We start from the raw sequence: 134,121 nt of genomic DNA on the forward strand, positions 1-134,121 counted from the left end.
TTTCCTCTGACTGGAAGAGGAAGCCCTCCCATCTATTTGGCAAGGCAGTGTGAGGGGCTCCAGAGACAAATAAGGCCGAGGCCCTGGACTGTGAACTCAGCAGGAAGCGTTGGATTTAAGTTGGGCCATGAAGGAGAAAGGCAGGATTCTCCTTATGGGAGTTGTGGGGGTGGAAGGGGTCAGAAGGACTGAAGGAACAGAAAATGGAGGATTTGGTGCATGAAGGAGGAACACTCTGAAACGAGGCAGATTGAGGAGTCTTTGATGGGCCAAAGCAATTTGGTGTTCACTCAGGAGGCAGTGGGAGCCATGAAAAGCTGCTGAGCAGGGGAGTGACAGCATTAGCACAGGCAGTTTAAAAGACCTCAGTGAAGTAGAATAAAAAAGGGGAGCTGGGCTTAATAAATTCCTTTGAAATAAACTGCCAGGCTTTTATCTTCTTAGCAGTTGTGCAACCTAAATGTAATCCCAGAAAGGTGTGCCGTAAGGTAGCTGTTATTAGACTCGAGGCAGGGAGACTTGAAGCAGCTGGGTGACCCTGGGCTAGTGACTTTACCTGGGCCTCCCTCAGTTTCCTCATCTTTAAAATGGGGGTGGTAATAACAGCACCTGCCTTCAGGGATGCGAGAATCAAATGAGATAGTGAAAGGAAAGGGCCATCTAAATAGTAGCTTTTGGCTTTTTTCCTTGTTATTACACAACAAGGAGGAGTTGTATGGAATTAAGTAGGATTTACACATGAGGAACCATTCAAATCAGCCAACCCAGAACTTTCAGGGGAGGAAGATGGACAGAGGGTGGGCTTGAGATGTTGTAGGAGCGGGAGCACACTGATTGAGTTGGGAAAGTGTTGGCAGCCACGCTGGAAGCGTGAAGGGGCTTTTTAAAAGTTCAGCCGACAAGGCTTGTTGAGGGCTAAAGGGAAGAAGCATTAGGAGGCAGTTGCTGAGGGATCCAGAGGACTTTTCCACTATTACGGAGGATCGGGGAGAAAGGAGATCATTTGTCCTTGCTGCCTTCCTTGGGACAGTGGCCAGCGTTGACTGGCAGCGTCCAGCGTCGACCTGGGTTCCTCACTGAGCCTCTCGCAGCCTCCCAGTCAGTTGAGTGGGGACAGGACTGGCAGGTTTTGGCCATTTGTTCCAAGGCCATCATGCAGCTGCAAGCCTGTGCTGGAGTGGTTGAGAGGGTTCCGCTAAGGTCCCTGCCCCGGGCTCCTAGGCTGAGTGTAAACCCAGGAGCATCCTGCCTGCCCAGGGAGGGAGAGTGGGAGGTCGGAGCTTTAGAGGCAGAAGGGGCCAACTCCAGAGGCTGTTAAATCCCAGCACCTTCATTTTTACAAAAGAGCAAGCCAAGACCAAGGGAGGGGAAGGGGCTTGGAAGGTAAAGCGTCTTTCTGGAGGCTGGAGGAGAACGAGATGCAGTGGGGGCTGGCCAAGGATCCTCCGATGGGGACCTGTACCTCCTGGGACGGGGGAGCTCCAGTGACTCCACAGGGGAGCCTGGCCTTCCACGGCTAGCCCTGCTGCCCCCCTTCCTCAGCCTTTCTTGGAGTCTCCTTACTTAAAAGCCAGGGAGCAAAAGGGTAAGAGCCTTCTTGATGGCTCCTGAGGTGGACTTGGTGACAGGCTTCATGCTTCCTGCCCTCACATGCTGGGCTCTCACCTGAGGCAAAGTCAGACGGACAGATGGATGGACTGACAGACCCTCTGACAGGTCAGCCCTGAGCGGGAGGGGGAGGTTCCCTGAGATCTCCTGGATAGGAACGACCCAGCCCTCACGAGGGGCGGTTACCATGGGCTTTCTCTGGGCCACGGGGAGGCCCGTCTCTGAGGCTTCGGAGAATCTGACCCTGAGCAGGAGGAAGGCCCTCCGGGTTTGGGCCTGGCCGTGGGCCGAGCCCAGGCAGGCAGCCCTGGGATGCCGAGCACAGGTTGATGGGGCCGGAGTTTTATCCCCGGGACCACCTGCTTCCAGCTCAGTCGCTTTGGGGCTGGCACTGACCAAGGGCCAGAGAGACAATGAAAGCAGTCTCTGCCCTTCGGGAGGTTTTAATTAGTTGAAGCTGAAACTTACCTGCAGGAAATATGCAAGACAAGATATAATTAAGTCTCAGATCCGGTGACGTCATCTGGGAGTGTGGTAAGAAATCCAGGGAGGGAGAGAGCTCTGTCCTCTCGGGGAAAGGTTTTTGGGTGAGATGAAACGTGAGGGGGAAGATCAGGATTGGGACTGGTGAGGAGGCTTCCAGGAAAGGGGCAGGGACCCCGAGGGATGAGGGCAGGAGGAAGCATGGAGTTTATGGGTGAGAAACAAGGAGGTTGAGGACCTGGGAGATCGGGTTGGAGACAAGTGCCGGGTCGCATTGTTGTCATGAATCCAGAAGGGAACGGGGAGCATTTGTGACATCTGCCTGAAACCTCAGCCTGCTCGTCACACTGCCCACCGAGAGGCAGCTGGGTGCTCAAGAAGGCCTTGGACTTAACACTGACCAGCTGCAAGTCATTGACCTTTCTCGGCTCCCTCCTTCCGAAGCTTGTCCTAAGGGATTTGACTGCCAAGTCCCTGCCCCTGCTTAAAGGCCTAGAGAGTAAATAAATGTCCTCCCATCTGGCCTGCCTCCCATTTTTTCTTCCCTAGGCCTTTCATCTCCTGCCCTGCAGGTCTAGAATGCACTTGCTCCTCATTCCTCTGGTGCTCCCTCCTCTCTATCAATCTTTGATTCTCCAGGACTTCCAACTCAGGTTCTTTTCGAATAAGGTACTTTTTTAGGGGACAACCCCTAACAGGACAGGGACTTTCTCATGTTTGCCTCTGAACTCCAACCCCCCTGTCTTGCACACAGCAGTTAATTTATGTTGGGTTCACTTAAAGTTGATTTAACTTTAAATTATGCATAAGTGACCTTTGGAAGCTGTTTCAGGGGCCCACAGATGGAGGAAGAGCCCACACCAAGGCTAAAGCCATGTGGGGACTAATGGGTCAAAAGACTCAAAGATGACAAGATTTTTTGAATCCGAATCTGAGAACAGAATCACACAACAGGCAGATTTCTCTATGGCCAAAATGTTCTGAAGTGGATGAGGAAGACTAGATGCATATGAGTGACTTAGTGTGACCCACCAGAGTTTGAGGAAGGGGGAAGGGTTTACACATGAGGAACCATTCAAATCAGCCAACCCAGAAGGGGAGGAAGATGGACAGAGGGTGGACTTGAGGTGTTGTGGGAGTGGGAGCACACTGATTGCTGGAGGCAGTAGTCCTACTAGTCCCTTACATGACTTCCAGTGGCCCAGGGGAGGGTGAGAAGACAATGGAGGGCCCAACAGTTCTCAGAGAACTTGGGAGTCTTCTTATTGTCACATAGTTTATGGAAAGGCCACAGAGAGAAAAAAACAACCCAGAGAAGGGCTCACAGGAGCATCAGGAATTAGAGGGAGGCATCCTGTGCAGAGGAGTGGAGTATATGGGAAAGGAGGAGAGAAGAAAGCCCGTTAGGGAGGTCAGGCTGATAACAAAGGCTCCTGCTTAGGGATGGGCTGTTCAGTCCCTTTAGCATTTTTATAAGTATTTTTTATTCGCATCCAGAGGCGAGGGGGAGAGAGTTACTGCTGCCAGAGACTCCTACCTCCAAGTAAGTTTGGGCAAGGGGAGAAAGAAAAGGGGGAAGGAGAAGGGAAAGCAGCAGATGGCTATGGCGTCCCCCCAAGGGGAGAGAGCATCATGGTAGCTCTGCCAAGAAAAGGTTAGCAGGACCAGTCTACAAATGAGAAAGCCCTGGTTGTAGGCAGCGATGAGAGCTCTGGGGGTTTTTCAATCAGGGAGTGACCTGGTAAAAGCAGTATCGATGTCTGTCCGGTTTGGAGGTAGAAGTGTTGTCAGAGAAATGGGGCAAGGATCAATTGGCCTGATACGTTTATAATTTTGATTAAATCACTTCAATGGGTATATGCTTGAGGGACCCATGATTTCACTAGTATAGTTATAAGGCAGGTCACATGTAGACCTTAGTAAATACTCGGTGGTCTTCTATGGCTGAAAAAATTTATCCTTTAGTGACCAACTTTCTGGTAATGAGCCTTCCTGACCTTAGCAAGGCCAGTCACGGTATGGTGGGCGATGCATTTGGTCTAGGGCCCCTATCTCAGTCCTTTTCAGCTCAGGCTAGGGCCTGCCTACTTCTCTCTCTCTCTCTCTCTCTCTCTCTCTCTCTCTCTCTCTCTCTCTCTCTCTTTTCTGAGGCAATTAGGGTTAAGTGACTTGCCCAGGGTCACACAAGCTAGAAAGTATTAAGTGTCTGAGGCCAGATTTGAACTTGGGTCCTTCTGACTTCAGGGCTGGTGCTCTATCCACTGCACCATCCTATCTTCTCTAGCATGGCTTTTCAAAATCTAGGGTCCCCAGCACTAGGGTGTTAGGTGATTTACCCCACAGGAGCACTGGCTGACAGAACAACCTGATGGGGGATTCCAAAAATGTGGGTGCTCCAGGGAAAATGAGCCCCTTACTCGAGGAAGAATTTCCTGACTGACATATAAAAACAGAGAGGCCATCTCTAAGACACTCACGCTCAAACAATTGAATACTTTATGGGCTCTACTTAAACTATACTTTGAAGCAGATGGGTACAGTTAGATGTAGTGGCCAGGAAGCAAGAGTAAGTTGAGAAAGATTGAGCATCCTCTTAACATCCCGAGTGGCATTGGGCACCCCATAGGATGGCAAGGATGTTGGATTGGGCATCAGGCATGAGTTTGACTCTGGGCTTTTCCCCTTGATAACTCAGCCCTTCAGTTTGTTCATTTGTGAATCAGGAAGACCTGCCCTGCTGATGGATACCACAGTGGTTGGAGGCAAAGCGCTCGGCCTTCAGCACTGGATAAATGAGTTTTGAATTGTCTCTATTAAGTACCACCAGGTGTACCCTGGGTAGGCCCAGAGACCCTAGATCCCAAGAGTGAGCCCCTCACCCTCCGTGTTTGCAGGCTGTCTCCAAACACCATGGTGACGCCCCACAAGAAGAGCATGCTGGGTAATGGGAACTACGATGTGAATGTCATCATGGCAGCCCTTCAGACCAAAGGCTACGAAGCGGTTTGGTGGGACAAGCGAAGGTAATAAAAGCAGATGGGGCTGGCTGGAAGCCGGCCCCGTACGTTGTGGTGGAAGCGGGTTTCCAGCAAGGTTGCTCGGAGAAGCCTTGTGCTTGATGGCATGAGTGGGAGGTGCAGCGGCCTTGGGGACGGGCTGTTTCACAGCCTTGCCCCCATTTCTCTTTCCTCAGGGACGTCAGTGTCATTGCCCTCTCCAACGTCATGGGCTTCATCATGAATCTCCCCTCCAGTCTCTGCTGGGGTCCTCTGAAGCTCCCCCTCAAGAGGCAGCATTGGATCTGTGTCCGAGAGGTGGGAGGTACCTACTACAACCTTGACTCCAAGCTCAAGGTGCCCGAGTGGATCGGAGGCGAGAGCGAGCTCAGGTGAGCCTACTGTAGCTTTGGGGCTGCCCACTGAGGAAGCACGGGGATGAACCTCCCATTTCTCCTAGGCTCTCCGTGAGGCCAAGGAATAACGTTAGAGATTTGTGGGCTTGGGATCTCTTCCCCGCAGAAAGCTGTAGTGTTGCCGTTGGTTGCGATGCGTTCATCTTGGGTGTGAATGTCCCTCCTGCAGACAGTTCCCGCTGTTGCAGATGGGCAAGAGGCTGGTCAGATGCTGACCTCTTCCCTGGCACAGTCTGCCGTGTCTGAGTCAGAAGGCCCCGAGGCTGGAGTGGGCCATCCTTACCGCCTTTCTCCTCTCATTAGTTTCCCTTCTTTCCACAGGAAATTTTTAAAACATCAGCTCCGAGGAAAGAACTGTGAGCTGCTGCTTGTGGTCCCAGAAGAGGTGGAGGCCCACCAGAGTTGGAGGGCGGATGTGTAATTCAGCTCTGCCTTTCTTTCCTCTTCCTCCCCGCCTTCCCCGTCCCAAGAGCCTTTGCTGTGTCGTGGCCTGTATCTCCACAGGTCTCTCTCCTGCCCCCACATCTTGTTGGGTTGGTTCTTCCCAGACTTGATGATGCAGTCGATCAGCTGGGAGGACAGCCCTTTGTTCCTGGAGAAGGATGTGAAGATGGGGTCCAAGCTCCCGTGGGCTTGCCCGCAGAGCCGAGGAAGAGGAAGGGTGGTCCTGGCATTGCCGCTCTCCTTCCCTGCAGAGGTCCCACAGCGGACCTGACCCAGCCTTTGCTGGAGTTAACCGCCCGCCACCCCTGATCTGGAGATGCTGCCTCCACTTTCCCTTTCCTCTCAATCTAATGGTTCTGAAGATACTCATGAAGCCCAGATGCCTGGCTTGGAAGGCCAAAAGCATAGGGGTCTCTCAGGAAATCATCTTCATAACCTTACTGAGCAATGGTACAGCATGCCGAATGTCCACCTTAACTGAGGAGATCTCGAAAGGAAACGGGCCATCTTGAGTGTTTCCCCAAAGGAGAATTTCTTTAACTCGGGCATTAGTTGAATCCCACCATGTTTCAGAGGGGCAAGGGTGGAGTGGCTTGCACATACACTAAGTGAGGGTGTGACCTGGTCTCGGGGGGCTTATTTTATGAAGTCCCCAGCATTTCACTACATGCTATGGAAGTGTCGGGGGGAAGGCACCATACCAGGAAGGGAAGAGGGCATCTTCAACTTTGCCCCCAAGTGTCTCGAGAGGAGGAGTTGACAAAGGAATTCTAGTAGTCAAGGACTAGAAGGGCACAGAAAGCGTCGGAGCCAACGGGACTGGGAGCTGAGGCAGCTCCAAGAGCCAGAGCCCTGCAGTCAGGGCGGCCTCAGCTTTGTGGAACGTGGCCTTTGACAAGTTAGCTCAGGAATGACCTTTATCTGTCAGATGACAGCTTTTTTCAGGTGGCCACTTTTCTCTTAAAACTCTGGAAGGTGACAGGCAGAAGGCAAGTGACGGTGACTGAGCTCCCCTGACCGGGTCATGGGAGTCAGGGCCACCCGAGATACAGAAGCACAGGAGTGGGCCATTCTTGATGCCGATGCTAATGGGCAAGAGCTTCACACCACAGGGGGGCCCGCGACTTCTCTTCCGCAGCAGAACTAGGAGGACGAACCTGGGCAGGCCTCGCTGGCCCAAGCCCTGAGGAGCTTTCTCCCCACCTGTGACTGGAGCGCATGTTTACACCAGCACTCTTCTGCACACTTACCTACAATCCAACAAGGCCATTTTTTAATGCTGAATGACGGCAGCCAGAAAGCAGTTCCTGCATCATACCCTCCCAGCATCCAGTCGCAATGTTTCCTGCATCGTTTTCCGAACTAGACCTGCTGCTTGGCCCCTCAAGGAGCTCTGTGCAAGATGACATTCCATTCACCACCACCAGCCAGAAGATCCAGCCAACTTTGGTGGGCCTGTAGGAGCTCTGTCCAATGACAGCAAGCCATTTCCTAGGAAGGAACCTGCTTAGATCCATGCAAATGGCACGAGGCCTCTTGCACATGGAGTCCACAAGCCAATGGAATATGCAAAGACGATTTACAAATATTTCAGGGCTGGTTTCTCTGTTCATATCCAACTCTGGTGCTCAGGAACAGGGACCCATGCTGATGCCCAAGGGCATGGAGATCCTATCCCTATAGGGAAGGGGGGGGTCCCCTGCCCTATTGCCCATCAGTGGGCAACCCTAGGCTGTTTATTTTTCTTGCTTCCCTTTCTTCCATTTGTTGGCCTTGTGCTGGGTTTGTTTACAGAGGATGTATTTTGTTTAACCAAATATTGAAAAAAAAAAACAAAACAAAAAAAACACCTCTCCATATATAAATCCCTTTACTTGTCTGTCTGCCTGAGTTCTGTAATTATGTAAAAGAAAAAAAAAATAAACCTTTTTCTTTATTGTGTTGTTGATTTCATATAAAGGGGTTCTCTCTTCATGAGTAGCACAAATTTTCCTTGGCCCATCTTGGGTCAGATTAGTTCACTCGGAGCCCACTGTAGCCAAGGAGTCCAGAGGTACAGTTTTATAGGCTTGGGGCCAAACCTGCTTTTCCGCTGGTTTCCTGGTGTTACCTTGGACAAACCATGTAATCCAAGTCAACCCATTTCTCTGTCAAATAATGATTCCTATGAGCCTTTTTCTGTTTAAATCCAATGCTTCCAATTCATAAAAATGGTTTAATCCCTTACCAATGAGTTCTTAACAGTATATTTGAAATACAAATTGATTTTTCAGAAACAACTATTGTGATTCAAACTCTGTATCTCCAAGGATGAAAGTCCTTGTAGGACAAGGATCTTGGACCTCCCAAACCATCCTCATAGGTCTCTGTGAATCTGATCTTTTGGTGAATCCTGCCTCCATTTTGTCACCCCACGCCATGGTGACCTTTCAATTACTGGGGCTAAGGAAGAAAAGGTCAGTAGTCAACCACATGGAGACTAACCTTCCCATCCTTTGCTGAACTGGTACTTGAAAGGCAGACACATTATTCAAAGCTTTCCCAAATTTTAGATCCTGCCAGAGCTGCCCCCTTCTCCCCGTTCATATACAAATAAAAGGCAATTGTTTGATTGACCTAATTGATTACTCGTTCTCTGCCAATAGCTTTTTATATGGCTCTGGCAAGTTCTGGGGCCTTCTCCATTTATCTGACAGCAGCCTCTGGAGAGCCAGCCCCCCCACATAAGATAAACACAAGCCATTGCCAGGGTAAGCTTCTTAGTCAACACAAGAAAAAAAAAATGATACAGAAGGGCCCAGACTAACTGCCCTTTTAGTGACTCCTGGATATATCAGCTAACATGGGAACACTGGGTATTTGTGCTCCTTGCTGCTTAAGTTGCTGCTAATCCAAAGGAGTCACCGGGGAGAATCACTGCCCCAAAGAGGGAGACAGACGTGTGTCATGCGACCAAGACTTGGAGATGGAATCATTTTTAATATTTAATACAAAATGTTAGTGCTGATTTTCTCATACACACATTGCTTTTGAGGGCGAACAAAAACAACCAGCACACCAGGAGGAAGTCACGCCTCCTTCATCCTTCACTCTGCCCTCCCCTGGCCTCTACAACCCACGTATTCACAGTGACTCTTGTCAGCCCCACACTTGATGCCCTGGGTCTGATTCGGGCCTCTCCACCACAGTTCTCAAGCAATGGTCAGAAGCACATTCCTGCTGACTTCAGTTCCCCCAGGAAAAGGCAAGGGATCCCTTGATTGACAGCAGCTTAGCGATGGGGACGGGGAGACCAGAGCTGGGGTCACTGCATCTTTACACTCACTTGTGTCAGAGTGGGAAGAATGAAGAAAAAACCTCATGCCAGTGTGGAGGGCAGAGAAAGATGGACGCCTTGAGAGAGGGGGTGGGGAGAATTCTGCTCATAGTGTTCAGATGGTTCAACATGCCCCAAAAAGCCCCAGAAAAAGCAAAACCGTTTCAAATAATCAACAGTTTGCTAACAGTTGAATTTGAAACTTTTCCCCTCAAGCACAGTCAGATGCAGCAGATTCTCTCTAAATCTTTCCAGGAAGTGGAGGCAGGCCCCCTGGCATCCCTCCAGAGAGACCCGTGTTAGGGCCGAGGAGTATCTGTAAGAGAAGGGAAGGTTCACGAGGAAGCCAAGGCCCACCCACATCCCACCAGACAGGGACAGCCCGTTATAGGAACCCTGGAGATGACCCGAGATGACCCGATCCAGCACTTTCTCTGCCAGATAGCAAGGCTTATCCAACAGACATAGAATCTGGAGATTCTTCAATCTGGGCAAGGGAAAAATGGCCCCTCGAGGCCCCTGGTAGCTCCTGGACTCCCATGTCCATCCATACACTTGCACTCGCGTATCAGGAGAATCAATGTTCATCCAAGTAAAGAAAGGCCCAATCAGCCTTGAGGGTCACCCAGAGGCAAACCCTGGACTAGACCCACCCTCCAGCTTCTCACCTGTCGCTGCTGCAGCTGCTGTTGCTGCTCCATCTGTAGCTTCTCTGTTTCAAAGACAACCGGAAGAACGAGGATCATGAATGAGGTCGTCCCGATCCACAGAGCTGCCCTGGAGAACCTGTACCAGGCACAGGAAGCGGGGTGGGCTTGGCAAGTGGGGCCCATGGTTGCCCGCCCGCCCGGCCTGGCGGAGCACATCCGCCCTGGCAGCTCTGAAGGAAACCCACTGGTGTGGGGAAGGTGGCGAGTGACCTTGGGCTTCACTTCACCTTTCTATAAAATGGGGAAACCTCCTACCTCATGGGGGCGCTGGGAGGGAAAGGACTAGATAACCTCTCATGTTTGGCTTTACTTTTAAATGGGAGCATGACAAAGGAATGGAGAGGACGGATTCAAAGCTTGGCCCTGAAAGGCAGGAGGGGGCAACAATGCCGAAAGCCACGGCTTCTCCACATCTGAAGGGGATGGCTTACGGCAGCAGCTCACCTATACATTTTCTGGGCCACTGTGAGGGAGAGGTCGAAGGTCGCTCCGGCGGCCGTCCGGACACTTTCAGGGAACATTTCTGTCAGGCCCCACAGTCTCTCCGCCAAGGTCTCATCGAGCTGGGGAGTTAAAGGAGAGGGTGAAAAACCGCGGGGCTCGAGTCAGAGGGGCCGAGGGGAATCCTGCCCTGCTCCACCTCCGATCCTGGTGTCGTGTGCCTCAGTTCCCTCCTCTGTAAAAGAACCGCTGGGGACCACGGCTGCTGTCCCGCTCAGTCTGGCTCTCTGCTGTGACGCCCCTTCTCTCCCTCCGACAGACCCATCCCTCTTCACCTCTCCTGGCTCTCCCCTCTCCCGCCTCTCCTCCCCTAAGGGAGCCCTGGGAGACCTCAGGCGGCAGGTTGGGGGGGAAGGGCGCTGGCCCTTTCTGCCAGCATGGAGTCCAGCAGCTGCACCGGCACTTTCCAGTGAGCATCCTACAGGGTGTCCAGGCGGACTAGGCGTTAGCGTCTTACGGGAGCCTCCCTGGCACTTTACACCTAGTCCCTTACAGGGTGGCCAAGGGCACTTTACAGTTCGCACCGTACAAGACGCTCCCAACAACGGGGGAGCGAGGGCTTCACCCCCATGGTAGGGAGAAGGAAACGGGCAGGGCTCGGCGAGCCGGGGACACCCAGGCAAGAGCGAGGGCTCGGAGGGAGCTGGGTTCCAGTCCTCTGCCATACTCGGAGGGGGAGGGTCATCTCGCCAGACATCCCGGACTCAGACTCCTCCCCTCCCCCCATGACCTTGGGCCCCTCCCTCACCCGGCAAGGACCTCACCGAGAGGCCGGGCATCTCCTGCCCTGCCCCCAGCCCGTCGGCTCACGTAAGGCGTGACCTTGGCGGAGTCACCCTCCGCCGTGCCTCAGTTTCCTCACATGTCCGATGCAGCAGCCTCGGACTCCATCAGCAGCACCTCCGCCCTGCCCCCGCACACGGTCAGGGCCGAATAGACGCTCGCCTCATGCACTAAGCCAGGCATTAGCAGTCGGAGGGCCCAGGGAGGCGGCTCGGCCCCGCCCCCGGCCCCGCCCCCCCGGGCCCACGCGCGCCCGCTCCTCCGCCCCCCCCCCCCCCACTCCCGGCTCGCGGGCGCTCGGCCGGGCCCCGCAGCGGCCTCACCTCGTCGTCGTCGTCGTCGTCCAGCTCCTCCTCGGCCTTCTCGCCGTTGGTCTTGGGCGGCACCTCGTCCACAGACCCCGGTGACCCCACCGGCGACTCGGCAGAAGTGGGGACGGAGGCGGCGGGCGAGGCGGCAGCCATGGTTCTAGGGGACACCGGAAGCGGAAGGGAGGAAGCGAGGCGAGGCGCCGGAGGCGGGGCAGAGTGGCCGGGAGGGCGGGGGTGGAGCTGGGGAGGACAGGGAGGGAGCGCGAGCGCCCCCGCGCGGCCCGGAGGAAGCACGGACTCCTCGCGACTCTTTAGGTTCAAGACCAGTCACTTCACTTCCGCCTTAACACTGTGGAGAGACCCCAGACCGTGACGTCCCCGGATAGGGCCCTGCCCTTGGTGCCGAAAGAAGTGTCTTTAGTCCACGGTTTAGGTGCTTGACTTTGGCCCTGCCGGAGAGGCTGCCGTTGCTTCTTCTTACCGGCCCGGGGCGATCGTGGGCCAGGAACTGGGCCTCCCGCAGGCTGTCCGCCCGCCGAGCGCTTACACTCTTACGCCGCCTCAGCGAGGAGGGGAGAGGGGGGAGGGAGGAAAGGGGAGGGGCCCGCTGGCTGCCCGCCCGCCCGCCGAGCGCTTACACTCTTACCCCGCCACAGCGAGGAGAGGGGAGAGGGGGGAGGGGCCCGCTGGCTGCCCGCCCGCCCGCCGAGCGCTTACACTCTTACCCCGCCTCAGCGAGGAGGGGAGAGGGGAGGGCCCGCTGGCCGCCCGCCCGCCCGCCGAGCGCTTACACTCTTACCCCGCCACAGCGAGGGGGGAGGGGGGAGGGGGGAGGGAGGAAGGGGGAGGGGCCCGCTGGCTGCCCGCCCGCCCGCCGAGCGCTTACACTCTTACCCCGCCCCAGCGAGGGGGGGGGGGGGAGGGGGGAGGGAGGAAGGGGGAGGGGCCCGCTGGCTGCCCGCCCGCCCGCCGAGCGCTTACACTCTTACCCCGCCACAGCGAGGGGGGAGGGGGGAGGGGGGAGGGAGGAAGGGGGAGGGGCCCGCTGGCCGCCCGCCCGCCCGCCGAGCGCTTACACTCTTACCCCGCCACAGCGAGGGGGGAGGGGGGAGGGGGGAGGGAGGAAGGGGGAGGGGCCCGCTGGCCGCCCGCCCGCCCGCCGAGCGCTTACACTCTTCCCGCCACAGCGAGGGGGGAGGGGGGAGGGGGGAGGGAGGAAGGGGGAGGGGCCCGCTGGCCGCCCGCCCGCCCGCCGAGCGCTTACACTCTTACCCCGCCACAGCGAGGGGGGAGGGGGGAGGGGGAGCCTCCAGAAGCGCTTCACTCTACCCGGCCCCCGCTAGAGTGAAGCATATGGAAAACCTTCGTTGGCGTCGAAAGGCGACAAAGGCCAGCGGATTGGCGATGACGACCTCACACCTCTAAGTGCGTGACCCGGGTAGAGCGTAGATCCTCCCTCTTCGGTGGGGGAATCGATAAAGCACTCCCAGTCCTAAGCCCTGGGGATTCTATCACTGGGAGAAACCAGACCTTCCCTGCCCTCGGGGAGTTTACCTTCTAAAGGGAGACATAAAATTTAGGGGAAGGTTAAGCTGTAAATGCAGTGGAAAGGCCCCAAGGTTCTTAGGGTACAATAACTAAGCAGGTGGTTGGGCCTCATCCCTAACGTCATTTTCACTAACATAGTTCTTTTAAAAATTTTTTTATTTTAATTTATAAACTAAAACAAGCATTTCCATAATAGTTAAAAAAAAAAGATTACACATGAGATTGCCTTAGGTACAACTTGCCAGTCTTCTTAAATATGTAACAGTTATGATGTAAATTTTTTTCCTTCTCATTCTAGATATGGCTATTATTAAACACTTGTGTGTATCTATCATATTTAAGCATTCTATAACTACTATTTATCAGCTCTCTGGGTGCAGATAGTGGTTTTCTTAAGCCCTTTATAGTTCATTTGGGTATTTAGAATAGTCAAAATGACTTATTTGCTCAATTGTTCTTAAAGCAATATTACTACATAGCATTTAGTTGTTTCTTCTCATTTACCTTATTTTTTTTGCAAGTGTCAGAAATTATTTCTTTCATACCTAACAGTGAATTTTTGTAGATTTGGGATGGAAAATGCCATCCACAGCCGGAGAGAGAACTATGGAGACTGAATAGAAATTGAAGCATAGTAGTTTCAGTTTTTGATTTTTTCTTAAGTTTTTTTTTTCTTTTGGTCTGATTTTTATTGCATAATATGAAAAATATGGAAATATGTTTAAAAGAATTGCACATATTTAACCCATGTCAGATTAGTTGTTGACTTGGGGAGGAGGGAAGGAAGGAGAAAACACAAAGTTTTACAATGTTGAATGCTGAAAACTATCTTCACATGGATTTAAAAGAAATATTGTTGAAATTTAAAAAAAATAACTCATTAGGACCAAGGTTTTCCCCTTTTCTACTTCCTCATCCAGAAATCAAACAGAGATTTACCCAGGCCAAGATCTAATCAGACAGTAAAATTTGGACTAATGGGTGCATTTTATTTACTCAAACAGATCTGGGAAAATGTAGATCCTCCCTTTTGTCAGACATGTGATATGGAAATTGATGTCTCTTCAACCAAGATTGGGTACACCAAGACTCTCACTGTAAAACAGCTCACTCTCTTATTGTAATATTCATTTTATAGTTAAGCAATCAGTGTTGATTGCCAGTCTGAGGAACACCTATACTCTTCCATGGACATGTAAGCCTTGTACTGTAAGCCCACCATGACAAATCTTTAGTCCATGAGATGACCAAATGATCCTTTTATTAATATGCTGACCTTATTAAGCAATTAAGTTACACAATGTTTCTTGAACCTTTTAAAACATCACACAAGTCTATCCATGTTGTTCTAAGATCGTTGAATTCATTTCTTACACTATAGTAATCCATTACAACCATATACCAAAATTTGTTCAGCCATTCCCCAATTGATAGTCATCCCTTCAATTTCCAGTTCTTTGCTGCCACCATCAGAGCTGCTTTAGCTCTGATATTTATCACTGATATATCTCTGATGATGCACCATCAGACAGTGGCCAAAGCTAAAGGCTTTGGTGATAAGCCCCTTTCTGGGGCTTCCAAAGCTATGGCTGCAGCCTCTGTAGAATGAAACCATTTCCAGGAAGGGGATGGTTAGGCGAGAAGGGAGCACTGGGCTGCTAGCATGGCTGTTCCCTAAGGTTCTTAGGCTCAGGCTTTTGGATTATCTCCATCAGGGTTGAAGGGACATGTCAGGGTGGTGGCAGCCTGATTTGCCTGACTGCCCCAGGGGTATCCTGATGCTCCTGCCATAACAGTGTAATAGTGGGGAGTGGCCCTTTGTTCTCAGGAGGTACCTCTGTAGAGGATACTGGATAGTCACTGTAAGCATGACTTCTAGTGGCACTAGAATAGGGTGAGGGGATTCCCTGGCTCCTGTGTCTGCTTGTTGGTAGGAGTCATTCAGCAGTGACATCAGGTTATAATGAGGGAGGCCCTTCTTTACAACCATTTCTCCTCTCAATAATAGCTGTAATAGATAATAGAACTTAGATTGGGATGTGCTCCTTGGAATGGAGCCTCTTCACCCAAAGGCACCCAAACCCATTCCATTTAGTTTCTCATCTTGACTCTGTGCATGGAACTTAGCAGATTCCTGAAGGTGGCGGTCAAGAAAGAGGTTCAAGATGGGGTTGCTCAATGATGGATTGTTAATAATCCTTCCTTTTAGATCCCTTTTTAAATTTTTAACTTTTAGATACTTTTTAAAAAACTTTTAATAGTGTCTTATTTTTCCAAATACATGCAAAGATAAGTTTTCAGCATTCACCTTTGCAGAACCTGTGTTTGAAATATTTCCCTCTCCCCTAAGACAGCTAGCATTCTGATACAGGTTAAATATGTAATTCTTCTAAACATATCTCTATATTTGTCATGTTTGCACAAGAAAATCAAGTCAAAAAGGAAAAAAAAAATCCTAAGGGGGGAAAAAAAAAGCAAACAACAAAAGGTGAAAATACTATGCTTTGATCTCCATAGTTCTCTGGATGCAAGAGGGCACACTTTCCAATCATAAGTCTATCTGAATCAATACTTTTATAAGATTTTGATTTCCATGTTTTCCCTCTCCCTCCCATTCCCCAAGATGGCAATCTGATATATTGTACAATCACATTAAAGATATTTCCACATTAGTCATGTTAGGAAAGGATAATCAGAATAAAAAACAAAATCAGAACAAAACGAAAAAAATGAAAACAGTGTATTGTGATCTGCATTCAGACATGATAGTTCTTGGGATGTGGAGAGCATTTTCCATCATGAGTCTTTTTGAACTATTTTAGATCATTGTATTGCTGAGAAGAGCTAAGTTTAGCACAGTTGATCATCACATCGTCTTGTTGCTGTTTACAATGTTGTCCTGGTTCTGCTCATTTCATTCAGCATCAGTTAATGCAAGTCTTTCCAGGCTTTTCTGAAATCCACAGCTCATCATTTTTTATAGCAAAATAGTATTCCATTACATGTAAATTATTCAGCCATTCCCCAAGTGAAGGGCATTCCCTCAATTTTCAAATCTTTGCCACCAAAAAGAGCTGCCATGAATATTTTTGTCCATTTATGTCCTTTCCCTTTTTTGTGATTCCTGTGGGATATAGGCCCAGTAGTAGTATTGCTGGTTTCTTGAAATGAATCATCTTGAGGCAAAGTGGAGTCAGTGGTGCCATTTGGAGATCTTTCTAAGCTAGAAACAGCTTGGATACATATGAATATGATATTAAAATTGTCCCTGGGAAGCCTGGTCTTTTTTTTTTTTTTTTTTCCTGCTGAGGGTTAAGTGATTTGCCTAGGGTCACACAGATGTCTGAGGTCAAATTTGAACTCATATCCTCCTGACTTCAGGGCTGATGCTCTATCTACTGTGCCACCTAGCTGCCCTGAAGTCTGGTATTCTTTCCCCCTGATTAATGGCCACATGAAAAATGGGCTACAAATCTAAAGCTATCCATGATTACCATGTGTGTTTACTTATGATTTTGTCTGACTTAGTGGTAGTCAGGCTGTTTGCCCCAGGAGCCTATAAACTTGAGGGAAGGGACTATTTCATTTTGGCCATGGAGTCCCCAGAACCTGGAGCATAAGACACTGGCCTGCTAGCCCACAAGCTGGGCCTTGGAGAAGGCAGGACTCAAAAGTCACCTCCATGTTCATCCCGCCTCACGGTGGTGATGTATCCACTCCAGAAGAGAGTGCTTGGGGCACCCTTGGATCCTCTGGTCGTTTGTGCCCTTTGGCAGGATCATCTCGGTGCACCTTCCACTTCTGGTGTCATCGGCTCCCAGCACAGTGATCTGGCCCTAAGTTTCACCTGAGAGTCCCCAGCTCCCTCCCCTAAGGCTGCCGTGTGGGAAGTAGAAGCCCAGCAGAGCACTGGAGGCCACTGGGCACTCTTGGCTCAGCTCCCATGTGGGGTCCTGGTCAGAGGGAAAAGCCTGAAGTCCTCACTGGATTGAAGGCCTGGAGCCTTTATGTTGTGCTTCAAATTCTGCAAGGCACATCCTTCTATTGGATCCCAGCCCTTCCCCCCATTGTGGTTCATAAGAGAAACCTGTCATACCCTGACCTTATCAAAACCACCTGTGAGCACCCGCTGCGTGGCTTCCCTCCTTCCTCTGAACCACAAAAGCTCTGGTTCTACCTGCCTGCAAGGCGCCACAGATGGCCAGTCTCCCCTGTTCACCGGAGGCAGAATCACCTGAGCCACAGAACTGATTTCACCTTTAATAAAAATTAATAGTAAAAACTAGAACACCTGCACTCCCATGGGAGCAGGCAGAAGGGCCAGATGAGCCAATGAAGCTGCAGAGTTACTAATTTAGGAGAGAGACAAACCAGACAGGGTCAAAGCTGGACCCCAGAGCTTGTCGTGGCTGGGGCCAGGTAGGAGCGAGCTGACAATCCATCTGAACGAAGCACATGTCTTGGATGGAGCTGCTGTCGGCCATATCACACCAAGATTTCCAGGCTCTAGAATGAGCTCCTCTTCCTCTCTTGGCCCGGAGGCCCGGCCCGAGACAGTCCTGCGTGCCAGCGTGCTCCGTCAGTACCTCCACCAGGGCCAGTCCTCCCTCTTCCCTTACCCCTTTGTACTGACCCCCGGGGCTCGGTGCCTCTGACATCACTTCCTCCTCTGGCTAATGCTCTTCAGTTCATCCAGTTCCTTCTCCATGAGATGGGACTCGGCTGTGGTCTCAGCGAGCTGGAAGGAATGTGGGACACACCGTGACGCCAGGGGCCCTCGGCACAGCTGGCCCTCCCATCCGGAGGCAGATGAAGACATCAGAAGGAGCCCCTCCTCTCGGGCTCCGGAAGCCAAGGGCTCCCAATGGGGAATGTCTTGTACAGCCTGAAGATGCAGCTGCCCCCTGGGGAGATCTGCTGAGCTCCCAAGGCCCATGTCAGGAACAAAACCTGATGCGGGCACCATAGAAGGGGCTCCACAAAGGAACAATAACTAGGTGGGGGAGATTGTGGTGGGGCCAATGGACAGACACTTGCCTTTCAGGGTATAGGGCACTGGCCCACTCTCCCCTACCACCCAGATGGCACACCCACAGATGGCAGGGGCCAGGTCTATCTCCTCCAAGGCAACCCCCACTCTGAGCATCCTGACTGCAGCCAAAAGCCCAGGCCCAGCCCCTCACCATGCCAGAAGGATGACCCAGGCTCAGCCCCTCACCATGTCCAGCAGGATCTCCACTTTGACTCGCAGGAGATTGTTTTCCTCTTCCAGCTGCTTATTCCTCTTGCGCAGTCGCTGGGCCTCCCTGCGGTCCACGCCTCCACAGGTACCTGACTCTGGGAGAAGAGGAGCAGGATCCATGAGAGCCCCTCTCCCCATGCAGGGACCCCAGGGGGCGGCCCAGGCTTCTCACCTGCTATCCACTGGCCATTCTCAAACTTGAGGCTCTGCCCAGCCAGGTTCAAGGTTGGCGCTCCATAGTCCAGTCCCAGCTCGACCTCCCGAGTGGATCTGTCCAACTGTGGGCAACAAACAGACCAGAGGGCAGCTGAGCTCTGAGTCCGAGGCCAGGCCCCTCAGGAGGGCTTGCTGAAGACCCTGCCTTGCAGACATGGCAGAGTGGCCTTGAAGGGTGAGTCTGAGTCTGAGCTCTGCAGGTCAGTACTTTGTGAGACCAGCCTTGGTTTCGTCACTGAAAAGTAGGGCTAATGGTCTCTCCCTGCCTGAGAGGATCCAGTGAAGTGCCCCACAGATGGGAGGGAGCTCTGTCTGTGAATGGGCACCTGACCTGGGATGGGGCTCTGGGACCGGCACTGTCTCTTCAGGCCCAAGTCCTGTTTTGTCCTCACAATATGGAGCCGTGAGCAGGTCCAGAACCGTGGCCCCTGCTCTCAGGACAGGATACTGAGGTGTGCTTCATCATCCCCAGAGTCACAAAGTAACAGCTCTTTCTGACCATGTCAACCACGGATAAAGACTTTCCTTCTTGGGAGTCTTGCTCTACTCATTAGTTAAAGGTTTGGGGCAGGCAGCTTGCCTACTATTCCCCTTCCTGCGCCCGGCCTCCATGCCCTGGCTTCCTTCCTGCCCCACTGGCTCACCAATGCTTTGCTCCTGAGGGATTTTGTAAATCCTGCTGGGTGGCCACTCGCCAGCAGAACAGCTCTCTGAGGGCAGCGGTCGTTCTTTTATGGTCTTTGGAACTGTGGGCACTGCACATTACATGGTTTTTTAACTGAAATCTGGCCACACTGTCAGAAACTGGCATCAGAGAGATCCCAAATATAGAACTGTAAACACTGGTCACTGCTTACAATATGTTTCTCGGGGAAACAGAATACCTGCAAATTGAGTCCTATTTCAAATGCACTGTTGAGCTGGGAGGTGAAATGAAACTTATAGGGAAATGGCTAAATATTTAACTTTGGGGATCTGACCAGAATCCCACAGCCAGCAGATTTGAACTTGGCTCCTCCTGACCCCAGGCCTGGCATTCTGCTCTACACACTATGGTACCATAGCCACCTCTTGGTCTCCTGTGGCCCTGATGGATATTTTCTGTTAATGTTGTAGAGAAATTCCAGTTTGAGAAGAGATTGGACTGTTTGACCTCAGAGATCTCTGCCAAAGATGAGATCCTATAATTTGATTGACATGATATTGGTACTTCTCTAAAGATGTAGTTTAAGTAAAATAAACAAGTTAATTTGTAGTTGCCTTGTGCTGTTGTCTTGGAAGCAGTTGGAGGCTGGCTGAAGAGGCAGATGGGACACTCGATTCTGCATCTGGAGGTCCGGAGTCACCGACCCCTGCCCCTGATAAGAAGTGTGACTTGGGGGTAAGTCTGCTCTGCTTCCCACCCTTCATTGGCTGACATGACCATTGTCCTTATAGAACTTCCTCCTCATTCTGGTCTTTTTCTTCTCCAAACTTAATGGGTGAGAACTGATTTCACACTTGAGAACACTGAGGAATGGAGTAAGCAGGAAGAAGCCCACTGCCCAATTCCTGAACCTGCAGGGACAGACTCCCCCCCGCCCCCCCCCCCACCTCCCCCCCTTCCAATGCTCCAGCTTGGACATGGTGTGTGCAAGAACTGGCTTGGCTTGACCAGGTAGTTTGTGACAAGAACTTTTTTTTTTTCTTTTTCTCCTTTGGAGGGAGAGAAAATAAATGCTTTTTAAATGAAAAAATACAACCTTCTTTTTCATCAACTATTAAGGGGTCCAAAGCACTATTGGAAGAGTTTCTACCAAGTAGGATTAAAATTCTGTGACTGATTTTTTTCATAGGATGTATGGTGGTTCATGGGAAACCAGCCTCAAAGCCAGCAAGATCTGCTCAAATTCTGTTTCTCATATATCTGGGCTCAGTAAGCTGGGCAGTTTACCTGAGGTAACCGAGACCACAGGCTACCCACAGCATGCTGCCTGGCCCCTCCACCAATGAAGTCCCAGGCTCCTATCTCTATCCCTGCAGTGAGACTGACAAGCAAATGCATGTTATCCCCCATGGGTGTTGGGAGTGGGCTCCAGGAATTGTCCCAGTGAAGCTGCCTACAGCTCCCACCATTTTTGAAACACATCCCGGTCCTGGAATATGCTATTCGGGAGATCTGCTATCATGGTGAATTTTGCTCCTATCCCCTAAAGTGAGTTGGATTTTTTAAATTGTCAAAGCCATTTAGTCCCAAGTCTGGGGAACAGAGTTCAGTGATAAAGCAGGGTAAGGATACTGTTGTTGTTTTTAATTTTTTAAATTATCCAGTTATGCAGAAATGAGGCAAATTTTGTGATATGACAAATAGGCTCTAAAGTTAGTGCCCTTCAAAAGAGGCCTCTGCACAAGGGTCTCCTTATTAGGAGGTGGCTTCCTAAGCTGTCCTGGGCCTTCCTGGAAGTACCCTTTTGCCCTATGCCTTTATAGTCACTCTTTCTACTCAAGCAAGGGCTCACTCACAGAATGTAGATTGGAGAGAGAGGCTGACTTCCGAGGGGGCGTCTTCTTGGGACTGAACTTATTCCCGAAAAGAGGCATCTCTGATAGGCTCCCAGTAAAGTTCCACCTCCTCCTAGAGCTGAGAAAAAACAGTGAGAAGTTAGTGATAATTATGGGTGGCTTTTGTCATGGGGCAGGGGTCACAAGGACACATGCCCCAGAGTCCCTGGCTGCCACTTCTCTCATCATGAGATGCGTTTTTCTCTCTTATTGAAGTCCTGTCCTGGTCTACAAAAGACACAAGGCTAAATGGTCTTCCCTCATTAATTATCTCTATCCCCCAACAGCAGGCTCTCAGGAAAGGTACGCCAACCTGGGCAATAGTTTAGCACATCACTGCACTTTCTGAGGTATGTTTGCACATCGTACAGGAAAGGGTACTGAGACAAAGAATGGCTTAAGTCATTCACTTGTCTGTATTTAAAAGGCTTTCATGGTTCACTCCACAAGATCATTTGGGGGTTATTCTTTTTCTTTTGCAAGGGAATTGGGGTCAAGTGACTTGCCAAAGATCACACAACTAGTGAGTGTTACATGTCTGAGGCCAGATTTGAATTCAGATTCTCCTGACTCCAGAGCTGGTACTTTAACCACTCTGCCATCTAAGTGCTCCTGAGGCAGCCAAGGCCAGTGCAAAGACCAGAAGGGTTGAAAGTCAGAAGGCAGTTCATTTTGCAGATGAGGAAACTGAAGCCCCAAAAGGTTGCTTTGCTTTACAGTGAGTAAAATCAGTAAGTAGCTGGGCTCAACATCCATTGGATCAGATATTTTCCCCACACTCCGCAGCCCAGTGGAATGTAAAGCAGCCTCTGGAGCAGCCCTTCCCAACATGCCTCAGCTGGGAAGCCGGGCTTACTGTCCCAGTCCCTTCCTGTCCTGGTTTCTCCAATCCCTCTGTTTTAATTACTGGTAATAATAATGACTCATTCTCTACTACCAGGACATTTGAGTAGAAATAGACATGAGGAAGGAATTGTCCCCCCAGCTCTGCCTGGACCCACTTAACCATAACCTTCTGATCGTGCACCAAGCTGCCAATAATCCCGAGAAAAGCTTCTCAAAGTTCGGGAGGCCTGGGGGGATCCACAACTCCCCACCAATGAGACTGACCTCATTTACCACCGGGTTGTCACTAGGGTCCAAAAACATCAAAGGCCACTATGTGGCCTGGGCCACCAGGGACTGCCGTTTGTTGTGTGTTACTGATGCGCACATGGAGAACCATTCCTCCCAGGCCTACAACATGCAAGGAGGGCCCTGGGCTGGGCACTGCAGGGACAGAAAGGCAATGTGAGCCCTGACTAGATGGATGGAGGGGACCCTCCTTAAAGAAGGCAGGTGAGGTCATGGAAATCCTGGATGAGATCACGGCTTTAGACCTCTGAGGGACCTCAGAAACCATCAAGTCCCAGTTAGAGAGGAGGAAACGGAGGCTGTGTGATTTTTCCTTGTGAGCCCTGACTAGATGGATGGAGGGGACCCTCCTTAAAGAAGGCAGGTGAGGTCATGGAAATCCTGGATGAGATCACGGCTTTAGACCTCTGAGGGACCTCAGAAACCATCAAGTCCCAGTTAGAGAGGAGGAAACGGAGGCTGTGTGATTTTTCCGGCTCAGCCAGCTAGTAAGGGGCTAAGGCAGGATTCTCAGCTCTCAGCTCCGACGGTGTGACCCTCAGCCAATCACTTATGCTCTCTGAAGTGGCTTTGAGGGCCAGAAAACCCGTGCTCCCAACCCCAAGGAAGGCTGGGAGGAAGAGGGAAGGGGGAGCCCCTCCTCAAACCGAGGGACCAAGAAGTCTCATTGTTGTCAAGCAGCCCTGAGCTAAACCAAGTATCCAGCAGGCGCTCCCTGTGCCCCTAAAAGCAGGAGCCAGCATCCCCACGGGCGGGCCTTCGGGAAGCGCCCCTTCCATGGAGGGAGACAGCCAGATGCAAGCAACAAGGTATAGCGCCTGCTATGGCAGGCACCGAGCACGATGCTTTCCAATCAGTACCTCATTGTGTAACAACTCCGGGGGCGGGTGACAGTATTCCCAAGTTACAGACCAGGAAACGGAGGCAGGGGAAAGTGCTGGAGGCTGAATTCGAACTCAGATCTCTCCGACCCCAGAAGCACTGCTCTACCCGCTTCGCATATACAAACCAGCCGGTCATTTAAAATGCAAACATTGAGCCCTTGTTATTGGGGGCGCTGGGGATGCTCAGCCATGAACAAACCTGCTCTTAAAGAACTCACCGCTCACTGAGGGAGCGACGTGCACACTCCTGAGTCCAGGTGCAAGTATTAGACGCCTGCAGTGTGCTTGACGAGGGATGGAGCGCTGACAGTGAGGAGACCTGGCCCACAGGGAGCTCACATTCCCCCGAGAGGACACTTCCCCAGACGGGGAAACCCCAACCCTCCTTTGGCACGCATTAGGCACCTGCTGTGTACTTAGTCCTCAGGGGGCCCGGAGACATTCGCAAACAAGCACGCCCCTCATTCTCCCTGCAGAGATTAGGCGCCTACGGTGTGTGCCTGGCCCGGTGTCTGTAGAAACCCCAGAAGCGGATGCCCGAGAAGGAAAGACTCACTCACCAGTGGCGTTCTGCCGGCGCCCTTCGGGCCCCAGATCCCGCAGCCTAACGGCCCCCGGGCCGCGCATGCGCGCCGCCGCCTCGGGTTCTGCCACTGTCTGGGAGCGGGGAGGGAGGGGCAGATTGCTGGCGGGGGAGAGTTTGTCGGAGAGACGACGTATACCCTCGAACTGCCGTCGGATTCTCCCAAACTGGGAACACAACCAGGGAGTCAGCTCGGATAAGCTCCCCGATATAAACAGGGAAACGGGAAGATGGCATCTGCTCCCCTCGGCCCCCCACGCCCAGTGGGCTCGTCCCCATGCCAACAATAGCGGATCCTGAAGGAAGGCGCGGCCCCGCGGTCGCCATAGTAACGGCGTCGCGGCGTTCCGCACGCACGTGCGCGCGCACACGAAGGATGCTGCTTTCCTCAGGGAATCGCCAGGCTCCGGCAGCCGCGTGCTCGGGCGCACTACGGGGGCCGCCAGGGGCCAATAGGTCGCCTTGGCAACGCAAGAGCGCACAGTAGGCCGGAGCCACGATGGACGTCCGCCCCGGCGGTCCCCCCGCAATGGGGCCCCATCTCTCGGCCCCAGGGCGTCCTTGTGGGTGTCGAAGGGGGCGCTCTGTGGGTCGTGCAGAGCCGGGCCCGCCGCCCACGCGAGGGATCCCCGGCGTGAGGGGCCGGAGGCGGGGCGCCGCCCCGCTTCGGTAACGGCACGCGCCGCCCGCCTTTCACGACAGCGCCGCGCTTTACGACTTACCTCCCTCCCCCGTTCCCAAGACTTCCTTGCCTGGGTTTTATGCCGCGGGGACCTGCGGCCTCGGGGAGCTCAGTCTGGGCCGGGTCGGGGCCCAGCCTCGGCCGCTCCGTGTCCTGCCCGCGCGCCTTCGCCCCCATGGCGGGAACGCCATGGGTTCTTGTGTTATATCCGGCCTCTCGGTGGTGGGGGCCGTTAAGAGGAACTGAATTCCAGCCCTGCGCCCCTCCTCAGCCGCAAGCCCCTCTGTGGCCTTCCGTTGTGGGCACCCAAGGTGCCCGACCCTTAGGTCATTGAAAAGGACTCACCAGTAAGCAGCGATGTGGGCGGGGCTCCGTCTTCAGACTCAGCCCCTTGCCCTGCACACAGTAGGTGCTTACTCAGTGTCAGTCCCCATGCGTTTGAAGTGCAGGAAGCTGGGAGGTCAAGTATGAATCGCTGCCCTAGTCCAGCAGTAGTCATTCAGTTGTACTAGGTATTGTAGCAGAGTGGGACATGGGAACGGGCATTTATTATGCAGCTACTGTGTACCAGCCTGGCCAGAACACTAGAGATGTTCTCCCGTTTGTGTTACTGGTGCCTTCGGAGCTCAACCCAGGTTCCCCTTCCTGCCCTGATTGTCCCCCCAGGGGTGTGACCCCCCCCCTGGGCTAGGGCAGGAGGACTGGTCCGTGCCAGTCTAGGGGAAGCCCATGCTTGCTGACCAAAAGCAGGAACCCCTTTGTTTTGCATGTCCATATTCCTAGGGGCCAGTCTGGGGCAGCACAAAGTAGGTTTGCCTGTAGAGTGAATGAGTGAGCAATGAATACATAGCAGGAGAGTAACAAGGATAGATTCCATGTTGCCTGAGCCCAGATGGAACAAGTTTGTCCCAGGGCAGGCGGCTGGGCGCTGCTGCAGAATTGGGCCAGGGCCGCAGGTTAGCCCACTCGCTGCCATCAGGAAACCTAGATCCGAAGTGACCGGGATGAAAGATGAGCAGGGTTTGTCCAAGGAGCAAGGTGGAAGGAGAAAGGCCTTATGCCGCCAGGGAGCTGATCCTTTCCCAGGGCCCTTGGAGCCCATTGGCTCTGTTCAGAACCAGAGGAAGTCTCTGCCGGCATCATGGCCTCCGACTCCTAAAGGGGGGCTCCCAGTAGTGGGGTATTCTTTGGTGTGGGGGCCTCCTAGTATGGGGTTCATTGTGGTGCAGAGCTCTCTGTAGTTGGGGGACTCTCCATAGTGTGGGGTTCCCTGTAGTGGGGAGATTTTCATTGTGAGGGGTTCCCTCTGATGGGGCTCTCAAAGGCAAGGCCACTGGAGGGGCAGCTTGCCCAGCACCTTTTCCCACATCTGTGTGTCCAGGGTGGGCCAGTCTTGTCTCATCACAAGTTGGCTTTGCCCCAGAATCACAGATTTTGGAAGCTGGCAAACAACCATCCCCAGGTCCACCCATCTGTCCTATATGTGATAGGGTATTTGCAGCCTCCTTCAGTAGCAGCAGGTGGGAGCCCAGTCCCTGTCAGAAGCTGAGGCTATCTCAGGCGGCTCTTGGGGGGGGGGGGGGGGGGAGAAGAGCTTTTGACCACATCCTACTGTGGCCCCTGGGTCTGCTTTCTGGGGCCCATTGAAACGAGTCTGATCCCTTCTCCAGTAACAGCTCCTTCAGCCCATCTTCACAGAATGTTGACTTGGGCTCTTCCCTGTTCTGATTGCCTTCCTCTGGGCACAGATTGCCTCTCAGCAGGGATCCAGAGTGGGTCTGGGGTCTCCATGCTGATGGAAGCAGGGCTTCTCAATGTGTTAACCCCATCTCAGCAGGAGAGGCCCGGCTACCCTGGGATGGTGGGCATTTGGTTACGAGGGACAATAGGCCATGAGCCTGATAGAGTGGGGTGTCAGGAGACAGGCCTGGCCTTGTTGTTGCCTTCAGCTAATTCTGGGGGCCCTGGGCAAGTGCCCACCACCCATTGGGCCTCATATAGGAGTAGAGAGGATTGCTCTCTATGGGCCCTTCTGTTTAAAAAAACCTATATACACATTTCTGTGTCTGTATGTATATATGGATACGTATATATGTGGCATATGTATGTGAATACACACACACACACACACACACACACACACACATATACACACATATAGCTTCAGAACTAGAACACCAGGTAAAATGGGCATTTCTGTATACAGAGTAGAACATGCGATTGGACCGGAAGCTAGGCTTTCCCTTCTGGATGGCTTACTTTTTATTTCCTTTATATCAAGGATAGTGATGAAACATAACATCACAAATTCAAAATCCGTTTCTAGGAGTGCATAAACAAAAATCTGTCTCTAGAAGTGCATAAAATCAATGCTTTCTCATATAAAAAAGACAAGCAAATGTATGCTCCAGTTCTCCATTTAATAAATCTCACAGGTTATTGTGAAAGCCGGCCTGCTCAAGCTCGGGTTATTTCTGGCCTTCTCTGCTGTGCATTTAAAATAAAAATGCTTCAGTAGCCCTGCTTTTCTCTCTCTTTATTTTTTTCGGACAGCCCTATGGCCAGCTCTCCAGCCCCTCGATGGAAAAACCAAAAGCCAAAATCCTTTTAACACCTGCATAGTCAGAATGGATTCCCATGTTGGCCCTGCCCAAGCATGTGACACTGACACTCATCCCACAGGCCCAAGGCCTTTCCAGTGCTGCATCTGCTGGTCCTGAGAAATGAAGCCACAGGATCCTGAAATGCACAATTTTCTTCAATCACCTTGTTTTCTTGTTATTTTCAGATAAATATATTGAGTGATTTTGTGGGAGTCGACTTTTAATTTGTGCTGCTGTGTTTCACTACCACCCCAACCTCCTCATTCTCATTTTGCTGCCTAAGAGAAAGGACAGAAGGCGGGAGGGGCTGTAATCGGGACTGGTGCATCTCTGGGTAACGAGGGGCCTCCTGGGGAGGGGTAATGGACACAAAGCCCCGCTCAGCTTGAGAATGGAGAGCAGACTGCCCATCTGGACCAGGGTGCTAATCCCCTAGGGTGCTCGAGAACTTGGGTGGGAGAACAATTACATCTTGGGTCTCCCTGACTATTGATTTCTTTTCTAATCCTCTGCATCAAAAGCATGATTCTGAGAAGGGGCGCACAAGCTTCCCCAGCTAGACCGCCCCCAGAAAAGGTTAAAAGCCACATGACCCCAAGATTTCCCGGCCCCATACAGTCCTGCGTGCCAGCGTGCTCCGTCAGTACCTCCACCAGGGCCAGTCCTCCCTCTTCCCTGACCCCTTGGTACTGACCCCTGGGGCTCGGCGCCTCTGACATCACTTCCTCCTCTGGCTAATGCTCTTCAGTTCATCCAGTTCCTTCTCCATGAGATGGGACTCGGCTGTGGTCTCGGCGAGCTGGAAGGAATGTGGGACACACCGTGACGCCAGGGGCCCTCGGCACAGCTGGCCCTCCCATCCGGAGGCAGATGAAGACATCAGAAGGAGCCCCTCCTCTCGGGCTCCGGAAGCCAAGGGCTCCAGATGGGGAATGTCTTGTACAGCCTGAAGATGCAGCTGCCCCCTGGGGAGAACTGCTGAGCTCCCAAGGCCCATGTCAGGAACAAAACCTGATGCAGGCACTATGGAAGGGGCTCCACAAAGGAACAATAACTAGATGGGGGAGATTGTGGTGGGGCCAATGGACAGGCACTTGCCTTTCAGAGTATAGGGCACTGGCCCACTCTCCCCTACCACCCAGATGGCACACCCACAGATGGCAGGGGCCAGGTCTGTCTCCTCCAAGGCAACCCCCACTCTGAGCATCTTGACTCCAGCCAAAAGCCCAGGCCCAGCCCCTCACCACGTCCAGCAGGATGCCTTGGGCCCAGCCCCTCACCATGTCCAGCAGGATCTCCACTTTGACTCGCAGGAGGTTGTTCTCCTCTTCCAGCTGCTTGTTCCTCTTGCGCAGTCGCTGGGCCTCCCTGCGGTCCGCGCCTCCACAGGCACCTGACTCTGGGAGAAGAGGAGCAGGATCCATGAGAGCCCCTCTCCCCATGCAGGGACCCCAGGGGGCGGCCCAGGCTTCTCACCTGCTATCCACTGGCCATTCTCAAACTTGAGGCTCTGCCCAGCCAGATTCAAGGTTGGCACTCCATAGTCCAGTCCCAGCTCGACCTCCCGAGTGGATCTGTCCAACTGTGGGCAACAGACAGACCAGAGGGCAGCTGAGCTCTGAGCCCGAGGCCGGGCCTTTCAGGAGGTCTTGTTAAGACCCTGCCTTGCAGACATGGCCTAAAAGTGTGAGTCTGCGTCTGGACTCTACAGTTCAGTACTTTGTGAGGTCAGCCTTGGTTTCCTCACTGAAAAGTGGGGCTAATGGTCTCTCCCTGCCTAAGAGCTGTCCTGAGGATCCAGTGAAAGCACATAGGCTTTGTAACTGTGGAGTGTCCCACAGATGGGAGGGGGCTCTATCTGTGAATGGCCACCTGACCTGGGATGGGGCTCTGGGACTGGCACTGTCTCTTCAAGGGCCAAGTCCTATTTTGTCCTCACAATATGAAGCCGTGAGCAGGCCCAGAACCGTGGCCCCTGCTCTCAGGACAGGATACTGAGGTGTGCTCCATCATCCCCAGAGTCACAAAGTAACAGCTCTTTCCAACCATGTCAACCATGGACAGAGACTTTCCTTCCTGGGAGTCTTGCTCTGCTCATTAGTTAAAGGGTTGGGGCAGGCAGCTTGCCTACTATTCCCCTTCCTCTGCCCAGCCTCCATGCCCTGGCTTCCTTCCTGCCCCACTGGCTCACCAATGCTCCGCTCCTGAGGGATTTTGTAAATCCTGCTGGGTGGCCACTCGCCAGCAGAACGGCAGAAGGGCAGTAATCATTCTTGTGGTCTTTGGAACTATGGGTGCTGCACGTCACGTGGTTTGTTTTGTTTTTATAGCTTTTTATTTACAAAACATATGCATAGGTAATTTTTCAACATTGACCCTTGCAAAACCTTCTGATCCAAATTTTCCTATCCTTCCCCCCCCCCTTCCCCTAGATGGCAGGCAGCCCATACATGTTAAATATGTTAAATACAATATAAGTAGACATATTTATACAGATATCTTGCTGCACAAGAAAGATCAGATCTAGAAAGGTAAAAAATAACCTGAGAAGGAAAACAAAAATGCAAGCAAACAATAACAGAAAGAATGGAAATGCTAACATCACACGGGTTTTTTTTAACTGAAATCTGGCCACACTGTCAGAAACTGGCATCAGAGAGATCCCAAATATAGAACTGTAAACACTGGTCACTGCTTCCAATGTGTTTCTCAGGGAAACCGAAATCCTGCAAATTGAATCCTATTTTCAAATGCACTGCTGAGCTGGGAGGTGAAATGAAACCTAAATGGTTCCTTTGGCATGGGAGAAAAAAGGCCTTTTTTAAAAGCACGAACTGCTTTCTATGATCTTAATCCAGATTATTTTTGCTTAAGGTTGAAATATCCTCCAAAATGCTTTCAGGACATCTTGCTCTGCCTTTCTGGGAACACAGTCTGGTCTCGGATAAATATTATGTGCCAAAGTCAGCAAACAGTCCGTGCTCTTCACAAGTTCTATCAAGGGGGAGAATTGGTACAGATTTGTGCATGTACACACGCAGGGACACGTCCACACATGCAAACACAAGTGGGAGGTAAGTTCAGAGGGGCTGTCACTGGCAGCTGAGAAACAATCAGGAAAAGCCGCATGCAGAAGGTGATATTTAGCAGGGATCCTTAAGATACTGCGACTAGCGCCAAGTCCAGTGTCCCAGATGAGGCCTCATGGGGGCAGTGCACAGTAGGCCTGTGCCCACTGTGGAAGCCACTGCCATAGCCCCTCCCTAAAGTGACCAGGGCCTGCCTCTCTGCTGAGAGGGCCTGATTCCTTCCTGCCTTACTGGGCTGAGACTGCAGACAAGGGGAGTCTCCTGAGCAGCTGCCCCTGGGCCTATAATCCACCTGTGGCCTGGGCAGGCTCCTGCAGTTGCCCTCAGCCCTCCTTTCCTGGGCCGGCCTGCCTCGCCCACTCTGGTGGTCTGCATCCTGGAGTCATCAGATCATCATGGTGCTCCCATCCTGCCCTTGGGCAGGTTTTCTTAAAGTCATACCCAGGGACCCCCATTTATTCTTTTTATGTTTGTTCTGGGTAGTGCTGCTTTCCTCCATCCAGGCACATGCTCCTTGAGAACAGATCCCTGGCGCATTCAGGGCAGGGACATCAAGCCTCTCGCCCACTTCCCTTCTGAGTTCAGTCCTCTCTTTCCTCCAAGATCATTTCAGTCCACTTCGGGGGGTGGTGATGGGCTGGGGGACTTTGTGAGGCAGAAATGGAATACATGGTGTTTACTTCAAGGGTCCTCTTCTGCTCTGGCCCCGAGGACCCCAATGGGTGTGTGGGTACGGTGGTACGGTCTTAGGATGAAGACACTAAACTGGGTCCCAGGTGACTGGGACAGGGAGGAGCCTCAGAAGCAGGATCTAACAGGATCAGGTGAAAGAGGAGGGCCTCCAGGCCTGAGAAGGGGCACCAGCTCCCTCAGCCACCCAGAAGAGGGAGTGCACTGACAGTCTAAGCAAGAACAAGGAATGGAAACTACGGAGTTGTATTCAATAAATCCACATACAGTAAGAGTCCGCTTCAGGGATTACTGCGACCTGCTCTCTGTAAGGGCCAACAATTCAAAACTTTGGCTCACCCCCTCCCCTAACAATGAATAAAAGACATACTGGAGATAAATTTAGGGTGCTCTTGATGGAGAATGCATGTGACAGGAACAAGGCAGCACAACTATGCTATTTACAACTCTATTTTGACAAATACCTTGTTATTGATAATTATTGCTATTTACAACTTTTTCTTGCTACTTAAGTCAAACAATGTGGAAGGATGCTCTATATGTTAACCCTGGAATATATATCGTGCCACCTGGAGGTAGCTGGTGTTAATGCAACACTAGCTTAAAGAGTATATAAGCTCTGGCCCTCAGATTAATAAAGGAAAATTGCAAAGCAAATCTTTCTGTCTGGCCTCGTGAATATTCAGTTCAAATTCACACACTCGGTATTCACTGGCGCTGGACTCCCAACAGTTGGCACCTAGAACAGGCAATTGAATGACCCGGTGGGAGAGGGACCTCTTGGTGAGCTCACAATTAAAGAAAAAGAAGATAAGCAAGAGGTAAAAGTAGTTGATCACCAGACTAACAGGCGGATTAAGATATTTCAGATATAAAATGAGAGATCAGATATAAGTTGTAAGATTGATTCTTGTCCAGTTGGTATCAATATAGTACACATTGAATTGGAATAGGGAAAAATCAATCAGTAGGGACAGAGGGACATTCTATACAAAAATCGTGCAAGGACCCAATGACACCTTTGCTGACTCTCAATTGGTCAATGATGGCAATTTGGCCTTCAATCGGCACGTGATCACATGGAACAAATGCTGTATGAATGTTAATTGCTTTATTGGATACCATTGCTTCATATTAGATAACTTTATATGGGTTTTTAGATGTGCTCTATAGTGCCAATGTTGAGATAAAATTTTGTGTGTAAATTAAACAAATTCAACTAAAGGCCTTCACCAGAACTAGAAGGATAGTGCAAAGGGGAAAGAGAGTCTCTTTTCTCTTTCTTCCCTCACTTCCTCACTACAGCACGGATATAAGGACAAGGGGTGAGGAAGAGAGAAAAAAATGCACATAATTCAGGGAAATTTGTTATTTGAGATGATAGTAAAAGCAGTTTTAAAAGAACCCTAATCAAAGCCTAAAGGGATTTGCAAATTGTAATCTATTTGCACTAACTGTATTTACAAAAGATTTTAAGAGTTTAGAAACTTTTTAGGAAAACAGAAAAACAGTTCAATGCTACTTTAAAAACTCTAGCAATAAATAGCCTGCTTTTTAAGAGTCAATCTTCTCAGAGCCCAAGTCATGAAAAATTGACACTTTAACCCTTTCCTAATTCACAAAAGAGAAATGATTTGTGTGAATTGGAAATTAACTAAATGACAATTCAGTTTGTCTGGAAAATTTAATTAGAATTTAGGAAATCACATAATTAAAAGTTGTCAATTTTAAAATCTTTTCTATTTCAATTAAAAAAAATTGACTTGTATTCTCCCTAAAACAAAAGGAAAATTATTTAAGGGAATGGAAATACTCCCTGAGAACTTCCAAAGCTCAACATCTTGGGTACAGAATAAATTTAATAACTAAAAGAAGGTGGAAAGTTTATTTAGCCTTGCTAATCCTGTTTTATTATATTTCATAAATGTAATTTAGAGAATTAGGTATTTTCACCATTGTGAGAAAATTAAAGGTAAGACTATTTGGCTGTTAGGAAAAATCTATAATTGTTAAGTTATTTGGACTTAATCATGTTTAAACCTAAAACTGATAATTACTGTGTGTGGAACAAGAGAGAGGAGCAAGAAAGCCTCATCAATTTGCCTTCAAGTATGAAGGTATCAGAGCAGCTAGGTAGCGCAGTGGATAGAGCCCTAGCCCTGAAGTCAGGAGGACCTGAGTTCAAATGTGGCCTAAGACACTTAACACTTCCTAGCTGTGTGACCCTGGGCAAGTCACTTAACCCCAATTGCCTCAGCAAATAAAGTAAAATTTAAAAAATTTTACAAAAGAAAAAGTATGAAGGTATAAAGTATCTTACTCCCCCTTTCATGGAGTGGGAGGAGGTATCAAACACCACAGCCCAGAAAAACACTAAGAATGGTTGGGGTGGGCAACAAGAAGCTCAGCCCCTTCCTTGGAATCTCTGTCAACTTCCCTCAATTTGTAAGCTTGCCATTTGTCTTGAAAGCATCAGGGTAAGCAAGGTCATCAGTTCTGGGAAATGAGCCTGTTTAGGATGTATAGTTCCCAAAGAAAGTGTTTACTTAGAATCTATAAACTTGTTTAATGATCAGTTCTTTGCACCAGGATGAGTTTAAACATATAAAACAAGTTAAACAAAATCTGTGTGTACAAGTTCTGGTAAACATTTTAAAAAATAATTTATCTGGCCCTAAGCTGCAATTAGTAGAATTTGCTATTAGAGATAAAATCTCTTGGGACTATAACTGATATTCTTTTGAGTTTTGAATCTGACTGCCTGACCATTAAATCAGTAACCCATCCCTTGAGAGAAATATCATAAACTACTCAGAGAAATGTGATCCTGAACTGTTACAGGTGAAGTTCTGTATTTAGACAAAGAGTTGGGAGGACAACCTTAGCCTCCGTTCAAGGTGGGATCCTTCTGACTCAGTTCCCCAGTTGTGTCTCCTTGAATAAGAACCCATCTGATTATTCTTGAATCCAGCTATAAGGTGTAACTGTTATAATCAGATATCAAACTGAGCTAAGGATGCTTTATCTTGTCATGTACATGCTCCTGGGCTGAGTCTTGAAGAATCAGTTTTTATAATCATACCCCTGTATTTTACTCCTGTAGCAAATTTCTATAATCAGAATACATGGTCAATAGAAGCCACAAACACAATTCAATTACATAATATCTTGTTTCAATCTGAAAATATCTGGTCATTATATCTTAAATAATTTAATAAATGAGTATTTGGCCTAGTCATCTATCTATTACTAGATGTTTATGTTTATATGAAATAAAGTCTTTAAAGGTTTCAAAAATAATGTAACAATTAACATGATCATAAAAGCTGTTATTTTATTACTGAAATTAAAACTGAAACATCTTTAACATTTGTATGTAATATGTGTCCTGTTAAACAAATGTATTTCTTTACGTGAAAAGTTGGTCGATCTACATCGGCCTCTGTAGAACTTATAGCAGTCCTTGTGGGCTTGTCTTTCTATCTCAGATTATCTTAGTCTCTATTAATTAGATTTCTTTTTTTATTCTAGATTTTGGTCAGTTACAGCTGCATTTACTAGCTTAAAGGAGCTGAATCAATCATTGGATACTTCAATCAGTTCCAGCTTATCACTTCCTCCAAAAAAAGAATGGGACCCTGTAGGTGACTCAGCTCTATGCCCATTCTCAGCAGGAAGTAGTTTCAGAAGATGAGATATTGCCTCTGCTCCCAGAGGACTTTGGGCCCCATTATTTGGAGAGGAACTGGAATTGGTTGGTGAATGGACCCCAAATTATCCAGTGTCTGGATGGGTCCCCTGTTACAACGTATTTGGGACTTAGGATGGAACAGATTTTCACATCTCAGATATGGGATTTCGTGATGTTTCAGGTCCTGAAGAAGTATTACCGTATGGGCATGCTTAAACTATAACCAGATATTTCTAATTACAGATAATATTTTAAGAAATGACTCTGGAATCCAAATCATGAATGTTTCAGCAGGATATATTATAGCATGTTACAAATGCGTTTTAATCCAATGTCTTATTTCTATATCACCACCTATGGTTCTTATTATTGAACAGCCATCCTATGCGATGCTGCCTACTAAGATTGGTTACAATTGGAAGCCATCATCAGGTGAACAGGCTTGGGAAAATGTTAAAAGAAAATTAGAAAACAATAGAAGTAGAAAAAGGTGATTTGTTGGATTACTCATTGCTGGAATTCTAGCAGCTATGGCAATTATTACTTCACTTGCTGTTTCAGCTACATCTCTGGACAGAATCTATTCAGACTGCCCAATTCACAGATCAATTAGTAAAAAATTTATCATAAGCTCTTAAAGAACAAATTAATACAATGAGCTAAAACAAGAATTAGATTTAATGGAACAGTAATATAGTTAGGGGTTATGTAAACAATTTGGAAACTTGATTACAACTAACGTGATTATACATTCACTTATACATGTGTAACTCCATACTGACGGGACAATGATACCAAAAAATGTGATATGGCTTCAAATAAGGGACAGAATAAATGGAGCTATACATAATTCCAACCTCACTTTGGATATATCTCAGTTAGCTGCTTTGGCAGAAAACATGGCACAATTAGTGCCCCTGGAATTGATTCTGACAGCGTAGCAAACCAAGTATTTGAGTGGTTGAAAAAAGATAAATCCTGTAAATAATCTGACATTTCTATGCTTTTGTGTTTTGTTGTTCTTGCAACTGTCATTCGTATACTCATTGGCCTAGCCTCTTGTGTTTTCCAATATGTTTTCTCATCATTGTCAACTATGGGAACTGAAGTTCATAGACTTCATCTTCTGAATAAAAAGGGGGAGATTTAGAAGGCCAGTATTGAATAAGTCCCCATAGAGGAAGAGTCTGGTTCAGGTATTACTGAGACCTGCTCTCTGTAAGGGCGAACAATTCAAAGCCTTAGCTCACCACTCTCTTAATAATGAATGAAAGACATACTCGATATAAATTTAAGATAATCTTGATGGAGAATGCATGTGACTGGAACAAGGCACCACGACTACACTATATACAACTCTGTTTTGACAAATACTTTGTTACTGATACTACAATTAATAAGTCTGTTATGAGAGATATCTTGTTATCAATAGTTACTGTTATTTATGACCCTGTTATGATAGATACCTTGTTAATGCTAGTGAAGGTCAAACTGAAATGTGGCAAGTTTGGTCTGTTCATTAACCCTGGGATGTATACAGCACCACCAGGAGGTGGCTGGTATTAATGCAACATTAGCTTAAAGAGTATATAAACTCTGGCTTTCAGATTAATAGATGAAAAATTGCAAAGTAAATCTTTCCGCCTGGCCTCGTAGATATTCAATTCAAGTTCATACTCTTGGTTTTCAGTGGAGCTGGACTCCAACAGAATAGGTTCTGGAGAACTTCCTTACATTGGAAAAACAGAATGGGTTCATTGCCTTAGAAGGCAATTAATTAAAAATTAGGCTTTCTGTGGCTAAAGCTTTACCATAATCTAAAATCCTCACAATAATCCTGAGAAGTAAGGGCTATTATTCTACAGATGAAGAAACTATGATAGAGCAAGCTTTGGGGATCTGACCAGAATCCCACAGCTAGCGGATTTGAACAGGCTCCTCCTGACCCCAGGCCTGGCGTTCTGCTCTACACACTATGGTACCATAGCCACCTCTTGGTCTCCTGTGGCCCTGATGGATATTTTCTGTTAATGTTGTAGAGAAATTCCAGTTTGAGAAGAGGTTGGACTGTTTGATCTCAGAGATCTCTGCCAAAGATGAGATCCTATAATTTGATTGACATGATATTGATACTTCTCTAAAGATGTAGTTTAAGTAAAATAAACAAGTTAATTTGTAGTTGCCTTGTGCTGTTGTCTTGGAAGCAGTTGGAGGCTGGCTGAAGAGGCAGATGGGACACTCGATTCTGCATCTGGAGGTCTGGAGTCACCGACCCTACCCCTGATAAGAAGTGTGACTTGGGGGTAAGTCTGCTCTGCTTCCCACCCTTCATTGGCTGACTTGACCATTGTCCTTATAGAACTTCCTCCTCATTCTGGTCTTTTTCTTCTCCAAACTTAATGGGTGAGAACTGATTTCACACTTGAGAACATTGAGGAATGGAGTAAGCAGGAAGAAGCCCACTGCCCAATTCCTGAACCTGCAGGGACAGACTCCCCCCCGCCTCTCCCCCTTCCAATGCTCCAGCTTGGACATGGTGTGTGCAAGAACTGGCTTGGCTTGACCAGGTAGTTTGTGACAAGAACTTTTTTTTTCTTTTTCTCCCTTGGAGGGAGAGAAAATAAATGCTTTTTAAATGAAAAAATACAACCTTCTTTTTCATCAACTATTAAGGGATCCAAAGAACTATTGGAAAACTTTCTACCAAGTAGGATTATAATTCTGTGACTGATTTTTTTCATAGGAGGTATGGTGGTTCATGGGAAACCAGCCTCAAAGCCAGCAAGATCTATCTGCTCAAATTCTGTTTCTCATATATCTGGGCTCAGTAAGCTGGGCAGTTTACCTGAGGTAACCGAGACCACAGGCTACCCACAGCATGCTGCCTGGCCCCTCCACCAATGAAGTCCCAGGCTCCTATCTCTATCCCTGCAGTGAGAATGACAAGCAAATGCATGTTATCCCCCATGGGTGTTGGGAGTGGGCTCCAGGAATTGTCCCAATGAAGCTGCCTACAGCTCCCACCATTTTTTGAAACACATCCCGGTCCTGGAATATGCTGTTCCGAAGATCTGCTATTATGGCGAATCTTGCTCCTATCCCCTAAAGTGAGTTGGATTTTTTGAAACTATCAAAGACATTTAGTCCCAAGTCTGAGGAATAGAGTTCAGTGATAGAGTAGGGTAAGGATACTTGTTTTATTTTATTTTTTAAAATTATTCAGCTGTGACTATGCAACAATGAGGCAAATTTTGTGATATGACAAACAGGCTCTAAAGCTAGTGCCCTTCAAAAGAGGCCTCTGCACAAGGGTCTCCTTATTAGGAGGCAGCATCCTAAGCTATCCTGGGCCTTCCTAGAAGCATCCTTCTGCTCTATGCCTTTATAGTCACTCCTGCTACTTTAGTCAGGGCTCACTCACAAAGTGCAGATTGGAGAGAGAGGCTGACTTCCGAGGAGGCGTCTTCTTGGGACTGAACTTATTTCTGAAGAGAGGCATCTCCCAGTAAAGCTCCACCTCCTCCTAGAGCTGAGAAAAAACAGTGAGAAATTAGGTGATGACTATGGGTGGCTTCTGTCATGGGGCAGGGGTCACAAGGACACATCCCCCAGAGTCCCTGGCTGCCACTTCTCTCATCATGAGATGCGTTTTTCTCTCTTATTGAAGTCCTGTCCTGGTCTACAAAAGACACAAGGCTAAATGGTCTTCTCTCAATAATTATCTCCATCCTCCAACAGCAGGCTCTGAGGAAAGGTACGCCAACCTGGGGACAGCTTAGCACATCACTGTACTTTCTGAGGTATGTTTGCAAATGGTGCAGGAAAGGGCACGGGGAAGAACAGGCTTAAGTCTCTCACTTGCCTGTCCTTAAAAGGCCTTTATCTTTTTTCATTCTTTTTCTTTTGCAAGGAAATTGGGGTTAAAACGACTCATCAAGGATCACACAACTAGTAAGTGTTACATGTCTGCAGCTAGATTTGAATTCAGGTCCTCCTGACTCCAGAGCTGGTACTTTAACCACTCTGCCATCTAAGTGCTCCTGAGGCAGCCAAGGCCAGTGCAAAGACCAGAAGGGTTGAAAGTCAGAAGGCAGTTCATTTTGCAGATGAGGAAACTGAAGCCCCAAAAGGTTGCTTTGCTTTACAGTGAGTAAAATCAGTAAGTAGCCGGGCTCAACATCCATTGGATCAGATATTTTCCCCACACTCCGCAGCCCAGTGGAATGTAAAGCAGCCTCTGGAGCAGCCCTTCCCAACATGCCTCAGCTGGGAAGCCGGGCTTACTGTCCCAGTCCCTTCCTGTCCTGGTTTCTCCAATCCCTCTGTTTTAATTACTGGTAATAATAATGACTCATTCTCTACTACCAGGACATTTGAGTAGAAATAGACACGAGGAAGGAATTGTCCCCCCAGCTCTGCCTGGACCCACTTAACCATAACCTTCTGATCGTGCACCAAGCTGCCAATAATCCCGAGAAAAGCTTCTCAAAGTTCGGGAGGCCTGGGGGGATCCACAACTCCCCACCGATGAGACTGACTTTACCACCGGGTTGTCACTAGGGTCCAAAAACATCAAAGGCCACTATGTGGCCTGGGCCACCAGGGACTGCCGTTTGTTGTGCGTTACTGATGCGCACATGGAGAACCATTCCTCCCAGGCCTACAACATGCAAGGAGGGCCCTGGGCTGGGCACTGCAGGGACAGAAAGGCAATGTGAGCCCTGACTAGATGGATGGAGGGGACCCTCCTTAAAGAAGGCAGGTGAGGTCATGGAAATCCTGGATGAGATCACGGCTTTAGACCTCTGAGGGACCTCAGAAACCATCAAGTCCCAGTTAGAGAGGAGGGAACGGAGGCTCAGCCAGCTAGTAAGGGGCTAAGGCAGGATTCTCAGCTCTCAGCTCCGACGGTGTGACCCTCAGCCAATCACTTATGCTCTCTGAAGTGGCTTTGAGGGCCAGAAAACCCGTGCTCCCAACCCCAAGGAAGGCTGGGAGGAAGAGGGAAGGGGGAGCCCCTCCTCAAACCGAGGGACCAAGAAGTCTCATTGTTGTCAAGCAGCCCTGAGCTAAACCAAGTATCCAGCAGGCGCTCCCTGTGCCCCTAAAAGCAGGAGCCAGCATCCCCACGGGCGGGCCTTCGGGAAGCGCCCCTTCCATGGAGGGAGACAGCCAGATGCAAGCAACAAGGTATAGCGCCTGCTATGGCAGGCACCGAGCACGCCGCTTTCCAATCAGTACCTCATTGTGTAACAACTCCGGGGGCGGGTGACAGTATTCCCAAGTTACAGACCAGGAAACGGAGGCAGGGGAAAGTGCTGGAGGCTGAATTCGAACTCAGATCTCTCCGACCCCAGAAGCACTGCTCTACCCGCTTCGCATATACAAACCAGCCGGTCATTTAAAATGCAAACATTGAGCCCTTGTTATTGGGGGCGCTGGGGATGCTCAGCCATGAACAAACCTGCTCTTGAAGAACTGACTGCTGGGAAGGAGGAACGACTCGCTTACCTGGGATGTTCTGCCGGCGCCCTTTGGGCCCCAGATGCGGCGGGCCGACAGCCCCCGGCGCGCATGCTGCCGCCGCCTCGGGTTCTGCCACTGTCTGGGAGCGGGGGGAGCAGCGCAGATTGCTGGCGGGGGGAGAGTTTGTCGGAGAGACGACATAACCGCTCGAATCGTGTCGGATTCCTCTAAACTGGGAACGAAACCAGGGGGTCAGCTCGGATAAGCTCCGCAATACAGGTAAGGAAACGGGAAGATGGCATCTGCTCCCCTCGGCCCCCCACGCCCAGTGGGCTCGTCCCCATGCCAACAATAGCGGATCCTGAAGGAAGGCGCGGCCCCGCGGTCGCCATAGTAACGGCGTCGCGGCGTTCCGCACGCACGTGCGCGCGCACACGAAGGATGCTGCTTTCCTCGGGGAATCGCCAGGCTCCGGCAGCCGCGGGCTCGGGCGCACTACGGGGGCCGCCAAGGGCCAATAGGTCGCCTTGGCAACGCAAGAGCGCACAGTAGGCCGGAGCCACGATGGACGTCCGCCCCGGCGGTCCCCCCGCAATGGGGCCCCATCTCTCGGCCCCAGGGCGTCCTTGTGGGTGTCGAAGGGGGCGCTCTGTGGGTCGTGCAGAGCCGGGCCCGCCGCCCACGCGAGGGATCCCCGGCGTGAGGGGCCGGAGGCGGGGCGCCGCCCCGCTTCGGTAACGGCACGCGCCGCCCGCCTTTCACGACAGCGCCGCGCTTTACGGCCATCTGGCCCTCCGCGGCTTCTTTTCCTCCATTTTCTGGCGCGCGGGCCTGCGGCCTCGGGGAGCTCAGTCTGCGCTGGGCCGGGGCCCAGCCTCGGCCGCTCCGTCTCCCGCCTCGGCGCCTTCGCCATGAACGCCATGGGTACATGTGTTATATCCGGCCTCTCGGTGGCCTTCCGTTGTGGGCACCCGAGGTGCCCGACACTTAGTAGGCGCCCGACACGCGCTTCTTCCCCCCGGAGAGGGGCTCACAGTAGGCCCTTTATAAGGCCTCGCTGACCAATAGGCAGTGATGTGGGCGGGGCTTTGTCTCCAGCCTCAGCCCCTTGCCCTGCAGCTTACTCAGTGTTAGTTACCTGGAGCTCAAGTGAGAATCCGTGCCCAGGAGTAGTCAGTCCGATTGTGGGGGAGAAGGGCGTGGGAACGGGCATTTATTATGCACCCACTGTATACCAGTCTGGCCTCTGGAGCTCGGCCCAGGTTCCCCTTCCTGCCCTGATTGTCCCCCCGGGGGTGTGACCACCTCCCCACCCCCCCCAGCTAGGGCAGGAGGACTGGTCCGTGCCAGTCTAGGGGAAGCCCATGCTTGCTGACCAAAAGCAGGAACCCCTTTGTTTTGCATGTCCGTATTCCTAGGGGCCAGCCTGGGGCAGCACAAAGTAGGTCTGCCTGTAGAGCGAATGAATGAGCAATGAATACGTAGCAGGAGAGTAACAAGGATAGACCATGTTGCCTGAGCCCAGATGGAACAAGTTTGTCCCAGGGCAGGCGGCTGGGCGCTGCTGCAGAATCGGGCCAGGGCCGCAGGCTAGCCCACTCGCTGCCATCAGGAAACCTAGTTCCGAAGTGACCGTGAGGAAAGATGAGCAGGGGGACAGGCCCCATCTGCTGGTCCTGAGAAATGAAGCCACTGCATCCTGACATGCCCACTTTTCTTAAGTCACCTTGTTTTGCTTGTTTCCATCTAAATATGACAAGAGAGTGATTTTATGGGATTGTTGATTTTTAATTTGCGCTGCTGCTTCAGTACCATCCCTACCTCCTCAGTCTCAGTCTATTGCCTAAGACAAAAATTCAGAAAGCATGGGGAGGGGCTGTGATCAGGGCTGGTGCATCTCCGGGTAACGAGTGGTCCCTTGGGGGGTGGTCTGCAGGTGGCCAATGGACAGATCCTCCCAGCCTGAGAATGGAGGGCAGACTGCATCAGGGTGCTCAGGAACTTGGGTGGTAGAATAATTACATCTTGGATCCCCCTGACCATTGATTTCTTTTCTGCTCCTCTGCATCAAAAGCATGATTCTGAGAAGGGCTGCACAGACTTCCCCAGGTAGACCATTCCCAGAAAAGGTTAAATTCAGGGATCCTCAAATTACAGCCCATAGGCCAGATGCGGCAGTTGAGGAGTTTAACCCCGTTGAGGACATTTAACCCCCTCACCCAGGGCTATGAAATTTCTTTATTTAAAGGCCCACAAACCAAAGTTTTTGTATTTGCTAGTCTGGCCCTCCAATAGTCTGAGGGACAGTGAACTGCCCCCTATTTAAAAAGTTTGAGGACCCCTGGTTAAAAGCCTTGCTCTGTACGATCTGTTCCAATTACTCCATTTCACAAATGACAAAAGTAAAGTTGTAGGAGCTGATGTCATTTGTCCCGGGTCCCACAGTGATAAATAGCCTAGCAGGGAATTCAGATTTACTTCTGACTCCAAATCCAATTGTTTTCTGCAAGGGAAGCCTCACTGCGTTAGAGCCAGAGGGCTGGGGAGAGGACAAGTAATGGTTCCTGTGTCTCGCTGCTTGTCACCTGCCACATTTTTCAGATTTTCTGAACGTGAAGGAATCTTAGAGATCTTCTGGTCTCACATTCCTGTTAAACAGATTAGAAAACAGAGGCTCGGGGCCAGATGGGGCTTGTCTAGGGCCGCCAAGTCAGTTCTGGGCCCCAAGTCTGTGCCTTCTGGCTCTTTTCCCAGGTGGAGGAACAAACGGCACCTTGTGCTGGGCTCTCCCTAGCGAGTCCCCGTGGATGTTGGGGGACTTCCCCTGTGCATGAAGCCGCAGAACCTCAATACCCCACAACTGCCCCCGGCCTGAGAGAGGGCGCCCATTGCCAGGTCAGTCCGACGTGAGGCTGGCCCAGGCTGGGGCCCCCCCCCCAGGATCAGCGGTGCCCGGCGCAGAGGAGGCGCTCTTAGCTGCCAAGGCTGGTGATGATTTCTCAGGGCTGCCTGGCATCGTGGCCCCTGGGCCAGGGGGCATTTCTGCTTGGGAGAAGCCTTGAACCCAGGCCTCCAGGCTGCGCCAGGGGTGACATGCAGGCCCAGAGCCCTGCTCGGGTGCTCTTTCCCACCCTCTCTTTCCCCAGGTGGCCCACCTTACCTGTGCCGCCCGTCAGTCTGTGGATGGGGGTGGGGCTCTCTGGCTGTTCCATCTTCACGGAGACTTTGTGCCTGATGTGCAGGATCGAAGATGCCGCTCCCCACCGGAATGCTGGAGGCCATCAACTTCAACGCCATCCCTATGGTCCCGCTGGACGATTCCCTGTGGACTTCGTCCTTGGAGAGGCAGAAGCAGCAAGAGGAACAGAAGGCTTATGTGAAGCAGAACCCACCCCGTATCTTCCAGTAGCGTCACCAGCCAGACCCCAGCACCTGGGCCCTCCTCCTCCTCCCAGCTTCTTGGAATGGGAAGGGACCAGGGATTGTTGGCCCAGGCAGTGGGCACGTGCTCAGCCTGGGGAGGAGGGGGTCCGGGGAGTGAGGGAGTTGGCCACCTCCCGAGAACCGCTCCCCTGCCCACCTCATGAGATGGGGGCCCTGCCAGTGTCATCCCCCCACTCCTTCTCGTGGACTGAGCTTGGGGCTGCCATGGCGCCCCTGAGGACCCCTGGTTGGCAGCCCTCCCTTGGCTTTCTCCAGTCAGACTGGACCCTGCTTCTCTGCTTTGTTCTCTCCTTTGACCACGTGTGGACATGGCAGAGGGCAGGGGAAGGTGGGGCTCCCCAGGGACGGCCTGAACGGGGGCTTGCAGTGGGGAGGGCCCTTTCCCTCCGGGAGCCTGTGTCCTCTGCAGAATGAGGTGGGGGCATTAGGCTGGGTCTGAGGGGGCCAGCTCTGTCCGGTGCCAAGAGGTTCTTTAACAGCCATTTGTCAGTGTGCTTCGTGGGCTCCGTGAGCAAGCTGAACAAAAAGATCGCCCAGATAGACCTGAGGACGCGACTCCACAAGACCAGCATTCACAGCAAGATCCTGGTGAGGGCAGGATGGGCAGGGGCCGGCAGGGAGGGAGGGGGGCAAGGGGCAGGTTGGAGAGGGCAGCTTGTGTGAGTCTCCCTTTGGGGAAGCCATGCCCTTCGGGCCTCGGCGCCAGCATGGCCTCTTAGCAAGTTCTCCCTCTGACACGTAAGCCATGTGGCCCCACTGGTTTCCCAGTGTTCTGAGTAGCCCTTGAATAAAATGAATTGCAGAAGACCCGTCCCCAGCTTGGAGTTCCCTGTGGCTGCTGGAGCCTTAGTGGGCCAGGTCCCAGTGATGAGCCCTTCCGATCTTGGCGGGGCTGGACCTCGGACGGCAGAGCGAGGCTCTCGCAGATCTGGGCCGTGCTGCCGTGAACTGCGGTCCAAGTAGCAGGCGAGATGCCCGTGCAGAGAGGCAGAGGAGGGGAGGGTTCAGTGAGGAAGGGAGTCTTTAACGGTTGGTAACAGGCCGGAGTCGTCCTTGCCCTTCCTCACATGGGCACGCGCTGTGGTGGCAGGGGGCAGGCTCATCGGCAGCATCCCTTGTCTCTCTTCTGGGAACGGGTCTTGGGAGGATTCTCGAGAGGGCTCGATGTTGGCCAAGGCCGGCGGTGCTGCTGGCTCCTGGTTCCTTGTACTCATTGTACTGCCCCCTTCCTGCGTAAATAAATCTGCAGCCTGGATGGGACTGAGGAGGGGCCCAACATGGCAGGCCGCCCCTGGAGCACCAGAGCGGAGGGCAGGGGCAGGGATCAGCTGCTCAGAGGGCGGCTCAGAAGGCCTTGACCACTCCTCTTCTGTGTAGAAGCTTTTCAGTTTCAAGTAATCAAAGTGATCTATTTTATATTTTAAAAATGCCCCGTCTCTTCATTGATTAATAATATATCCCTCAGGTCTATAAAGACTGAAGGTGGGTCACAGCATGATATATATACACCTTTGTTGTTTGTGGGTTTTTTTTTCCCCTTTCTCTTTTCCCTCCTTTTGATCTGATTTTCCTTCACAGCATGGTAAATGTGGAAATGTGTTTAGAAGAATTGTATATATTTAAACTATTGGATTGCTTGCTGTCTGGAAGGAGTGGGGAGAGAGAGGGAGGGAGAAACATTTGGAACACAAGGTTTTGCAAGGGTGAATGTTGAAAACTGTCATTGTATATGTTTTCAAAAATAAAACTTATTTAAAAAATGAAAATTTAAAAAAAGACTACATTTCTTATAGCTGTAAAAGATAGATGATCAGTTTTCTGTTTTGGGGGGGGGGGCAGAGTGTGTTGTGGAGTGTGATAAATGTGTTGGTCTAAGCCTAATTTCTGCTAGACTGCTTTCCAATTTTCCCAGAAATTTGTTTGTTTATTATACTTTTTTTTGCTGAGGCAGTTGGAATTAAGTAACTTGGTCACACAGCTTGGAAGTGTTAAGTGTCTGAGACTAGATTTGAACTCAGATCCTATGCTTATACATTTTAGGGTTTTTAACATAAAAGAGTGCTGTACTTTGTCAAAGGCTTTTTCTGTATCTATTGAAATGGTCATGTGTTTTTTATTTGTTTTATCTTCTAATATGATTGGTTATGTTGCTGTTCTCCTACTAGTAAATCATTCTTGCATTCCTGATATAAATCCCTCTTGATCATAATGAATTATTTCTTGGATAAATCACTGTGGTCTGTTTGATAGTTTTTTGTTTTAAAACTTTTAAGTCGATGTTCATGAATTACATTGGTCTGTAATTTTCTTTCTGTGTTTTATTTTTTCCTGGTTTTAAGTATTATGTATTAAGTATTATGACTATTTTTCTTATAAAAAGAATCTAGTGGAGTGCTTGCTTTCTCAGTTTTTGAGAATAATTTGTAAAATATGGTTATTGAATTGTTCTTTAAAAGTTGTATATAATTCTTGTGAATCCATCAGGACCAATAATTTTGTTGTTGTTGTTTGTTTTTTATTTGTAGTTCCTTTACAACTCAGTCTATTTTCTTTTCTAAGATTGAGTTATTTAAAATCTTCATGTAATCTTCTTATAGTGCAAGTAGTTTACATTTTTGAAGGTATTTATCAGTTTTGTTGGCATATAGCTGTGCATAGTGTGTTCTAAGTATTCTTTTATTTCTTCTGGCTTTGCTCATTTGCTATTTTATGTATTTGATTTTCTGCTCTTCTGTTTTTAATCAGAGTAGCTGCTCCAAGGTTTACCTACCCTCTCCTGGGCTGCAGAAGGATGGGATGATTGCCCCCAGTTTTTAGATGAGCATACTGAGGCTCAGAAAATGAACAACTTGTCTAGGGTTACTTAAGTCCCAAGTGTCAGATCTGGGAAGCAAACCTGGCTTTCCTGACTCCCATTTTCCTCCTGCCACTCCCTGCTGCTGCCTAGGGGAATAGACAAAGGTGGCAGCCCCAGCTACCAGAAGAAGGAGAGGGGTTGTGGGCACACTGGGGGGGACTCTGGGGTTAGCCAGGCTGGTTGGGGGGACCCACCTGGAGGGACTGACTGTGTGCCCCCGCCCTCTGTGTTTTGTGTTTGTTCCCAAAGGTCATTGAGAAACTGGAGGCAGAAGAGGAAATGAGAGAGCAGCAGCGCCTCTGGGGAGAGAAAGGCAAAGCCAATGGGGGGTAGTGAGTGAGGTCCCCCTGCCCCTCCGGCTCCACTGCTCACTAGTGCTGACCCCCAGCCTCTAGACTGGGCAGGGGGGGGATCCTGGCCCATCTCCCACCCAAAGCCTCGGAAGCCGCTTCCCCCTCTCTGCCCCTTGCTCAGGCCCCTTCCGGCTCTCCTTGGCTGGTCCTGCGCCCCTCAGGACACGCTGAGCTCTCCTGGGGCCCTCCTCTGCACCTCCTTCAGGAGTCAGAGTGGCCACATGGGGAAACTGGGTCCAGAGCAGCCTGGGGCCTGGCCCAAGGTCACGGGGCTGTGGAGGGGGGATTGTGCCAGCCCTGCAGCTCAGGCAGTGTGCCCTCACATGGGCAGGGCTCTTATCTGAACTTTTCATCTTCCCTTAATCCTAGCTGTCCTCTGACCACAGAGAGTGCTTAATAATGCTGGACTAAAACTCAATTGAATTGGACTTGACTAGACTAGCCATAAAGAGCCTAGCAACCAAGTGGGTGAAAAGCCTTAATTTCTGCTAAAGGATCCTGAACGAGAAAATTGGATAGCACAGCTGTGTTCTCTCTCTCCCTCCCCCATTTCTTCTCTCTCTCTCTCTCTCTCTCTCTCTCTCTCTCTCTCTCTCTCTCTCTCTCTCTCTCTCTCTCCTCCCCTCCCTCCTCCCTCCCTCCCCTCTCCCTCTCCCTCTCCCTCTCCCTCTCCTCTCCTCTCCCTCTCCCTCCCTCTCTCTCCACCCCCCCCCTTCCCTTTCCCTTCTCATTCTTTTTTTCTTTCTTTTTCCCCTCTTCTATGTGTGTGTATGTGTGTGGCCAGCACAGCCTTGTTCTCCCTTTCTCTCCCTCTTCTTTCTCTCTCCTTCTATCCTCTTTTCTCTTCTCTCTCTTTCTCTTCTCCTTCCTTTTTTATTTCTTTCTTCTTCCCTCCTCTCCCACGTGTGTGTGTGTGTGTGTGTGTGTATGTGGCCAGCACAGCTATGTTCTCCCTTTCCCTCCCTCTTTTCTTCTTTCTCTCTCTTCTCCTCTTTTCTATTCTCTCTCTTTCTCTTCTCTTTCCTTTTTTATTTCTTTCTTCTTCCCCTCTCCTCCACATGTGTGTGTATGTAGATAGCACAGTTGTGTTCTTCCTTTCTCTCCCTCCCCCTTCTCTTCTCTTTGATATTCTCTCTCTTTCTCTTCTCCTATTTTATTTCTTTCTTTCCTCCCTTTCCCCCATATATATGTATACACACCCATAAACATGTACATTTTTATTTTACTTTTTCTTTGTGGTTTCCCCTCCTTCTTCTTCCTCCCACTACAAATTTAACTGCTTGAAACTGGGACTGTTCCTCTTTGTATCTCTAGGACTTGACACACTGTAGATATCTAATAAATGTTGAATGAATGAATAAAAGGCACCCAGGGTTAGCAGATAAGGTATATGAAGGATAGTTCTAGAAATGTCTGTAACTTTTAGATGTATTTTGAAGGGCATCCTGGGAAAAAAATTGTAGCGGGAATTTAAATGCAAACAACCTTCCTTCCAAGGGGGTTCCCGTCAGCAAAAAGACCCTTCTCACTCCATTCACACTCCCCTCCCTCTGTCTTTTGCAGAGAAGGCTAGCAAAACCAAGACAAAGATACACAAGTTTTTCCCACTAACTTCATCGCCTTCAGGTGTTCCCTATCTTGGGTCGAAAAAGGTAAGAGGGCAACTGCTCCCCTATTTCCTTGGGGATAAGTGGGTTTCAGTTTTGGGGGCCAGATGTATTCTAGGGCCTTGGCCAGCACAGACGTAATAAGAGAACCGATGGCTTCCTGTGTGCTCCGTGTTCTGTCTTTTGGACACCCACCGTTCACATGTTCTTGCCAGGCCAGCGGGCAGCCTCACTTGGCATTATTGGTGCTCCATGCTGTCTGACACAACCAGGGGGAAGGAGAGCTGGTCTGTGAGTCGCTGCCTCCCCTGATGTGTTGGACTTCTGCTGTGGATAGCTAGGGAAGCAGCAGGATCCCCCGGGGATGCAGGCCATGACCCTTCATCTCTCGAGGCCTCTGGACACATTCTGAGACTCTTGGGTTGCAAAGGTGGTGGAGGGCATTTTGTCCTGGGACTGCTGCAGTGTCTGTGCTCAGGAGCTGGTCCTGGGATGAGGAAAGCACCTGTGAGGATCGGCTCTGCATTCTGTAGGCTGCTCCCCTCCTCAGGGCCTTTTCTCCCTGAAAAAGGGGTCCCCTCCACACTATTAGTCCTGTGAAGGCCACTGGGAGAGTGGAAGTGAAAGCTGGAGAAGGGCCTTGGGAGACTCAAGAGCTGCCTTCACTTCACCCCTCAGTGGGACAGCCCCCACCCCCCAAGTGACGGGGTTATGCTCCAAAGCTTTGTTTGCAAGTCAGAATGCATTTTCCCATAGAAACAGCGTTATAAATAGCAGTCTGCTTTCGACATCAGCCCACAAAGGCTTGTTTCACTTCTCATCTTGTTGAACTATGGAACCAATAATAGCCTGGTGTTCTGCAGCAGCCCCAGCACAAAGAGGGGTGGTAGGAGCCACAGCAAGAGTTGGAGCCAGGTGGCAGGGGGGGCCGAGAGCCGGGTGGGCAGAGGGAGTTGCAAGGGAGGGGTTCTGGCCTCAGCCATGCCGATCTCACCTGTGCACCAGAACCAGTGATTTCCTTCCCAAGAGATCTCCCTTTGGAAAGGAAATGAGCCTGAGTGTCCTAAAGGGCAGCTCTTCCCATCAGACCTGGGCTTTTAAAAAAAAAAAAAAGAAGAAAAAAGAAATGAAGGGAAATAACATGAAATAAATCTGCAAAGGAGCTAGATTCTAGACCTTTTAAAGGATAATCAAAGGAGTTTTTGTTTTCAAAACAAAAGAAGCCTTTTGACCTGGGCAGGGATGTGATCACATGTGTCCTGGGAAGATTGTTGGCGGATAGATTGGGAACAGGAGACACTGGAAACCAGGGTACCTATGGGGAGCCCCTTATAATGGCCCAGTGGGAAGAGGTGAAAGAGGTCAGAATCATTTTGGGAGAGAAAAATGAGAGCAAAAGGGAAAAACCATGGAAGAGATTTAAAAAAAAAAAAAAAAAAAAAGCAGGGAAAAGAGATGAACCTAGCATGTGTTGATTTCCATTCAGTCTCCTTAGTTCTTTCTCTGGTTGCAGATGTCATGTTCTGTCCAAAGTCTATTGGGATTGCCTTGGATCACTGAACCATTGAGAAGAACCAAGCCTTTCATAGTTGATCATCGCACAATCTTGCTGTTATTGTGTACAATGTATTCCTGGTTCTGCTTGTTTCACTCAGCATTGGTTTGTGTAAATCTTTCCAGGCCTTTCTAAAAGCAGCTTGTTCATTATTTTTTTATAGAACAATAATATTCTGTTACCTTTATATACCCCAGCTTGTTCAGCCATTCCCCAACTGATGGGCAGCCATTCCTTTTCTAGTATTTTGCTTAGCACAGAAAGAGCTGCTTACATACATTTTTTCACAAGTGGGTCCTTTTCCCTCCTTTATGATTTCCTTGGGAAACAGACCCAGTAAATGGCACTGCTGGGTCAAAGGGTATGTACGATTTTATAGCCCTTTGGGCTTAGTTCCAGATTGCACTCCAGAATGATTGGATCATTTCACTACTCCACCACCAATGTATTAGTGTCCCAGTTTTCCCACATCTCCTTCAATATTTATCATTATCTTTTTCCTGTCATCTTAGCTAATCTGAGAGGTGTGAAGTGGTATCTTGGAGTTGTTTTAGTTTGTATTTCTCTAATCAATAGTGATGTAGAGCATTTTTTGATATAATTATAAATGACTTTAATTTTGTCATTTGAAAATTTCTGTTTGTATCCTTTGACAATCATTTATTAGTTACCCCAAGTTATTTTAAATAAAACATCTCTTTCTATTTCTTCTGAGTGTTGCTGATAACAAGTAAAAAATGCTTTGGATTTATATGGGTTTATTTTATATGTATCTACTTTGCTAAAATTATCCATTGTTTCAGTTAGTTTTTTGGTTGAATCTTTAGATTTTCCCAAGTAAATCTTCACAACTTCTGCAAAAAATGATAGTTTTCTTTCTTTCTTTCTTTTTTTTTTTTTTTGCTGGTGGTCATTGCCAGTGTCTTTATCTTATGTCATTGCTATAATATACATCTATAGCACAGTATTGAGGACTAAGGGGGATGATGGACATCCTTGCTTCCCAGCTGCTCTTGGAGAGGCCTTGTCCGTCCATCACAGAGAAGGCTGTTCTTGGTTTTCGATACATACTATTTACCATTTTGATAAAAGCATTTTTTATTCCTATGCTTTCTTCTACTTTTAACAAGAAAAGTTTTTTCTACATTTCTCAACATAACCGCCTGCTTTTTGTCGGGTTTTGTTGGGGTTTTGTTCTTTAAAATAATAATAAGATGGTTCTCTCTGGGAGAAGGTTGGTTTCTCAGGGAGGTTTTCTGGAGGCAGCTTTAGTTTCAGTTACAAGTAAATAATCACCCCAAATCGCAGCCAGCTGATCAAAGTTCAGATCTTTTATTATGTCCTTCGATATAGCCCGGTTAGCTCAGAGGCCTATCTCTCTGCTTGGTTCCAAGAGCTCTTGCAGCTTTGTCCTTTGCCTCTGCTCCCTTCAGCCTCCAACCAGCACAAAGATGGAATGATGCAATGAATCTCTCTTGCCTCGAAGAGAGGGCTTGTGGGCTTCCTCCCAGAGTGCTCCTCTTTGACCCCAGTCAATGATCCAGAGAAATTCTTTCAAGTGGCTCACTGGAGCTGTATTTATGCTGAGTGTAAAAGGCTGACTCTGCCTTCTGGAGGCAGGGATTAAGGGAGGTATGAATTCAGATATCTCTTTCTAAACCCTGAAATCTCCCAAACATGTGAACTTAAATATTTCTTGCTTCTATGAGCTCTCTAAAGGTGTGAACACAAGCATCGTTTCTGTCAGTTGTACTTAGTACCTTGTTTCAAGTTCTGGCCCAAAATATCTCCTTCTAAGATCAAATCAATCATACTGAACCATGCTAAATTAGATAATTATTGTCTCTATCAACTCTAATGGCTTAACACTTTGTAAAGATTCCAAGAGGGTTTGTCATGAATTTAATTGAAATTAAAGAAACATTAATTGACATTAATTAATTAATGTTTCCTAATATCCACTCTGAATTGGGTTTCTGGCCTAAATCCAGCCAGGTCATATTGGGATATATTTGATAGTCTCTGTGCTGATACAGGATTTTAAGAGCTCTGATCCCATTGATGAAGAATCATACTGGTTTCAGTTGGACTTGAAGGGCAGAAGCTGCAGAAGAGCAGATTTGAGCCCCAGAGTGGAGCCTTGGGAACCAGGGTTTCCAAGAGAAGGCCGGAGACTGCTTGACTTGTTGGGGAGGCTGTTGAAGAAGGGAAAGGGGGGACTTGCCAGGATGAAGCATTAGCGGTTTCCTGCTACGGTCTGTCAGACTTGGGAGTTCTCAGAACGACCCCCTGTTTTCACAGTGACTCCTTCCTTCTTCATCCTCTCCAGAGAATCCAGAAGGATGGGCTGGTTGAGCTGTACCGGGCCCCGGCGCACAATGAGGAGATGCCCAATGAGCTGCCAAACAGAGTGAACTACTTTGAGATGGTGGGCAACATTGTCCGGGCACAGGGGAACACCACCATCAGTGGCAAGGTAATTAGAGGAGGCCAGGATGAGGGACGGGGGGGCCCCCGAGATATCAGGAAGCTGCCCAGAACACTCCCGTCCATGGGCTCCTGTGGTCTTCTCAGTCCGGGGAGGCAGCTAGGATGGGCTTGGAGAAAGCCACTCCCCACATATTTCCTTGCTTCCACGGATTGAGGACCTCCTCAAGGGTACTCCCTTCACTAGTGCAGATCACAGCCTACCAGGCTTTCTTGTGGCCACACACAAGCTATGGTGACCCATGAGCTCCTGCAACAGGATTATTTTCTGTGCTCTCTTATTAGGAAGCTCTTCCAGTGTGCCAGATGCCTTCCTCAAGGCCTCTTAGTATTTCATGAATATCTGAAGGTTTGCCTTTTGCCCCTCACCCTCAGTCTGTGACCATCCTCCTTGTACCTGCATGGGCTCCCTTCTACTGCTGGGGGCTAGTAGTAAGGGCAGACCCTTTTCAGGCACAGGTGAGACCCCTGTGGGTGGCCCTGGATGTTCCTTTCAGCTTTGAAAACCAGTGATTTTTTGGGAAAATAATCACATCCTATTTAAGGAAATAGCCACTCCTGTGTCTGCCTTTCTGTCCGTCTACTGTGGAAAGAGGGGAAGAATGGCTGCATCCCTTCTCCCTCTTCCCCACTTTGATCCCCATGTCTGGAGAAGTACCCCACATTTTCTTAGGGAGAGTGCCCCCCCACCAGGGGAGAGGGGCAACCCTTTCTGAGGCAGCTCACCCAGCCAGGGAGAGGAGGAGCAGAAGTCCCCTAAAGGAGCACTGGGGCGTTCCACAATTGGGGTGGGGGAAGATGCAGGGAGAAGGAAGAAGAGTTTCAAAATCAGAACTGATCCCAGTTTGAAGTGAGCTGCTTGATTTGCTGAGTGTCTGTGAGCAAGTTCATTCCTCTCTGGGTCTTAATCCACACAGCTAGAAAAGGAGCCCTGAAAGATTACAAGCTTTCCGAGCTCCACACTCCTAGAGCCCAGTTCCTTCACCCAGAACCTCCCTGCCTGTTCAGGTTGCGTCAGCATTTGGAGGATGGGAGTTCGGGACCTGGCTCTCCTCTGACTGGACAGAGCCTTCTGGGCACAAGCATCTTCTCCCAGCTTCATTGTGCCCTCCAACAGGAGGTCTGGCTCTGCACCCCTCCCACAAGTTCAGCTTCCTAGTTCACCCCCATTGCCTTGGTGAACTGGAACAAGTCCTTTAACTACCTGATGTTCCGGGGCACTCTGTGACCATCAAGCATGTGAGCATCCTCAACCCTCTCCCTTCAAAGAAACTCAGGCCTCTTGGCAAGAAAGCTCTCTGTTCCCTATGGAGTGTAACATAACAGGAGAGCAACTTAATGTGACCCTGAAGCCCAGGACGGGATGGTTTAGAATCCTTGGCTTTAGAAAAATAGGAAAGATGCAGGGAATAATTTTATTTCATCCCCACTCTTGAATGTATTTGTTAGAATAAGTTTTATAGTTGTCTTTAGTTTGGACATCCTGATAATTTCTGGAAATATCCTTTTCTTCTACCTCCAAATTGGAATTTACAAGCAAGAAAAATAACTAAGCAAAAACTGAAGTAGCTGAAATTATCTGTACTTTTCTGCCCTAACAATGCCTTCCGGACTTTTGCTGCCTTTGAGGGATCCTCTCTTTTCTAATTATCATCATTATGTTTATTCTGTCTGGGTGCATTGAGCAGACCCTTTCCAGGTTTCTCAGAATTCCTCATATTCATAATTTCTTAAAATATTCCATTATCTCCATGCACCCAGTTTCTTTAGCCAATCCCAAGTTATTACCTAGCTCTGTTCCATTATCTCCATTCACCCAGTTTCTTTAGCCAATCCCAAGTTATTGCCTACCTCTGTTCCATTATCTCCATGCACCCAGTTTCTTTAGCCAATCCCAAGTTATTACCTAGCTCTGTTCCATTATCTCCATTCACCCAGTTTCTTTAGCCAATCCCAAGTTATTGCCCACCTCTGTTCCATTATCTCCATGTACCCAGTTTCTTTAGCCAATCCCAAGTTATTACCTAGCTCTGTTCCATTATCTCCATGGACCCAGTTCCTTTAGCCAATCCCAAGTTATTGCCCACCTCTGTTCCATTATCTCCATGCACCCAGTTTCTTTAGCCAATCCCAAGTTATTACCTAGCTCTGTTCCATTATCTCCATGGACCCAGTTCCTTTAGTCAATCCCAAGTTATTGCCCACCTCTGTTCCATTATCTCCATGCACCCAGTTTCTTTAGCCAATCCCAAGTTATTACCTAGCTCTGTTCCATTATCTCTATGCACCCAGTTCCTTTAGCCAATCACAAGTTATTATCCAGCTCTGTTCCATTATCTCCAGGCACCCAGTTTCTTTAGCCAGTCCCAAGTTATTGCCTACCTATTCTGTTTCCAGGGTGTTGTTGTTGTTGTTGTTGTTTTTTGAGGGGAAAGCTTACACAAAACTGCTGTGAATATGTGACTGTGGATTGGACCTTTGGTTCAGTGTGTGACACTGAGTGACTTTTGTATGTCCTTCTGGACTAGTGTCCAAAACTGTCAGACACATTCACTGCTGTCTGTGTGACCCAGTGCTTCTCTCCCATCTTCCCTCAACCTGGTGCATGCTGCCTCTTATCTGTCATTTCTTCCAGTTTGCAGACTCTGAGGATACTGGAGGCCTCTGCCTTGGAGAGATAATAGCACTGAGGCTCATAGAGCTTGTGGGATTTTCCCAGAGTTCCACAGCTGAGTAGTGACAAGTGTCCTGTTCTCCTGAGTCCTTTCAGATGCCTGAAGTGTCCTTGTCTCTCTCCTCTGCCATCTGCTTCCTGGACACCACTTTTCCCCCTGGAACACCCGCTCCACAGGGCAGGTTGTTGGGCAGTGATCTCCCATCTGACCAGTGCCTTGCTCACTTGTGGAATAACCACAGCAACATTATGGCAATATATAATAATAATAATAAAGATTTGGAAAATCCATAACAATAATAACATTGTAACGGGCAGTGTGTGATAATGTTTTGGACAGTATATAATAGTAGCATGAGCAGTTGTATAATAATAGTAATGTTATGGGCAGAATATAATGACAATGATGATATGGACAGTATATATAACAACAACAACAATAATAATGTTATAGGCAATATGTGATAATGTTTTGGGCAGTATACAATAGCAATAATAGTAACATGGGTGGTGGGTAATAATATAATAATAATAGTAATATTATGGGCAGAATATAATAATGATTATGATGTGGATAATATATAATAACAGTAATAGTATGGGCAGTATGTAATAATGTTTTGGACAATATAGAATAATAATAATAATGTAATGTTATGGGCAGTATGTAATAATAATATGGGCAGAGTATAATAATGATGATATGGATAGTGTATAACAATAATATTATGGATAGTAAATAATAATATTTTGAACAGTATTCAATAATAGTAATAATGTTTGGGGCAGCATATAATAATGATAATGATGTATGGTATATATATCATATATAGTATACTAGTAAATAGTATATAGTATATAGCAAAAACAATGTTATATGTAATGTATAAGGATGTTTTAAACAGTATACAATAATAATAATAATGTTATGGGCGATACTTATTGATAAGTAAGCGTATAGTAACAATAATAATGTTATGGGCACTATATAAGAGCAACCACAACAACTCTGGATTTTGTTTCCTCAGGCCATCTGTGCACCAGCAGAAATGACCAAATTCTTTTGCTGTCCGTATACAAAATCTATCGTGTTGGATTGTTTCTGGTGGATCTTTCATGAAAGATACGATGTAAGGGAGGAAGGAGGAAGGTTAGAAGTGAGGAGGAAGGGATCCAAAACCATCCCTGGCACTATGTCCCTTGGTTGTCTTTGGGGGCTGGGTTGTGGCCATTTCTGTCCGTAAGACTTCCCAACAGATTGACAGACAGACTTAGGGGTTGGACTTGGCCTCCCATTCTGACTCATTAGAGACAGAGGGAAGCCCCATGAGACCCGGCGATGACCTGCACCTGGTCCCCAAGAACTGCCCTGGTTAGGAGCATCTTATGGCTCAAGTGTTTGTCTTCCATGCCCCAGGAAGAGTGTTTACTCTGGTCAGGCGGATTGCAGCCCGTGCTGATGCTAGTGAAGGGGGTCAACAATCCCTGAGAAATCTCAGATCTTTGTGAATGGGGCGGTTTTTTATGCTAGAAAGTTCTCCCCAGTCACTCACCCAGCCATCATGTAGCCTGTCTAGTCCCTGGCTCTTGGTCCAGCCTACTTCACTTTGTAAGCAGCTGAAGATGCTTCCTTTGTTCTCATCACATCCCTTTAGGCAGGAGTTTTTAAGCTGGGATCACATATCCTAGATTTCAGGGGGTCCATGGGAAAAAGCATCATCTTTATTTTCACTAACTTCTCATTAAAATTGAGTATTTCCCTCAATTTTGGATTAAAAACAAAGAAACAAATATGATTTGGTATTTTCCAAGACCGAAGAGAAAATTAAGTTAATAGAAGGATTTCAAAATGGAACCTGGGTTTACCGACCAAATAATGCTGCTACAGGTGAGTGATGGGCCCAAGCCTGGGAACCTTCCTTTTCTTTACAGGTAGACTTCACTCTGTGGAGCAGTCAAGCACTCTTGTGAAGGGGCTTCCCCCCTTTAACTATGCTATGTGCACAGTAGGCACTCTTTCATAAATGCTCGTTGCACAAATAAATTGGTGATTTACGTTCAGGGAAAATCAAGTCTGTTTCTATGAAGAGAGCTTTTACACAGCTTCATCTTCCTCCGAGACTTCGTTAAACCTTACAGCAGGAGTTAAGTTACTGCCTCTGACTGTGACTTCCTAGCCTGGAGATCTTTCCTCCATTACCCCTCCCATCACATTGATCTTTCTCCTCTGGACCAGAGTAGTTTCTTCCTGCATTTGGGGATCCCCTCACCTTGGCTGCTGGCATCAAAGCCAAGCGGCAGTATTTACCCCATTCATCCCCTGCTCATTTTCCCAGAGGGAGCGACCATGGAGATCTAAGTCCTCCTTTCTCAAAAGAAGGAAACTGACTCCAGAGCAGATCACAGCAGGCTGGTGATGGGACTGGGACGGGCGCTTATTCTCTTGCCTGTCAGCCACATGCCCTCCTAAGCCCCATCCTTCCATCTTCTCTCCTCTGCCCGAAAGGTGCCGCTGAATTTTGTCCATTCTGTTAAGAGGATTAATTTGTACAATAATTTACAAATCATTTAATTCTTCAAAAAGTGGAGGAAGCCATCAAGGAAAGTACTCTTGGGACTTGACAAAACCTGCTGGGAGATTGGCTGCTGAGGCAGAGATGAGGAACATGGAGGAAAGTCTCCATCCATCCTAGGGAATGGAATATAGAAGGAGAGGAAAGCTGGAGGCTGGTGGTGACTTTGTAGCTGTGTGACCTGGGACCAACCACAGATCTGTCCTTGGTTTCTTCATCTATAAAAACAGAAGAATATGTTTAGGCCCTAGCCCACAGCAGCTGGTTGTGAGGCTCTCTGCTGAGAGAGAGCTCAGATGTCCCCCATAAGGCTCGGCCAGGGACGCCGGCCTCAGCACCTGAGGCACTCTTAGGGTTGAAGTTCTGAAGGCACAAAGCAGCACAAAGAGACCAATGTGCATTGGATGCCCTTCTCCAACTCCATAAATTTTTAAGACATAGGATAGTAGCAAGGGCAGGTGATGGAGGACCAAGACAAAAGCCCAGGCTGGTCCTGGGGCAGACAATGTCAGGAGTAACAGGCTCAGCTGGTGAGGATCCTGCAAGTCAGCTGGTGCCTACATGCATGAGAACAAGGAGTCAGGATGGACCGGTGGATGGAGAAAGCATTCTGGGCCAGAGATTGCCGTCTCTGGGCTAGGGAAGGCCAGGCCTGATGGCCAGCAGGGAGTTACAAGTCAGAAAGAAGTAAGGCAGCTCCCAGCTAGCCTCGAGGACTTTAGATCACTGGAGCAGACAGCCAGGATGCTGGGAGTGACCTAGGCTCTCTGGAGAATAAATAGGAATGTCCCATGAGACTGCCAATTTTCACAGAAGTTTTGGCCAGAAGACATTGATGTCAGCTCCTGGCGGGACTCTAGGGTATCTTAGTGGGGTAGCCGGTGAATGTTGAGGAAGGGAGTCTGTGATTGCTGAAAACCAGCCTGGCTGCCTGTTTTGGTGGATAGAGTTCTAGATTAGCGGTCTTGTGCTGTCCTGATGGATGAGTCGAGGAGCTGTGGACAGAATAGAACACTGGCCCCGTGAGATCAGAGCAGGTGGAAAGACCAGGACCAGAGCATTAGGGACTTGGGATCCTGTCTGAGGGAGGTCTCCAATGCAAGTGCCCCAGGAATGTGTCTCTTCTGTCTCACATCTTCATCATTGACTTAAAGGAAGGCATAGAGATGAAGGCTTCAGATTTCCACAGAAGAGGCTGAGGGGGATGGCCAACTGGTTAGATGAGTGCCGGTCCAAAAAAGGTCATTGGGCCAATCTAATAAGATGCGGTCTAATAGAGATGGAGTCCTGCATTTAGGTTCTAGACATACAAGGTGGAGAAAGCATCTGCCAAGATACAAGAGCCAGGGTCTGAGTGAAACTCGAGGTGGCTGTGAGTCCACAGAGAAACACGGAGACCCCAGAGGCAGCACCTGCACTAGGTGTGAAGGAAGCCGTGTGGCCACCATTCCCAGCCCTGATCGGCCATGACTGGAAAGCTGCGTTCAGTTCCAGGCATGGGGCTGTAGAGGCCAGGCTGGGGAACGATGGGTGAAGGACATTTGGCCACCATAGTTATCTTCAGCTGGTTGATGGCCAAAGGCAGCCGTGGAGCAGGGGGAAGTTCAGGGAGGTTGGTGGGAAGTCCCCACGGGAGACAGAGCTGGGGGGGCCATTGGGGATGAGGTAGCGGGGATTCTTGCCCGGGGCTGGGTTGTACTAGATGGCCTTGGAGTCTTGAAAAGCAGATTCACTTAAAATGGGGAATCCCAGTATACATGTTCAGCCCCTTGGCCGGATTGAGCGCAGGTAATCTAACAGTCCTGTTCCCATTTCCATTGTGGCAGTCAAACAAGGCGACCCAGAGGAAGCTATTTGACCGAGTGTCTGAAAACTATGCTCATCTTCTGCTGGACCTGCCCAGCTCAGGCTTCAAAGAAGTCCTCCTACGGGTGTGTACCCAGAGTGTGTGTGTGTGTGGGGGGGGTGGCTCATTTGTGCCAGAAGGGAGCCCCACAGCGGGAAGCCAAGGCTCCAAGACAGCTCATGGCGAGAGGCTGGCTGGGGTGGGTTGGGGGCCTCCTGCCTCAGAAGCCCCCCGGAGGGTAGGGGGCATTGTCGGAGCCATAGGGCTTGGCCCCAGAGCATGGCACCTGGCCACTTGGTGAGCCACTGCCAGAGCCATGCTTGTCCCCAAGCCCGCTCTCTCTTGTCATTGAGCCACAAAAACTAGGGCAGGGAGGTCGGCCTGCCCTCCACCGCTCCGGGGCCTGAGCTGCTTGTGGCAGCTGGTTCGGGAACTGAATGGCGAGAGTGTTAATGAGCTGGCTGACGTCCCTTCTGTTTGCTCGGCTGTGAGGGGGGTTGGGAGTATGATGTACTTGGTGAGGGAGCTTTCAGTGAGCAGAGCTCCTTCACTAGTGCTATGGGCACCTCCATTCAGCTGGGAGAGTGGGCACTTTTCTGGGGGTCTGTTATTTGACAGCAGACCTAAGATAGTATACTAGGCAAGGGGGTCACCAAGAAAGACCAAAACATGATCCTTGCTCTCAAGGGGTCATACTGCAATGGGGCGGGCATCCCACAAGTAAGTGGTACATACGAGCTGGATCCAGAGGGGAGCACTAGGTCAGTGAGACCAAAGGCAAGCAACAGAAGGCAGGCAGAGCAGTCAGGAGACCCTCGAGCAGCAGCCCCTGCGAGAGGGGCCGAGGGCTCGTAGCCCCATGAGCAGAGAGAGGGAAGGTTAGGACAGGGGAGAATGACAGGCTGCTGGTTGGCTCAGGGAAGCAAGTGTGAGTGAGGAGCTGAGGTTTGGAGCCCAGGTCACTGGGAGTTTGATATGGGGGAAGGTTTGGGGGAAATAATGGAGATGGGGTGAGCACCTGGGGAGTTGGAGGTGGATGCCTGTGTGGCCTGCTGCTGGAGACATCCAGGAGGCGGTTAAAAGGGGGAGTCTTGACCCTCAGGAAAGACTCGAGGCCAGGCGCCAAGAGTCAAACCCGCAAGGCCTAAAGTGGGCAGGAAGGAGATCCAGGATAATAAGGTTATAGAGTTAGAGCCTGATGGTGGGTTCTGAGACCCAGAGAGGGCCAGGAAGTGTCGGAAGCACTCCCGACTCCCACCTGGGACCCTCGCCACCACATACTGCTGCCGCTGATCATAGGACGTCACTGGTGGTGGTCCTGGAGCTGGGCAGGGGCTCCATGGGAAAAAGGCAATGCTAAGAAATGTTTCCCTCTAAGATAAATGGGCTGGATCCTCCTTTTGAAGCTGGATGAGTCCTCAGAAGCCATTTTGTCCAACCCCTCCTTCACCCATTTTAAAGAGGAGAAAACTGAGTTCTGAGGAAGCTGATAGATTTGTCCCAGCTGTCAAATAGAAGAGCCACAGTTGGATTTAGGGGTTGTGGACTCCCGAGGTGGCGCTGGGACCCAGCCTGCAGATTCTGGAGAAGAGGCTGAGAGCTGGGGGAGATTCTGAGACCCTCTAAGCAGACTCCCTCATTCAAGAGATCATGTGTGACTTTCCTACAGAAGTGAATAATTTCTCCTCTTTGATTCCAAAATAGCTCCCACCTTAACCCTCTTTATCCTGGGGTTATGCCCTTTCCCTGGGGTTCCCTAGACCACCATTTGTGGGGTTTACCCAGGTATTTGTTTTAATTTATGGGCTCAGGTGGAGTATATGGGAGTTGCTCCACCAGGTCCCGGGTGATGGAGAAGAATCCTGGTACCCTGTGACCTCCATGGTCCCCACAGCACTGAGAGGGTGAGCTAGCTAGTGGGAGAGAGCGCGGGAAGCCGGGAATCTGGGGTGTCCGGGCTCCTCAGTTTGAAGCTGAATCCCTTGTGTGTATAGAAAAAAACTTGATTTGTCTGCAAATTCTTCCCACTTCGGCCTCAGAGGCGCTGGAAGGGCTGACTGGCGGAAGGTAGAGATCTGTCTTTGGGGACGCTTTTCTGGATTCATATTTGCACAGCCTTGCATCCAGCTGGGCTCCTCCAGTTGTGTGGCCCCGACAGCGCCAAGCCTGGGAGCCCCATGCTGAACTGTAGTTAGCCCAAGGACCAGACATATTCTGTGGTCTCAGGGTGGGCAGCCTGCCACGCCGGCGCCAATAACCACGGTGGGGATGGCCTTGGAAGAGGCTGACGTGGGGGATGTGCACGGGTTTGCCAGCCTGTCCGGCCCAGGGTGGGCCGCAGCCAGGTGAATTTGTGGAAGGCCCGGCCCGGGCCAGCCCGAGGCTGCTGGGAGCAGCTCGTGGCCTGTGGCAGAGGCAGATTGTCAGAGAGGCTCAGATCAGATTCTCTGGTTAAGGAAGAAGAAGAAGAAAGACAGTTTTCCTGGGATTCAGGGGCTCAGTCTGAAGTGGGGGGAGATTTCATGGATTTCTCTCCGGCTCTTTCTGACCCTCAGATTTTCCCAAGCCTCTTGAGTCAAGCCCTGTATACCAGCTTCTGCGCCTGCTTCCCACAGTCGTGGTTTGGCAGTCATGAATTCAAATCTTTCGTCTGTGACACGATGCATCAGTGGATCGGAGGTGAGAAATCCCCTTTCTCTCCACTTGGCGGGGAGGGGAGTGAATCTTCCCATCGATTCCTTTGAATTCTCTGTGTTTTGGCCCGGCTGCAGCAAGCCTTCTTCCCTTGGCGGCATCAGAAACTGTGTCTCGTTCTGCAGCCGTGGCTCTGCCAGGTATTGGGGCTGTGCTGGCCACGTCGCAGTGATCTCTTGGGACTCACAGTCTAGAGGCTATCTGTCCCTCCCACTGAAACTGCTCCTGGACTGAGGAAGTACCTGTAGGACTGTCCCCACATGACAGGCAGCGAAACTGAAGCTCCTGGAAGGAAAGTGCTTTTGCCAGGGTCTCCCAGAGAGTCAGGATGAGGAACTCGGGGTCCTCCCCTGATCCCGATGCTTACTTTGTTCTCTTTCTCCCCTTCCTCCTCTCCCCCTCAGGCACACTCCCAAACCCAAAGAGCTATATGAATTGGAACTACTTCGAGCTGGAGCCAGAGCGATTCCGGAGAGAAGAGATGCTGAGAGGCCCTGAGAAGGTCTCTGGTGAGAAGGCCAGCTGCTCTGGGGCCCTCTGGGCATTGGGGCTTCTCTCACTCTGTCCCCTGAGCCCGCTTCCCACTCTTGGGGTGACACCTGTGGTCACTTTCTGAGCCCACACCCCAAGGCAGCCAACATGAGCAGGGCAAGATGCGATTGTATTTGAGACTGTTTAAGGAAAAAGCTTCCAGCCTGTCAGGAAGGTAAATGGGGGAGGGGAGGGGAGAAAGTTGCTCTGGCTGGTGAGGAAGCATCCCTATGACTGGGCTCATGTCCCAAAGGCTCCTGGTATCCCAGGGATACTCAGGGTGTGGCTTCTGGGTCAAGGCTTGGAGGAAGGGGGAGGAAGCAGAAGTCCTTGCATACATGGGGACGGGAAAGTGGAGAGAAAGGCTCCCGGATGGGATCTTGGATTATCTCCTGAGGTGATCCCTCTGGTATCACTATTTCATCTGTATGTGTGTGTCTCGTCTTCCCAATTAGATTGTAAGCTCCTTGAGTCCGGCATAGATGTGTTTTTGAATCTCCAGAAGCAGGGAGTCAGTGCTACACACAGGAAATCCCTTATAAATCTGTGATAAATTGGACGAGTGGGTGTGTGGTTGGTTGAGTGGATGGATAGGGGAATGGGTAGAAGGCTGGATGGATGGAAAGAAGGAAAGCTGGCTGGCTGACTGGCTGGCTGGATGGCTGGCTGGATGATGGATGGGTGGGTAACATGGATGGATGGACAAATAGATCAATTAGCCCTTCTCAAGCTTCAGGGGAGCTCTCTAGCCGAAGTCTGCTGGGACGTAGTACCCTTAGACAAATCCTTGTCTAGCCCGTTTCCTCCTTGGAGGCTGAAAGCTCCTTCTCATTCTCTGGCAGTGCTTCCCTCTGTCCCAGGGCCATTCAGGCGGCTTTGCCTGGCCTTTGCTAGCTTCCATTGTGTCTCCCTTGACACGGTTCCCTGCTTGGCGAGTGGGGCTGTTGCCGGGTTTTGTGCCGGGGTGAGGTCCGTGCTCTGTCTGCTCCCTGCCCATCTCAAGGAGCCCCAGCACTGATGAGAGCCAAGGAGGAGCAATAGGGAGCCACATGGGGGTGCCCGGGGATTCCTTCCTCCTCTGTGAATCTTAAGCAGAGATGAACATTTGCACACATCCCTGGGTGCCTCTTTCCTTGCCCAGGCGTCGCCAGGCAGAGGATGACCGCAAAGCTCTCAAAGGCTGAACCCCAGTACAAGAGGCAGAGGCAAGCCTCCAAGAAGATCAAGGAGATCACGGAGTTGAGGCTGTTGGAGAAGGCGGCTCAGAACGAGGTGAATAGCCTAGACTTGTTTTATGGCCCAAGAGGAATGGCCGTTAGGTTCTCTGGGAACTGCTCTTTGGCAAAGCGCTGCCATGGATAGAACCTTGGAGCAGACAGGCTCTGAATGCAAATCCTACCTCAGATACTTCCCCCGAGTGACTCTGTGCCCGTGATTTGGGCTTTCTGCCTTTTTTCCTCATCTGTAAAATAGGGTAATGATAGTCCTGGTTTCCAAAAGAGCCCTTTGGGCGTCCCTTTGTGAAACCTTAAAGCTGCAAATCCTTGGTGTTCCAGTTAGCATTCCTGGTTTTCCTGTTGCTCCCCTCGGCTGGGGGAAGTTCTGGGCACGGATACTTCCAGATTGGGGCAGGGGTCTCTGTTCCTGTAGCCGTTTTCAGTGCCCCTGGAAGAAGAGCCCAAGGCTCTGAAGGAGAAGGGTCCTGCCAGGCCAGCTGGGAGCTGGGCAGACGTGGGTGCTCTCTGCCATCTCCTCAGGCCGGTGCTGGGAGCCCTCCAGGGAGGAGGAGACCCCTGCCTTGCAGAACAGCCCACCTTCTTCGGGGACGGCTCTCCCCTGTTTGTATCGGGCCTGGGCACTCCCCCAAGGCCAGCCTGGCATAGTCAGGGGGCCTTGCCTGGGAGGGAGCGAGGAGGCAGCAGGCCGGGCTGTGCCCAGCCCCACACCGGCAGGGTCCTCCCAGCCTGGGAGCCATTCAGCTGGGGCAGCAGAGGCTGGAGGGACCCTAGGGTGTCACACTGAGGCATCCACTCAGCACCTTTTTAGCCTTGGCAGGAGGGGCACGGTGAGAAAGGCACACGGACCAGGGCCAGGAAGGCCAGGAGAACCTCCCAGGCTTCAGTTTGCTCCCTCGGAGATTGAGGGGACGTTAGAGTCCCAGGGGTCACCCAGAGCTACCCCACACAAGTGCCCTGCGGCGAGTGCCCTGCACCAGAGACCTGGGTTCCAGCCCCTGCCCTGCTGCCCACTCCCTCACGACCCTGGGCAAGGGGAGCTAGACTAGCACCAGGCCTCAGTTGCCTGCCGTGCAGGGAGGCTGGCGCACCGTTGGGCCTCCGAGAGCAAAGTGGGTTAAGAGGGGCCGCCTTCCAACCTCCAGCCCCATTCCCAGGGCACTTACCAGAATTCAAGTGGTTCCGGCTCCTCAGTGTGGTGGAGACGGTGGGGACGATGGGGGGGGGGAGCTGGCATGGGCCGGGGGCTCCCCCATCTCTGTGGGGCTCCCGTCACAGAGTCCCCCTTCCTCCCCACAGTCACATCCGGCGTGCCGGGGACCTGAGTTTTCGAAAAACATGTTCAGCATCACTGGCAAGAGCCCACTGATTGTCCACTACCTCCAGCAGCACCACGCTTACCAGCAGACTGGCCAGGACATCCTGATGACCCGGCGCGAAGTGTCCAAGACGATACCATATCCTTATTGCCTCTTAAGATACTGGGTAGTCTCCATCTGCTCCCGGAGATGCTGGGATCCCGAGCCCTGGGAAGGCGGGATCTGCCAGGGAGAGTCTGCAGTTGTGCCCAGTGGGGAGGGTTCACACCCGTGGCTGCCACTGTGACTGGCCTTGTGGACGGGCGGCCAGAGCGCTTATTAAGCACCCAGGCCGTGCAGCCTCCTGAGCTGGAGGCAGGGCAGGAGACCGGCCCCTGGGTCAGCCGATGGGGGCATCTAACGGGTCCCATCCCTCCCCTCGGCCCCTGCCTGGTGGGCCCAGAGAGCCCCTTTGTAAAACTCTTGGTCTGGAGCCTGGCCCACAGCAGACCTTGTAGGCAGCGTATCAGCTGATACTTCTAAAAAGAAAGGGCATTTGCCCAAGAGTAAGGCAGAAAGAAATGGTCCAGGTGAGTACCCCCGGGCCTCCTGCCACTCTCTGCCGAGTCTTCCCTGGCAGGCAGCTCCCCGCCACGGACCATGAGGCCTCCAGCCTCCCCCAGGCAAGGCTGGAAGGGGCTTGGGCTGCTGGCTGTTTTCCTTTATGACCCAAAGCACAGAGGGCACCGCCACGTATAGAGACGTGATCCGGCAGGTCAGGGCCAACATGACAAACCTGAACAAGGAAATGCGGAAGCTGCGGAAGGCCTACAGCACCGAGTGGAAGCTGTTTGAGCAGAGCCAGAAGGATCTGCAGTCCAACTTCCTCAGGTGCCCAGGGGAGCTCCCCCAGGGGTGGGAGGCTCTGTCCACGGCTTGGGCGGCACTCACCTGACTAGCCTGAGTCCTGTTGTCTCTAAGACAGACGTAATTACACTTGATCTCGGATGTCTCTTCTGGCTCAAGGCTGTTACCGATTACAGAGATCTTTAGCTTAGCTTGAAGGGGGCTGAGGACCATCCTAGAAGCTGCCAGACTTGAGGTTCTCACCTTTAGAATCCTTTCATTGGGTTGGGATCAGAAAGACCTGGTTAATTTTGATTAAATGAGTCCTAGTCCAGGATTCATTTTTTTTTTATTTTTTATTTTTGCTAAGCAATTGGGGTCAGAAAGGCCTGCTTAATTTTGATTAAATGGATTTTAGTCCAGAACACTTCTTTTTATTTTATTTTTATTTTTATTGCTAGGCATTTGGGAAGTGACTTGCCTAGGGCCACACAGCTAGGAAGTGTTAAGGGTCTGAGGTTGGATTTGAACTCAGGTCCTCCTGACTTCAGAGCTGGTCCTTTGTCCACTGCACCATCTAGCTGTCCTGACCAGGAGATAGGAGACTCTTGACCCAGAGAGGCCGTAGAGCCCAACTTCATTCCCAGGCTCACTGGCTTGAGTGGAGTCGCCCAGCTGGCCATCTGGACACTGGCTTAGTGGGAGGGAGCGGAGGCAGGGAGCCTTGCAGGGATGCCCGGGTGGGTGGGCAGGGGATGGGGCAGAGGAACTCAGAGCCGAGACGGATGGGGATGTCACCCGTGGGTGATGGCAATGGAAAGGCTGCCTTCAGGGGAAAAAGTCTGAGTTAGTTGGGAGAGAAGGAGATGGGCTTGGTTGTGACTACGGCTCCATCCAGTAACTGTTTAGTAAGTACAGGCCGTGTTCTCAGCCCTGAGAAGGTGACATTTGAGAAAGAGGGCCTGGCTCGGAGGCGCTGCCAGTCTGCAGGGGTGGTCGTGGGGAAGGGGCAGAGTGAGTACACGTTGATCTTCTTTAGAGAGGAGCACCCCAGGGATTCCTCCTTATGAAATTAAGCCCAGCACGGCTGTGAGGAGGAGGCCGGCTCCGGGCTCGGCGCCACACTCCAGGCCCATGTGCTGGCCCCTCTCTGAGGAGAAGGCCTTGATTGCTAACTGGCAAATTAAGATAAGATTCTCTCTCTTGCTATAAATTATTCCTTTTTGAAATATATTTTTTTGTCACCATACCAGGGAAGTGAGAGACATCAGCACCAGTAAATTAGAAAAGAAGACAGATGATGAATCATCACTTTATCTTTCCTCGGTTGGAACTTTCTGATCAGTTTGGAAGAATCTTTAAGTGGATGAGATCCATGGCAGAGCTGCGTCCGCTGAAACAGAGTTAGGCCTAAGATAATGAGTTAGGAGTCGCCGAGCCTTCAGAGTTGCTTAAGCACATTAAATGCCTGCACTCTGCCACCCTGGGCCGGGCGGGCTGGGCCAGCACCGGTGACCACAGGCATTTCTGGGGCTGCCCCAGCGTTCCCGGCCTGCGGAGGGGAGTCAGAGCTGGCTAAGGCATGGCTGCTCCCTGTTCCTCCTGGCATGACGTACGCTCGGGCCTCCGAGGGCACAGTAAACATCACACCCGGCACATCCAGGGCCTTGGGGGCGGTGGCAAACAGAGGCCCCCGAAGGCTGAGCGTGGGGTGGAGGGGGAGCTTTGGTGAACTTGGGAAGAATCCCACGTGAGTGAGTCAGCCCTACTCAAATGTGTTTTGGTTGCTGAGCTCGGACCCCACATTGAAGAGTTTGAGTTAAAATTCAATAGATTCAAAAGAAAACTTATCTTCCTTCTCAGCCCATCCTCTCCTTTTCACACTTCTCAGTTTCTATTGAGAGATGCACCATATTCCCAGTCACCCTGGCTTTTATCCAACCACGTTCTGTTGATTTGGCCTCTGAGGTTATTTAACATCTACCCCTTTGTTCAGGCCTTCAGGAGGATGACCTCCATCCTTTCCAACTTTACAACTTATTCTTTTTTTAAAAACCCGGTAGGTTTTCTTTTGATGGCCAGACACCATTCAGCAGACAAGAAAAGCCGATATAAAACCACTGGGCGACTCAAGTGACTGCCCCATCAGTCTGTGGGATGTCCTGTTTTTATAATTTAACAACTGAAAACAGAAAGGAAAAGTCTATGTGTCTACTCTAACTTGAAGTTTAGCAGTGAAAATTGCCTTTATTTGCCTTAATGTAGTCCTTGTACTTTGTGGCTTTCTTGGTTTTTTCCATCCTGGAGTGGGAATTCTTCTGAATTCTTCCTTTTTGTTGTTCTTGAAAGTGGAGCGATCCCCGACAGTCTCGTTCCTCATTATGGGGCGTGCTCTGTTATGAGAAATAATGATCGGTTATTGACATAAGGGTCTTTCCTTGTTACACTTAATTTCCTAGGATATTCACCTCATGGTAGCATCTTTGCATCCAGTAATATGAACCAATATTCTTTGCCTTCCGCAGGCCTGTGCTTCCCTCACCTACAGCTTTTCTCGTCCTCAGCGATCCCAGGGACAAGTGCCTTCCTCCAGAACTATCATCTGTAATTCTCATCTCTGAAATTCCCTCATTGTACATGACCGTTCTCCCATCTCTTGCCTCTGCCTCCTTATAAACCTTTCTCCATCCTCGTTGCAAACTCCAGTGTTTCCGTCCTTGTTCTCAAAGTCTACTGGTCCTGTCTAGGCTCCTTTCCCTGTCTTCAGAGTCTTAATCCTTGAGCTGACCAACAACTTTCCCTTGCCTCATTTTCCTGCTACCATTAGCAGTGTTCCTGGTCCATCCCCAGTATCCGCCATCCTGACCTGCTGAACATCACAGGAGGGAGACACCCCAATCTGTTGCCTGGGTCCAGAACAAATTCATGCTATCCAGTCTTAATTGGTCCTTACTGCTACACAGAACAACATAAGTTTTCCTTAATTGACTCTCTCCCAAACTTCCCTCTGCAATCCTCAAGCAAGCTCCCAAGCTGCTTCCAGCTCTTGTCTCTACACATGTCCTCGTCTCCTGCTACATGGGGGCAGTAGAAGCCAGCTGCTGTGAACCCCCTTTTTTTCCTACTCTGCACCTCTCCACTCATATGAGGAACTCATGGTCCTTGCAGCCCAAAAGCCATCTTCTCCAGGAAGGAGCTCATCCTCCCAAGTGATTGCCGCTCCCTCTCTTCTCAAGCCATGTCCTGCACGGCACTTCCCTGGCACTGCCAGACTTCCAGGCTCTCATTGCCTCCTCTTCCTTACCACAGGTGCTGTGGCCCTTCACATCTCTGCCCTGGATTATTGCTGTGTCCTTTCTTGCAGGCTCTCTCCCTTCGCTAGCTCATCCTTTGTCCAGCTGTCAAATCATCTTCCTAAGGGACAAGGGTGACTGGTCACTCCACTGCTCGAAAGCCCTGCCCTGGAACCAGATACGGCCTCTTTGGCATGGCTTATGGTCTTGTGCCACCTAATGGGTATTCCCCTTTCTAGCCTTATTCCACACACCTTATGTTTCAACTAAATTGGATGGTTTACCATTTTCTACATTTAATATTCCACATCCCACTGCTGGATGTTCGCCTGAACTGCCCCCAGTCCTTGGCCTTCCACTCCCCTCTCTGCTTTCTCAGAATACTTATCTTCCCTTAAGGCTTAATGCCAGTTCACCTCCTAGGAGAAACTTTCCCCAATCCCTTCTCCCTCCCTCCTCATCTTTTCTTAAACCACCCTTATTTGTGTGTTTTGTATCTCTCTGGTAGAAGGTGAGCTCCCTGTGGACAAGGGCTTGTTTTGTCTTTAAACTCTCAGCCTTGTAAAATGTCTTACATATACATAGTAGACCTTCAATAAATGCTTATTGAGTCAAATATTCATGAATGATTCTCAAGTATTTTCCAGAAGGTTGGACCAATTCATTACTATAACAAATTAGAATGGTTGTCTTCCTCACAGCCTCTCCAAGATGAAATTTTCCCCTTTCACCTTTGACATTTTGATGGGCATGGGGTAATCTCTTCTTTTAATTTGCATTTCTATTATTATTTGTAAGTATGAACATTTATTCAACTGTTTAATATTTGAGGCACTTTTTCTTTTGAAAACTGTTCATCTTCTTCAATAACTTGTCTCTCAGGGAACAACTTTTAATCATGTAGATTGGGTTAATTCCCTGTAAGTTTTATTGTTAAACTTTTTATCAAAGATGTTTCCCTCCCCTTACCCCATCCATATCTTTTCTTCTCATTCCACCTGCATTGATTTTATTTGTGATTTTAAATAATCATACTATAAGATGATTGAGAGATCATGGGTACACCAGTTCCCCCCTGAGCACAATAAGAAATGTTCCAAATTCAGTAAAATAAAAACAATATGAAGGTAACGTAAAGAAAACCAAGAGGGGTGTTTTCTCTTCCCCTCTCTATATACCCCCAGACTTGGGAGTCTCCCAGTCTCCTGTTCCCAGTAGCTATTGGGCTAGAGTCATATATTCCTCAAGCCTCAGAGTTTCAGGCAGTAGAGCAAGCAGGATTTCTTGGGTTTCATGCATATAAGACAATTTTTTTTTGTCATGAATTAAAATCGTTTTTTCATTGTGAATTAAATCAACAAATACATGAAACAAAAACAGGATTATATATGAAACTGTGAACTTCAGCTAAATGCAATTTAGGTTTTTTAAAATGTGTATTAAATTTAACAAAGCAGTAGCAAAATTGCCCTGTTTGTGTCTCTCCTTGAAAACTTGTTTCTTCTGTGCATTTTATATTTTACTGAGTCTATTGATATTAATGAGACATGGTGTCTCCAGCCTTAGGGGTTACTTCCTGGGTGTTTGAGTTTGAGCCAGGAACCAATCTTCCAGAGGGAGATTACACAGCAGGGTGCAGCATGGAAAAGGAAGGGGACTGTCAATTAGAGGACTAAATCCATATCATAGAGACCCAAGAGAACTGGACTTATTATCCCTCCAGGATGTCACTGAGTTGCTTAGACAGTATGTACGGTTGCTCCAGACACAAGCCATAAATAAGGTTTTTAGGTGAGACAACAAACCATACAAGGATACCATATGCCCTTTGAGGCCTAGTTTCAGAACTGTACACCTGGGTTCCTGGGAAGCCAGCGTCCTTGGGGAGGGGCATCTGGACTTTGGGTGACGTCGGGGTTTGTCCGGTGTTTCTGTGACTTCAGGACTGAAGTGACAGAGGGAACAATCTGTTAGAGGAGACTGGATGGAATGGGTCACTTCAACTTGTAGAGTTAACCTTGATAAGGCATTAAGCCATGTCTCATGTGATTCAGGGATGAAGGAGGGGAGAGTGAAGTGACAGGAAGTGCAGTGGGGCCCAAAGGGAGCTCATACAAATGCCTCAAGTGGAGCCTGCGGAGGGATGACCAGTTCTGGCAGAGCTACGGAAGTGAACTGATGGAGGAAGAGTAGCACTGCCGGACAGCGGTGAGGGCCCGGGTAGCGGATGCTGTCGGACGGCAGTGTGATTTCCTCCATCAGCAGCAAATGAGGAGCAGAGGTGAGGAATAGTGGGGCCGATACAAGGCTGAGGCTCAGCGGGGCCTCCAAAACAGGAGGACCGTGTAGAGTTGAAGCGGTTCACCCAGGGGTCAAGATGGGGAGAAGGGATAGAACTGAGGAGCTGAGACATGGGCTATCACTGCAGACACACAGTAGGGTTTTTAAGGGAAGACCAAGGGGGGGGGGTGAAACGCCAGTTTCCAGTGCTGTATTTTCGGAGATTGTCTGTGGTCCGGCTCTCTCGGACGTTGTCAGGCCTCTGTAATAATGAGCAGAACTAATTATTTCAGGTGAGAAGTCCCGGGTGAAAGTTAACTCTTCCATACTTTGTGCGGACACAGGTCGTTTCCTCATGGAGCGCATGTTCTTTCCCTTTTAACACAAAATACTAGGTTTGGGAACAGAACATCTTTTGATTCACTCGAAGCCGCTGGCTGGCATTTGGAGAATTCTACCTGAATAAAATTACTTGCGAAATAGCAGATGCTGCTGTGGGGGTTTCCATCATTCATTCCATCAGGATGACGCGGTGCCCCCTTTCAGATGGAGGAAGCTGCCAAACAGGAGCTAAGAGGGCCCGTGGTCGGGCGGTCACCACAGAGATGGCAAGAAAGCCGGCCCCAATAACCCTTGTGCTTTTTTGGCCCTTTAGGTCCGTTTGAAGGGGAGGAGGTTGATTCCTCTAGGGTGCAGCCCAACTTGGAGGCAAAGCAGCTCCCTGGGAGAGGAGCCCTCCCCCTCCACAGGGCTCCCATCCGCTAGGGGGCGCCTCTGCCCCGAAGCGCCCCATCCAAGGCTTCCTGCGCCCAGAGCCCTCTGCCTCGGGACCCCTGCCCCCCACTGGGTGGGTTGTGCGGGTGAGGTAGACTCCAGCTGACGGGCTCCGTCGCGTGTGGGGAAACACAGTGGCCGTTCTCTGTGGCAAAAGCCGGACTTAGTACTGGAGGAGTGGGATACAGAGCGAAGGAAGGGAAACGCAAATGGTGGGAGAGCGCGGGGAAGCCACGCCCACGGAGGCGATGGCCCGGGAGAAAGGGCGCGCCCCGAGCTTGGGCAGGCCCCCTCCCCCCCAGAGTTAGCCGTAGGGGGGAGAAGTGGGGCTGGGAAGCGTGGTGAAGTTAGGGGGGTATCACGCGGTGGGGGGAGGGCCCACAGCGAGATGTTGGGGGGAGCGTTTCTCCTCCGGGACATGGCTGCTGGAGACCCCGCAGCCGGAGGGCCGGGGGTTTCAGAAGCTCAGGCCTGCTCAGCGCCCCCTGGTGGGCACCCCCCCTCCCTCCGCGCTCCCACTCTGGCACGCCCCTCGGCCCCGCCTCCAGCCCGCATGGCCCCTCCCTCCTAGGGAGCGCCTCCGCTCGCCCCGCCTCTTCCCCCTCGCGCCCTCGTTGGCCCCGCCCCTTTCCAGCCCCACCCCTCCTCCTTCTCCTGGGAGTTGCAGCTCGGCCTCGCGCGCACTCTGGGGGCGCCTCTGCGGCTTGGGGTGGGCCCGGGGTCCGGGGGGGTCCGGGGAGGGGGCGCAGATGCAGGAGCCTCGAGCGCGGACTGGACAATGAGGCAGGGCCGAGTGGGGCGGGAAAGGGCTGAGGTGAAAAACCGGGGGCTGGGAAGGGTGGGGGGAGGGGCCGCTCGGTCCCGGGGCGGCCGCCAGGGGGCGCCGTGCCTGGCGTCGGCGTACTCCTGTACAATGGGTCGGGAGGAGCTCCCCTTCACCGAAAGCGCGACCAACTAAAGCGCTTTCATGGCTCTTGTCCTGTTTAGTCAGTAGCGGTCCCGGCGGGGCGGGGCGGGGCGGGGCGGGGCCCGGACAGACACCCTGTTATAGATGCGCAGACAGAGGCGGGCGCGGGGCCCGGCCGCTGCTCGGCGTCCGCCGCGGGATTTGAGGGCGGGGCTTCGGTCAGGCCGCCCCTGCAGCCTCCCTGGCTGCTTAAGGCGCGGGATTCGTAGTTATGCAAAGCGACACAGTAAGTAGGCAGCAAGCGACCCCGTTCTGCAGGCGGAAAACTGCAAAATTCAGGGGAAAATAAATGAAACTTGGTTTTCTTTTTTTGTTTGTTTATTTTTTTTTTTGAAATTTGGTTTTCTAAAAAAAAAAAAAAGTTTAATTTTTTAAAAGGCCTAAAAGCACACAAAGGCTCGCTAGTCTTTATATAAGGTTGTAAAGTGCTTTCCTTGGGTTGTCTCCTTTGATCCCCACGACGACCCCATGGGCTGGGTATTCTACCTCTATTTTACAGATGAGGAAACTGAGGCTGGCAGACTTGGCCAGGGGGTGGGGCAGGAGCTTTATAGAAAGGCTGTTTGAGCTGAGGTTTAAAGGCCCAAAGGATGCTGAAAACCGCAGGGGAGCAAAAGTGCCTTCCAGACACAAGGAAGAAAAGCTAATGCAAAGGAAAAGGCATGAGAATAAGAGAAAGCTCTGTGTGTGTGTACAGCCGGAAAAAAAGCCCAGTCTGGTTGGGCTGCACGTTGCAGGAAATGGAATAATCTATAATGGGGCTTCTTAAACTTTTTCCACTTTTGCAATCTTTTTTTCACCTGAGATAGAAATCAAACCTTTACTGATGCTCACAATTTCATGATCCCCGCATTCAGTTATGAAAACCCATATGAAGGCTTAACCACAGTTTAAGAAGCTGGGATCTATAAGTGGAAAAGCAGGTTAGGACCAGGTAGTGATGGACTTTGGAAGCCAAACAGGAGTTTACAATAAACTATTTTAAGGGAGTGGGCAGACATTGGAGTTTATGGAGCTGGGGAGGGTCATGGGCAGGCTTGTGTTTGAGCAAATCTTAACAGCTGTGGGGAGGATGGTTTGGAGCAGGGGTCCTCAAACTACGGCCCGCGGCCCAAATGTGGCAGCTGAGGACTTTTATCCCCCTCCCCCAGGGCTATGAAGTTTCTTTATTTAAAGGCCCACAAAACAAAGTTCTTGTTTTTACTCTAGTCCGGCCCTCCAACAGTCTGAGGGACAGTGAACTGGCCTCCTACTTAATAAGTTTGAGGATCCCAGGTTTGGAGGATGGAAATAAGAAGCTAAAGTAGGAGGCTGCATCAGGAGTCCAGGTGAGAGGTGATAGCAGCCTGAGTGTTGGCTGTGCGAATAGAGAGGAGACAGATGTCAGAGGTAGAAGGGGCAGAAATCAGAAACTGATTTAAAATTGAGGGTTAGAGGGAGAAGTTGTGGATTTGGGTGGCTGAAAGGATGGATGTGTACCCTGGACAGACAAGAGGAGGTTTGGAAGGGGTAATGGACATGGGAGAGTTTAGCAAGCTTTATACCATGAACAAGAAACTAGAAGTGTCTTGCATAATGAAAAAGGCACTGAGAAATGAGAAAGCCCTGAGGGAGCCAGCAGAAATAAAGTTAGAAGCCCATAGGTCATGGAGCTAGAAAGTACTTTCCAGTTCAACTAATGCTGTTCTCGAATTTTCTAAATTTCTCTTTTGTCCCCTTGTTTCAAGTGGACAAAAATATTGACTGTCTAGGACATATAAACTATGGGGCAGATAAAAGACGTGGTCAGGAGCCTTTGATCTAGATAGAAAGAGAAAACAAAAACTCTTATCCTAGACTTGGAGCTGGAAAGGACCTTATGGGCCATCAAGCCTAACCTCCAGTTTTACAGATAAGGAAACTGAGGCCCAGAGAGTTTATAGGGTCATAGATCTAGAGCTGGAAGGAGGCCATTGACTCCAATCTCATTTTACAGATAAGGAAACTCAATTCCAGGTAGCTCAGAGTCATAGAGTTGGAAGAGCCCCAGAGGCTTTTGAGCCCTGCCTCAATTTAGAGATAAGCATGTGGAAAACTAAACAATCATGAAATTTAAATGTGTGTTTAAAAAAGCAGAAAAGAAATTATAGAATCATACAATCTTAGAGCTGGTAGGAAAGTTAGAGACCATCCAGGATACCCCATTCATTCTCCATGAGGAACATATAACTTTAGACTTGAGTGGCCCCAGTAGCCAGCAATTGGATTTTTCTTGAGATCCCCTCACAGATAAGAAAGAGCAAATGGAGTCTCTCTTTGCATTGAGGCTTTGACAGGGCAGGACTAATTCACAAAGAAACCTAGCAAAGTCATGGCATCTCAGAAGAAAAGGCTCCTATAAGTAGATATTTTTGTCCTTCATTCTGGAAGAAGACCAATGACATCAGGAAGAAATTGGGTTGAAGTGAGGGAAGGATCTACAAGGGCACCTGCCTCACTTTCCCCTCCAGAGCCATCTGAGTCCAGTGGCAAGACATAGATCAGGATGACTAAAAATGGCCCTGGATGCAATGGGAGGAGACCCGAGCCTTTTTAAGCTAAAGTCCTTCCAAGGTCTCAGTAGTCTTGAGCAATATCCATTCAGTGATTAGATAAGAACTGATGCAAAAGATGACCTAGTTTGTCCTTTTAGAGGCACCCTCAGTTCCTGAGCTCCCCAACAGGCAAACATGGGACAGAGAGCTGAGGAACATCACAATCTCACTAGTTGCAGAAATGAAGGGCCAGAAGGGTTCTTCGGCATAAGCAGAGCTTCTATTGTGTTTGTGTGTTTCCCATCACCAATTTACCACTACCGTGTATGAGTTGGTCACCTGTGTAGTTAAAAGCTGGGAAAATGCTTCTGCAAAGTCCAGGTTCATAATACAGAAGATTGTCTAAGATGGTGATGGATTCCTTAAAAGAATGGGAGATATGTTTCAGGTTATAAAAAGAAGAGGAAAATCCTAACTTTTACATGGAAGTTGGAGGATGTAGGAATATAACTTAGAGGGAAAAGGAAAACCAGGAAACATTTGGCACCAGATAATAAATGTGCATCTATTTATTTATTTATATTTATATAATATAGTTTTATTATTAAAATATATTTATAAAATATATCTTTTATATTATTTATAAACATCTTATGAATATAAATCATATTGATATATAAAATAAATAATAAAATCGAAGGCTGAACTCAGGAATTCAAATTCAGCCTCAAACACTTCCTATCTCCATGACCCTAGGTCACTTAGCCCTGTTTATTTCCTTACCTGTAAAATGAACTGGAGAAGGAAAAGATACTCTAGTATCTTTGCCAGGAAAACCCCAAACAGGGTCACCAAGAGTTGGACATGACTGAACAGCAACAATGGTAAATAGGTACTAGGCTCTTGAGGGGAGTGAGGGAGTTCCTCTCAGAAGGAAACAGTTTCTTTGGCACCAAGGAACTTACCTTTATATGGCATCAGGAAAAAAGGGATCAGAAGAAAGGTCTTTTTCTTCTAAAAGACCAGTGGAGGCTAGTGGCTTCCTGCTGTGGGATTCCAAGGTGACTATTATTGATGGGGAGGGCCTGCTCTGGGATCAGAGCCCTGTTATGTTTGATGACTACCATCCCTGTCTGGTGCATGTCGGGACAAATGGAGGGACTTAGAAAGCATTCAGTTCTGGCATGGGTAAGGGGGGGCCTACCTTAGGGACACAGGTGGTAGTTTCCTTACTGCTGCCAAATGAAGGTTGGGGATTCAGAAAGGGAGGCGGATTTCGAAACCGAGCAACTGGTTAAGAAGATGGTGTATCCTGGAAGGAGATTTTTAGATCACTGGCTGTGGCTTAAAATAGAGGCTTTTAGCCAGGAGAAAGTGTACCTAACAAGGGCTAATAAAGCTCTGTTTGCCCGAAGCTTGCAGATCTGTTTTGGTTTCTTAAAAGAGCTTTCTAAATGAAAAGTGAGGGCTGCAGATTCCCTACATAAATCTGCCAAAGCAGACATTGTAGGAAGTAATGGAGATGACATAGAATAACTCGAGAGCTCAATTATCACAAAAGACAACATCCAAGAAGCAAACCAGCAATAAAATCCAAGCCTTAGCTATCTGTCTATACAAAAAAGACATAAATTGTGGATAACAACAAGGTGACCTAGAAATCTTAAAAGTAAGGAGGTAAAATTTGCTTCCTAAGGATCTCTGGTGTTTGGAGTGAGGGTGCCCATGGCTAGAGTACATTGCAGATGAGAATACCTCTTTAACAGGAACTGACTATCTTAAAAAGCAGTGGGTCAGTATTATATATGAAGAAGCTGTGCTATTTGAACAGACTTGAGATGGAAAATGCCATCTATATCCAGAGAGAAAACTATGCAGAATGAAATGACTTAAAGCTTAGTATTTTCAACTTTTTGTTTTTCTTTCTTATGGTTTTTTTCCCTTTTGGTCTGATTTTTCTTGTACACTGTGACAAATATGGAACTAAGTTTTAAAAAAATGGTACATATTTAACCTGTATCAGATATCTTGCTGTCTTAGGGAGGGGAGAGGTAAGGAAAGGAAGGAGAAAATTTTAGAATATAAAGTCTTATAAAAATGCATATTGAAAACTATCTTTACATGTATTAGGGAAAATAAAATACTATTGAAAATTGTTTTTAAAAAGAAGCCATGTTAGAGCTGCTGGATGGCACAGTGAGTAGAGCAATGGCCCTGGATTCATGAGGACCTGAGTTCAAATTCAATTTCAGACACTTGATACTAACTGTGTAACCCTGGGCAAGTCATTTAAACCCAAAAGAAGAAAATGGAGAAAGAGGAAGAAGGAAAAGAAAGAAGAAGAAAGAGAAGGAAGAAAGGAGAAAGAAAACGTAGCTATACTTATATAGTGGAACTCGGAGCCCCAAAGGGGAAACCTTGATTGAAAAATGCTTGCGTATAGTGTAATAGAGAAAAAAGAAAATGAATATTTTGATAGGAATAGGTTGTCAACTCCTGAAAAGAAGATAGATGAGAATTTTAAGAAGTGAATCTCTGATCTGGCTTGGTAGAATCCTTCTCTGCTAAAAACATTGATTGGTAAATTCTTAACTTAAATCATCTAATTGTCATTTCATTCTTCAAAAGGGGAAGAAAGCAACAGAGGGAGCTATGGTTCTGGATCAGATTCATACCAACCAAAAGGAATGAAGTCCTGTGACAAAGAAAAATGGCTCTAGAATCAAATCTCTCCTTCACTAGTGTGATCGGGTGATCACTTGGTTTTGGGAAAATCTCATTTTTTCCATTTGTAAAATGCAAATAATAATTATGACACATTATTAAGTGAGAATATGAATTTAAAATTATTTACAAATCCAGTGTTGAAGTAGATTGGAACCTTGTGGATAAGAGATCTCTATTTTTAGACATTTAGAGTAGAAAAGAAGGAATAGTCTGATGTGGTCCCTAGATTTTGGGAAAATAGATTTCACTTGGTCCCCAGAAAATACAGGTAGGATCCTATGACTTAAAATTCTATGGGGTAGCTAGGTGATGCAGTAGATCGAGCACCAGCCCTAAAGTCAGGAGGACCTCAGTTCAAATCTGGCCTCAGACACTTAACACTTCCTAGCTGTGTGATCCTGGGCAAGTCACTTAACACCAATTGCTTCAGAAAAAAAAAATTCTGAGGGAAATTGTCCCCAAAGAGATAGGAAACTCAAGAAAAAGGAAAAACATTCAGATGAGAAGGGGGAGAAAAAAGAGTTCTAAAAAAAAAAAAAAAAAAAAAAAAGGAATGAAATGGACATACAGGGAACTGAAGTTTTCTTTTGCAGACATGTCCAAAAAATGAAACAAGTGTTAGGTGTCAGATGACCCCCAAAATGTGACAATGGTCTTTCAACCAAGAACAGAGTTTGGAACCCTAAAACTCATAATGAACTGAAGTTGCTCAAGAATGCTGATGACAACAAAAAGAGCTTGAGTTTTTAAAAAGATTTTTGTTATTAGCGATTTCATTTATATTTTATTTAAATTTAAATTTTTATGTGTCATTTCAAAATAATTTTTCTTTTTAAAATTCTGATTTAATTTTCTTTACAATTTTTAAGATCTAGAAAAAATTTTTTTCCATCCAGAAGGGGATTTATTTCTGTTTGTGTCATTGATTTGGAAAGATTGTTGAGAATAACAAAATTGCTCCAGGGGCAGAGATGGATAAATGTCCCAACTTTCAGAAAAAGGCAGAATACACACACACATATGTATGTATATATAAAAAGACTAGTGTGAGCTGGAACAGACCTGCTGCAGGAGGATAAGAAGTGAACTGTGTGAGAATTCCTCTTTAATTGTTCTTGAAAACTAGGTTGTAAGCTCTGTTGTTTCTTCTGCTAAAGGAATACATATTCTCAACACTCTCCAAATTCTGTAGTTTGAAATGAAGCTTTCTCGCCACTACATACCATGTTAGGATCTCTATCTGTTGCTTAATGCTGTATTTCTTTCTAGAACTGATTGAACTCTCCTATCATGAAAGCCATGGAGGACCAAGTTGTTCAGGAAGAACAAGGATACCAGGATGATGAGGCAAGTTTAGAACATAAGAGTCCCTGGTTGGCAGAAATTTTTCTAAGATGAAAGAGAAAGAAAGAAAAAGAGGAAGAGAGAAATTTAGGAAAGAAGGAGGGAAGGGAAAGAAGGAGAGAGGAGAAAAGGGGAAGGAAAGGAGGGAAGAGAAAGGAAAGAAGGAATGAAAAGGGGAAAAAGGAAGAAAAAGAAGGAAAAGGAAAAATGGGCACTGGGGCAGGGGTGGACTTTGAGTGTCTATATTCCTACCAAGATCAGCCTTGAGACAAGGAACAAAGGAAAACCCTTATTTGTTTTCCCCTTAAGGTGTCTATAGAGGGTGGATTGGAATCATTTGTAGCTGATACAAAATGAATATGTTGATTAGCAGAACTGAAATCCAGTTTTATAAATGAGTAACCCACATTCTCCTCTTTTTGGTCCATTGTTTTTAGGAATCATTGTTTCAAGACATTGACCTGTTACAAAAGCATGGTATTGTAAGTAAGCCCAGACTGTTCAGCCCCTGGGATCCACAGTCTTTCTCCACTGCTGTATCTTCTTTTCCAGGCTGACTTATCTCACAGATGTTCCATCCCATTCTGTTCCATAGCATGTGAAGTGTCTGGATGGTTGGGGGACAGAGGGATGTTTGAGGAACCTGAGAATCAGGCTCTTGTGACAACAATCAGTCCCCATTGTTTAAGGGGGTTTGTAGCTGCTTTTTATGTTGTACCTACTGCCATATCACTACTGCCTGATTTACTTGTTTCTTTTAATATTATTATTACTCATTTTAAATTCTCTTTTGGGGATGCATCTGTCTTTATAACAGTCATTTCTGGAGGAAAGCCCCCAAATTCTGCCCACTCTCCTTCAGCTTGAATCCTACTTAGGGAGAATTGCAGTGAATAATTAAGCAAAAAACGTCCCCGGGAGTGACCATGCTGGACAAGGTTTCCCCATTCTGACTTCTCTGCCGGGGGAAGGTCACTAGTTTTTCAGTCATGTAGAGCCCACCTTCCTTTGTGACTCTTTTAATTCACACTGTAGTCTTTGCTGTGCATGGTCTTCCGGCTCTGCTGATGTTTCCCAGCATCAGTGAGGGCCAGTCTTCCCACATTTCTCCAAATTCCTTAGACTAACAATCTCTTACCACGCCATAGTATTCCACGATACTCATGTGCCGTAATTCTGAGCCACTGTCCAAGTGATAAGCGCTCACCTCGTTTCCACTGCTTGATGAGTCTGTTTTGACTGTCTTTGTCTTTGTTGCCCTTTGTTTCTGTCTGATTTTTATGGGGATATCAGTCCCACCATGGGAGCATGGTCTGAAGATTCTCTCTTATACAAGCTGGACTGAGTTTTTCTTTAAAGGGATTGAAAGGAGTCTCAAGACTCGATTGATGCAGGAGATTAATGTCCAAGCTGCTGACTTCCTAGTGGTCTAAATGACAAAGCTTGGACCTGAGCAGCTCCTCCATTAGGCTTCTGATCGGAGCCCAGCAGGGCGGACCTGAGTCAGGGAAGATTTGCCCAATCAGATCAGTGCCATATTCTTGCTGCTACAGTGAAGTAAACCAGCTTTTTTTGTTTTTTATTAGATGATTTTGTTCCAACCTGAACCACTGGCCCAGGCCACTGAATAATAGGATTGCTAGGTACTTGGACGGAATAATTCCTTTTTTTTTTTTTTTTTTTTTTTTTTTTAATTTAATAGCCTTTTATTTACAGGATATATACATGGGTAACTTTACAGCATTAACAATTGCCAAACCTCTTGTTCCAATTTTTCACCTCTTACCCCCCCACCCCCTCCCCTAAATGGCAGGATGACCAGTAGATGTTAAATATATTAAAATATAACTTAGATACATAATAAGTATACATGACCAAAACATTATTTTGCTGTACAAAAAGAATCAGACTCTGAATTATTGTACAATTAGCTTGTGAAGGAAATCAAAGATGCAGGTGTGCATAAATATAGGGACTGGGAATTCAATGTAATGGTTTTTAGTCATCTCCCAGAGTTCTTTTTCTGGGTATAGCTAGTTCAGTTCATTACTGCTCCATTAGAAATGATTTGGTTGATCTCGTTGCTGAGGATGGCCTGATCCATCAGAACTGGTCATCATCTAGTATTGTTGTTGAAGTATATAATGATCTCCTGGTCCTGCTCATTTCACTCAGCATCAGTTCGTGTAAGTCTCTCCAGGCCTTTCTGAAATCATCCTGTTGGTCATTTCTTACAGAACAGTAATATTCCATAATTTTCATATACCACAATTTATTCAGCCATTCTCCAACTGATGGACATCCATTCAGTTTCCAGTTTCTAGCCACTACAAAAAGGGCTGCCACAAACATTCGTGCACATACAGGTCCCTTTCCCTTCTTTATAATCTCTTTGGGATATAATCCCAGTAGTAACACTGCTGCATCAAAGGGTATGCACAGTTTGATAACTTTTTGAGCATAGTTCCAAACTACTCTCCAAAATGGTTGGATTCGTTCACAACTCCACCAACAATGAATCAATTGGACGGAATAATTCCAAAGTGATCTCTCTTAATTCATCAACAAACAGATGTTAAGTGCTTTCTCTTAAGTCATTCCCTGTGGTGAAGGTTGAGATAACAAGGAAAAACAAAACCAGTCCCTGCCCTCCAGGGGGGTGCTTTCTAGGCAGAGACCGTGTGTAGGTAACTGGGCCCATATGAGATAGAGACAGAGGGGAGGGGTGGTAATCTGAAAAGTGAAGGTACTAAGGGCTAGGGGACCCAGGGATGGTGCTGTCTGCCAAAGGAGAGACGAGCTGAGGCTTAAAGGCAGCCAGGGGAACAAGGATGGGGAGGACCAGGGAGAGTTGTGTTGGGGAAGGGGGTTTCAGACTTGGGGATGGCCAGTACAAAGGCTCAGAGGTGCGAGATTGAGTCCTGTGTTGGACAGCTATGGCTGGATTGTGGAATGGGTGGGGGTGGTGTAAGAAACCTGGCAAGAGACCAAGTAACAAAAATCTTTGAATGCCAAATAGAGGAGTTTATATCTGATCCTAGGGGGGTAGGGTTAAGGGGGCTCAGTGATGGGATCAAATCTTTTTTTTAAGCTTTTACGAAAAGATAATTACCGAGAAAATTTAGTAAGGACAGAAGTACAAAGCCATCTGGTTTTGTGTGGCAAGGTCCTTCCACTGCCTTTGAAGCCCCTCCTTGGTCCCTTGGACAATGGACTCAAGAGTGGTGACTAGCAAATCTTTCCAAATTCACTTCTGGCTGTAGCATTCGCGATAGACAAATGGCTTCTTGCACGTAGGCAGATTCACTGCTGGCCCAGCAGAAAAAACTTGGCAGCTGAGCTGAAGGTGGGCAGAGTGGGGGGAGAGTTGTGGCCGGAAGACCAGTTAGGGAGATAATGAGTGCAGGGACAAGGGCCAGTCCCAGGGCAACAGCTGGCTGAGGGCAGGGTAAGGGACCGAGGTGGAAACAAGACTTGGACATACAGACAGGCTGGGGACAAAGGGTATGTCACCACGTGCTCCCGCCCCTCCAGCACAGGCCCCTTGGGGCTTTCTCCGTCTTTCTGTCTGTAGAGGTGAAGCCTTGGGAGTCCTTTCACTCAAGACCTCTTCATGGGAGTGCTCTGGGGGGTGTTTTCATAACGTCCTTTCTGTAGCCTTCTGAGAAATGTTTGCTCTTTCCTGCTTGTGGAGAGCCTCCAAGGGATGAGCTACCTGTTTCTGAGACAGAAGTCTTATCTTTTTAAGTCATCATAGAAGACAACACAGCCCTTATCTTCTCCCTCTGGCTGCTGCTTCTCTCTGCCTCCCCGTCTCCCTTTTTCCCTCTCCTTTCCTTCCTCACTCCCCTTCTGTCTCCCTGTCTCTGTCCTTCTGTCTCTATTTCTGTCTGTTTCAGTCTCTGCCTCTCTCTCCCTGGGTCTCTGTCTCTTTATCTCTGTCTCTCTCTGTGTCTTTGTCTCTGCCTCTGTCCCTCTGTCTCTATTTCTGTCTGTTTTAGTCTCTCTCTCTCTCTCCCTATGTCTCTGTCTCTATATCTCTGTTTCTCTCTGTCTCTCTCTTCCCCCCCCCCCCCGCCCCGTCTCTGTCTCCCTCTCTCCCTTTCCCCTGTTACCTCCCTTTTCTCCATCCTTTTCTTCTTTCCCTTTCCCGGTCCTTTTTCCCACACCCAGGGGCTAACTCCAACAGGAGAGAGGGGGCACTGCGTACTCAGGACACCGACATGTTAGAGACCACAGCAGCCATCCCATCCGGACACCAAGGCCAAAGCCTCCCATCCCTTCACCCGCTCTCTTCCTACAAAGAACGGAGCCCATTAGAGGCCTCCATCCTCCACCCCTGGCCTCCTCTCCGATCTCACTTCACAGCACTCCTTCTCCCACTCCCTAACTTCCAGCCGGACCGGTGTCTTGACGTTCCTGGCCACCTGACAGCCTCCTCCCCTTTGAAAAGGAATTTTGGGGGCATCTCTGGCTGTCAATCCTTTCTAGCCCAGCTCAGGAACGGGTCTTTCCTTATCTTATAGCTTTTCATGTACACATACCATATTCTGACATGGCACAGTTATTTGTGTGTGTGCATTTTATTATCCTGTTGTTTTATAGGAGGCTACCCTCAGCATACAGTTGGTGCTTAATATTTGTTCACTGCATTGAATCAAAGCTTTCCTATCTAGCCCTGTGCTCAGCTGCTTTCAGTATCCAGGAGCAAGAGGGGAAATCCTGGCTCATTGGCAGGGGGGAATGAGCATTTTTTCAAGGGCAAAGAAAATTCTTTTTAAAAATGCAAACCCAAAGATACTGGCCACAGTTTTTGCCCCCAAAAGACACCGAGCCAAGGGGATGATCGGCGATGGGGGAAGGTTGTCTGCTCGCTTTTCCGAAGGTAGGCTGCTCTTTTCAGCGATCTGCGCGTGGCCAGGCTTCCACAAACAGTCCTTGGGAGCCGTGGCTCAGCCGGAACATTTGGCATCCGGCAGGTGGGTTCTCTCCAGATAGCTCCGTTTGAATGTGCATGGTGGGTGGGCTCCACCTGGGCACAGAGAGCAGGCGTTCTGGCGGCACAGCGGGCCGGGGCGGACTTGCTCGCAGGCTCATGGCACACAGAGGGGAGCCATTTGGCCTGGCGTTCCACTGGCACTCTGTGCCGCTTCTCTCCCCCCAGAATGTGGCCGATATCAAGAAAATGAAGTCAGCGGGAATCTGCACAGTCAAGGGGATCCAGATGACCACCAGAAGGGCCCTGTGCAACATCAAAGGCCTCTCCGAAGCCAAAGTAGACAAGATTAAGGAGGCGGCCAACAAGCTCATCGTAAGCTCTTCTCTGTGGTGTGGTCAGTGTCCCCCCAGGCCCGGGGTCTTTGGGGCAAGGGACCCAGCTAGAGGGATAGGCCTTCCAGGAGCGGGGCAGCCTGCCCCCAAAGGGTCAGCCTCTCCCATGGGAGATAGTAGTGCCAGAAAGTTCCAGGGTGAGACAGGCTGGGGTGGGGCCAAGAGGGGAGATGCAGCGTGCCCACTGGGAGGAAGCGACCCTCCAACGCCCGGGGTGGAGCCTCCTTGGCCACTGGCCTGTGGAACTCTGGACGGCCTGAGCAGAGCCTTTCTGCCATGTTCTCTCTGTCACGATCTCTGGCTAAGCAGGTTCTGAGAACACGGAGGCTGAGCCATTTAAACGTTGTGTGGAAAATTCCATTTCTGCCTGAATAGTCTTTCGTAAGGTGAGGGGCACAAGTCTGTTACTCACGGAGCAAATGGCCCGGCCCAACTTACCTGGAGCGCAAAACGAGGTTCAGGGACTCCAGATTTGGCACCAGAAGGGCCCACCCCTTCCCCACCAAAATAGTGAATTACACAGGAGGAAGATCAGGGCCGGACTTGGGCCATACGGGGGTGGGGGTCTGAGCTTCTCCAGTCCCAGGTCCAGCTCTCTCTCCAGTCAGTGCACCAGGTGTTGGGGGTGTTTCCTTTACACATCAAGTGCAGATGACCACGCTTCTTCCAGACCCAGAATGTCAAAGCCAGATAAATCTGAATCCTTCCTCCCCAGACTCTGCTCCATGACCCTGGGCAAGACCTTTCATTTCACTTAGTCTCAGTTTGCTCCTCTGTGAAATAGGGGCTACTAGTAGTAGTGTCTGCCTCACAGGTTGTGAGAATCAAATGAGTCAATATATGAACAGTGCGTTGCAATTTTTTTTTAAAGTGCCAGACAAATGCTCTGATCTTTATTGTTGTTGTCATGTTTAGACATCCACTCCTGAGAGAATGTTGATAAATAGAGGCCTTTTTCCCCCAAACTGTTCTCTGATGAAACTATTTATGTAGGTCCCAGCATCGTAGTCTACATACACATTGCCCATAATTCAGGTTACATCGCCTTGTTTCTGGAAGGCAGATAGACTATCTGTCCAATCAGCAAGCAATCGCTAATTAGTGCTGGTACTGTGAGGGTATTTGTTGGGAGTACTCTGTAGCAACCACATGTTCACCTTCTTTCTCCCACTCTCTGTCTCTCTCTCTCTCTCTCTCTCTGTCTCTCTCTCTTTCTCTCTCTCTCTGTCACCCACACACACACATTGCTCTCGGTGGTCTGTACTGACCAAATGGGATGAGACTCTGGCCTTGCCCTTTGAGATGCTAAGAGGCGACCCTGGGGAGCTACCCCGGGTCTCTGTGAGGAGAAGGATGGGGTGACCCATCACAGAATTGTTCCCTGTTTTCTTTACTCACTGGCCAGAGTGGGCCTGGGCCTGACGTTTCCATAGCTGGCACAGTGTCCCTTGGGACACACCAAAGTCGGACCTTCTCTGGCCGCTTTGACTGGGTGACAAGGTTGATGACCGGTACCTTGGGGCCACGGGCCGGCCTTCTGAGCTTTTGCTCTCTTCTGTTCCCAGGAGCCGGGGTTCCTGACTGCATTTGAGTACAGCGAGAAGCGAAAGATGGTGTTCCACGTCACCACGGGAAGCCAGGAATTTGAGTAAGTCTCATTTCTCTCCCACCACGGGGCCTGATGTGGGGAGGGCCGGCCGTGTCTCCTCTGCCATGTAGCCACTTCTTGTATAAATGCGCTTTACACAGAAGGGCCTGTGAATTTTCGACAGGCACTGAAGCCAAGTAGAAATCCCAGATAGATTTTGTCCAAAGTCAAAATCAGGCTGTTCTTCATCTCAAAGGGATTTTAAAAGAAGGACTTGTTACTTCTCTTCCCAATTCATAGAGACCAAGTTTTTAAGTGGATTATTTTAAGGAATTTGATTCTTCCTTTTAAAAATAGATTAATAGATTGAAAGGACACATTTTAAAGATCCCATGTTCTTTTTTTTTTTTTTTTTTTTTTTTTTTTTTGGCAGACAGCTCCTCTATTTATCTTAGAGGTAGTTGATGGCATAGTAGATAGAGCACTGGGCCTGGAGTCGAGAAGCCCTGAATTAAAATCCAGTCTCAGACACTTACTAGCTGTAAAACCCTGTTGCCTCAGTTTCCTCAGCTCCTAAATGGAGATCATAATAGCACCAAGTGCCTAAGTTCATTGTGAGGATCAATTGAGAATGACACTTATTACTTTGCAATACTTGGCAAAGCTTAAAGCACTTTCTAGACACTAGTTATTAATATTCCCTATTTCCCTGTGATCCTGAGGGTCAGTCATTCTCTTCCCAGTCCAGTTTGATAGGACTGGTCTTTTCTCCCTTTGCAGAAGGGCCCCCATCTGCACATTTTGAGGGGTCATTGCCGGGCAAGCTAAGGACTAAGTTTTGGCCCTGGCAGGGGACGAGCTCTTCTTGGGTGAACTGCTAGGTTACCCATGGGATCGATGCTGCCAGGGTCCAGAGCTTTATCTTCACATTGATGGAGTAGCACACAGTGTTTGACATTTCATATGCTACAAGTATGGAGCTGGACAAGAGCAGGGTACAGCTACCCAAAATCCCATAGCACTTAAGGTCCATTAAAGGCCTCCAAGTTTCCGGGATTGGGTGGAACACGCCCTGGTCACAGCCCCTCTGGAAAAGTGTTTTCTGCTCAGGGACCACATTGGAGGAAGGAAATCATCAGTAAGTCAGATAACATCCACAGGGGGGCCGACAGAATGGTGAAGGGCCTAGATGGGCTTTGGACCTGGGCTGGCACAATAGATAAGGTCTGGAATATGGGAATGGGAAGACCCGTGTTCAAATCTAGCCTCAGACACTTATGAGCTGTATGATCCTTGGCAAGTCACTTTATCCTATTTGCCTCAGTTTCCTTATATGTAAAATGGGGATAATAGTAGTACCTCCCTCCTAGGGTTGCTCCAAGGACCAAATGAGAATACTTGTAAAGGGTTTTTCAGACCATAAAGTGATATCATTAGCACCACTTTTGATGGTGATGCTAGTTGTTATTATTATAGAACTGATTATGTGGAAGATGGGCAATACTTATTCAATTGGAACCTAGAGGGCAGAACTCGAGAATAAGCCAAAGTTGCAAAATCAGTAAACTGAGGCTCAGTGTTGGGGAAAACTCACTAATGATTAGAGTAGCCTAAAAGTGGAGCTGGCAGCCTCGACAGCGGGGGTGCCCCCTTCCTGGTGGTTTTCAAGGCTGCCCCTGCCATTGAGGGGCCTTTTAGGGTGCTGGCCAGATTCTTCCCTCTGAGATGATCTGACTTTGGTCTGATTAGAAAGGCTGTCCTGCTTAATACAGATGTTGCTCTGTCTGAGAAATCCCAGCCTATGTTCACATTGTGCTATAGAGCTACTAAGGACTTCCCATTTGCCAATAGAGCCTCTTAATAACCTGTGAGCTGGACATTGTGACATTATCCACCCCCATTTTAACAGAGGAGCAAACTGAGAGATCAAAAGGATACGGCTGCCAGATCTCTCAGCTCTTGGGCGGCCAAGCCGATTCTCAAACTGGGTTTTTTCACTCCAAGTCCAGAGCTCGGATTCACTCATAGTAACACACACCATTAGCTTCTCACAGGTTTTAGGATGTTTATTTTGACAAAAGACTTTTGGAAGCATGCTGTTGATTTCAGGACAGCTAGAAAGTCCAGTTGAGCTCCAGATCTCTTGACCCCAATGTCCCAGTTCTCTTAACCCCAACGCTAGTGAGAGCTCTGGAGAAGGGCACACTCTAGGCTTCTGTCTGTGATTTGGAAGGAACGCCCGCAGGGCCCGTGGACAGTCGTTCATTTGCCTGTCCATACACATCACGGCCAACGATCTGATCAGCCAGGGCTTCCCACCATGGATGTGCCAGCCTCTGTGGGCTTAGCTCAGGCCCTTATTGTCACATTCTGTGCTCTTACTGCCTAATGCTTGTTTTCTTTTTCCAGTAAGCTCTTGGGTGGTGGAATTGAAAGCATGGCAATTACAGAAGCTTTTGGGGGTGAGTAAAACATTAATATTTGATATGAATAAAGTGGAGGGATTTTAGAGCAGAAGAGAACAGGACTAAGAGGAACGCAATTAAAATGGAAAATATATCACCGAGAGGGCCCACTGAACTGGACAGGTCCTTAGAAAATATAATATTTAAAAATAGGCCATAGGACAAAGGATATCAAAGCTGGTATGGACTCCCTGTGAGATATAGAATGAAAAGGGCCACCTCCTCCATAAAGCCTTCCCTGAGTCCTCTAGTGCTGAGGTCCTCAAACTGAGCCAAGGCTCTCAGCTGCTCCAGCAAACTTACAGGGGTCCCATGGGACAGAAATTTAATCTATCCAAAATACTTAATCTAACCAGTTTAATAAAAATACTTACTAAGCAGAACTTATATATGTTTATACACACATATACATGCATATATACACATGTATATTTATGTGAGTGCGTGTGTATTTTTGTTTGGGTCACTGTGAAAAAATCACTGGGACTCTAAGGGTGCTGTGAAACTGAAAAGCCTAGAAGCTTCTGTCCTAGCTGCAAGATCTGTTTCCTCTTATTTCCTTCCTTCTCTTTATTTGTTTTAACAATATTGTTGTGTTTATTCTCTTCTTCACTTTCTCTCTTGCTTTAGAATTTTCTGTTCTCTACCTACCACCAGCCCCTTATCTGACTCCATGCAACACGGTGACTGTGGCCATGTTCAGTGTAGCATTCATGGCTGCGGTGGGGAGGGAGGAGCATCTTCCCCATTTAAAACACTAAATAACTGTGATCTTTCATTATAATTTTTATAATGAATAAACACGTACACGGCTGATAAAGGAATTGGAGAGCAAAACCAGTCACCATTGGACAAGAATATTTTACAAAGGGGATGCTTTTTTAAAAATGTAATCTCACTGATACTCAAGTAGATCCGTGATCTCATCAGTTTGTGAATTGCCTGCCAATCTCAAGTATTGCTTGCCATGGGAGTGTCTACTCAATGTTCTGGGGAATCTCTCTTAGTTTCTTCTAATAACAGGACACCTGAGGAGTGAGCCCCTCAGGCTATCTTCCTGGCCTCTCTCACCTTCCCCATGTAATTATCTTTCCCATATTATATTTCCTCAGTAACATCTTTTACTACTGTTCTTTGAAGTTCCTCTTTGGTTTTATGTGAGAACCTGCTGATATCCTTCCCCCGTTTCTCCCTTTCCCTCCTTAGAGACTGTTATCTCACCTGATAGCTACCGTATAGCAATACCTATAATAATCTCATTAATAATCAGAGAAATTAAAATAACTTTGCACTTTTCCATCATACCCATCAAATAAAAAACAAAACAAAACCTGAAAGCGACAAAAATAATGCTAGTAAAGCAATGGGCACACTCATGCACTCCTAGTGGAATTGCAAATTAATAGAATCTTTTTGGAGAGTAATCTGATAATCACCAAAAAATTTCATGTCCTTTGACTTAAGAATCTCATGAATGATTATATATCAACCAATAAACATCTACTCTGGGCTATATCCTGTATATTAATACCAAAAAAGGAGATTTGTTTGAATTCATAGGAATTAGGGCCAGAAGGAACATTAGAGATTATTTACTTCAACCCCATCTGATAGATGAAATAGGCCCTGTAAGGTTTAACTGTGATCCCCAAAAGAAGCTGATCGTTTGCAGAGCTGGTGTTGAAATCCATATCCTCCTAGGGCCTCAGTTTTCTCATTTGTAAAATTCTGAAAGCAGATTAGATGATCCCTCAAGTCCTTTTCAGCTTTAAAATTCTACAATTCTATGGCCCTGATGAATGAGGATTGATAGAGACATAATAACAGAGATGATATTCATGTGATATTCTTGGCAGAAATTTCTAGGGGTTAGAAAAAGTGGCCCTTCTTCATTATTTTCTCTTTCTTTCACAGAATTTCGAACAGGAAAAACCCAGCTTTCTCACACTCTCTGTGGTAAGTATCTATCTTTCTCCTACATCTGGGACGGTCTTGATTTCAAGAAAACAAGCCTTTCAAATGCACTATTCTTTGTCAGGCTGCGTCCTCGTTTTGGGTTCAGGAAACATGGCTGTTCTACATAAATTTCTGTAGTTGTGGCGATTCCTCCCATCCCAGTCCTTTCTCTTTCTCAACTCCCCCCGATCAGCAGGAGAGGGATTGTGCTCTCATGTTCTCTCTCACCTCTGGGAGGAGGATAAGCAGGCTAGTCCTCCTTCCCACTCCAACCATGGCCATCACTGGACAGTTTCTCCCCTCTGAGGTTCACAGTACTATTAACCAGCCCATCATCTTGTCCCTGACATCAGCGGCTTCCATGTTGCCTTCCTGCCTTCCCCAGTGACCTAGCTCACAACCCTTGCCATCATTATCCTCAGTGAACTCAGAAATTGGAGAATTAAGGTACTGAAGTCATCTACATTAGTAAGATCTTTGAGGTGATAAGTTGTTTGCAAGGATTATTAATTGACAGGCATATAGGATGGTATGAAGAGAGAGCCCGGGGCAGGGAGGCTGTCGATTAACCCAGGTGGGAACCGCCCTGGGCCAGATTTGGGCAGTGGCAATAGGACTGGAGCAAATGGCACAGGGAGAGACATGAAGTATTTCAAGGACAGACTGATAGGATGTTATGATTGACTCTGTAGGGAAAGTCATAGGAAATGTCAATTATAAATCAAGTTTCTGGCCCAGGCAACGATGTGCTAACAGGAGAGCTGGGAGGGGGTGCCACTTTGGGGCAAAATAAATGGTTTTCATTTTGGTACCTAGAGTTCGGTTTCTTAGTTTTTCTTTTTCCCTTGCCTTAGTGATTAGGACACTAGCAATTGGTTATTAAAAACTCAAATTAGAGGAGAGCCTTTAGAAGCATTATGGGAGACCAAAAGACATGGGGGCAACTGTTCTGAGGAGAGGGCGCTGACAGGCCTAGGACCCCGAAGAGCTGAGTTCAGTCTGTACCCAGACACTTCCCGTATGGGTGACCTAGGCAAGTCACTTAGCTGTGTTTATCTCAGTTTCCTTATCTGTATAACAAGCTGCAAAAGGAGATGGCAAACCCAAATGGGGTCATGGAAAGTCAGAGGCGACTAAACAAGCATAGCAGAGAGACATTGTGGATGGTGAGCTGATCTTGTGTCCATTAAGACCCGGGTTCCAGTTCTTCCTCTGATACATAGACTGTCCCTAAACTCTTCAGTGCCCCATGACCAGAAGGGGCAGATCTTCTTTGAAAGGGGGAGCGTCCACACCTAGGGGTTCCCTCTGCTGATTAAGTCACAGGTTTACTCTCCATCCTTGATGTCCTTTACCGAAATCTCCCCTTGGAGGATGACAGGATACTGGCTGCTACAAAGCCCCCTCCTCCCCTGGGCTCCAGAGGCTTCAAACATGACTGCCCCCTCCGACTCTCTGGGTACTGTCGGAGAAGGGCCTAGCCAAGGGCAGAGGCCCGCTCTCCAGCTGGCCTCGGAAGGCTGGTCTGGCTGCAGGCCCTTCCAGAGGCTACTGGGTGAGAGGCAAGGAGGCTTAAGCACCTGCTCCAGCGGCATGGCATCGAGTTATGTGACACAATCTAGATTAATTGCCCTATTTAAATCAGTTATGGGGCATTATTTATGCTTATGGTGTTACTCCCATTAGTCATGTTGAAATGCCGCTGTCCCAGAGAACCAAGCTGGGTAGGCCTCCCCTTCTATGGCACAGGGGTCTGGGGGCCCAGGGGCAGATGCCAGCTGACAGAAGGCCTGCTCTGCAGAGACCAGGAGACAGAGGTACTTTGGGAAAGGATGGAAAATTTCCGCTAAAGAAAGCACACAAGCATTTGCTACTGAGCTCTCTGTGTGTAGCTTGCTCCATGTCTGTCTCCCAGTATTCATCTTTGTTCTTGGTTTTCTCTTGTTCTCCAGTGACAGCTCAGTTGCCAGGAACTGGAGGCTACACAGGAGGAAAGGTTATCTTCATCGACACGGAAAATACTTTGTACCCTTTTCTTAGTTAACCGGGCTGATGGTGTAATTTAGGAGGATGGGAACACCCCCAGAAAGGGGATGTCTTATTGGAAATGTTATCTTCCCATGTGTTACAGGCAGCAGGTAACGGTGGGTAGAGAGGAGGGGACATGGTCACTGGCCATGCTCCCAGTCCCTCTGTGCCCCAAAGAGTGCCCTTTTCCACCTGAGACAGAAGGCAGAGCACGGGAGGAGAAACAGCAAGTGCTAATAGCCCTGCTCCTAGCCCTGGGTTTTGGGGAGCAGATGGTGACTGCCTCAGAGGTCTTAGCACTCGGGAGGATCCTCACTCCCTTTAGAAAACTGCCCCCTCCCCATACACACATTCCCCTGCCCTCCTGAATCCTTTCATATCTGCCCCATCCCTCCATGAGGCCGCAGTTGAGATGTAACCATGGTGATCACGGAGAAGCTGATCTGCAGCATCCCGGCGGGTGGACACTGTCCACCAAGCTGGGCCTGCATCCTTTGGCCACATCTGTGGGAAACATTTCCCTCACCCCGCCATTTATCACACAGACTCCGGGGTCCTAGCCTCATCCCACCTCCTTGCTCTAAGGGAGGCCCTGGGCCTCTGTTCTGAATACCAGAGCCACAAGTTCCCCTGTTTTGCCAATAAAAAGTCAGGTCCGGCTCTCTGGGAAGGGCCATTCTGCCCTGTGGGGCTTTTATGGAGGGCCGAGGCTCAGAGTTGGAAAGGACTCCAGAGGCCCGCTTGTCCAAAGCCTCTCTATTACAGACGACAGGAAGTGAGAGCATGCAGGCAAGTCCCTCGGCAAATCCTAGGATGGGGGATTTAGTCGGGGGAATTAGCAGAATGACAACCACAAAGCAGTTTCAACATTTCTGGCTGGAGGACCCGGTTTCTTTCCTGGTAAAATGTAGAGCAGCATCTGTCCCAACAGGTGGCCTTCCAAGCTTGTTTTCCAGAACAGCTCTTGACTGAATGCAGGGAGCTTGTCAGGTGCACAAAGGCTCATGCTCTCCAATCTCAAGAGTTACATCCATGGAGTGGGGGGCAGTGGGAGGCAGAGGCCGGGTTTGGAAGTTTCCCTGTCTGTAAAATGAGGGGCTGGCCTAGCTGCCCCCCAAATGGCCAAAAAGTGCAGCAGCGTCTAGAACCTTGGACTCAGAATCAGGGACCCAAGCCTGAAACCCTAGTCCTGTCCCTCACCCCACTTATCATGTGGGTGACCCTAGCTAAGTCATGTCCCTCTCCCTGGGCCCCAGATTCCTCATCTGGAAAATGAGGTGAATTTGATGGCTTCTGAGATCCTTTCTAGCCATAAACACATCACCCCATGTCCTGTGCAGGAAATGTCAAACTGGCAAGTACAAACCCCACAAAAATACGAGGAGGAGGGACCATCCCTAACCAGGAAAGGCAGGAGAAGTGGTTCAAACCTTGCCTCTGACACTTAGCTGTGTGACCTTGGATAGATGAGTGGTTCCCTGCCTCCTGTGCCCAGGAACCTCGCTAGATGTCACCTCTTGCCCATCTGACCTGCTTAGAATTTTTTTCTGCCTCACATTGTCTTGAATTCCTGGCTCCTTAATTTTGACCTGGACCAGCCGCCCAGACCGTCTTCGAGACATCGCTGACCGCTATAATGTGGACCACGATGCTGTCCTGGACAACGTACTCTATGCCCGAGCTTATACCAGTAAGATCCTGATCTCCCCGGGGTGTGAGCTATGTGTCTGGGCAAGGCACTCGCCCTCTCTGGGCCTTCACAGCCTCATCTCTAGGAGGACAATAATACCTGCTTGCTTTCCTTCCTGGGTAGTGAGAAGGGGGCTAAAGAACATTCTGTCCCTTGAGGACAGAATGATCTGCTGTAGGGAGATAATTTAAGGAAATCTTCCTAAAGCAGAATGGCCTGCCTAGAATGAAATGGGTTCTCCTCACTGGGGATCCTAAAACAGAGGTGGAATGGCCACTTGCAAGGATCCCATAGGACAGGGTCCCAGAGTCCTCCAGGGGTCTCAGAGCCTTCCTGGTTAATCTGACGGAGTTGTCCCTAGGGGACCTGGCTTTGCAGTTAGGTTTGCTTGCCGTTTCCCCCTAGATCTTCTAGCCATGTCTGACTGGCCTTAGATCTGACGTGGTACCCATACAGTTCTGTCCCTTGAAGTAGTAAATCAAGTTATTGATCTTATTGACCTTCCCTTTGAAAAACCCAACATCTGTGGCTAGTGCAAAGGCCCAGGGAAATTGTCCCATGAAGAGAATTCTAGCACCCCGAGGCTCCCAGTTTGAGTCTGGGTCAGCAGGGTGGGGACCGTGGGTTTCTCTTAGGTTCTGAGCTCTCCCTTGGCGTCTTTCCCACAGGTGAGCATCAGATGGAGCTGCTGGATTACGTGGCTGCCAAGTTCCATGAGGAGGGCGGCATCTTCAAGCTTCTGGTACGGGCTGCCCTGGCTGTCTTCCCCTGAACTGGCCTCTGGCTGTCATCCCAGTCCTCCCTGTCTGCTCATTCTACCTTTCCTGCCCCGAACCCCTGCAGATCATTGATTCCATCATGGCGCTCTTCCGTGTGGATTTCAGCGGCCGAGGCGAGTTAGCGGAACGGCAGCAGAAATTGGCCCAGATGTTGTCTCGACTGCAGAAAATATCAGAAGGTGGGCGACCCTTTGGGCCAAAGGGCTGGGGTCAGCCCATCCCTGGGCCTGCTCCTTTTGTAAAGTCAGAGGGTGGGGCTGGCTAATGGCAGCTAACCTCAGTTAGTCAGATTACCCATTAGTTAGATTAGCTCTGACTCTGTGTCTTGACAGAATGAGATAATAATAGCCAACACATAGAGCAACTGGATGGTGCCATGGATGGAGCACTGGGCTTGGGGTCAGAAAGACCTGAGTGAAAATGTAACCTCAGACACGTACTAGCTGTGTGACCCTGGGCCCTCACTTCACTCTGCCTCAGTTTCCTCATTTATAAAGATGAGCCAGAGAAGGAAATGGCCAGCTGCTGCAGAGTCTCTACCAAGAAGGCCCCAGGTGGGGTCATGCAGGGTCAGCCACAACTCAACAATTATGCAACAACAAAGATGAATGCTCTTTAAAGCGTAAAGGCTTTCTGTATTAAATACATATTAAATATGAAAGTATAAAGTATTGAAGGTAAAGGCTCTGAAGCTCATGCCTTGTCCCATGCCCTGTGAAGTGGTTCTATTTTACAAAAACTGCAGCTTGAAAGAGTCCAGGTGGGATTTGAATCCAGGTCCCCCAGATGCCAGCCAGTACTTCCTACAGAAGGAGAGAGTGTGTGTGCTCACCAGGGAGCAAGGCCCAAGCCTAGGGACCTCAGACTGCTGTCATTGCCCTCTGGACTCTCCATCACAGCCCCAGTGTGGCCAAACCTCTCTCTTAGAATGAGCACCCATCAGCCTGACCACACACTTAGGGGTGAGGCAGGGAGAGCTGAACCCTTTCCCTCAGAGTTTCATTTTATTTCCTTCCTGCAGAATACAACGTGGCCGTTTTTGTGACCAATCAGATGACGGCTGATCCAGGAGCAACTCTGACGTGAGCCTCTCCCCCTTCCCCTTGTCCCTTCCACTCTCTCAATCTCTTCCCTTTGGGAAAAGGGAGTGGGTAGGAAAAGGAAGAAAAAGGAAAAAGGCTGTCACCAGCCCCCTCCTTGAAGGAGTGATCTCACTGGTAGGATTGTTGCCCCTCCCTCACCTTCTAGGCTGGCCCGGGGAGCCTGCCCTCCCTTAGGGGCCCCTGGGCCATTCCAGGCTGGCTAAACCTCAGGGACACACAAACAGACCCTCTCAGGCCTGCCCTGGACATGCTGCAGGAGTCCAGGAACTTCCTAAAAAGTAGCATGATGGTTATAGTATAACTGGTATCTTCGATAATCCTGTTTTGTTGGCTGCTTTTAACACTGTGACTCTGACATGGGTCCCTGCCTGAGGGTCCATCCAGGACACAACCAAGGTAAAGTCCCTGACCCAGAGCTTGCCTCCTCTGGCAGGGCCTTCTAGAGGCCAGGACCACCCTGCTGGTCTGTGAATGGTCTCCCATGAATAACAGGTCTTGGCTCTGGGGCTCCAAGATTTGCTTTGCGTCTCATTCAGTCACCACAACCAGCCTGGGAAATAGATGTTCTTATTGTCCCCTTTACAGATGTGAAAACTGAGGCTAAGAGATTGGGTGACTTGTGTAGGGTCACACAATCAGTCAATAAATATTTATTAACCACCTACTATGTGCCAGACACTGTGGTAAGTCTTCCTGACTCCAGGTCAAGTTCTCTAGCTACCACTTAGTGCTGCCTTTGTCAGTGTGCAGGCAGGGATGAACATGGGCAGCATCATCAGTCTGGATGCCAACAATGAGAATAGAGCATGATGGCTCCTAGTGATGCAGCTCTGTGTGGTGATGGCCAGGGCTTGGAGTCAGGAAGAACTGAGTTCAAATCCTTCCTCTAGGAAACTGACTCCCCCTGCCTCCTCAACTTCTAAGTCATAGAGGTGGGAGTGGGGATAGCGGGGTGATCTGTTTTGGTGGATGGAATTCTCATAAAGGGAGTTTCCAAAAATGCCCACCTTCCTGATTTATATCTAAATTAGCATTCCCATACAGCTCTGGGTCATATAGTGATGTGATGTCAAAGTACTAGATGAATTGAAGTATTCAAAGGGCATTTAATACGGCTTTGTGAATTCCATAAACTATTCAGAAAGGAATTGGCCTTTCAAATAACATTTCTTAATTACTTAATTTTTGTTGGGTGCTTTGTAGAGCCCCCAAGTTGGGGCGCCAAAATGTACTGTCCGGACTAGCTCTCTGGAGGATCTTGGGACCAGCCCGAGGCCTTGATCTTAGTGGAGGAGTGATAAGGCAGGGCCCATGTGGATGGTCAAACATGGAGTCTGTTTATCCCAAAATTCTCTCAGCCTCATATACCCTAATACCCTTATATAACCAAAGCAACACTGCACATATGCTAACTATGCACTATGCATGCAGGACCACATAAACAACTTGCTATTGTGTGTAGATGCCTCTTTGCCACTTGGTATCACTCTGCTTTAGTTACAACACAGGTTGTCACCACCCCCTGACTTCTCAGGAAGGCCAAGAACCCTTACAGGATATGGGGAGCCGAACCAGACACTATCAGCAGTTCCTTCTAGGCTGAAGGGTCTTACACCTCACCCAGAGTTCCCCCCCCCCATCTGTGGCCCTCTACAAATTTTAATTAACAAATACCAAAAGAAAAAAGCAAATTTATTGACATATCCAGAAAAAAGAGGTTTGTATATGAAAACATATCTCTCACATGCACTTGCATTTTTGGACTATATTACTTTCAGAGCTAACCTGTTCATCTGTGTTCTTTGGGAATTTCCATTCTCTTATGTGCACTTTTGAAATGCTTCAATGACCTTCTTTTTAAAATTTTCTTAATTTTTGGTGACCTTCTCACTAGCTCCCTTACCCCCCCAAATCCCTTCCCTAAATACAAAAAAAAATTCTTCTAATAAGTATAGTCAAGCAAAACAAATCCACTTAGTGACTGTGTCAAAAAATGTACGTATCATTCTGTTCCTTGGTTCTACCACCTTTCCCTCAGGAAGTGGGACCATGTTTCTCATCAGTCCTCTGGCATTATGGTTGGTCATCACATTGACTAGAGCTCCCCCGTTTTTTTCTAAGTTGCTTTTCTTTACAGTATTGTTACCGAATGCGTTGTTCCCTTCATTCTTCTCATCTGGCTCTGCATCAGTTCACACAAACCTCCCCTCTCTGAAATCATCCTTCTCATCATTCCTTATGTGGATCAGCCTTTCGATGGCTGCCTTCTACCTTGGCCATTAAGAGGTCTTTATGTCTCATCCTAGTCAGTGGATCTCTGTGTGAAGGCCCTACGATATTGAGTTTAAAAATCTTTCTATTATAGATGAACTTTTCACAGAATTTCAGTTTGAAGGGAACCAGTGGCCCTCAAGCCCAAATGATGCCTGGAGTATGAATCCGACATCAACCAATGATCATCCAACCTTTGCTTAGAACCTGCCATGATTGGGAAGCCACTGCCTCCAGAGGCAGTCCATTTCATTATGGGAGACAGAATGTTATTAGGAAGTATTTCTTGACATCAGACTTATATTTGCCTATTTGCAAATGTACCCCTGACTTGTTCTGTCCTCTGGGAACAAACGGGACAGATCTCATGCCCTCTCAACAGGACATTCTTTACAGTACTTGCAGATAGGGCTCGTGCTCTATTTCTTCAGCTGATGCTCCTGGGACTCGGTTCTAAGCTTTTGACCAGTCTGGTGGCCTTGCCCAGAGCTGAACCCAACACTCTAGAGTGGACCAATGAGCACAAAAGGACCATTACCTGGAAGCCATGACCCATGGTTTTCCTTGGCTTCCCTGCTGACTCTCAGTGAATTTAGACCCCCAGATCCTTTTCAAGGAAACATCTATCCTACTCCCTTATATCCTCCTGTGAAATAATGAACAACAGTAACAACAACAAAAACTTGAAAACTCAAAACACTGAAGAAGGGAAAATCAAGGAAAGAATTGGGTCATTTGGGGAATACTGAAGACAAAGCTCTCTCATCAGAGATCTCAAGCAGCTTCTTGGAAGGCCAAGAAAGTCATCAGTGCTTCCTAGACTTAGGGCTCTGAAGAGTTAAGCCTCTGTTTTGTGGGGCTCCTTCATACACGAAGCACAAGGCACTTCTCACAGAGATTAATTTTAAAACCTTCCAATTCTATTTAGCTTAAGGCTAGCTTTAAAAAGGAAAAATGACTCATTGGTTCAGGAGGAGGAAGCGAGCTGTGTTCAAATAAAGAAGTCTAAGTGAAAAGCACCATGAGGCTCTTTATTCAGGGCTGGGGAGAAACTGTGAACAAGCCCAGACTGGGGGGATCCAGTGAGGCAGGGGGTGAGAGCCACATGAGTCCATGAGCTAAGGGCTCCAGATTTCTGTATTTGTGTGTCTCTGTACATGTATGTTTGGACACAAGTGCATATATTCATGATAAACTTAGAAAGCAAGAAGCCACTGTGAACTCAATGTATAATAATACTCAATGAAAGGGAAGGGGAAGTATTGAAGAGGGTCTAGGAAAAGGAAGGAAATTTTCAAAGGAGTGATTTAAGAGCAGAACTCCGAATTGTTTTATGAAATAAGGTCTCTTTCCTCCCACTGAGTTGTGGGAAAACCAAATTCACTATAATTAGTGTATTTGAAATCTATTAAATATACAAATGTAACACGTCCAGCTAAAGCACAGGACTTGCCATAATCTCAGAAGAGAATTCTACTCAGTTCAGATACTAACAGGATTTCAAATGCAGCTTGCAAAGATCCCCCCCCAAGGCTGCAGCAGGCAGTCTCTTTGTTCCACTGGCAGAGGAGCTCCAAGCTGCAGCTCGCCTCAGGCCTGTCAGAGAAATCTCACAGTAATTGGTATGAGGCCCCAAGCAGGCTGACAATAATTGAGGCTTATATCCCATGTATTATACTTGATGGCATGTCGTATTAAAAGGAACAAAATTATAGAGTCGAGTTGCTCCTGTGTGATCCAGCCAAGCAGTGGTTTCCAGGCAAGGCTTCCAGATAAAGGCCTTGAATAGAGTCATATAAACAATGAAGACCCAGGGACAGAGGTGGAAGGACCACCAGTGCATGAAGCTAGAAAGCCACATGCCCTGACAGTACCAATGACGTACAAGGTGAAGGAGCGGGAGCCATGTTTTCACTGACCTTGTCTGGGTATTTGTTTTGTGAGCCCGAGGAGGAAAGTTATTGTGTTTGGAGTCACAGAAGTAGGGAATGACTCTACAAGCTTATAAAGATGTTTCACCAAATTAAGGAATAATGTCCCTATAGCAGGACCTAATACTGCAGTAGGCTGCAAAGGATCACAGCCAGATTCTCTAACCTGTGTGAGGGAGATCAAGCAAGCTACTATGAATTTCATGCTGAAAAGTCCATCCATTTTCAAGCGTAAATGTTTGTGTCCCTTTGATATAGAAAAGCTGGGCTGTTACAGCCACCATGTGGAAATACATATATATTCATTCTCTCTCTCTCTCTCTCTCTCTCTCTCTCTCTGTCTCTCTATCTCTTTTTCTTTGTCTCTTTCTCTGCTTCTCCAAAATGGAATAGTTTTCAGCCTTTCTTCTTCCTTCCTTGCCATCATTTCCCAAAGAAATGAGAAGGAAAAGAGGAGAAATGGAAGGAACCATAGGGGTGGGATGCTTTCTAGAGCATCTTTCAAGCATTCAAATGAAGAAAAAAATTAACCCCAAGATACAAATAGAATACCTTTTAATCTATTTCTACCCACTCTAAAGTCCCTGATAATTACCTAAGAAATGTAAATTGTTATAATTTCAAGAAAAACCAAAACTTGAAATAGCCCTCCCTCCTTCCCAATTAACAATGATCTTAAAGGAAAGAGTGAATCTAGAGAAACAGCCAGGTATGGTGGATAGAGTGTCAGCAAGTTATTTAAGTTCCCTACGTCTCAGTTGTCTCAGTTTTAGAATGAAGAAGTTGCCCTTGATGACCTCTAGGGTCCCTCCAGGATGTTAGTCAACTACCAGTATGCAATCAGATGTGTTTAAACAGTGATCAAAATCATCACCAAATTAGACAAAAAAAAAAAAAAAAAAAAAAAAAAAAAAACGAAGATGAGAAGATGATTCAGAATGGAATTATGATACAGCCACCTGGAACTATTTCCATTTATGCTGGAAAATGAGATAAAAAAAGACTTCAATCAAAGTATCACAATTTCTTCTGGAAGCTCAACCAATGTTATTGCTATAACAAAGGCCAAAAGAGCCCAGAAATCACCTTAGCCTGCCAATACTTGATCTTTTTGCCAATCAGAGGGACGTGGCAGTAAAGAGAAATGCTCTATTAAAATGTAAAATTCATTTGTAAAATCTTAGAAAGGAGATGGGACTAGTAGAGTTACATAAATAGCAAGAAATGGGGGGAAATATTAGTTTGTGGGAATCTTTGGCCTGGGCTTGGTTAAGCCACATCATTCTAGGAACTCTGAAAGATGAAAAAAGAGAAGAAAAGCAAAAACCAGATTAAAATGAGGTGTCTCATTCAGCATTTCTCTAGCCCACCAATTCTTCAATGGTTATAGAGCCATTAGCCTTCTAAAAATCTCAGTGCTCAGTGCTAAATGAGGAAGTGATATTGGCCCAAATGGGAAAGAAATAGGGAAGAGTAACTTGGCCAGATCTCACACATAAAAATCTATGCTGGAAGTCTCTCTCTCTGTCTTTCTTTCTCTCTTCATTTCTATCTCTCTGTCTCTGTCTCTCTTTTTCTCTTCATTTCTGTTTCCTTCTATATCTCTATCTCTGTCTTTCTCCCTTTCTTTCTCTCTGTTTCTCTCTCTGTTTCTGTCTTTGTCTGATTCTCTCTATCTCTGTCTGTCTCTCCCCATCTCTCCTTCTCCAAACTGGAATAGTTTGCAGCCTTTATTCTTCCTTCCTTTCCATCATTCCCTAAAGAAAAGAGAAGAAAAAGAGGAAATTTGTGAACATTAAGAGATAAATTCTTAAGATATTTCAAAGACGGCAAGATGCCAAAAAACAGGAAAAAATCAAGGATTATTACTGAGAAAGGTGATTGATGGGATTTCAGTTACTTCCAGCTGATCCATCTATTTTCTTGTCTCTATGAAGAGCTTTATGAAAGTGATGAATATACACCTCAAGGGCATGTGGAGGAAACAGGCAGATTTTCAAACAGGATATTCCACAACAGACTGCATCCTTACTCATACAGATTTCATAGAAAGGTACAGAGACTATAAGATCTTGCCGTGCTTATTTTTCTCCTGGTGATTAAAAAAAAAATCATTTGGCTGATAGATCAAAATGCAGCCTTTGTGACTCTTCCCCAATAAAGTGTCTCCCTTCTCAAACCTTTTACTAATCCTCCTCTTTCTGGCTCTCTCTGCAGGGTATGACACTTGCAAGTACTCTCTGCTTCCCAATAATCTCTGCTCTCAAGTTTCCCTAACAATCTCAATGGCTGCACCATCATCCATGTTTTGCCCCTTCTCTGTGGGTATATCCTAAAGCTCTGTCCTAAGTCTTTTTTTCAGCGGTTCTGTGTTCTCTCTTTTGGTGAATTCATCAGTTCCTGAGTTATGTGATCATCTCTGTGCAAATGTCTCCCAGATTTCTACATCTAATTCCAGTCTCTTTACTAGCCTATTGGGCATTTCCAGCTTGGTATCCTGGGGTCATCTCAAAGTGGATATTTCTAAACCAGAACCAGAATTATCTACACCGAGTCTTCCCTTTTTTTAACTTCCTTCTTTGATTGAGAGCACTATGAACCTTCCAGTTATCCCGGTTCACAATCTCAGTCATCTTTGACTCCACACTCCACCTCACCTTCTTCTATTTCCAATTCATCTTGGCCTCCTTTCCGCTCCTATGGCCTTTGCTCTAGCTCAGGCTTCTTCCTTGAACTCTTGGCAATTGCCTCAGTGTCTCACCTCTTCAGTTTATCTCCACACACTAGTCCAAGTCATCTTCATAAAACAAAGGGTTTGCCAGTTCACTCATGTTCACTAAAATCTCCCATGACTCTTTGCTGTCTTTAGAATGAAAAGCAATCTTTTCTGGATTAGAGCCCTCTGCAGTCTGATCCTGGGCTACCCTTCCAGGCTTGTGACATATTACTCCCCTTCAGGTTTCCTACATTTCTGCGAAATTGCCTTGCTTGCTATTTCTGATCTACAAAATTCCATCTTCCTTCCTTTTGTCTTCTTTCTTTAAGTTTTTTTTTTTTTTTTAAGGTTTTACAAAGGGATTTTGCTACAAAGATATAGCAGGACAGAAATGCAAAATTCCATTTCTCTCCCCAGTATCTGGGGCTTCCCTCTCCCCCGTACCCCATCTCAGGTCCTGGGGGAGAATGCTCAGTTTCTACATAGTGTCAATTCTACCCGTCTCATTTCCAAAGTGACATGGCAGCTGAATAAGTCAGTATCTTGGCTACCTCTGAGCTGGATTCCATAGGTCATTCCTCTGGGCCTCAAGGATAGAATAACTGGCTGACTAAAAAAATCTGGCCAGTAAGTCAGGCAAGCAGGCAACAAGTACTTTTCAAGTGCTTTCCCCCTGTGTTTCCCCTAGGAAAAGCAAGTATACCAGTCTCCCATCTCTCCAAAAAAGGAGCTCTAGAATATCCACCAAAGTGCTTGGTACCATCAAAGTGTTCAGCATTAGAAACTGATAATATTAAATCAATGGAAATGGAGCTAGATGAGCAGCTACTTTGCCTCCCAAGGACCATGGGACTTTTCCATCGGACTTGTAGCTGAAACCTTCCCTAGGTTACCACCTTCTCCCATCCTCCATTAGATTGTGAGCTGAGCCATCTTTAATTTTCTCTTTGTATCCTTAGCACTCGTTAGCACAGAGCTTTACACCTACTAAGTGCTTAACAAATGCTTTTTCATTCATTCACAAAAAATTAACCACTATAAGAGTTCATTAGCCACGTGAAGGGGATGGTGGGAAAAATTGGTGATTTCCTGTGATTCTGGCTAGCCAGTGCACTTCCTTCATAGCCTGAGATGGTCATACAAATCCTCAGACAACTGGCAGGATGAGGAGAGAAGCAGAATCCTTAAAGGAGAGGGTGCTGAACTGGGCGCAGGAGGTACTTTTCTTTAGCCAAGGGCCAGGGAGATCGGAGCATTTATAACCAATAGGAGTGTTTCAGGAAAAACAGTCATTTTCCAAATTGTGTAGATTTTGGAGGCAGAGAGAAGCTTGGAGTTTGGCCTAAGGCCACATACGTGATCAGTGCCAGGGCAGGGACGTGGCCCTTTCATGCCCCAAGGCTCCCTTCATTCTAAAAGTCTTGTGACTGCAGAGCCAGAGAGCAGGTGACACAGGGGAGGCCCAGGAACGAAGGCCGAGGTAACTGGGCAGAGATGAGAAGCTGTTTCCGGACTAGAATTCTTCTTTGCTTTCCACAGCCTGTTGTCCAAGCACATCCTCTCTTTCTCCCACCAGTCTGCAGAAACTTCAGTCAAGCCCACCCCATCTCTCCCCTCACATCTGGGGGGAATCACTGCCCACCTTCTATGAAACCCCTCTGCTACAGGACGGGGATCAGAGGGGAGGCCCAAGGTAACCCTGCCCTGCAGCCGGAGACCCGTCCTCTCCACCATGGGCATTTCTATTTCCATCTTTGCAGACTGTCCCACAGGGATGACTTCTCACCTATCCCTTCCCCACCACCCCAGCCCCAGCAGCTCAGTGTGCTTCCGGTCCCCGAGTTGTGCATCCTTCTCAGAGCCAACTAGGCCTCAAACCGGCCATGTTTCTCTAGCGCTGTGCTCTCAGAAATTTCCACTTACTTGATCACCTAATCAAATTTAACACACCAGGACAGTTCCAAAACTTTTTCTTGACATTTGGAAAACCTGCCTAACAACTGTTATTGTTCAGTCAGTTTTAGTCTCATCTGATTCCTCCTGACCCCATTTGGTGTTGTTTTGGAAGAGACATTGGAATGTTTTGCCATTTCCTTTTCCAGCTCATTTTACGAATATCCTTTTCTGCCTGTTTCAGGCAGAAAGGGATAAGAGACTTGCCCAGGGTCACACAGCTAGGGAGTGTCCGAGGTTAGATTTGAATTCAGATTCCTGACTCTAGGTCTGGCATTCTATGCACTATATCTCCTCCTACTGTCTGAACCTGACAATTAGAGGTACTCCAAAATGGAACGGCTTCTAAGGAGGTGGTAAACTGGTGTCCACTTCCACCTCATGGTGATCTTCCTTTTTTTTTTTTTTTTAATTGAAGCTTTTTATTTTCAAAACATATGCAAGGATAATTTTTTTTTTTTTTTTTTTTTTTACCATTCACCCTTGCAAAACCTTGTGTTCCAATTTCTCTTTCGTTGCCCCCACTCCCTCCCTAGATAGCAAGTATTCCAATATATATTAAACATGGTAAATATATATATGTAAATCCAATATAGGCATAGTATTTATACAGTTATCTTGCTGTACAAGAAGAATCAGATCAAAAAGAAAAAAATGAGAAAGAAAACAAAATGCAAGTAAACAACAACAAAAAGAGTGAAAAGTATGTTGTGATCCACACCCAGTTCCCACAGTTCTCTCTCTGGGGGTAGATGGTTCTCTTCAGGTGATCTTCCTTTGAGCAGAGGCCAGATGACTATTTGTTGGGATGTTGTGCTAAGGATTCCTTTTTTGTTACATTTTAACTTCCAAACTCTCTGTCTCTTTCCCTCCCTCCTTCCCCTGCATTAGAGAAGGCCACCATTTGATGTAGATTTATAAAATATATGTAAAACCATACTCTGTATACTTCTTTTTGTCAAATTCTTCCTCTGGAGGTGGACAGCCTCTTCCTTCATAGATCCTTTAAAGAATTGAATTTTTTAAAAGCATGTATTTAATTCTTATTATGTGCCAAACACTACCCTGAGCACTGGGGATACAAAAACAGACCAGATCCAACTAGTCATCCAATTTAGCAAACATTTCTAAGTGCACCTCCGAGTAAGGCTGTGGATGTGGGATGCCTACAATCCATGGTCACATGGCTGGGGAGAAAGGGACCATAATTAAAGCCTAGCATCTTTGCCTCTAAATTCTGTGTTTTTCTCTCCAGATCAGGGGTGTCAAACTTACATAAAGTTAATCTGCAACCTACGGAATCATTTTCTATGTAGAATTGGATTTTTATTTGTTTTTTTTTTTTAAATCTGTCCCAGTTATATTTAATCTGGTACTGGGCACACTGGGCAGTGCTGGGCCATGTGTTTGATGCCTCTGCCCTTGATGACCTCAAGGGTTCCATCCAGCTCTAGCTCTTGGATTCTCAGGGGTCGAGCAGACAGAGAACAGGCCTCTGAGGAAGAATGACAAGGTGTCAAGTCTTACATCACCAGCGAGGCTGAGGGATCTTGAGTGGGTCACTGTGCCACAGGCAACACCAAGACTAGATAGCAATGAAATCCCACTTGTGTTTGTTTCTAAAAGGGCCCTTCCACATGAGTAACTGGCCTATCTCCTCTGGGGAGGGGGCGGATCCCTAAAAGGGCCTAGCTGCTAGCCTTCCCCTCAGAACATTGTGTTCCTGCCCCAGAGTCTCCTTCCCCGGGGGATTGCTGAGCACACTGGCTCCCCTGCGCCATCTGGGCTGGATATCTTCTCCCCATCCAGTGCATCCTTCTGCTCCCTTATAGGTTATTTGTCTCTGAGTTTGCCATTCTCCAGCTTCCTGATGCTGAGCTCAGCTGGACCAAGGACAATGAACCCATTCTCTCACAAGCGGGACACCCACATCCCACCTCATCCGCCAAGGCTTTGCCAAGCAGATGGATCATTCCCTGCCAGACCCTGTACCCCAGCCCTTTTTTCTGACTGACCACCTGGAACCTTATTCAGCGTGGTTTTTCAAGGCTCAGAATTATTGGTTTATCCTTTGCTGCATCATTTCCACTACCTTGTCCAATGAACTCTTTTGTCTCAGCCGTTTTGGCTATGTCTGACTCTTCTTTACCTCAATCTGGTGCTTTTTCAGCAAGGAAACTGGAGTGGTTTGTTACTTCCTTCTCCATTTATTTTACAGATGAGTAAACTGAGGGCAATCAAATTACATGACTTGCTCAGGGTCATACGGCTAGTACTTGTCTGAAGCCACATTTGAATTCACTTCTTCCTGTTTCCAGGATTAGCACTCAATCTACTGCACCACCTAGATTTAGCATTTTGTTCTTGCACAGAATTGAAGTTTTTTTCTACTTCATGTTATTTTATTATTTTTCCCCATTACATGTGAAGATAGATTGCAACATTCATCTTTGTAAGATTTTGAGCTCCAGATTTTTCTCTCCCTTCCTTCCTTCACTCTTCCCCGAGTAATCTGATATCAGTTATGTGTGTACAATCATGTTAAATATATTTCCACATTAGTCATGTTGTAAAAGAAGACTTAGAACAAAAGGGAAAAACCACAAAAAAGAAAAAACAAAAAGTGAAAATAGTATGCTTCAATCTGCATTCAAATGCCTTAGTTCTTTCTCTGGGTAGGGAGCAGCATTTTTTATCACAAGTCTATTGGAACTGTTTTGGACCCTTGCATTGCTGAGAAGAACTAAGTTCAAAGTTGATCATGACATAAACCTTGCTATGTAGAATGATCTCCTGATTCTGCTCACTACCCTTGGCATCAGTTCTTATAAGTCCAGTTTTTCTGAAATCCACCTGCTCAGCATTTCTTATAGAACTTTAGTATTCCATTACATTCAAATATTACAATTTGTTCAGTCATTTTCCAGTTAACGGGCATCCCCTCCATATCCAATTCTTTATCTCCACAAAAGAGTCTGCAGTAAATCTTAGTATACATGTGGGTCCTTTCCCCCTTTTAATGATCTCTTTGGAATATATTCCTAATAGTGGTATTACTTTATTAAAGGGTATGAGCAGTGGGCAGAGTTCTAAATTGCTCTCCAGAATGGCTGAATCAGTTCACAATTCCACCACAATGCATTAGTGTGCCAATTTCCTCGTATCTCCTCCAACATTTATCATTTTCCTTTTCTGTCATATTAGCCAATCTGAAAGGTGAGAAGTGGTACCTCAGAGTTGTTTTAATTTGCATTTCTCTAAGCAATAGTAAGTTAGAGCTTTTTTTTTTTATATGACTACAGATAGCTTTAATATCTTCATTTGAAAATTGTTCATATCCTTTGATCATTTATCATTTGGAGGATGACTTGTATTCTTATAAATTTGATTCAGTTTTCTATATGATGAGATCAGGGAACCAAATGATATAGTTAGTGACAGTGCAAAGAGTTGTGGGAATCTCTCTTTGGTTGGGGCAGGTCCAATGTGAAAGAATTCACGAACCTGAAATATTAGACTGGCAAAAGGAAGTTTATTGTACAGAGAAGTCAGTTTTTGCTAGGAAGGCTGACTTCTGAGTGACAAAGTCCTGGCAGAGAAATCCAGGCAGAGAGATAAACAGGGGTGTTAACACTGAGAAGAAAATGTCTTCTCAGCAGGCAGGAGTCCTGATAGGCAGCTATGCCAAGGACAGAGGTTCCTTGACAAGGTGTGGTCTTGCTTTTGGGCCTCTTGCAAAGAAATGAGCCCAAAATTGCCCTTTAATAGGAAATCTGAGACTGAAGTTTCAGTGAAATGAAATTACTGCTCTCGGGCCTAGATTTCCAGCAGAATGGGACCACTTGAGTTCAAGCTAAGTAGGAGTGCTCCTGGACTAATTTTCAACTCAACAGAGGGTGCTACTAGTCATTAGAGATATCAGGTCCAGATCTCCAGCTAAATGAGACCACTTAGTTTGAGCTAAGTGGGGAGTGGTCCTGGGCTAATCTTAATGAAACCTCCTTGCTCTCATTTGCTTATAATATCACCTGTTCTGTCTAAACCATGTACCCATTTCAACATTACCTTGACATAGAGTATGAGAAGTTGGTATATATCTAGTTTCTACCATGCTATTAATGTGGGTCGAGGACCAAAATGGTATGGGTTATGTAGACGCCGGATGATGGCAGGCACCAAAAATTGGGATTTGGTCATGTGAGGAATTCACAAATGGCTGTTGTCTTTGGCAAAAGGTAGATTTATTTAGGAAAAAGGTCACAGATGAAATGAAGGGATACAACAGATACCAGGAATGGTAATTATGAAATAGAATGGGAGAGCATGTGAAAGATACAGTTTATGGTGGAACTCATAATTACCCAGTAAAAAAAGGAGCACCCCATGAGGGTGGGGTCTGCCCTTAGCTGGGCTGAGTTCTGAAAGGGACTTAGCACCCTAAAAGTAAGGAGAAATAGGGTTGAGAAGCATAGTGGAATTAGGGGAGATACTACATGGGATGGGAGAAGGAAGGGGAGAGACAGTAGGAGACAAAGTGCCATGGCAGACTGACCCAAAGGAAGGCAGCAGCCAAGGGATGGACCATAAGGAGATTTTATAGAGAAAATTTAACCTCAGGGACATGACTGGGTCTCAGGGGTTAACATAACTTGGATTTCACACTGGAGAACCTCCCCAAAGGGGGTGGGATCATGGAGCTAAACTAATCTTTATCAGTACCTTCTACCTGCTGGCCTCAGGGATCAATTCTTCAGTTTCTTTACTGGTCCTACACACCATTCAGGATCTCATCACTATTTTCCAATTTTCTCACAGTTTTTGACAGAATTCTTATCCTAGAAGCTAGAACTAGGATTCTTAAACAGTAGATAATTAATAGTCATTTCCTACTATGTGTTGTGTACCTAATCTATTCCCCTGATCCATCACTGTTTCTTAGCCAGTTCCAGATAGGTTTGATGATTGCTGCTTTATAGTATAATTTCAAACCTGGTACAATTAGGGCACCTTGCTTTTTTTTTTTTTACTTTTTTAAAATTAATTCCTTTCATGTAGGTTCCTTCATCCACCCCTGTTCTTTTGTTCTTTGAGATGAATTTTGTTATTATTTTTTCTAGCTCTCACAAAATGCTTTTGGGTAATTGGATCGGTATGGCATTGAATAAGTAAATTAATTTAGGTAGAATTGTCATTTTTATTATATTAGCCCAGTCTACCCATGAGCAATTGATATTTTTCCAGTTCAGATCTGACTTTATTTGTATGAAAAGTGTTTTGTTATTGTGTTCATATAGTTCCTAGTTTGTCTTGGCAAGTGGACTTCCAAATATTTTACATTGTCAACTTTTATTTTCAATGGAATTTCTCTTTTTATCTCTTGCTTCTGGGTTTTTTTTTTTTATAATATCTAGAAATGCTGATGATTTATGTAGGCTTATTTTATATCCTGCAACACTGCTAAAATTGACATTTCAAGTAGTTTTTTAATTGATTTTCTAGAGTTCTCTAACTATGCTATCATATTATCTGCAAGAGTAATAGTTCATTTATTGCCCAAAATTGAATTTTAAAATTTAAATTTTTTAAAAATTAAATTAAATTTTTTTTGTTACATTTTAAATTCTCTCTCTCTCTCTCTCTCTCTCTCTCTCTCTCTCTCTCTCTCTCTCTCTCTCTTCCCTTCCTCTGCTCTAGAGAAGGCTACCATTTGATACAGATTTATAAAATATATGTAAAACCATGCTGCATATACTCCTATTTGTCATTTTTTCCCCCTGAAGATGGATAGCATCTTCTTTCATAGCTTTTTAAAATTGAAGAATTGAATTTTTAAAGATTTTATTTAATTCTTTTTATGTGCCAAACACACTGAGCACTGGGGATATAAAAATAGAATAGACCTTGCCCTCAAGAAGCTTACATTCTGAAAGGGGAAGACAAAATATATAGAGGAAAAGGAATTGGAAAGGGGCATGGTTCTGATAGAGGATCCAGGTGTACCATGCAGAGCTTGGAAAAAGCCAGGAAGAAGCATGGTGTCAACCAGAGATCATCCAGGCCTAAGCTGGACCACTGAAAGATGTTCTGCCCCCAACCAGGGATGGACACCCACTACTACCCTTTGGGACCAATCATTCTATTTCTGGACAGGTCTCATATTGAAGGTGCTTTTCCTTATACAGAGTTGAAATTGGTCTTCCTGCTCCTCCAGCCGCTGCTCCGGTTCTGCCCCATGAGACCAAGCAAATGAAGTATAATCTCTCTTCCCTTCAATTAGTTGATGAAAACTTTCCTCCACAGTTTTCTGATCTAGAAGTGAAACATCCCCAGCTTCTTCAACCATTCCCCTGGCTTTAGGTTCCTTCATCCACCCCTGAACATCACAGCCTGCCTCGGGTGGGCACCATATTTCTCTGTGTGCCGCCAAGTAGGATGTTAGCTTCAGGGGCTGCTGAGTCTCACTGTTAATGCACACTGAGTTAACATGAATTCATTAATGTGAAAATTCCTAAATCTTCTACATGTACTAGTCAGAACTATTACTCTGCTCTTTGTTCTCTCTGTGCCACTGATTTTTTTTCAATGGATATTTTCCTTTATCCCAAGTCATCTTTTTATTAAAGTCAGCTCTTCCTTGTAGTCTATTGGGGTATTTGGAGATCCTATCCTGTCTTCCCCTTTGGCCCTCCCTTCTAATTTCTTATCCAAATTTTGATAACCAGGCCACCCATCCCTATCAGACTCACTATCAAAAATGTTAAACAAGGAAGCAGGATGTGATGGAAGGAGCACTGGATTTCAGTGAGGGCCTAGTTTTGTTTTCTGCACAAAATCAGGGCTTACCCAATGCATGCTGAATCAATTAAAGAATGCAGAGGTATAGGCCTGTGGCCCCTCCCCAGTGCAGCCTGAATCAGAGTAAAATATAATTGGGAAATATTTAACAAAATAATAAAGACTCAATGAAGCAAAGATGGTATAACCTTTTGAGTGGCGTCTGTTTCTTTAAAGTTGAAACTGCTGGCATAGACCTGGTTGGTGACACCCAAAGTAGGAAGAGCTCTGGATTTGGATCTGGGTCCCAGCTCCTCTGCTGCCTCTGTGACTGTGATCCTCCCAGGTCACTTCTTCAGACTCCAGTTTCCTAATCTGTAAAATGAATGGGTTGGATGACCTCCAAAGTCCCTGCCAGATCTAACGAATCAATCAGTTGATCATAAAGTATTAATTTTGTTGTTCAGTATTTTTCAGTTGTGTCTGATTCTTCATGATTCTGGGATTTTCTTGACAAAAAACCTGGCGGGGTTTGCCATCTCCTTTTTCAATTCATTTTGCAAATAATGTTAAGTGACTTACACAGGGTCATATAGCTAGTAAGCTGACTGGGGTAGGATTTGAACTCACAAAAATGAGTTTCCTGACTTCAGGCCTGGTGCTCTCTCCATGGGAGTAGGATGAGGCAAAGGAGTCAGAGAATGGGTGAATAAAGAGATTAGAAAAGAGAATGGAGCCCTCTGAAGCTTGGGGGATGAGAGGTTACCCAGGAGACTGGTTTGATACTTCAGAAAAACAGAGGATGAGAAACAGTAAAGTCAGAAGGAATATGTTTCTGGAGACATGGTTGTCTCTAGACCCTCCAAACAAGCAGTTGAGAACTGAGGGAATGAATGAAAATTAATTTATTAACATGTCCTGTGTGCTGAGCACTGGACTAAGCTTAGAGTGAGAAAAAGTAGGAAAAATCCCCAGTCAGGGAGCTCACCCTTTGCTTCAGGGAGACAACACATAAAAGACAGAGATAAGACTTGGAAGTGCTAAGGGCTAGACACGTGGTCTGGATGGCGAGGTCCTGGGCTTCTTAGGTTACATAAATAGGTCAGATGACAGCATTTCTCAGAATCACATCATTTGAGAATTGAAACAGCCTTCAGTGACCAGTGGACTCTATAAGTCCAACCCAAACATCACAGGACTTCTCTTTCATGTTGTTTATATACTTCTTCTCACACATCTAATTTATGAGAAATAGCAAAGTTCTATCCCCTTCTTGCTTCTTTTACCTTCCCTTCTCTCTCTCCTTTTCAAAACCTCAGAACAGAACCAATCCTTCTTCCAGGTCCTCTGTTTTCCTAATTTAATTCTCTCAGTACCCTTTAAAGATATTAATGGTTTGAAGAGACACTTGCTTCTTCTCCCTCATTAGAATGCTAGCACTGTATCATATAGGCCCTTCTAATTGTTCAAATGCATTTACCTTACTAATTTTCTCTTCAATCTTGGGTTTGCATTTTGAACAATTTACTAAGTTCTTATTAAGTTACTAACTGGTCTTTTTTTTTATTAGAAATGCTAAAAAAAAAAAAAAACAAAAACAAAACTCAATTCCATGAGAAGTCCATTTTTTTTCCCTCTCTAGAATGATGTACAGCTTGTTTGTAAATCTGTTTCTTTTGCCTTTTGAAGCTGAATTCCAACTTCTTCTCTTACTTGTAGGAGAAGCTCCTAGGTCTTATGTGATCCTACTGTGAGTTCTTGATTTTAGTATTTCTTCTTGAATAATTGGGATTGTTCTTTTTTTGATATGAATGCTCTGGATTTTGGCTGTTAACATTCCTGAAGCTTTTTCTTTTGTGATTCTTTTTAGGAGGTGATAGATGATTTTATCTTTCTATTATCCTCTGGTTCTAATATATATGGGCAATTTTAATGTATGATTTTTTGATATAGGATTTCCAGATTTTTTAAATAATTTTTTAAGGAGTCCAGTGACTTGATCTATATTCCCACTCAGTTGTTTTTGATATCAGATGCCTTGTATTCTCTGCTTTTTTTTTTTCAATCTTTAGGTTTTGTTCTAATATGTCTTGCTATCTCATGGAATCATTGATTTCTGTTTTGTCTATTCTAGTTTTCAGAGAGTCCCTTTCTTGAGTAAGATTTGCTACATTCTCTTCTAAGCGATTTATTCTCCTTCCAATTCTTTCCTCTAGAGCAGAAGTGACACATTTACCTTCTCTGACCACAGCAGCAAAATCCTCAAGTGCAGCCAAACTAGATCAAAATTTAATTGAGAATGTTTAATAAAATAAATACAAATACTATATAACATAGATAAAGTCAATTTGTGGTTTTCCAAATCATTATGCAACTGGCAGAGATCTGCTTCTATTTTATTTAGATATTAGCTTATGGCTTTAACTTCATTTTTTTTTTAATCTCTTGCTTTATTTCTTCTAGATATTCAAGTAATCCTTATGGAAAATCCTTTTTTTTTTTTTTTTTTCCCTTCCTTGAGTCCCTGCTTACAGTTGCTATGGAATTACTTTCTACTTCTTTGGGAGATCTCCAGATCTAAAATAACTTGGTGATACTGGTCAGGGTTTTCTTAGGTTTACACATATCTCCAGTTTCAGTTCTTGGATTGGGGCCTTGTGCCAGGGTCATTCTGTAGTTTTGGGTGGAGTAGTCAGGTTTCTTTGTCCATAGTCTGGCATCCTTTAGGTTCCTATCTATCTTCCAGGGTCATGGTCCTCTGAATCTCCAAGTCCTTCTCTGTCTTTTCCTGGGTCCTGGACAGCTCCTGGGCATCTGGTCTGTCCTAGCCTGAGTGTTTCCCGCCGGGGCTTCCGGAACCCTTTACAGGCAGTTCCTCTCTGGTAGTACTGGACAGCTACCTGATGGTGATCCCTTTCCTGTTGCCAGTGGGTTTCTAGCTATTTTTCTGTGTAGCTCTGAGGTAGAAGACTTAATATATATAATCCCTCCTAGGATTTCTTGAGTGTTCTACCATCTGGGGTGAACTTTAAGTTTTTGATGGAGCAGGCGTGTGGGAAGTGGGTGGCTGGCCTCCACTCAGGCAGCCATCATGGCCGTAAGAACAGTGTACACATCTACACAAATCTGGGGATTTAAAAATAGCTCCTCCCTGTGAGAGGTTGAGGACTCTCTGTTCTGCCATCCTCAGTGTAGAAAACCCATAAGATGAAACTGAATTAAAATGTTTTGGTTTGGTTTAGTTTTCAGGCAGACCCTAAAAAGCCCATCGGGGGTCACATCCTGGCCCATGCTTCAACAACAAGGATCTGCTTGCGCAAGGGAAGAGGAGAGCTTCGAATCGCCAAAATTTATGACAGGTAACTTGTTTTTTTGTTTGCCTTAAGCAATTGCACAGATGGGGAGTAACAGAGAGCATTGCCTACCCAAAATTTAGACTGTTGATGGGAACAAGGTCTCCCTTTGAAAAGGATTTCCTTTTCAAAAGTTATTTTGAGAGGAGGATGACTACATTAACTGTTTACCCTGGGGACTGAGGCTGGAAAAAAAAAGTCACATGGATTCTCAAGTCTCAAGTTGCTTCTTGATCCAGCCTCTGTGTATTCTTGGCGCTGAACAAATGTTAAATAATGACATGGTGCTCTTTCATTGATCTGGCCTCCCACCTCTCTAGATTATTGTTTTCCTTGAGCCTGTGCCTTTTCCTTTTGGAAAATAGCGTATGCAAATGTTATATTTTATGGAGCTATAAGAGCTCTCTGGTAATTTTCTGCAAATATATTTAAGTGGATTCACAGACTTACTGGGCCTCTCCAGAGTTACTTGGTGGTTTCCTTGGAGGGGCTACTGGGATCCATGATGAAAAACCTGGAATAGATCCAGAGAAGGGGGACTAGGCTAGAGGGAAACCCAGAGACCATGCCACGGTGGGGGCATGAGGTGAAGGAGCTGGAAAAATTGAGCCTGGAAAGAGAAGACAAGAGGGGGATGTGATCACTGTCTCCAAGGATGTGAAAGACAATCCTGGAGAAGATAGGAAAGACTTTTATTCTGGGCCCTCAAGAACAGGACTAGCCATAATGGGTAGAAGTCACAAGAAGTGATTTGCAGAGTGGTTGGTTTCCATCCAATGAGAGGAAAAATTTCCTAAGAATTGGAGCTATCCAAAAGTGGAATGGGCTGCCTCAGGAAGTAGAGGCTCATCCTCACTGGAGGCCTACAGTAGAGGCTGTGTAACTCTGAGATTCCTTTTTAGTTTTGCTTTGGCTTAGCTGACTTCTGAGTCTTCTCCCAGCCCTGGGACTTTCCTTTTGCAACATAGAGGGTTTGAGAATATGTCACCCCTGCATGTTCATCTGAGCCCAGTAAACTTGAAAGACCAAGCAATCCCCACCAGGCTTGGGATCAGCTTTGCTAATTCAGTAAAAGATAATGTATCTCTGCAGAGCCAAACCTCACTTTAAAGTCTCTCTGCATATATCAGAATCATCAAAAATGCCCTGATGAATGGATGGATGGATAGATATAAATAAGAGAGAGAGGGAGAGGAGAGAGGGAGAGGGGGAAAGAGAGAGGAAGAGAGAGAGAAAGAGAGACAGAGAGAGAGAGAGACAGACAGACAGACAAAGAGAGAGAGAGAGAGAGAGGAAAGAGAATAGAGGAGAGACAGAGAAAGAGAGATGGAGGGAGGGAGGGAAGGAGAGAAAAAGAGATAGGGAGGGATAGAGAGAAAGAGGGAAGGAGGGAGAGATGGAGGGAGGGAGGAAGAGAAGGATTGGACAGAAAGGGAAAGAGGGAGGAAAGGAGGAAGACAGACAGGGAGGGAGGAAAAAACAGAGAGAGAGAGATGATAGGTAGATAGAAATGATAGATGATAGAGATAGATAAAGATAGATGAAAGATAGAGATAGATTAGATAGCTATAGATATAGTGGCACAGTTAGTTGTTGAACTTCTTTGTGATTTTTAGTATCAAAAGAGTGATAGAGCAGGGAGGTGAATGTGCAGCCATGCTGGCCACTGTCCCAGAGGAGATCCAGCATAGAGACAAATCAGAGAGATTTCTTGTAGACAGGAGGGATTTCAGGGATTTCCAGGCCCGTTTGTGCTTGTGCTGAGACTAGCCCAAGGGAGGAGGGTCTGGCCCAGCTACCTACAAAAGAAAGACTGAATATATGAAAAATAATAATCCCATTTAAATAGCCCTTTAAAATTTTGCAAAGTGCTTTACATACTTTATGTCATCTGATCCTCACAGCAATCAAATGAAGTACTATTATTGTCCCCGTTTTACAAATGAGGAAATCCAGAGGTTAAGGGCCTTGTCCAAATGGTGACGTGCAGGTGGATAGAAATCCATAGAGTTTGTCCATCAGCATATGTTTCTGTGTCCATCTGTCAGTCTGTCTGTCTCTCTGGGGCAGACATTGCAAATAATGAACTAGCATTGCTCAGGATGGGCAAGCAAGGGTGACTTTGTTCTTTACTGTTGGAAGTCCTATCCAAGGTGATGAGGTCCCAGAACCATTAGAACATTGTGGGATAACTACTGATTCCCAGGATGCTTCACAAGAGCTGAATCAGGGCAAAAGCCTTTTTGATGGGGCAGCCCTCTTGCCTCAGGGGGCATCTCAGACTCCATCCTTCTCAGCCCCTCTGGATGAGTCCCTGGGCAGCTCCCTAGTGTGCAGCCCCTCATTCTGCCTCTGCTTCAAGCCCACCAGGGAAACTCCTTCTGCTTATTAGACACAAAACTTGTTCCAGCAAATCTAGCTGTGTGGTGAGCTTTAGGCCGGGTCCCCAGGCCTTCTTCATATAAAACCGTTCTTTGTTCTGGACATCTCTTGGGGAGGACACCCAACAGTCTTGCACCTGACCTCATGTAGACAGCTGATTGACTAGGGCAAGTACCGCCCAGAACTCTGGAACTGAGCTGCAGTTATTTCATTTTATAAATGGGGAAACTGAGGCTCCAAGAGGAGGGACCACACAGCCATTAAATGACAGAGGCAGCATTCACCCAGGCTTCCCTCCAGACTGCCCTTCTCTTTATTCCACTTAAAGCACTTGTGGGTGACCCATTGCTTATGGATTTTCAGGTTTGTACACATCACATGTGTGTATCTTCACCAGTGCCTACCAACATCATTTGTTCCGCTCTGGCATATCATTAATGGCTAGAAAATGCTTTATTAAATTGAGCTGAAATTGGCCTCCCAATGTCCTCCACACATCACTCCTAATTCTTTCCCTGCTTCCAAGCAGAATAACTAGTGTCCCTCTCATACTTGTATTTCTCTGGCTTCTTGGGATTTCAGAGCACTCCCAAGACACAGACTGCCTGACAGCTCTTGTACCCATTGTTCTGGCAGAAAGTTGGGTTCCCCCAAAAGTGCTGGACCTGGGATTTGAACCACTTCTCTTGACCCTAATTCTCTCCCCACATCGTGCTCCCCTGGGGTGGGATGAGTTCTGTTTCATTTCAGAGAAAACTTGGTGAGTGAAAACGTGGTGAGGTTGGTCAGATACAGGCCCTTGTGATTACAAGTCCGGACAGGTAAAGGCTGCAGCTTTCACATGCAGGTGACGTCCTCGGATGCTCAGAGAGCCGTGTTAGAAGCTGGGTCTCCTCATGTGCTTTCATCCTTATGTTTCGGTAGCCCCGAGATGCCTGAAAATGAAGCCACCTTCGCAATAACAGCTGGAGGAATTGGGGATGCCAAGGAGTAGGTGGAGAGCTGGTGCGCCTCGGGGGGGGGGGCAGAACTGGCTCCCTCAGACCTGAAGAAAGGGAAGAAAACCACAGATTCAGCGCATGAAGACAGGCTGTGTTTTTTCACATGATTCAGAGTGTTGACTAATGCGAAGTGGGTAAAAGAGATAAAAATTGTTCCTTGCCTTTTAAGTACCTGGTTCCTTTCCTTTCATCTTTTCAAAGTGTACCCCCAGATTTTCTAAATTCTCAGAACAGACATTGCGGATGAACCCACAGAATTCTGTCCTGCAGTTTTCCGGAGTTCTATTACCCCTCCTCCCATCCTTCACTTATATTTCCAAAAATAGGAGAGCTTTGTGAATACTGGGGTAGAGAGTCTCATCGGGCCCAGGAGAAAACCATATGTATCAAGCACATCAGAGTGTCTGCGTGGCCTTATCATTCCTAGCAAAATAAACCAAGTCACTGTGTAGGACAGGTTGGCTTCCAGCAGTTTCAGAATGTCAGATTGCAAATGTTTAAAGGGTTAACTTTGTTTCCTTCTACTTATTAAAAACAAAACTTGTTCCAGCAAATATAGCTGTGTGGTGAGCTTTATGCCATGTTTCCTTCTGCTTATTAAACCTAAAATTTGTTCCAGCAAATATCGATGGATGGTGATCTTTAGGCAGTGTCTCCTCATAGGAGGTCTGTTCTCTGTTCTGGATGTCTCTTGGGGAGGACGCTCAACAGTCTTGAACCTGCCCTCATGTAGACTCCTGACTGACTAGCACAAATACCTCCTGGAACTCTGGAGCTGAGCTGCAGGTATTTCATTTTACAAATGGGGAAACTGAGGCTCCAAGAGGTGGGCCATTAAATGGCAGAGGCAGCATTCGCCCAGGCTTCCCTCCAGACTGCCCTTGTCTTTATTGCTCTTAAAGCACTTGTGGGTGACTCATTGTAGGCATCGTATTCGTGGACTTTCACAACTGCCCTGTTGAGTCGGTACTGCAAATATTATGATCCCCATTTTATAAGTAGGTGATCTGAGGCTCACAGTGGTTTCATGCCTTTAAATTTGGCTTGTAAGTGTTGGAGTGAGATTCAAATTCAGGTTTTCCTGGTAAGTCAACGCAATCTTCTTTGCGGAGAAGGTTCTGTCTTTGATCTCAAGGAATCTAAGGGACACTAGGCTCACACTGGAGGGAACAACAGAGACCATGAGCATCCACAGACCAGGACCATGTTAGCACGATAGGATAATGAGGGGAGCCAGGGAAGGCTCAAAGACAGAGCCCTGGTCTGCATCCTCCTTCTCCTCCTTATAACCAGTGACCTGGGGCTAAGCATCCTCTGTGTCTCAGTTCCTTTATAAAAAGCGGGGGGGGGGGTCCCCACTAATGACCTCTGGGATCCATTCTAATTCTAAGCCTTTGGTAAAGCCCCATAGGATGCTTGGCTTCTAATCAGTTCGTTCAATGATTGAGAAGCTGAGATAGCTTGGGGAAGATATTGGAAGTCTTGAAACTTCTACAAATTCAGTAAATCAGCTCTAACTGAATCCCCCTGCCCGTGAGAGACTTGCCCTTCAGTGAGGGAGACAGGCATATCAAATGGGGGAACTGGGCCAAGACATAAGCAATGAGGCAGTTTTGAAGGGTTGGAGCTCAGGTGGAAGGGGTTGATGATGATGCTTCTGGTAAGAGCCTTTATCAAGCTCAGAGAGGAGCCATGTCTGGAAGAAGGTGGATTGTGTTAGAGCAAAGTCTTCCTCCAGCAGGGCTGACTCCAAACTTACCGCTTGTCTAGCAAGATTTGTTCAAGGGTATTCAGCCCAGCTCAGAGAGGGAAAGCCACGGGGAGGGTCTTAATCACAGCAAATCAGCAACTGAGACCCTCAGTCCTGGCTCAGTAGAGGAGCAAATCAGTGGGGCAATTTCCAGTCCCAGCTCAGAAGGCAAACTCTGGGACAAAGGGCTGCCCAAAGAGAAGGGTCAGAGGTCATTTAGTACCTGTAGGAACTTAGGCAGGTTACTTCTGTGTGCCTCAGTTTCCCCATCTGAAAAATGAAGAAGTTGGACTACTGTCTCAGACTGTGTTCTTTCCCTTTTTGTTCCTCATTTTCCTCATTTGTGAAATAGAGGATACTACTTGCCCTATTTGCCTCCCAAGGTTTTGGTAAAGTGTAGTAAAAATGGGAATTTACTCGTTATTAATCTGAATACAGTCAGAAAGAAGGCTAAGTGAGCCAGAATAGGACGCAGTCTCCTGGAGCATTGCCTGGAATGGGTCAGGTCTTCCGGAGGGGCAAGGACTGAACATATCTATCATCAAGAGCTGAGTCAGGGAAACATGATCAGCATTCACAAGCCCAAATCTCAGAGAAGAGCATCCTTCCATGTAATCGGTTTCCTTCATATATTTTGTACATTAATACGGCTCTGAGAAGGGGTCCAAAAAGCTTTACTGGACTGCCCAAGCGATCCATGACCCAAATGGTGAAGGACCCCCACTTGGAGGAAGGGCTTACTGAGTCCCTAGGACAAAGTCAGGGTCAGTGAGCCAGATCAGGTGGCCAAGTCAAGATCAGGGACAGCAAGACAGAGAGTATTAGGGATTAGTCTCAGAGACTGTAATAGGACTTGAGGGCCAAGGTGAGAGAGGGAGAAAAGGCCAGGAGGAATGGAAGTTTCTAGCCTGTGACTTACCGGCAGAAATTAGAGAATCTAAAGGATGGCTGAAGGTTGTACCAGGAGGGTCTAGGACTTTGGGTTTTAGTCATACTGAGTTGGAGAGAACAGAATCAAGATACATCCTTTATCTGGTCTTGGAGCCAGCATAGAAATGTTCTCTGATGGAGAAAGCCTAGAACTCAAAGACATCTTGAGGTTCTCAAGGAGAGTCTTGAGTCAAATTAGGAAGTGGGAAGAAGCAGAGCCAGTGAAAAAATTCAGAAAAAAAAAAGTCAGAAGGGAGCTGAGCTGTTGAAGTGTCCAAAAGCCATTACAAGAGAATCTCCGGAAAATTGGAAAGCATTTGATGTAGAGGTCAGAGAGAAGCAGAGAACTAGGTCTTGTCCACATGCCCTTCACCAGGCCTGTCCTCAAGGCCTTTCCAGTTTGAAGATCCTGCTAGATTTCCCATCCCTCCGATACAGCTTTCAAGAAACCATGAGCTGACACTTATAAGATAGTATTTTAGAAAGAGTGATTTGGGAGGGGATGTCCCTCAGTTGGGGAATGGCTGAATAAGTGGTGGTGTATGATTGTAATGGAATATTGTTGTTCTATAAGAAACAATCAGCAGGATGATTCCAGAGAGAACTGGAGAGACTTACATGAACTGATGCTGAGTGAAGTGAGCAGAACCAGGAGAATAGTGTACACAGCAAGATTATGAGATGATCAGCTGAGGTGATTCAAGGCAATTCCAATAGACTTGGGATGGAAAGTGCCATCTGCATCCAGAGAGATGGAGATTAAACCTGAATCTTATAAAGTCTTTTATGAACTCTTTCAAGAAGCCTCTTTAGGCTTCAGACCAATTTATTTCACTCTTTGATATTTCCTCTGTGGGTAATATCCTTGTCTGAGTTGGTGTTTGGGTTTGAAGAAGCTTTCTATGGTCAGGGTTCTTTTCTGTTTCTTGCTCATTTTCTTTTGATTTTTTTTTCTGTTATGATCGAGCTCTGCTCCTGGGGTAAGTGGGTGCTTTCCCAAGCTTCCTGTGCAGTTCTGAGCCTTGGCTTTGAGCACAGGGTCCCTTGTGTTTGCAGGGGCCCGTTTTCCCAGAATTTGCCTTCTGAGCTGGGACTGGAAGCTGCCCCACTGATTTGATCCTCTACTGAACCAGGACTGAGAGTCTCAGTTGCTGATTTGTTGTGATTAAGACCCTTTCAGAAGCTTTTTCAGAGTCTGTCAGAGCTGCGCTGTACACCCTTTTCACCCCAGTGAAACTGATCTTTCTTGAAGTTTTTCTAGTCTATCTTGAGCTGGAGAGAGTTTTCATTCCATCAGACTCTTTCCAGAGGCTTAGTTTCATGTGATTTTCAAGGAAAACTGGGAGTGCTCAAGCAGCTTTTTGGCTTTACATCTGCCATCACCCCCAAAAGTTCCTGAATGTGGATCAAAGTATTTTCACCATTTTTTTGGTTGTAGTTGCTTTTTTTCTTCTTCTTTTTTTCTTTTTCACTTTTTTCTCACTTTTGATTTGATTTTTTTCTTGCATAGCATGACAAATATGGAAATATGTTTAGAAAAATCGCACATATTTAATCTATATTGGATTGCTTGCTTTCTAGGGGAAGAAGCAGGGAAGGAGGGAGAAGAAAAAATTTACAACACAAGGTTTTACAAAGGTGAATGTTGAAAATTATCTTTGCATATATATGAGAAAAATAAAAAGCTATTAAAAATTTAAAAGAAGAGTCATTTGGCTGTTGGCCCAGCATTTTTATATGCCCCAAGGGCTGCCATATTGGAAATATACTATACTTGTCCATACAAAGACTCCACCTTCATTTTATGTTCCTTTTGAACTTTTAACATTTAAAAAGCACTTTCGTTTAGATCATATTTTCATCAACAAGGTTATGAATTTGGAAGTGTAGTTATCACCTCCTTTTTCCTGTTACACCCAAATATATCCAGAAGCAGTCAGTGAACAGAGTGGAGAACGAGCCACAGAAGAATCAGATAACCCACAAGATTTGTTGAAGAACATTTTTATAGACAGTCAAGATTGGCAGGATGAAGACACAGGCAGCTAGGTGGTGCAGTGGGTAGAGCACCAGCCCTGAAGTCAGGAGCACCTGAGTTCAAATCTGCCCTCAGACACTTAATACTAATAAGCTGTGTGACTCTGGACAAGTCACTTAACCCCAATTGCCTCACTTAAAAAAAAAAAAAAGGACAGGTATTGGGATGTCTTCTAGAAGGACGAATGAGACCTTGCACGCTATCTGGTTATCCAGTTTCACACCAACCACTGGTAGCATCTAATGCCACAGGCTCCAGGTTAGGTTTCCAGGCATAACAGCCCAGTAAGTCCTATCTCTGAGGGGTATTGGAGATGTTTCCTCGTTTTTCCTGATTTCCTGAGAGTCTAACACAAGGTGTTAGCTGTTCCCTCTGCCCCTAAGGTTGTGCTTTAGGGTGTTTGAGCCCTATAATTGATTAACAGAGTAAAAGAGGGAGAAAAGAAAAAGGGAGGGAGTGAATGCGCTGGGCAATTGTTTTATTTATGAAAGATGAAGAAGAGATAAGCATGAATGGATGAAGGATGGCATTCTAGGCAGGGAGAATAGTAGGGGCAAAAGCAAGGAGGTGGGAACATGAATGAAACTTTCAGGAGAGAGGGGCTAGAATAATGTGCCAGGGTATCCAGTTAACAATTAGGAGGAAATATCGGAAGTCTTAAAAGCCAGGCTAAGAAATCAGCCCTTATGCCCACGTGAGTGATGGGAAGCAGCAGAAGGTTCAGAGCAGGGGGAATTAAATGATGAAATTGGCCTTTGAGCTGCTGTTCCCTAGGATCCTGAGCTGCCCTCCCGGGTTCCAAAGGTAACCTGAATACCCATTAATGCTTGAAAGCCTAATTACAGTTATTCAGCAGTGGGAACACAGGCATCCTCATAAGGCCATTATTTCACATAATGCAGATCCCAGAGATGAGCCTATGGGTTTACTTGTTTTTTTGATTCCTCAAAGCTAATGATAATAATAACTAACATTTATATTTCATCTACTCTGTGCCAGATGCTGTTCTAAAATACTTTATAAATATCATCTCATTTGATCCTCACAATGACTCTGGGAGGCGGATGCTATTTTTTCCATTTTACAGATGAGGAAACAGAGGCCAACAGAGTAGTTAGGCAATTGGGTTAAGTGACTTGCCCAGGATCACTCAACTAGTAAACACTTGAGTCAGGAATTTTTAAAAAATTATTTTATTATAGCTTTTTATTTACAAGATGGGTAATTTTTCAGCATTGACAATTGCCACACCTTTTGTTCCAACTTTTCCCCTCCTTCCCCCCACCCCCAGATGGCAGGTTGACCAATACATGTTACATATGTTAAAGTATAAGTTAAATAGAATATATATATACATGTCCATACAGTTATTTTGCTGTACAAAAAGAATCAGACTCTGAAATATTGTACAATTAGCCTGTGAAGGAAACAAAAAATGCAGGCGGACAAAAACAGAGGGACTGGGAATTCTATGTAGTGTTTCTTAGTCATCTCCCAGAGTTCTTTCGCTGGGTGTAGCTGGTTCAGTTCATTACTGCTCCATTGGAACTGATTTGGTTCATCTCATTACTGAAAAGGACCACGTCCATCAGAATACATCCTCATACAGTATTGTTGCTGAAGTATATAATGATCTCCTGGTCTTGCTCATTTCACTCAGCATCAGTTCGTGTAAGTCTCCCCAAGCTTCTCTGTATTCATCCTTCTGGTCATTTCTTGCAGAACAATAATATTCCATAACATTCATATACCACAATTTATTCAGCCATTCTCCAACTGATGGGCATCTACTCAGTTTCCAGCTTCTAGCCACCACAAACAGGGCTGCCACAGACATTTTGGCACATACAGGTCCCTTTCCCTTCTTTAGTATCTCTTTGGGGTTTAAACACAGTAGAGACATTGCTGGATCAAAGGGTATGCACAGTTTGATGACTCTTTGAGCATAGTTCCAAACTGCTCTCCAGAATGGCTGGATGTGTTCACAATTTGACCAACAAGGTATCAGTGTCCCTGTTTTCCCACATCCCCTCCACATTCCGCATTACTTTCCCTGTCATTCTAGCCAATCTGACAGGTGTGTAGTGGTGTCTCAGAATTGTCTTAATTTGTATTTCTCTGATTAATAATGCTGAGTCAGGATTTGAATTCAGCTCTTCCTGTCTCCAAACCTGGATGCCTTGATGTCCCTTTCAGATCTGAGATTTTGGGATGATCAGAAGCATTTAGAAGTGAACCTTCCATCAGCCTGTGTCCTATCACAGCTTCTCTGGGCGATGTCTCCTTCCTGCCTGGGTGGGGACAATAACAGGAAATACTGACGTTAACTTTGAAAATGAAGGTAAACTGGGACAGCTGGTAGTGCAGTGGATAGAGTACTGGTCCTAAAGTCAAGAGGAGCTGAATTCAAATATAGTCTCTTCAAAAACAAAACAAAACAAATATAGCTTCAGTTTGACACTAGCTGTGTGACCCTGGCCATTTAACCCAATTGCAGAAAGAAAAAAAGAAATGAAGGAAGGAAGGAAGGAAGGAAGGAAGGAAGAAAGAAGAAGGAAAAAATAAGAAGGAAAAAAGAAAGAAAAAGAAAAGGGGAAGAAGAGAAAAGAAGATAAGAAGGAAGGAAGGAAAGGAGGGAAACAGTAAAGGAGGAAGAAAGGAAGGAAGGAAGGAAGAAAATAAAAAAGAAAGAAAATGAAGATAAATTGAGAGACAAAATTCCAAACATGATCAATTTATTAGTTAGGTTAGCAGTAACCAGTTGGATCAATGGCCTCTCAATGACCATAAACCCCGAAGGGTAGAGATAGTTTAGGAGCCAAAAGCCTGACCTTCAGGCAAGTTTCTTTAGCAATTAGGTGAAAGGTGAAATTACAAGGATAAGTAGTAGACTCCCTGGCCTGGGAGAATATTATGGCAGATTGATAACATCTTAAAAACAGAATTAAAATCCATTTTAAATTTTATACAGAATTTAAAGCACCTGGGAATCAGGACTTTCCTCCTTCATGACTCCTCATTATATACTGGGTGTTCCAAAAGTCTTAGGGCAGTGCTTAAGTGATTAAGCTTTTAGCATATCCTGTACAAGCAATTCTTCTGCTATGAGTCTCACGATACAAACACCAGGATCTTAGTGTTGGAAGGCACCTCAGAGGCCAGCTAATCCAGCCTGACCAGAAATTCCCTCTGCAACATATTCAAGAGTTGGTCAACCTGCCATTGATTCAAGACTTCCATTGGGAGGAGTCCACCCCTTTTCCAGGTGGCCCTTTCCACGTTGGGACATTTTGAATTGTCAAGAACACGTCTGCCATGTATAGTCTTAGAAAGAACTTTTACCAGGAGGTAAATCTTCCTGATTTGCAGGCTGGCCCTCTGTCTCTCTCCATTAGGCCACACTTCTCACATCCAGGAAAATCTTCAGGCTTTTTTTTTTTTTTTTTTTTAGATAACTGGCTCTCTAGATTTGTCTTTCCTATTTTATTCTGGTAAAATAGATTGTTAGTACTCAAATTTAAAACCTCAGTGTCTGTCACTCCAATCTTATCTGTGTCAGCCTTCAGAGAGCTGTCTGGATTTCCCTGTAGTTCATTTGCAGATCTACTTGGTATCAAGAGGCAATGTGTAAAACTTGTTACAAACCATCAAGCACTATTGCACTTTCTGATTTCCTATTATTATTTTTGCTATTTGTAACATATTTGTTACTATTATTATTTTTATTAAAAAACAACAATAACAATATTAGCAAGAAGGTCCCAAGTACATAGTTAGGGTAGGGATTGTTTTTGCCTTTTTTCCCCCCCAAGTCACTTTATAAATCCAATTATGTAAAAAAACAAAGGCCTCACCAATGCCTCAAATACCTCACAAATACCTCAGCCCACTCCATCCTACTCTTAGTACTCTTAGTGGATAGAGAGGGTAATACTTTGCCAAAAGGGAAAAGAGGAGCAAAACAGAGGAGAAAATTTTGCTGGGTTTTGTATCCCCAAATCTTAGCCAGGTGCCTAGCACTTCACTGACTTCTGGGGCCATCTTTGATCAACTCTTAAACTGCCAAATCTCTGCTTCTTTTCAAATCTTGTTGGAAAGGAAAGAGAACTGAGGGGCTGGGCTGTAATATGGGAAGCTTGAACCAGATGGGCTCCTTTCTGGCTCTGTTGCGTCCATGATATCAGTGATTATTCAATTTCTTTGGCCTAAATCAGAAAGGACATATTTAAAGATCATGTTGGGGGAAAAATGTCTTTTTCTAACAATAATAAATTTTTTAAAATGTTGAGCCCCTACCTTGAATAAAGTCTCCTGGTGGGCAGTGAGTCACCAAAAAAGTTAAAGCTTATATACAAAAATGTAAAGTTGGAATGACTTCTGTATTATGTTCAGTGCATCTTGGAATAAGTCCTTAATTAATGCCTTTTGAATTTTCCCTCCCTCCCTCCTTCCCTTCCCTCCCTCCCTCCCTTCCTTCCCTCCTTCCTTCCCTCCTTCCTTCCTTTCTTCCCTCCCTCTTCTTTCCACATAAGCAATCATATCTTTACCTGTTGGTCATTCTGCCCCCAAAATATGAATTCTGATCACTTAAATCTCACAGAATATCTTGGGGTTCACCTATCCAGTCTTATTTTAAATGTGTTAAAAAAAAAAAAAAGGAAATTTAAGGAAAATTAATTAGAAAAAAAGAAAATCTCCATTCAGAATCTGTCTCAGATAATCCGAGGCAGGACATTTAACTCCTCGGTGCTCTAGAAGATTGTAAGAGGGTTCCCCAGGTATACTCTCTGAGGGAGTTTCTGTCCTGGAAGCGCTCCAGAGGGATGAAATGACAGATCTGGACATCAACCCCCCTTTCTTTACCCCCCTAAGAAATGCTCTAGTTACTTGCTAAATCCTAAAGATGCAAAATAAAGCATTCCTAATCCTCAGCCCACCCAGAAACTTGGGGAGGAAAGAAGGCTCGCCATGTCATATAGTTAAGTGATTAAGCTTTTGGCACATCCTGTACAAGCAATTCTTTGGCTAGGAGTCTCATGACACAAAACACCAGGATCTTAGTGTTGGATGTCACTAGATCTAGAGCTAGTTTTACAGAGGGGGAAACTGAGTTCCAGAGAGGTCATCACCCAAAAAGTAATCTCTAGACATAAATTTTTAATCGAGTTTTTCTGAATTGGTAGCCAGTGGTTTTTTTCCACTTTCTTTGCCTTGCTTCTTCCTAGGATAATCAGGGAAAATTTCTCATAGGCAGTGACACTGGACTTGAGCCTTGAAAAAACCTTGGATTTCAGGGAGACAGAGAGGTGAGGAGAGAAAGCCTTCCAAATATGCCAGATAACCTGGGCAAAGGCACAATGCTCTATAGCATAGAAAGAAATGGTATTTCCTAGGAGATCCATGGTTAAAGGAGATGACCAGACTGTGTTTTTTTTTTTTTTTTTTTTTTTTTTGGTAATTAAATCATATTTTATTTTTCCAATTAAAAGTAAAGACAATTTTCAACATTCATTTCTGTAAGATTTTGAGTTCCAAATTTTTCTACCTCTCTCCCTCCACCCCACTCCTCCCCAAGATGGCAAGCAATCTGATATGTGTTTTACATGTGCAATTATGTAAAACATTTCCACATTAGTCATGATGTGAAAGAAGAAGTAGAAAAAAAGGGGGAGGAACCATGAAAAACCAAAGAAAGTGAAAATATTTTGCTTTGATCCATATTCAGACTTCAGCAGTTCTTTCTCTGAATATGCATAGTATTTTCCAACATGAATCTTTGGAAATTGTCTTGGATCCTTACCGAGAGCTAAGTCTAATCTTTGGAACACTGTTGCTGTTATTGTCTACAGTATTCTCCTGGTTCTGCTTTCTTTACTCAGTTCAGGTAAGTCTTTTCAGGTTTTTCTGAAATCTGGAGTAGGCGGTTTTCAAAAGAAGAAATTCAAGCTATCAACAGCCAGATGGAAAAACATCCAAATTATTAATAATAAGATATGCAAATTGAAACAGTCCTAGGTTCTAGCTCGCACACACCAGATTGGTAAAGATGGCCCCAAAAAGGAAAGCCACAATTGTTGGGAAGCCAGGTACACTAAGAGACTTGATAGTAGCTGTTAATTGTTCCAGCTATATGCTTGAAAGCATCTGGGAATTATATCTCCAGATCCACTTAAATGTGAGCTCCTTGATCCCATAATACTACTCTACTACTAGCCATGTACCTCCCAAGAAGTCCAAGACAGAGGAAAAGCTCCATATATACAAACAATTTTATTAGTGCTTTTTATTGTTGTGAAAATTGTAAACAAAGTTAGTTCACATCAATTAGGAAAATAATGAACAGATTGTGGTACATGAATGTAATGGGATATTATTGTGCTGTGAGAAATGAGCAAAGGGACAGATTGAGAGAAATTTGGGAAGAAGATACAGAGTGGAGGAAGCAGAACTAAAAAGATTTTTATAACAATAATGTTGAAATGAGAAACAACTGTGAAGGACTTCAAAACTCAACTCCATCCTAGTTCTCAGAAGGTGGAGGATGAAGCCTGTTTCCCATATCTGGGCAGAGGCTTGATGGAAGAGAGTCCAGAAGGAGACATATACTTGCAGATGTGGTCAGTGGGTGATTTTGTTTTGGTTAAATCAACTATGCTTTTTTATAATAAAGGAGGCCCTTTTTGGGGGTGTGTGGGGGGATAGAAATACAGGAGGAGGGAGTGATACTAATATAAAAAAAGTGTCAGTGAAAATTTTGAAATACACAGAAGGGGAATCAGACAAGCAAAGCAGTGTTGAAACTGCCATATTTAACTTAACACATATTTTTAAAAGCCAAGCTGTACATAATAGAGCTTTGTGATTTCCTACACAATCTTTTCCCCCCATTTTTCTCTGCACAGAAAAATTGGGTTTTCTCTAATTTTTGACAAGTTTGTGATAAAAAATGTTTTTTTCCCAAAAGAAAGGACAGTGATCCCCAAGATCTAGAAATCAGTAGAAATTAGATAAAGGGGATCATTTAGGAAGGTCTGGAAAAAATTGGTTGATGCTGGCCTTTAAAAAAATGCCTGATTAACTCATTAAGAAGAAAAGATTAAAAGTCTTGACAGAATATTATGGTGGTAGATGGTGCTAGAGACACCAAGGAGAACATGGCTCCCTTCTGAGCCAGGGAAGGAAGGTAATGAGAATTGGGGGGTGGGGGGAAGGGGTCCAGGTGGGTGTCCTGCACAAAGAGTAACGGAAGCCATGGGAGTGGCCAAGATTATCTTACACCACAAGTCATGGGGATTGAATGAGACAATGCCAAATGCCAAAAAATGAGAATATTGCCCCAAAAGTGCTTGGCAGATCAAAAAAGCCCGAATACTATCCAAAGGGAACTCATTTGAGATGGGAACCTTATGCCAAATCTAAAATCTTCATACAGAGGAGGAAACATGAGTCTTAGGGAAATGACTTGGCCAAGCTCATCTACCTTTTTTTTTTTAAGCAGAGGCAAAATTTGAACTCAGGTCTTCTACCTTCAACTTTATAGCTCAATTAGCAAAGGAATGATATCATCTGGTTTTATGTGTCAAATGCTGAAGCAAAGCCTGCTCATCTCCTGCTATTTGTCAGCCTCAGAAAAAGACATTTTATAGGAATCCAGATGGTGCCATAGTGCATAGAGAACATGGAACCAAGAAGTCCTGAGTTCAAATCCAACCTCAGACACTACTTGGGAAAGTCAACCTTGTTCTCATCTTTAAAATGGATTGAAGGAAATGGCAAACCATTCCAATATCTTTTTTTTTTCTTTTTCTGAACTGAATCCTTGACCCATTTATTTATTTTTATTATTATTATAGCTTTTTATTTACAAGATATATGCATGGGAAATTTTTCAGCATTGACAGTTGCAAATCCTGTTGTTCCAACTTTTTCCCTCCTTCCCCCCACCCTCTCCCCCAGATGGCAGGTTGATCGATACATGTTAAATATGTATAAGTTAAATACAATATAAGTTAGAGAGGAACAAAAACAAAACACTTAATAAAAGCTTATGTTCTTTTTTTTTTTTTTTTAATTAAATAACTTTTTATTGACAGAACCCATGCCAGGGTAATTTTTTACAACATTATCCCTTGCACTCACTTCTGTTCCGATTTTTCCCCTCCCTCCCTCCACTCTCTCCCCCAAGATGGCAAGCAGTCCTATACATGTTAAATAGGTTACAGTAGATCTTGGATACAATATATGTGTGCAGAACCGAAGTTTTCTTGTTGCTCAGGGAGAATTGGATTTAGAAGGTATAAATAACCTGGGAAGAAGAACAAAAATGCAAGCAGTTTCCATTCATTTCCTAGTGTTCTTTCTTTGGGTGTAGCTGCTTCTGTCCATCCTTGATCAATCGAAACTAAGTTAAATCTTGTCTTTTTTGAAGAAATCCACTTCCATCAGAATACATCCTCATACAGTATCGCTGTTGAGGTATATAATGATTTCCTGGTTCTGCTCATTTCACTCAGCATCAGTTCATGTAAGTCTCACCAATCCTCTCTGTATTCGTCCTGTTGGTCATTTCTTACAGAACAATAATATTCCATAACATTCATATACCACAATTTACTCAACCATTCTCCAATTGATGGGCATCCATTCATTTTCCAGCTTCTGGCCACTACAAACAGGGCTGCCACAAACATTTTGGCACATACAGGTCCCTTTCCCTTCTTAAGTATCTCTTTGGGGTATAAGCCCAGTAGAGACACTGCTGGATCAAAGGGTATGCACAGTTTGATAACTTTTTGGGCATAGTTCCAAATTGCTCTCCAGAATGGTTGGATGTATTCACAACTCCACCAACAATGTATCAGTGTCCCTGTTTTCCCACATCCCCTCCAACATTCTGCATTATCTTTCCCTGTCATTCTGGCCAATCTCACAGGTGTATAGTGGTATCTCAGAATTGTCTTAATTTGCATTTCTCTGATCAATAGTGATTTGGAACACTCTTTCATATGAGTACTAATAGTTTTAATTTCATCATCTGAAAATTGTCTGTTCATATCCTTTGACCATTTATCAGTTGGAGAATGGCTTGATTTCTTATAAATTAGAGTCAATTCTCTATATATTTTGGAAATGAGGCCTTTATCAGAACCTTTGACTGTAAAAAATGTTTTCCCAGTTTATTGTTTCCCTTCTAATCTTGCCTGCATTAGTTTTGTTTGTACAAAAACTTTTCAATTTGATATAATCAAAATTTTCTATTTTGTAGTCAATAGTGATCTCTAGTTCTTCTTTGGTCATAAATACCTTCCTCTTCCACAGATCTGAGAGGTAAACTATCCTATGCTCTTCCAATTTATTTATAATCTCATTCTTTATGTCTAGATCATGAACCCATTTTGACCTTATCTTGGTGTATGGTGTTAAGTGTGGGTCAATGCCTAGTTTCTGCCATACTAATTTCCAATTTTCCCAGCAATTTTTGTCAAATAATGAATTCTTATCCCCAAAACTGGGGTCTTTGGGTTTGTCAAACACTAGATAATTAAAGTTATTGGCTGTTTTGTCCTTTGAACTTAATCTATTCCATTGATCAACTAGTCTATTTCTTAGCCAATACCAGATAGTTTTAGTAACCGCTGCTTTATAATATAATTTTAGATCTGGTACAGCTAGGCCACCTTCATTGGATTAATTTTTTTCATTAATTCCCTTGAAATTCTTGACCTTTTGTTTTTCCATATGAACTTTGTTGTTATTTTTTCTAGGTCATCAAAATAGTTTTTGGGAAGTCTGATTGGTACAGCGCTAAATAAATAGATTAGTTTAGGTAATATTGTCATCTTTATTATATTTGCTCGCCCTATCCAAGAGCATTTAATATTTTTCCAATTGGTTAGATCAGACTTAATTTGTGTGAAAAGTGGTCTGTAATTTTGCTCATAAAGTTTCTGATTTTCCCTTGGCAGATAGATTCCTAAATATGTTATATTATCAGTAGTTACTTTAAATGGAATTTCTCTTTGTAACTCTGACTGTTGGATTTTGTTAGTGATATATAAGAATGCTGATGACTTATGTGGGTTTATTTTATAACCAGCAACTTTGCTAAAGTTGTGGATTATTTCTAATAACTTTTTAGCAGAATCTCTGGGGTTCTCTAACTATACCATCATATCGTTGGCAAAGAGTGATAATTTGGCTTCCTCATTGCCTATTCTTATTCCTTTAATCTCTTTTTCAGCTCTTAT

General features: G+C 46.8%; 6 protein-coding genes across 16 annotated transcripts in view; 3 read left to right on the forward strand and 3 right to left on the reverse strand.

The window, feature by feature from the left end:
* The window catches only part of JOSD1 (Josephin domain containing 1), a 10,563-nt gene extending 2,680 nt beyond the window's left edge, over positions 1-7,883 (forward strand). For all 3 annotated transcript variants that reach the window (XM_031941016.1, XM_031941017.1, XM_031941018.1), the window contains 3 exons: positions 4,986-5,114; positions 5,285-5,479; positions 5,825-7,883. In XM_031941016.1, coding sequence (XP_031796876.1) covers positions 4,986-5,114; positions 5,285-5,479; positions 5,825-5,924 — 424 coding nt within the window. In that variant the 3' untranslated portion in view covers positions 5,925-7,883. The remainder of the gene's footprint in view (positions 1-4,985; positions 5,115-5,284; positions 5,480-5,824) is intronic.
* Positions 7,884-8,906: 1,023 nt separating this feature from the next.
* TOMM22 (translocase of outer mitochondrial membrane 22) lies at positions 8,907-11,772 on the reverse strand. The gene is made up of 4 exons (XM_031941019.1): positions 11,581-11,772; positions 10,418-10,536; positions 9,932-10,049; positions 8,907-9,579 (listed from the first exon to the last, which is right to left on the reverse strand). Exons 1-4 carry the CDS (start codon positions 11,719-11,721, stop codon positions 9,505-9,507), a joined length of 453 nt encoding a protein of 150 aa, XP_031796879.1. The 5' UTR covers positions 11,722-11,772; the 3' UTR covers positions 8,907-9,504.
* A 4,593-nt stretch (positions 11,773-16,365) lies between these two features.
* On the reverse strand, positions 16,366-23,801 carry CBY1 (chibby family member 1, beta catenin antagonist). Of its 4 annotated transcripts, XM_031940046.1 has the most exons (6): positions 23,694-23,801; positions 21,077-21,194; positions 18,531-18,636; positions 18,335-18,453; positions 17,750-17,854; positions 16,373-17,675 (listed from the first exon to the last, which is right to left on the reverse strand). In XM_031940046.1, exons 2-5 carry the CDS (start codon positions 21,152-21,154, stop codon positions 17,774-17,776), a joined length of 384 nt encoding a protein of 127 aa, XP_031795906.1. In that variant the 5' UTR covers positions 21,155-21,194; positions 23,694-23,801; the 3' UTR covers positions 16,373-17,675; positions 17,750-17,773. The 4 variants fall into 4 exon arrangements, with proteins under 4 accessions (XP_031795907.1, XP_031795908.1, XP_031795906.1 ...); XM_031940047.1 differs by lacking the exon at positions 23,694-23,801 and adding an exon at positions 23,539-23,691 and having other exon boundaries at positions 16,366-17,854; XM_031940048.1 differs by lacking the exon at positions 23,694-23,801 and adding an exon at positions 23,352-23,501 and having other exon boundaries at positions 16,366-17,854.
* A 2,998-nt stretch (positions 23,802-26,799) lies between these two features.
* On the reverse strand, positions 26,800-40,039 carry LOC100919701 (protein chibby homolog 1). Of its 3 annotated transcripts, XM_031940043.1 has the most exons (6): positions 39,983-40,039; positions 37,893-38,000; positions 28,478-28,583; positions 28,282-28,400; positions 27,696-27,800; positions 26,800-27,137 (listed from the first exon to the last, which is right to left on the reverse strand). In XM_031940043.1, the coding sequence occupies exons 2-5, from the start codon at positions 37,968-37,970 to the stop codon at positions 27,720-27,722; spliced, it is 384 nt and encodes a 127-aa protein (XP_031795903.1). In that variant the 5' UTR covers positions 37,971-38,000; positions 39,983-40,039; the 3' UTR covers positions 26,800-27,137; positions 27,696-27,719. The 3 variants fall into 3 exon arrangements, with proteins under 3 accessions (XP_031795903.1, XP_031795902.1, XP_031795901.1); XM_031940042.1 differs by lacking the exons at positions 37,893-38,000; positions 39,983-40,039 and adding an exon at positions 36,655-37,098 and having other exon boundaries at positions 26,800-27,279; XM_031940041.1 differs by lacking the exons at positions 37,893-38,000; positions 39,983-40,039 and adding an exon at positions 36,655-37,089.
* A 931-nt stretch (positions 40,040-40,970) lies between these two features.
* FAM227A (family with sequence similarity 227 member A) lies at positions 40,971-71,326 on the forward strand. The gene is given in 15 exon segments (XM_023504360.2): positions 40,971-42,832; positions 43,180-43,332; positions 43,872-43,969; positions 46,488-46,551; positions 48,155-48,243; positions 52,083-52,229; positions 55,943-56,044; positions 59,314-59,418; positions 61,889-62,012; positions 62,432-62,536; positions 63,700-63,830; positions 65,093-65,250; positions 65,830-65,982; positions 67,191-67,230; positions 67,232-71,326. Coding segments are annotated over 14 exon segments (1,575 nt in total). The 5' UTR covers positions 40,971-42,832; positions 43,180-43,187; the 3' UTR covers positions 67,346-71,326.
* Positions 71,327-72,295: 969 nt separating this feature from the next.
* On the forward strand, positions 72,296-119,324 carry DMC1 (DNA meiotic recombinase 1). Of its 4 annotated transcripts, none has more exons than XM_031940039.1 (14): positions 72,296-72,496; positions 79,761-79,838; positions 80,273-80,317; positions 85,000-85,146; positions 86,732-86,814; positions 89,164-89,216; positions 91,134-91,175; positions 93,128-93,200; positions 94,802-94,893; positions 95,562-95,635; positions 95,737-95,851; positions 96,694-96,754; positions 115,663-115,779; positions 119,080-119,324. In XM_031940039.1, the coding sequence occupies exons 2-14, from the start codon at positions 79,782-79,784 to the stop codon at positions 119,147-119,149; spliced, it is 1,029 nt and encodes a 342-aa protein (XP_031795899.1). In that variant the 5' UTR covers positions 72,296-72,496; positions 79,761-79,781; the 3' UTR covers positions 119,150-119,324. The 4 variants fall into 4 exon arrangements, with proteins under 4 accessions (XP_031795899.1, XP_031795897.1, XP_031795898.1 ...); XM_031940037.1 differs by lacking the exon at positions 72,296-72,496 and adding an exon at positions 72,915-72,993; XM_031940038.1 differs by lacking the exon at positions 72,296-72,496 and adding an exon at positions 73,328-73,477.
* Positions 119,325-134,121: the final 14,797 nt, after the last annotated feature.

The sequence above is a fragment of the Sarcophilus harrisii genome, chromosome 5, assembly GCF_902635505.1.
Source record: "Sarcophilus harrisii chromosome 5, mSarHar1.11, whole genome shotgun sequence".
NCBI classification, from domain to species: domain Eukaryota; kingdom Metazoa; phylum Chordata; class Mammalia; order Dasyuromorphia; family Dasyuridae; genus Sarcophilus; species Sarcophilus harrisii.

What these genes read in the sequence shown, in the direction of transcription:
- DMC1 (XM_031940039.1), top strand. Translation starts at nt 79,782, where the DNA reads ATGAAAGCCATGGAGGACCAAGTTGTTCAGGAAGAACAAGGATACCAG. An exon ending in ACGGGAAGCCAGGAATTTGA is followed by an intron (nt 86,815 to 89,163) that starts GTAAGTCTCATT and finishes TTCTTTTTCCAG; the next exon opens with TAAGCTCTTGGGTGGTGGAA. An exon ending in AATTACAGAAGCTTTTGGGG is followed by an intron (nt 89,217 to 91,133) that starts GTGAGTAAAACA and finishes TTTCTTTCACAG; the next exon opens with AATTTCGAACAGGAAAAACC.
- LOC100919701 (XM_031940042.1), bottom strand. Translation starts at nt 36,819, where the DNA reads ATGGTCAAGTCAGCCAATGAAGGGTGGGAAGCAGAGCAGACTTACCCC. An exon ending in TTCCAAGACAACAGCACAAG is followed by an intron (nt 28,584 to 36,654) that starts GCAACTACAAAT and finishes TGTTGCCCACAG; the next exon opens with TTGGACAGATCCACTCGGGA. An exon ending in TGGAGATCCTGCTGGACATG is followed by an intron (nt 27,801 to 28,281) that starts GTGAGGGGCTGG and finishes CATTCCTTCCAG; the next exon opens with CTCGCCGAGACCACAGCCGA.
- TOMM22 (XM_031941019.1), bottom strand. Translation starts at nt 11,721, where the DNA reads ATGGCTGCCGCCTCGCCCGCCGCCTCCGTCCCCACTTCTGCCGAGTCG. An exon ending in ACGACGACGACGACGACGAG is followed by an intron (nt 10,537 to 11,580) that starts GTGAGGCCGCTG and finishes TTAACTCCCCAG; the next exon opens with CTCGATGAGACCTTGGCGGA. An exon ending in AGCAGCTGCAGCAGCGACAG is followed by an intron (nt 9,580 to 9,931) that starts GTGAGAAGCTGG and finishes CTTCTCTTACAG; the next exon opens with ATACTCCTCGGCCCTAACAC.
- CBY1 (XM_031940047.1), bottom strand. Translation starts at nt 21,154, where the DNA reads ATGCCTCTTTTCGGGAATAAGTTCAGTCCCAAGAAGACGCCCCCTCGG. An exon ending in CTCTCTCCAATCTACATTCT is followed by an intron (nt 18,637 to 21,076) that starts GTGAGTGAGCCC and finishes TGTTGCCCACAG; the next exon opens with TTGGACAGATCCACTCGGGA. An exon ending in TGGAGATCCTGCTGGACATG is followed by an intron (nt 17,855 to 18,334) that starts GTGAGGGGCTGA and finishes CATTCCTTCCAG; the next exon opens with CTCGCTGAGACCACAGCCGA.